Source organism: Catharus ustulatus, chromosome 11, assembly GCF_009819885.2.
Source record: "Catharus ustulatus isolate bCatUst1 chromosome 11, bCatUst1.pri.v2, whole genome shotgun sequence".
In the NCBI taxonomy this organism is placed as follows: domain Eukaryota; kingdom Metazoa; phylum Chordata; class Aves; order Passeriformes; family Turdidae; genus Catharus; species Catharus ustulatus.
Genome location: NC_046231.1, coordinates 19,949,355 through 20,093,533, shown reverse-complemented (window position 1 = coordinate 20,093,533; position 144,179 = coordinate 19,949,355). Strand labels below are relative to the sequence as shown.

The 144,179-nt window shown below is 44.3% G+C and overlaps 1 protein-coding gene across 2 annotated transcripts; it reads right to left on the bottom strand.

The window, feature by feature from the left end:
• Window positions 1-27,668: 27,668 nt before the first annotated feature.
• LOC117001681 (BTG3 associated nuclear protein) lies at window positions 27,669-141,437 on the bottom strand. 2 transcript variants are annotated; one of them, XM_033070146.1, is made up of 14 exons: window positions 141,336-141,437; window positions 130,989-131,114; window positions 130,107-130,201; window positions 128,744-128,943; window positions 114,838-114,934; window positions 114,682-114,707; window positions 112,957-113,132; window positions 104,665-104,904; window positions 91,904-92,071; window positions 84,963-85,093; window positions 82,231-82,293; window positions 80,475-80,519; window positions 32,595-32,738; window positions 27,669-28,271 (listed from the first exon to the last, which is right to left on the bottom strand). In XM_033070146.1, exons 2-14 carry the CDS (start codon window positions 131,056-131,058, stop codon window positions 28,200-28,202), a joined length of 1,527 nt encoding a protein of 508 aa, XP_032926037.1. In that variant the 5' UTR covers window positions 131,059-131,114; window positions 141,336-141,437; the 3' UTR covers window positions 27,669-28,199. The 2 variants fall into 2 exon arrangements, with proteins under 2 accessions (XP_032926037.1, XP_032926036.1); XM_033070145.1 differs by lacking the exon at window positions 114,682-114,707 and having other exon boundaries at window positions 114,812-114,934.
• Between the last annotated feature and the right edge of the window lie 2,742 nt (window positions 141,438-144,179).

The following is a 144,179-nucleotide window of genomic DNA, read 5'->3' as shown; positions in this document are numbered from 1 at the left end:
CTGGGAGCAGGAACAGCTGCGAAGGGATTGAGTTACACAGGCACGGGAGAGAGCGCCAGAGACGCCCAGGTGCTCATCCGGCCTCACCGCGATCCAGGAGAAACATCCTGGCTTTGCAGGGCCTCCATGAGGGCTTCCAGAGCCCCAGTGCACTGCACAATGTCCCTCCTTTCAAAGGCTTCAACAACTGGGAATAAAGATCCTGGCTTTGCAGGGGCTCCATGAGGGCTTCCAGAGCCCCAGAGCACTGCACAATGTCCCTGCTTTCAAAGGGCTTCAACAACTGGGAATAAAGATCCTGTTTTCCAGGGCCTCCATGAACCTCAGCTCACTGCACAATGCCCCTGCTTTCAGAGGCCTTCAACAACTGGGAATAAAGATCCTGGATTCTCCAGGGTATCCGTGAGCCCCAGCTCACTGCACAATGTCCCTGCTTTCAAAGGCTTCAACAATTGGCAATAAAGATCCTGGCTTTCCAGGGCCTCCATGAGGGCTTCCAGAGCCCCAGTGCACTGCACTATGGCCCTGCTTTCAAAGGCTTCAACAACTGGGAATAAAGATCCTGGATTTTTCAAGGCCTTCAAGAACCTCAATTCACTCTGCACAATGTCTGTTTTTAAGGCCACTCACCATGAGCTTTGGGAGCAATTGGAAATAAAGATCCTGGGTTTTCCAGGGTCTCCATGAGCCCCAGTGCACTGCACAATGTCCCTGCTTTCAAAGGGTTTCAACAACTGGGAATAACTGGAATGAAGATCCTGGGTTTTCCAAGGCCTTCCAGAACCTCAGCTCACTCTGCACAATACCTGTTTTCAAGGCCACTCACCATGAGCTTTGGGAACAATTTGGAATAAAGATCCTGGGTTTTCCAGGGCCTCTATGAACCTCAGTTCACTCTGCACAATATCTCTGTTTCCAAGGGCCATCACCAAAAACCAGGAATAAAGATCCTGGATTTTCCAAGGCTTCCATGACCCTCAATTCACTCTGTACAATATCTGTTTTCAAGGCCCCTCACCGTGAGATTTGGGAACAACTGGGAATAAAGATCCTGGCTTTTCCAGGGTCTCCATGAACCTCAGTTCACTCTGTACAACAAAATCCCTCTTTCCAAGGGCCCTGACCATCAACTTTGGGAACCACTGCAATAAAATTCCGAGGTTTTCCAGGGTCTCCATGAACCTTGATTCACCCTGCCCAATATCTCTGTTTCCAAGGGTCCCATCACCTCTTCCTGCAGTGAAAATGTGGGATGATAATGGCAAAATAAAGAGCCCAGACCTCCAAAAATAAAATTCAAATCCAAGCACAGCACAAATATTGCAGCATTAAAACCGTTGGAAGTGACATTCAACAGGAAAACAGCCCAGAAATGCAATGAAAAAATGCAGTACCTGGAGCAGGTGTTCAGGAGGTGAATCCCCACAGTGTGCACTCAATAATCCTGCCTGGAAAAACAGAGAAGGAAAATTAATATCCTGTTAAAATTTGAAATAAAGATCTTTTCTAATGGAATAAAATAAAGATAATTAACTCATTAAATCTTAGATTCAGTGATTAAGTAGCAGAGATTTTTGGGGTTGCATTTTTCTTTACACCACAAATTTCTGATAATCATAATTTTTAATTATTAATAATAATTCTGCCTCCTTTTATTCTCCAAATATAGTTCATTCTAACAAATAAAAGGCTTAGAAGAAAAATCTGGAACAGTTTTGAAGGGATCCCTTCATATGAGAGTTACAGGGACAGGTTCCTTCAGCAGTTGATTCCTTCAGGCACCAAATCAGGGAATTTTTTGGGAGTACAAATATTAGGAATGGCCACACTTCCCATTTACTCCACAGAATTCAGGAAAATCATTCAGGAAAGACATTTTATTTTAATTTCCTCAGTTTTAAAAAAATAAAATGAACAGTTAAACACCTGAAACTTCAAGACATGCTTGGCTTCAATGATCTTACAGGTCTTTTCCAATTGAAATGGTTCTGTAATTCCAGGATTGTCATTCCCAGTGCTCTCCATTGGCACTGATGGCTTAACAACCAGCCACGTTCATTAGAGCAGCAAGAAAATTCTCCGAAAATCCAAATGCCACTAAAACCCCAATAAATCCTCATCCATTAGAGCCAATGAGCTCCAAAATCCAAATGCCACTAAAATCCCACTAAATCCTCATCCATTAGAGCCAGCATTGGCCTTTCCTGCCTCTGAATGAGGGGACACATCCCTGGCAGGGTTCCAGGCTGGCTTGGAGCCCCTTCCCACCCAACCCATCCCATGATCTCACCCAGAACCACAGCTCTTGGCAAACGAGCCCAAACCCCCCTCTGCTCCTTCATTTATCACAAATCCCTGATTTTTTGGGAGCAGCTGCTGGTTTCTGAGCGTTCAGGGCTGGCAGAGCTGCAAATCCTTTGGCCTCAGAGCATCCATGGGGGAATCCCTGGTGGAGCTTTGCTCCACACCCACTCAGGGAAGCTGAGGGAAGGAAGGGCAGGTCCTAGCAGGATCACAAACACACCCAGAGGGGAACGTGCTCCCCTGGCCCTGCTGAGCACCAGGGAATTCCCTCTCACAGCATCCATGGCAAAGCTGTTGCACAACAAACAGTGAAGTGTCTGAAATCAGCGCTTGGAATGCTCCAAGGAATGCTCAGGATATAAATATTTATGGGGCTTGTTGAACTGCAGCCCTGCACTAATGAAAGCAAGGCTGGAGAGATGGGCCTGGGCTGTCCTTTGCCCGAAAGGAGGAGGGTTGGAGTTAAAATTAAATATTCCTGCTCCATGGCAGGGCCAGCACACAGGGCAGGGAATCTTCTCCTGGAGCTGCACCTGAACCCAGCCAAGCCTGGCCCAGCACTGCCCAGGTGTGCAGATGTCACCAAACATCTGGACTGGGCTAACCCTGAGCACAGCTGGGATTTCAGTCCCATTTCCCTTGGTTTGAACCTTGGCCAAGGCACAGACAGGGAGGAAAACCCTCCTGGGAAGGGGGGATGGCACCCAGGGGGTGACACAGGGAATCCTGCTCAGGTGAGACCCCACAGGAGCTCTGGGAACTCCAACACCAGGACCTGAGGAGAGCAAGGAGATGCTCTGAGGGCTGGGGGTGTTCAGCTGCTCCAGGGAGAGCTCAGAGCCCCTGCCAGGACCTAGAGGGGCTCCAGGAGAGCCATTCCCAGCTGGATGAGAGCAAACTCCTCCCAAAGGATCAGGGAGGGAGGGCAGGGAAAAGCCAACCCAGCCCTGTGGCAGCTCTGGCACGATTTCTCCCAGGAAATCAGAGCTCCCTGTACATCCCACACGCTCTGGATCCCCTCTGGGAACAGATCAAAGCCTCTCTGGAGGGGAGGCTCCTCCTCACAGGATCTGGCTCAGTGTGATCCCCTCGGGGTGAATTCCCAAGGGGCTCTGGATCAGCTCAGTCACCACTCCTGCAGCTCCATCCTGTCCCAGAGCCTCCAGGAGCCAGAGTTCCACTGGGAAAAGGCTTGGAGCCCTTTGGGAGATCAGGGCTGTGCCCTTATCCAGGGGGAAGGCAGAACCATGAGATTATCCTCAGCATCCTCCTGTCCTGGGGACATTCCAGCCCCTCCAGGTGCCACCATCCCAGTTTCCAGCAGGGAAGCAGGCACAGGGAGTGTTCTGTGCCACTCCATGCAAGCAGGACCAGCTTTGCTGGCTGGGAGTGAAGCTTTTCATCCCAGGTTTTTTTTGGGATTAGGACTCAGGACATGGTTCCTCTTGGCTGCATGGAAGGAACTCGATGTTTTCTGCCCAAACAATCCACAGGGACTGGGATTAATTCTGACAGCATTTGGTGGAACAGAATCCCAGGTCCAGCATGAGGGATGGAGGGAGGCAGAGTGCTGGGAGGGGGAGCCTTCCCTATCCAAAAACCTCATCTTTTGACTCCATTCCATGCAAAAAATGGGAAAAAAACTCCAACACCAAAGGAACAAACCCGTGGCCTCCAGGGTCTTGTTTTCATTCCTGTGTGCAACTCAACCACTCCAGGTCTGAACAAAGCCCAGTTTTTGTTTTCTGAGCATTTTTAACTTTTCCTCCCAGCCCAAGGCACAGGTGGAGCTCCCAGGAGGACTCCAGGGGCAGGAAGGGTTTGGAGCCTCCAGTCTCAGGATGAGTGACCTGTTTTCCACAGGGATATAAACCCCTCTGATTCTAAAGACAATTCCTGAATTTTAGCCTCCATAAAGACAGAAGAATTCCAGGATAGCCTGTCCTCTCTTCCTGCAGCTTCACCTGGCTGAACTGGGATCCAGCTCCAGCCCATCAGAGCTGGGACAGAGTTTTGGGGTGGATTTGGGAAGATCCAGGTTTGGATCCTGCCACAGCAGCTGTGGGACCTGGGGCAGACCAAGGCAGGAAAATGGGGATGGGGAGGGAAGAGAAGGACAGTATTCCCTGATTTTAGAAATTTTATGGCAGCTGGGAGTGTAAATTTGTAAATTTTGCTACTTCAGTGTGGCTTTTAAATCCCTCCAGGAATGGGAACTCCACCACTGCCCTGGGCAGCTGTGCCAGCCTGGCCAACCCTTCTTGGGGAAGAATTGATCCCAAAATCCAACCTAAACCTCTCCTGGGCCAGGTTCCTGGTGTCCTGTCCCTTGTTTCCTGGGAGCAGAGCCTGATGAGGGGAAATTTCACCTGGTGTGAGCAAGAAAACAAATCCTGAGATTTGGGAAGGGGACCCTCAGCCCAAAACCAAGGATCAAGTGTCTGCATCCACACTCCCACCCTGGATTTAGGGAATTTTCCCCCTTGCATCATTCCATGCCCATTTTGCTGGGTTTATTCCCCATATCTCTGCTCCAGGATCTTCTCCAGAGCCTGCAGTCTCCCTGCATGAGCCATTTATCTCCAAACCCAAATAAATCACATTTCTAGGCTGGGCCATTGCATGGGAAAGATGCACTTTGAGTGAACAGCTTGAATTAACGAGCCAGTAAAACTTAAATTGACCTTTTTTGTAGTTCTGGTATTAAAGGGAGCATCAAACTCCCCCTTGTTTTTTGTTGGAATGGCAGAAATGGGTGAATGGAGCTCATTTATGGTATCAAGTGATGCATTTCAGGTTTGCTGTCAAACAAATAGAAATAAAAACCCCCTTTTCTCTGAGAGAGCCTTTTACTGCCTGATAACCAGGATAATTAGGTTTTAACTGGGCTGCCCACAAAGAACCAACATTCCACCCATCCCCTGCCTCCTTCCCAGCTCAAAAGGCTTTGCAGGGAGAAGCAGGAAAAAGGAGGGACCATTAAAATCCCATTTCAACAGGATCCTTGTGTTTCTCAGAGCAAGGCCATTAGGAGATGCACTGATACCTCCAGCCTTGGCTTCCTCCATCTGGGTAAAAGGGGATGTGCACTGAGCAGGGCTGTGCTGCAACCTGATCCCAAATAAAATCCATTGCTCTGCACGTGTGCTGCAGCTGAGGCAGGGGCTGAGCCAGCTGTGCTGCAGATGTGCTGCTCCTGCAGCCCTGGCAGTGCCCCTGCTGCCAGCCTGGGCTGCTGGGGCTGTCCCTGCACAGCCAGGGCAGATCTGGGACAAATGGGGCTCAGCAGGCTGGAAAAGCTGCCAGGACCTGGATGCACACAGATCAGCCAGGTCCTGCTCCTCCCCAGCCTTCATCCTTTCACTTTTCCTCCTGGGCACTCCAGGTATCAATAAATTCACTTCTCAGGTCCAAGGATGGCACTGCCCTCTCCCATCCTCCATTCTCCACTTCTATTCCTCCTCCTGAGCACTCCAGGTATCAATAAATTCACTTCTCAGGTCCAAGGATGGCACTGCCCCATCCTATCCTCCATTCTCCCCTTCCACTCCTCCTCCTGGGCACTCCAGGTGTCAATAAATTCATTTTTCAGGTTCCAGGGATGGCACTGCCCCCTCCTATCCTCCCCATCCTTCATCCTTTCACTTTTCCTCCTGGGCACTGCAGTTATCAATAAATTCACTTTTCAGGTTCCAAGGATGGCACTGCCCCCTCCCATCCTCCACTTCCAGTTCCTCCCTGAGCACTCCAGATATCAATAAATTCACTTTTCAGGTTCCAGGGATGGCACTGCCCTCTCCCATCCTCCATTCTCCACTTCCATTCCTCCTCCTGGGCACTCCAGGTGTCAATAAATTCACTTTTCAGGTTCCAGGGATGGCACTGCCCCATCCTATCCTCTCCATCCTTCCACTCCTCCTCCTGAGCACTCCAGGTATCAATAAATTCACTTTTCAGGTTCCCAGGATGGCACTGCCCCCTCCCATCCTCCACTTCCAGTTCCTCCCTGAGCACTCCAGGTATCAATAAATTCACTTTTCAGGTTGCTGCCCCCTCCCAGCCAGGGTCAGGTTAAATCCTGTTCTCATTTCTCTCAGAACATCCCAAGCCAGCAGTACCAGCACCTTGGGGCCAGGATCCCCAAATCTCTGCCTCCAGCAGCAAAGCCCTTCACCAAACACAGGATTTCGACTTTCCCCTCTCTCAAAAATTGTTTAATTGTTTGGGGTTTTTTTGTGTGGGGTTGTTTTTGTTGTTTGTTTGCTTTGTTGTTGGGGTTTTTGTGGGCTTTCTGTTTGTTTTTTGTTTTTTTTTTGTTGTTGTTGGGTTTTTTTTGGTGTTGTTTTGGTTTTTTTTAGTTAGGAAGGAAATGGATACTGTGGGATAAAGGAGCAGAATTTTCCAGTTAGGAAAACAAACTAAACACGGGATTTTGACTTTCCCCCTTGCTCAAAAATTGTTTGGGTTTTTTTTTTTTTTTGGTTGTGGTTTTGTGGGGTTTTTTGGTTTTTCTTTTTTTTTTAGTTGGTTGGTTTTGGTGGGGGTTTTTTTGTTTTTGTTTTTTTTTGTTTGTTTTTTGTTTGAGGGTTTTTTGGTGGTTTTTTGTTGTTGGGGTTTTTAAATTTTTTTTTTAGTTAGGAAGGAAATGGGTGCCTTAGGATAAGGGAGCAGAATTTTCCAGTGAGGAAAACAAACCAGCCCAGCCATCCCCACTCCCCAGAGCAGAGCAGATCACAGCCTTGGAGGCACCAGCTCCTGCTTCCCCCATCCACAGCTCCCACTAAAACCAGCAGCTCCCCAGCCCAGCTTCCTCCAGTGCTGATTCCCAAATCAGTGCCCTCTTCCCAGGAGGAACAGGAAAAGACTTCCTGAGAAAATTGATTTTTTCCCTAGGAAATTTCCTGGGATTTTTTCCCCTCCCTTTGATTCCCTAGGAAAAGGATGGATACAAGAACAGGTTCAAGAGTGCAGCCAAAAATTCCAGGACCTCGAAATCAGGTTTATAAAGCTCTTCAAACACCTGACAGGTGAAGGAAAGGCCACAACTGAATCACAAAAAAAAAAATCAAATACAAAACAAAAATATATTTTAAAAGCCAAGCTCAGCTGCTCTTTAATCCTAGAAATATTCAGACCCTGTGGCCACCTAAAGGAGCTTTGAAGCTCTCCAGGGATGGATTTATTTGGGAGAAATCCGCAGCTCATGCCCCGTTTCCAGATTTAATCAGATTTTAATCAGATCGGAGTTCCCTGTGCCCTCCTGCCAGTGAGAAAATCCAGAGAAATTCCGGGAAATTCCCGTCCCGTTGCTGACAATTCCCTGAGAGCAGAAGAGCCTGGAGAGGATTTGTCCTTAATTAGCCCCAAGTGGCGGCACTTGCGCAGGGCAGGGCGTTAATTATTTAATTACTTAATTATTTAATTAGCTGGGCGGGGCCGGGTGCTGATGAGCCCAAGCGATTCCAGCTGGGGAGGGAAAGAAACTGTGAATTGGGTTTTAGTGCAATAACAATTTTTAAAAAGAGGATTTTTAGCGGTAAATATTGTGCCTTTCCAAAGGGGAGCAGAGACCCCCAAAAATTCGGATTTTAGGGACAGTGCTCAGGCGGAGCTCACGGGACACAGGGAGAGAAATAAAAGAGGAAAACGGCAAAACCCAGCCCGATAAAAACCAAATATTCATAACAGCCAAAACTGATTTAAAAGGGAGATTAGGAGAAATTAGGAGAAACCCTGCACATCCCGGGAAATCCCAATCCATGAAAATCTCAATCCACTCAAACCCTGCACATCCCGGGAAATCCCAATCCATGAAAATCCCAATCCACTCAAACCCTGCACATCCCGGGAAATCCCAATCCACACAAACCCTGCATATCCCAATCCACTAAAATTCCGCATATCCCAGGAAATCCCAATCCACTCAAATCCCAGGGAATCCTAATCCTCTGAAATCCCAGGAAATCCCAATGCGTTTAAATCCTCAACATCCCAGGAAATCCCAATCCCAACAGGGGCACTCTGGGGACACGGAGGGGACAGAGAGCTCACTGACCTGCTGAGCTGGACGATAGCCAGGGTTCCAAAAAAAGCGACAAAATTCCCTCATCCCCAAAATCCATGCGGTCACCAAGACCTCTGCAGCCCGCCAGGAGGGGGAAAATCATCTTTAAATTCTTACTGTCCCTAAAAACTCAAAAATGAGGAGGGCACGCCAGCTCCTTGCAGCACCTTCCCCAAAATCCGCTCCCAGCGGGGAACCAGAAATTCTGGGCGGCTCAACCCCGCTGCAGGTGGGATAATGGGGTGGGAGGGGCTGTCCCATCCCAACCTGCAGCACCTGATGGCCGGGAGGGCACCCAGGGCAGGGATGGATCCTTCCCCAGGCAGCAGCTCAAGGGATGCTCCGGTCCTGCTGAGCTCAGCTTTGCTCACAGAATCCCCCCAGAGCCAGGTGCTCGCTGGGATTATCCCATTTTTCCAGGCTTTTTTTTTCCTCAAAGATCCCATTTCCCACCCTTCCACCATCCCAGGTTGCTCCAAGCCCCGTCCAGCCTGGCCTTGGACACTTCCAGGGATGGAGCAGCCCCAGCTGCTCTGGGAATTCCTCTCCAGGGCCTCCCACCCTCACAAGGAAGAATTCCTTCCCAAAATCCCGTCTATTCTGTCTCCAGGGAAGCCATTCCAGCTGTCAAATCCTCATTTTTCTCACCACACCCCCTGTCCCTGCACTTGCTCCACACCTTTGTCCCTGGATTTTTTGTTGCTTCCCACCTCTCCCAAAAAATCTTTTTTCTCTTTGGAATTAAATTCTAACATTCCTTTCATCCACGTAGGCAGCAAACATTTAAAGATATTTCTCTTCCTTTAGCAGCCTGGCTGTGACCTCACACAATGTGGAATTGTAGAATTCCAGGCTGGTTTGGGTTGGAAAAGACCTTAAAACTCATCCCAATCCATGGGCAGGGACACCTTCCACCAGCCCAGGTTGCTCCAAGCTCTGTCCTGGAAATAAATTTGGAATTTAATGGGGATAAAAGTAACACCACCCATTCCAGCAGAGAATGTTCCAGCTGAAATCTTCACCTCCCAGGGAAATTGAGCTCCTCATTTCTGGGAGGCTCTTTGACTCTGTAAAATCTGCCCAAACTGAGGGAAATGGCATTTCCAGCACCCACAGGTTTGTCTGGAATGTTGTTGGATAAACCTGCTCTGCAACGTGAAGTTTGGAGAAAAAGATCCAGAGAAAATACATAAAAATATTTGTGTGGACAGGTTCACCTCACAGGGACAGTGGCACAGATTGTGCTGATGGTGTGACAAGAATTCCAAGGGAATTCCATGGAAAAATTGAGGTTTTCAGCATCCAGACCACCCCACTCCCAACTTCTCAGCAGTGTCCTCAACCTTCCAGCCGGGCTGCCTGCTTGGAGAATTCCTGAATTCCCACAGGGAGTGATCCCAGCCTGTCCCTGTCATGAGGCTTTTGAATTAAGAGGAGAAAGCTGAGCTGGAAAAGGAGGAGAAAATGTTTTTTTAGGCACCAGGGATTTTCCAGTCCAAGCTCCAAAGGCTCCAGAGCTCTGCCCATCCAAATCCTGGATTCTTCTCCCACTCCATCCCAGATAAAACACCCTGGAAGTGCCCTGGGTGCTCTGCCTCCTTCCCCCTCCCTTTTCCAGGTGAAAATCCCTCTGTGGAATGCCAGAGCTCTGCTGTGGATCCCCCTTTCCCTCCACCCCTGGGGACAGCCAGGGATGTCTCAGCAGAGGCAGCCAGGAGATGTTTGCCCTGCTGGAAGTTTGGGAGGGAGGAGCAGTGGGATATCAGCCACTGGTGTGGATTTCTCCCAGCTCTGGAGCCTGCAGAGGTGAGAAAACACGAGGGAGGAGCTCTGATGTGAGAGCAAAACAGGGCTGGGGGAGATTTCCAATTCCATCTGCCCTTGGATAAAGACAGATAATGAAATACCTCTGGAATGAGGAAAAATATTTCCAGTGTGATGGAAAAGCTGTTAGCAGGGGGCAGCAGCTCCAGGGGTTTTATCTCCCTCGCCAGGACAAAGGTTCATTAATCATCTGGCACTGGTTTATGCACCCAATCTTATCCAGGACATCCTGGAGCAGCACTGGAATATTGATTCCTGCTCCTGTCTCCATGTTCTCCTCTGGAATTGCTGTGTTATTTAGGGAAATGGGAACTGCCCCAAAATGCAGCACAGCTTTGGGATAAGGACTGGAAAATCCTTTTGATAATGAGGGAGAATCACAGGATCATGGAATGGGTGGGAAGGGACCTTAAAGCTCATCCACCGTCCCAGGGAGCTCCAAGGCCCATCCAGCCTGGCCTGGGACACTGCCAGGGGTGGGGAATCCACAGCTTTTCTGGCACCCTGTTAAAATGCAGCACCTGCAGGAAGGTGGGATATAGGGCCACAAGCAGGAATGAGGCCAGAACTGCCCCAAATCCCTTCTCTCTTGGGAAGGTGCTGCCAGACCTTTGGAGAACACAGCTGGTGGAGACCCTGATCCTTCCTGAGCTCTGGAAAAATGGGAATATTCATCTGCCTCTCCTGGCTCAGCAGATGAGACCCCCCCCAGCCATCAGCTGTTGATTTTTTTATAATTTGTCAAGAGATTCCCTTCCCTGACACCTTAACCAGGGGCTGTGCTCATGCCTGGGATGGGAACAGGCAGAGGAAGCTGATTTTGAGGAATTTCATTTGGGAAAACCCAAATCCCCATTTCCCATCAAGCACTTAAACCTGGCTGACACCACAGAGCTCTGGGCTCAGCTTAACCTCTGTAAAACCAGCACTCCCAGCAGCTTCCCATGGGAATTGTTGATCCCTGGGGGAGGGCTCCAGGCTGGGGGGTCACAGGGAGGGAATCAGGGGCTGGGAGGGCTGTGGGGAAGGAGCCAGAGGGTTCAAAATAAACCCATAAACCCCCTTTGCCTGATTAATGATTCCTGGGGAAACAGCAAAGGGGGGCTGGGAATGAGCTGGACGTGGGATGGGTGGCAGGGCTGGGAGGTGACCACCACAGGGATGGCCACCACAGGGATGGGAGGTGACCATCACAGGGATGGCCACCACAGGGATGGGAGGTGACCACCACAGAGATGGTCACCACAGGGATGGCCACCACAAGGATGGGAGGTGACCATCACAGGGATGGCCACCAACATGATGACCACCACAGGGATGACCACCACAGGGATGGCAGGTGACCACCACAGGGATGGCCACCAAAGGAATGGACACCACAGGGATGGCCACCACAGGGATGGCCACCACAGGGATGGGAGATGACCACCACAGGGATGGCCACCAAAGGAATGGACACCACAGGGATGGCCACCACAGGGATGGGAGATGACCACCACAGGGATGGCCACCAAAGGAATGGACACCACAGGGATGGCCACCACAGGGATGGGAGATGACCGCTACAGGGATGGGAGGTGACCACCACAGGAATGGCCACCACAGTGATGACCACCACAGTGATGGACACCACAGGGATGGCCACCACAGGGATGGGAAGTGGCCACCACAGGGATGGCCACCAGACCTTGTGAGTGATGCCAGCAGGAGTTTGGAGCTGGTTTTGGAGCGCTGGGTGGGACTGGGAGGGATGGATGGGCACAGTTCCATGGGCAGCAGTGACACCACGTCCACTCCAGCATCACCACTCCACCAGCAGCACTCAGAGCTGTCAGGAGTGCCAGGAACCACTGGAATAAAGCAAAGCTGGAAGAAACTCGGTGTTCCTGCAGGAATGGCCTTGCAGGAGCCGGAGCCCGAGGAGCTCTGGAGCCACGGCCTGCACTCCTCGCTCGGGCCCGAACTTACGCAATGATTTATTTGCATCCTGCCCGAAAACAAATGGATGTTTTACATATTTATATCATAAGATAAAGTGATCCTGCAGCTGATCAAAGCCAGGGCAGATCTGGAGGCGATTACAGCAAGTGTTTGCTTAACTGAGGTCATGATGCACTCGGCGCGGGCGAGGCCCGGCTCTGCTCCGCACATGTGGGAGCTCCAGGAAGGCCGGACAGGCCCTGGCTCCCACTGCTGCCTCCCCAAGAGTTCAATAAAAGCTCAACCTGGCTCCTCAACCCGGCCTTGGGACAGAAATTGGTCCAGGGGAGCAGCGTGGTGCTGTTGGTGAAATAAAATTGGGTTTCAGGAGGTTTGTGTGGCATGGAAGAGCATTTGGGTCATTTGGAGCTCTGGGGAAGGGGCTGGAGCACCAGGAGAGGCTGAGGGAGCTGGGAAAGGGCTCAGCCTGGAGAAAAGGAGCTCAGGGGGAAATTCTGGCTCTGCTCAACTCCTGGCAGGAGGGGACAGCACCAAGTCAGGCTCTGATCCAGGGAACAGGGACAGGAGCAGAGGGAACAGCTCAGGCTGGACATCAGCAGGAATTTCCCCATGGAAAGGGGATCAGAAACTGGAAGTGCCCAGGGAGGGTTGGATCCCCCATCCCTGGAGGTGTCCCAGAAATTCCTAAGGTGCCACTCAGAGCTCTGGGCTGGGGACAAGGTGGGGAGGAGACAAATCCAGGCAGGATTCGCAATCCCTGGGATCTCACTGCACACAGAACATTCCCCTCTGGTTTAAAGGGATGCTGAGATGAAAACCACATCCCTTATCGCTGTCATCCCTTCTCCCGCAGCCCATTCCCATTTTCCTGGCTCCTGCCGGGAGCGGTCCCATCCCTGCCCATCCCTGATGGATGCGGGGTGTCCCAGGAGGAGGAAGAGGGAGGCTCCCGGAGCCTTCATCAGGGATGCTGATAAGAGCCTCGCCCAGCTCGTTATCAGCGTGTGCGGCTCCAGAGGGGGATTCCTGATTCACGGCTGCCTTTGGGAATGCTGAGAAGCCCCGGTAGCTCAGGGGTTGGGAAACCACAGGAATTTTTGGCGAGGATTTCCCATCCGTGCCAGCGGAGGTGACTCCAGGGCAGGGATCCGAGAGCGCTGAACTCAGGGATGCTCCAACTCTGCTGAGCCTTTCTTCTCTCCTCTTCCTCTCCTTTTCCTCTCCCCTGATCCCAAAGAATTTTTTTCCCTGTATTTAGTTCCTTACACACCGCTGGAAGAGAAGCCAAAGCTCCAGCAGCACTGACCAGCTCAGCTCATTTATGTTCAGTGCCCTCCCAGCTTTTCAACCCCAATTTCCCCTCGAAATTCCTGGGGAATTTCCCATGAAAATGTCCCTGGAAAACAGCAAAAGTCTGAAAGTTTAAGCAAAAAAAAAAAAAAAAAAAGCTACAGCTTTGTCTTTCAGACAGAAACCGTCTCAGCAGCGTGAGCAGGTTGGAGCAATCTGGGCACGGGGCAGAGGCTCTGCCATGGAAAAGGGATTATTTGGTCTATAAAGGGATTTTGATACAAAATACGTGAAAGAACCAAGACTTCCTGTAGCCAAATTCCTGCATAAAACATAAAACTGGCCCAGACTTCAAACAGCATCCCAAAAACTTTCCAGCAGATCCATTAAGAGCTGGGTTTTTAAGGAAGCCAAGGGAACCAGGGCTGCCACCCAGCATTTTGCTGATTTTATTTGGGAAATTTCGTGTTTCTCACCACCTACACTCACTAAAAAGGGCTCACCAGGAGTTTTAAGGACATTTCTTTGCAGAGGGGGTGAATCCAGGCTGGATTCTGCCAGGACTGGGGAGCAGAGGAGCCACAACCTCCACCCCCCTGGACACCCCCCAGGTGCTGATGGGGTTTCCTCAGGTGGGCAGCAGCTGTGGGAATGGGATGGAGGCCAGCACACTCAGCTCCCCCATATCCAGGGAAAACCAGACCTTTTGGGATCTGCCCTCCTGCTGCCAGGACTTTCCTCAGCAGAATATCCGAGTGTAACTGATCCCCCAGAAACGCTGCTCCACCACAATGGGAATGGGATAAAAACGGGGAAATGACTCCAAACAAAGAGTTCACATCCACTCCCCTCCCCAAAATCCAACCCCTGGATCAGCCTCCATGCTGCTGGCAAGCCTCACCCTGATTTTCCAACTGCATCCCCCAAACCTCTGCAGAGCCCTCAGCAAAGGACAGATCTCATCCTTATCACAGCCTTGGAGACAACATTTATCTTCCTGACAGGAATCAGCTGTGACTCCCCAACAGGGAGACAAAGAACAAGGCCACGAGCCCCAGGAGGGCCTGGGTTGTTTCAGCTGCTGCAGCTGAGGGGTGAAATCCTGCAGAGGAATGTTTGATGAACTGGTTTGTTCCCAGTTTGTCTGCACGTGGAGCTCTGGGATCGTTCCAGCACACTGGGGCTGGAGCAGATCCCAGCTGTGCACACATAGCACGGATCCTGATGGATTTTTGGGATGTTTGGGGTCCTGGGGGCCCTCCCCAGCTCCTGAACAGCCATTGCTGTTGGCTCCAGGGCTGCCTGGGCCGCAGGACAGGGATGAAATAATCTTTGGATTCACTCAGTTGGAGCAGTGGGGGTTCAGAGGGTTCAGGGGTTCAGCCTTGGCCCCATTCCAGGCTGGAATTTCTCCCAGCCAATTCCCACCTGGTGAACCTGGACAGAACTCTCTGCCCAAAGCTTTGGGATGGAAAGGACCTCAAAGCTCATCTTGTCCCAACCTTGATACCTTCCACTATCCCAGGGAGCTCCAGCCTGGCCTGGGACACTTGGCAGGGATGGGGTTTGTGCCCTGGTCAGGATGGGGAAATGCCACAGGAATGCTGGAGCAGCTCCCTAAAGCCCCAGGCCTGCTGTGCCCTGTGAGGGAAGATTTAGGAAATTGTTTCCACCAGGTTTCTGGCAGCTCCTCCATCCTTCATCCATCATCCATCCATCTACAATCATCCATCCATCCATCATCCATCCATCCATCCCTCTATCATCCATCATCCATCCATCCATCCATCATCCATCCATCATCCATCCATCATCCATCCATCATCCATCCGTCCATCATCCATCCATCATCCATCCATCCATCCATCATCCATCCATCCATCCATCATCCATCATCCATCCATCATCCATCCATCCATCCATCCATCATCCATCATCCATCCATTCATCCATCATCCATCCATCATCCATCCGTCCATCATCCATCCATCATCCATCATCCATCCATCATCCATCCATCCATCCATCATCCATCCATCCATCCATCATCCATCCATCCATCCATCCATCATCCATCCTTCATCCATCCATCCATCATCCATCCATCATCCATCCATCATCCATCCATCCATCATCCATCCATCCCTGTTCATCCATCATCCATCCATCCATCATCCATCCATCCATCATCCATCCATCCATCCATCCATCCATCCATCCATCCATCCATCCATCCATCCATCCCTCCATCCCCAACTCCTGCTCAGCAGCCCTGGGGTTTTTCTCTTCCAGGAGTTTCCTGGCAAACACTCTGAGGCAGGAACGGTGGGTGGAAGCCAGGGTGGGCTCTGGATGAGCTGGAGATTGTTTTTCATGGTTTTTTCCTGGGGTGTTGAAAGAAATCTTTCGTTCTCCATGACCTGGCAGCTGTGGGAACACCACGGGGTCGTGCTGGAGCTCTGGAGCTCATTAAATCTCAGCCCTGAGGCTCAGGAGTTGGAGAGAGCTCCTTGAGCTTTATTGGTGATGTCAGCAGCAGCCCTTCCCTGCCTGCAGCACTCCAGAGCTCTCTGAGAAGCTCAGGCTGGAAATGGGATGGGTTTTCCACACCACCCATCCCTCAGTGCTGAGCTGGCAGCAGCAGGGCAGAGCTGGCACATCCCAAAGGGCTGCTGGGACAGGCCAGAGGAATTGCCCTCAAAGACTCACCAAAAAATGAGATTTTACATTAAAACCTGCATCCAACCCCGTGTATCCAAAGCTCCTTCCCCAAAGAAGTGTGTGGCACACACAGGATCCATCTCCCTACTTGTTTTATCCCATAAATCCCTCCCATAAATCCCATTTGCTGGAAGCAAACAATTTTCCAGCTGGCCCCAAGAAGAGGAACCCAAACCACACTGTGTTTGGATGCAGTGATGGAGCTGCCCCTTCCCTCAGGTTCCTTGTGCCACCTCCTGCTCTGGAGTGGGCCAGGGCAGAGACAGCTACAGAGCCACAGGCAAAGTTACCAAATAACCAAATTAACCAAATTATTCCCCAGCTTTGTCCTGCTCAGGCCCAGCTGAGGGAGGCTGATGTTAAAAAAGCGCTCTGGGGAGGGAATCCAGGAGCTCTGGAAGTGCTTCCCTGTGGGGACCTTGGTACTTCCTTCACACCTGACAGAACAACCAGCTGGATATTTGAATATCTGAATAGTGACACCCTGTTAAACCACTTCAAAGGGCTGAACACCTCTGTAAAATCACATTTAGAGACAAACAAGCCTTGGGAAAACTCAGATTAACAAACCAAAACCAAAACCAAAACCATTGCAGCAGCTCATCCCCTGGGGGCTGTGTTCACACCCAGTCACTTTCTAGAATAAAATAACATCCAAATCCGGGGCTGTCCCTGTGCTCACACCCTCACTGCTATTCCAGGAGAGCCCAGAGTGACCCTGGAGCCAGTCCCAGTGTCCTGGCCACCTCTGGAGCCATTCCCAGTGTCCTGGCCACTCCTGGAGCCATTCCCAGTGTCCTGGCCACTCCTGGAGCCATTCCCAGTGTCCTGGCCACTCCTGGAGCCATTCCCAGTGTCCTGGCCACTCCTGGAGCTGTTCCCAGTGTCCTGGCTACCCCTGGAGCCATTCTCAGAGTCCTGGCCACCTCTGGAATCATTCCCAGTGTCCTGGCCACTCCTGGAGCCAGTCCCAGTGTCCTGGCTACCCCTGGAGCCATTCTCAGAGTCCTGGCCACCTCTGGAATCATTCCCAGTGTCCTGGCCACTCCTGGAGCCAGTCCCAGTGTCCTGGTCACTCCTGGAGCCAGTCCCAGTGTCCTGGCCACTCCTGGAGCCAGTCCCAGTGTCCTGGCCACCTCTGGAATCATTCCCAGTGTCCTGGCCACTCCTGGAGCCATTCCCAGTGTCCTGGCCACTCCTGGAGTCATTCCCAGTGTCCTGGCCACTCCTGGAATCATTCCCAGTGTCCTGGCCACCTCTGGAGTCATTCCCAGTGTCCTGGCCAGCAGGAAGAGCTCGTGCCCATCCCACTCTCTGCAGCCTCCCTCTGGCTGTAATCAATGGTTTTTAATTTGCTGCTGATGAGGGGAGGCTGACAGTGCCCCATGAGCTCCATCCTTTTCCTTTGGGAGCTACAAACTCCCTCTGGAAAGTCTTGGTGAAAGGAAAAAAGGAGGAAATAAAAAAAAAAACAAAAAGTTGAGACTCTGAGGAGGTGATGGACTCCTCATCTGCTCTTGAAGCCATCACGAGGTGGGGGAGGAAGCAGCCTTGGAGAAGCCAAGCTGGAGATTTCCCCAAATCCCTGAGGAAAACAACTCTCTGCAATCCCAGAGGCTCCAGGCCAGCTCTGAGTTTCCATCAGGCTGGGGAAAAGCCAGGAGTGCAGCTCCAGGCTCTGCTCTCACTCTGTGCTCCCCCTGAGCTCCTTGCCAGGGACTCTGGGGCACAGACCCATCCAAAGGGGCCACCAGAGCCTCTGGGGTCACATCTGGGGTCACATCATCCCTGAGCCCTCTGGGAGCTGGGGGGATCCCCCCAAATCAGGAATCCCCCAGCAGAGCAGGGACCACACAGACAGAACCGGCTGGGAAAAAAATGGATTTTTTATCTCTATTTTTATTTTATCTCTCCCTTTTTTCCTGGTGTTGCTTTAAGCTGCAGAGAGTAACTCAAGGAGGTGCTGCTCATCCCCTACAGCTGAAATGACATCCAGGGAGGCACAGAAAACCCTCTGAGCTCCCTCTTGGCACCATCACAAAGCACAGAAGCCAAGGTGTGAACCCCCAGAGGTGCCAGCACACCTCTGACACCCCCAGTGTCCCCAAACTCTCCTTTTCCCCTGAAATCTGAGCTCATTTTGAAGGCAGCAGTTGCATAAGCACTTCTGCATGTGGTTAAGTTGTAAAACTTGGCCTGAGGTTTCCCTCAGGTTGAAGTGTTATTTTAGGGGGGAGGGAGGTTGTAGACACTGAAAATCCAGACCTACCCAAGCTTCAAATAAATCTCTTTTTTTTCTGTCCTGCAGACTGAAATTCCTGGAGTTTAAATCTTTTTTTTTTTGGAATAGCACCTGGGAGAAGGTTTAACCCCCTGAACAAGCACTGCCTCAGAAAAAAAGGAAGTTTATTAGTTCTGTTCTTTAGAGGAATAGAAATGTATTATTAACAGCATTGGGGATTATTAAAACCTGGGCAAAGCAAATTAAAAACTAATTCTGTCCTCACCATTTCCTGGCTTTTTGTGCTTTTCCTGTCCTGGAGTGGGAGGTGCTGCCCAGGAGAGGAGGGATGGATGGGAAAAGTCTTCAAGTGCTTTCCCTGCCTTGGATTTTCCTTTCCTGCTTCTTTTCACTTCCCTGTCTCCAGGAGAGGGAATCCCTGGGAGTTCCCAGAGCCAAAGCAGTTTGGATTTTCTCTTAACTTGCATGAAATCCTCTTTTCTCTGCACTGAATCTTCTAAAACAATGTGGATAAAACTGGAAATAAGAAAATCCAAACTCTGGTGATCTGAGCAAGGAAAACCCAGCACTGGGAAGAGACTCAGGGCTGAAACCTGTCCTTAAAGCTGAGATCAAACACAATTAACATGGGCTCAGCAGCAAAAGTTAACAGGAGAACAATGAACACCCATCTCTGGGGTTGTTCTTTCTCACCCTGCCCTTTGTGATATTGTCAATTTAGACAAATTCCAATCATTAGGGAAAAAAAATTAATTATTTCTCATGCAAGGTGCAAACAAACCTCAGCTCCTCTTCCATCCAGGACTGGAGAGAGAATAAATTATTAGGGAAAAATACAGATTTGCAGATTTAAGCTGCTGTAGGTGGAGATTTATAAATTCCATGATAAACTGCTGTCAGTCTCTCCCTGGGAGGGTGGGAGGCTCTGGGATGGATTCCCAGGGAAGCTCCTGGATCCCTGGGAGTGCCCAAGGCAGGAGCTGCAGGAGCAGCAGAGTCCCCACCCCACATGGAGGGGACAGCAAGGATGGCACTGCCATGCCCAGAGTCCCTTTAATTCCACAAACCAGGAGGTGCAGGGTCAGTCTGAAGGTCAAATCCAGCAGCTTTCCATCTTCCCAAGGAGCAGAGAACTGGATGGAAGCCACACATGACTCCTCATTAATGGTCATTAATGAGCAGCTCCTCCTTCAGGCTGTGAAATGTGATTTAGCCACTCTGCTCAGGGAGCAAACACAGCAAGGGCAGTGTGGATTCTCCATCCCCCCTCTCCCATCCATTCCCTGCTCCTCCAGCAGCCCCATCCCTGCCTGGGATCTGCTTTGGTGCTCCCTTGGTTCAGCCTGCAATCTGCACTCAGCATTTCCCACCCCAGGATTATTTGGGAAGTGATTTCCCACCCCAGGATTATTTGGGAAGTGATTTCCCACTCCTCAGAGACCCTGCAGGAGGGAATTGGCAATCCAAACAAATTCTGCTGGGCTTGCAAAGATGAATTCTTGGAATGACACTGCCCTGAGGTGGGATTTGGGGCTGGAGCTCTCTGCAAAAGCAGGAAAATGTCCCAGACAGAGATTTGCCCAAAGTTCAGCAAATCCCCACCTGGAAACTGGAAAAGCCTCTGCACTTTGGATATAAAGAGACATTTTCCAGACACATGAGGACAAGAGCTCAGACTTGCTGGACAGACATTGCCCCACAATGTAGAACTACCATTTTTTTTTAAATTGTATTTTAACATTTTTATTATTATTACTTAAAAACTGAATTTATTTATTGCAAACATTGAGAACTAAAACAATGGAAGGCAGGGAAGAGCTAGGAATGTGCTCCAGGATTCTTTGCTCTTATCCATTGGTTACTGAAGGTTTTCCTGCATTGAGGACTCAGCAGGTTGAGGATGTAAAAAACCATTTTTATTTCAACAGCTCAGTTGGTTTGAGCTGCTCAAGGCACAGGGAAGTTTTTAAAGCAGAGCAAAAACCAGAACAAGGTTTCTCATCTGTAACTTGAGCCTTGGGTTGATTCAGTGTCAGAATTCTGAGGTAATTATGTTTAATCTTAGCATAATTATAATAAAAAGAGAAATATCAGTGATCCAGAGCTCTGAGCTGAAATTCAAGGATGAATTACTTTTAATATCCCACAAAAGGTGGTGGGTGCTGCACAAGGAAGGATGATCCAGCTCAGAGGGACAGAAGGGACAGGAGAGCAGGCAACGGGGCTGAAGGAAGCACAGAAATTGCACTGGGATTTTGCATTTTCACTGTCTGCACTGAAATGTTGGTCCTGCCAAAGCAAGGGGGGAAGGAGCAGATTGAAATGAGAGCAGGGTGTGGGATGAGGAGAGCAGAATGAGGAGTGCTGGATGTGACAGGGAAGGAAAAGCCCAGGAGGGGAAGTTTGTGAATGGATCAGAGCTGCAGTGAGCAGCAGGGCCAGGAGGAGCCTTCGTGGGGATGGGAGGACACAACAGACACGAGCTGGAGCTCACAAGTTGAGTTCTTGGAGCTGAAAACATTGAGGGCAGGAGCAGCAAAACAGGAAGATGTTGAGTGGCCAGGAAAAAAATCAGGAAAATCTCTCCCCAGCACCTGAAGTGCATCAGCTGAGACAAGTCCTCTCAGGAGATTTCCCTTCCCTCCCAGCTCCTCCTTCCCCTGCTCCCATCCAGCCTGCTGCTGTCATCTGCATGATTGGGATCATCTGTGTCCTGCACAGACCTGACCCAGGCAAGCAGGGCTTGTAAACCTTTTGATGTCTGGAGCAGGCAGCCAGGATTTGTGTTTGCCAGGGAGCAGGGGAAAGGGAGGGATTGATGGGAGGAAAATGTGACTGTCATCCTCGTTTATCTCCCAGCTCTGTAATGGGAAACAGCATTTCACAAACACACCCCCACAGAGCAGCGTGGGACAGACTGGGGAGTGGAGCACTAACCTCCAACAGCTCCATAAATATTCATATTAATAATAATAATAATATTGATGATAATGCTGCAGTAAATCCCACCCCAGCTGGAACATCCATCCCCATGCACCTGGCAGGGTTGGAAACCCCCCTGGATCTCCTCCCATCCTTCTGATCCATCAGAATCCTCTGGAGCACAAAGCCCCCACACTCTGCTCAGCTCTGCAGCATCCCAGGGGCAGCAAATGCAGAGTGGAGCTCCAAAGCTCAGGAGAGCCCATCCTGAGTGCAGGGATTCCCTGGAACCCTGCAGAGGGGAGGGCAGCTCAAGCTGAAGGAGTTAAGCCACACAAATCCCAGCTCTCCCATTTGGAGATGAAATGCACACAAATTCCCATTCCCACTCCAGGAGTTTCTTTGCAGCCCTTGGCAGCTCATGGGGACTTTTGGATTTACAGCAGGAAAGAGCAGAGATTGTGCTCCAGACCCCCCCAGCTCATTCCTGGCTGCAGGAAAACCTGAATGAAGAGATCACCTTTTACATCTGGCCCCAAACAAAGCCCAGCTCACCTTCCCACCGAGCCATCCCCAACACTTGAAGCATTTTGCAGGAGTTTAGGTGGGAATTGTTCCCAGACTCACCCTGGAGGAGGTGGTGGCTCTGCTGCTGCGTGTCCTGCCCTGCACCCAGCGTGCCTGGGCACTTGGGGCAGTTTTTTCTCTGCTTTTCCTTTGACAGGAGCTGATTGCAGAGCTCTGGGATTACGTCTGCATCTCCAAATCTTCCTTTCTCAGCTGGAAAGTCTCAAGTTCCAAGCTGGGATTCCCTCTCCTCCCCCTTTCTCCAGGAGTTAACCCTCCTTTTGCTGGAAGGGTCTGGGTGGTCAGCACCCACCAAAATCTCAGGGACAAAAGGAAGAGGGAAGGAGGCTTTTTAAGAGAAAATTTAGTGTTTTCTTGGGTGTTCTCTGCTTATTAACTCTGTGCTGTAGGAAAGCTCTTTGTAATGATGTTTTTTTTAATTCTGGACTTTCAGAAACCAGTCCCAAAGGATTAAGGGTATCAAGGCTTTATAAAATTGCTTTTATCTCTTTGGTTTTTTTGTAAAATGTTGATCAGTCCCTGGGTTTCCCACCAAAAATTTGCTGTCCCCCACAAACAAGCAGGACAAGAACCCATCAATCATTTCTCTGGTCAGAACTCAGGAAAATTCCCAATCCCTGTTCCCATTCCCTCTCCCATTCCCATCCCCATCCCCATTCCCATTTTTCTTTTCCATTCCTATTTTTCTTTTCAATTCCCATTTCCATTCCCATCCCCATTCCCATTCCCATTTTTCTTTTCTATTCCCATCCTCATCCCCACTCCCATTCTCATCCCCATCCCCATTCCCATTCCCATTCCCATTTTTCTTTTCCATTTCCATTCCCATTTTTCTTTCCCATTCCCATTCCCATCCCACTCCTGTCCCAGGGCACCTCATGGCACCGTGGGGCTGCACTTGGTGACATCTGGCAGTGGCAGAAGGGACCTGGAGATGAGGAATCCCCCACTCCAGAGTTTTTGGGCATTATTCCTGCTCCCCACACACTGCCAACCCCTCTGCCCCAATTCCCACCTGGAGTTCCTGCAATTCCTTCCCTGCCCAAACTGAAGAGCTTTTCTTCCCAACAGCAAAACTCCAATCATCAGCTGTTCCATGGACTTGATGAATTTGCACGTGGATTAAAGCTGCAAAGGTCTGAACTTGGAGCCCAGAGCCTGAGATCTCAAATCCAAGGACAGAGTGCAGCACAGAGCTGGGATTCCAGCGGGATGGGAGCAGGGAATGACACAAATCCCAAACCAGAACCAGAACCAAACACAAAATCCCACCTCAGCACATCCAACCACTTCTAACAATGGATTTTACAGTGCCCAGAGTGCTGCATCCTCACAGAAAGGACCAGCATGGAAAACTGTGCGGCCATGCAAAGACATTCCAAGGATTTTCCAAGGGAATATTCCTACCAAGTCGATTTTCTGGCAGGAAAATGAAGACATTCCACCTTTCACAACACAGGAAATACAATAGGATCGTTTTTGTCACTGAACTCGAGGTTCACTGAGCTCTTTGCCACACAAAAAACTTCCCTGAGAGCTCAGGGAGGTGTTGGAGGGGGCAGTGTGGGGATGCAGGGTTTATTTTTGGAAAACCCTGAGGCAGAACCTGCCAGAGGAGCTGCTGGTTTTGTTCTAATGCTCAACTGAACGAAACTCCAGGAATTTCAGGCAGAACCCAAACCAGATGTAACCCCCCAGATGTTTACAGACTCCTCCAAAACCCAGCAAGGCATAAACAAAATGGAAAAAAAAAAAGGAAAATTCCCCCTGAGCCTCTCTCCTCCGCCTCGCCCCTGCCCACTCCAGCACTGCTGCTCCTGGGATAAGTCAGGAAATTTGGGAATTGTTTAAAGCCAGAAAATCAGGAATTTCCCAGGAAGCCCCTCCCTGGGGAAAGGCAACCTGAGCATGGAAAAGGAGAAGGGATCCAGCCAAACCAACAAACTGTTCCTCATTTTTGGTTTCTGTGCTTTTCCCTGGGTTCCTCCCGCCTCCTCTTTTCTGAACAGTTGGATTTTGGATTTTTGATTTGTTTTTAATTTCTCTGCTGGTTTTGCTGAGGAGAGCAGGGAGCCCATTAGAGCAGAGGGATTAAGAGAGTTGAGGGAGGATTGAGCAATGCAATGGCTGTAAAATCCCAGGAATTGTGCAAGGCAGATGGCCCCAAGGAGAGTGTGGTGTTCCTGGGATGGACAAATCCCATGGGATGGGATGGGATGGACAAATCCATGGGATGGGGCTTGGATGGGAAAAAAATCAATGGGATAGGATGGATAAATCTCATGGGATGGGGCTGGGATGAGAAAAACCCCATGGGATGGGATGGATAAATCCATGGGATGGGGCTGGGATGGATAAATCCCATGGGATGGGATGGATAAATCCCATGGGATGGGGCTGGGATGGGACAAACCCCATGGGATGGGGATGGGATGGGGATGGGAAAAAACCCCATGGGATGGGATGGATAAATCCATGGGATGGGATGGATAAATCCATGGGATGGGACTAGACAAATCCCATGGGATGGGGCTGGAGAAATCCATGGGATGGGGATGGGATGGATAAATCCATGGGATGGGGTTGGACAAATCCCATGGGATGGAGCTGGGATGGATAAATCCCATGGGATGGGGATGGGATGGGAAAAACCCTATGGGATGGGATGGATAAATCCATGGGATGGGGCTGGGATGGACAAATCCCATGGGATGGGGCTGGGATAAATCCATGGGATGGGGCTGGACAAATCCCATGGGATGGGGCTGGAGAAATCCATGGGATGGGGATGGGATGGATAAATCCATGGGATGGGATGGATAAATCCATGGGATGGGGTTGGACAAATCCCATGGGATGGAGCTGGGATGGATAAATCCATGGGATGGGATGGATAAATCCATGGGATGGGGTTGGACAAATCCCATGGGATGGAGCTGGGATGGATAAATCCATGGGATGGGGATGGGATGGACAAATCCCATGGGATGGGGCTGGGATAAATCCATGGGATGGGGATGGGATGGACAAATCCCATGGGATGGGGCTGGGATAAATCCATGGGATGGGGTTGGACAAATGCCATGGGATGGGATGGGATGGATAAATCCATGAGATGGGGCTGGGATGGACAAATCCATGAGATGGGGTTGGTATTGGACAAATCCCACGGGATGGGATGGATAAATCTCATGGGATGGGGCTGGGATGGGAGAAATCCCATGAGATGGGGCTAGGATGGACAAATCCCATATATACATATTTATATATTGTATTGTATTGTATTGTATTGTATTGTATTCTATTCTATTCTATTCTATATTATAATTATATAAAATACAATCTCATCATAAACCTGATGGAGAGCTGGAACTGGGCAGTTTAATGAAACACCCAAAACACAGATTAAACAGAGGGACCACGGATTAAACAGATCTACAGAACTCTTCCCTGCCTGTTGGTTAATTTAAAAATCCACATGATGAATAAAAGAGCTTAAATATATAAAAGGTATCTTTTCTGCCCAAAATATGAAACTTTATTATTTATTACTGGAAGACTTTTTTCCTTTGCAAACAAGGAAGAATTGAATAGGAAACAAAGAGGAGAAAACTTAGAAAAGTAGAATTATGTTTAAAAAAAAACCCAAAAAAGTTAAACTGGAGAGAATTCCTGCCTGGACAAAGAGATGAAACCCCCAGGGAGGAGCAGGGACAGGGAACACTCACCAGAATCCCTGGCTCAGTGCTGAAGTCTCCTCCTGAACCTCAGCTGAAATACAAAGAGAACAAAACCCTGAGTTCCCAAAGCAGAGGAGCTGAGGGGGATTCCCAGCTCTGCCAGGACAGGGGATGGATCCACTGAGGGCAGGGCTGTGCACAGCTGGATTTGGGGATGGAGCTTTCCTGGGAGGTTGGGAACGGATTTCCCATTTTCTGGGAGGGATTTCCCATTTTCTGGGATGCATTTCCCATTCTCTGAATGCATTTCCCACTTTCTGGGTGCATTTCCCATTCTCTGGGATGCATTTCCCATTCTCTGGGTGCATTTCCCATTCTCTGGGATGCATTTCTCTTTCTCTGGGTGCATTTCCCATTCTCTGGGATGCATTTCCCATTCTCTGGGTGCATTTCTCTTTCTCTGGGTGCATTTCCCATTTTCTTGGATGCATTTCCCATTCTCTGGGATGAATTTCCCATTCTCTGGGAGGGATTTCCCATTTTCTGGGTGCATTTCCCATTCTCTGGGTGCATTTCTCTTTCTCTGGGTGCATTTCCTACTCTCTGGGTGCATTTCCCATTTTCTGGGATGCATTTTTTGGGTGCATTTCCCAGAGGAGCTGTGGCTGCTCCATCCCTGGGAGTGTCCAAGGCCAGGCTGGAATTTCCTGGGACAGTGGAAATGTCCCTGCCCATGGATGGGGCTGGATTTGGATGATCCTTAAGGTCCCTTCCCACCCAAACCATCCCATCATTCCATGATTATTAAAATGCCCAGGCCTGGTTTATTTTTAGGCCTCTCTTTGGGTGCCCAGCCCAGAATGAGGAACACCAGCCCAAAAGGAGCCAAATTCCTTCCAAGTTGTGCTTGTGCTTCTGTCAAGAAACATCCTGAAGAGAAGGAGGAATTAAAAAAAATGTAACACTCACCAGGGACAACATTGCCAGGAGCTGGGGGTGCTGAACCCTTCCTTTGGTCATAAAAAAATAAAAAATCAAGTTATCCTGGATTCAGACATGTGGGATTTGTGGCCACACCTCATTTATCAATTCATTAAATGCATTATCAGATTCCCAGATATTGGGAATGATCCTGTGGGAAATCAGCTGGAAATCAAATACAAGGCAGCAGCTCCTTCTCTTCTTTTCCAAACTCTTCTTTCTTTTCCTTCCTGTTTTCCAAAGCATGCATCATTCAAATAACCAGGTGACAACACACAGGTTTGCACTCAGGAATATCAAACAGGACAATGGTGCTTTGTTAAAATCCAGATTGAATTTCCCAGAACTTTCAGAGGAAAGGGGATTTCAGCAGCATCTTGGATGTTGGGTTCAGATGGATGAATCCCACTCTGGACAAAGGAGGCAGCAGGGACTGACAGGAGAGAGCTCAGAATTGTGCACATGACAGAAAATTATTTCATCAATTCATTTCATTTTCCATACTCAAAAAATCAACTACCCAGGTTTTCTTGCAGTGGGAATTTAGGTAATAGAATGGTCTGGGATTGGGAATTTAGAGAATAAAATTATCTGAAATTGGGAATTTAGGAAATAGAATGGTCTGAGATTGGGAATTTAGAAAACAGAATGGTCTGGGATTGGGAATTTAGAAAATAAAATTATCTGGGATTGGAAATTTAGAAAAGAGAATAGTCTGGGATTGGGAATTTAGATCATATAATGGTCTGGGATTGGGAATTTAGAAAATAAAATGATCTGGGATTGGGAATTTAGAAAATAGAATGATCTGAGACTGAGAATTTAGAAAATAAAATGGTCTGGGATTAGGAATTTAGAAAATAAAATGGTCTGGGATTGAAAATTTCAAAAATAGAATGGTCTGGGATTGGGAATTTAGAAAATAAAATGGTCTGGGATTGGGAATTTTTAAAATAAAATGGTCTGGGATTGGGAATTTATAAAACAGAATGGTCTGGGATTGGTTCTTCCTTAGAGGTTGAGTGTGGATCCATCCCCAGCTCCTCCAGGACAAAATTCCTGCCCAGCCAAGCCAGACTCATTCCCAAGGCAGAGCAACTTAGAGCTGCACTATTCATAAATACACATTTATTTTTCATTAGAAATGCATAATTACAGCGTTTTTAAAGCATTTTCCCCTAGAAAAGTGGTTAAGCGACAGTACAAACAGAAGTGTTAGTCAAATACAGTTTTCATGACACTGAACAGAAAACACCAGTAAAGGCCAAGACTTGCTCTCAAGGGATTTCTCCTTTTTTTAAATATTTTCCTTTTTTTTTTTGTTATAAACACCATAGCAAATTAAAAAAAAAAAAAAAAAGGCTGTTCCAACAGTGAAAAAGATCTGAGCTCTGGGGTTGATGGCCAAGCAGGGCAGCAGCTCCCAGACTTGTGCAGATTCCATTTTCACACTTTGGCTGCAGCAGAGTTCTCCTCCTGTCCAGGGCTGGCTTTGTCCTCTGAGTGCATTTCAGTTTGCAAGGACTGGGCTTGGTGTGGTGCTGCAGCTCTGCTGAGGTTGGGATCATTCCAGGTGAGGCTGGAGCTTCTGAGTTTGGGGTTTTGTTGGTTTTTTGTTTTTTTTTCCAGCTCCCCACAGTGCTCACTGGATTTGGATTGCTCCGTGCTCTATCTGCATTTCTGGCTGCATTGCTGATTGAAGGGAGTCAGTGCCCTGCAGAGGGGATAGCACAGCAGCAAATCAACACCAAAGACAAATATAAACTCCTTGGGAATGGCAGTGGAAAAAATTCCACAGCAAAATCCACATGGATGTGGCTCTGTGACAGTGGGAATGGGAACACACAAAGGCAACAAAAATAACCTAATGAGGGAGCTGAAATAATGCAATTATGATAAAGATCTACAGAATCATGAGTGGCACCAAGGCAATTATTGCCTCTCTCTTCCCAAGAAAAGAACCAGCTCCAAATAAAGGAAATAAATCCAGAGTCTGGCACAGACTGGAGCTGTGCAAGGCTCATCCCAACAGAGATTTGGGAGCTGGGGCCACCAAGGATGCTCATGGCAAAGGCAGGAGGGAGCTCTGCAGTGCTGGGGACTGAAATCTCCTGGATTTGTCCTTGGAATTTCCCAGCTGGATAAAAATCCTGATTTTCCCCACTGCAGCCTTGCCCTGGTTTGGGTGGAGTGGGAACAGCTTTTCCTCAAATCCCTCCTCTGATTCTCCTGTCTCTCCTCAAGGAGAACCAGGAACAATTAAAAATCAGCACAGCTGAAACCTCCAAAAGAAAATATCTTTACAAATTAAACTCTCTGGGGAGGCAGAACCCAAATTCCAGATTGTGGGGGTCAGAATTGTGCAGAGCTGGGACAGGAGCAGCAGCAGAGAGCCCCTGGCACAGGGAGCTCCCCTGGCACAGCTCAGCAATTCCAATACCCAAAAGTGATAAAACTCCAAGCACAGGGCAAGCATTTCAGGATTTTTTCCCCTCATTCAGAGCTCTGCCCCTGCTGGGTTTTCCTCATTAACACCTCTATAGGATGCTCTGGGCAACACCCTGGAATTCTCTCTCTGATTTTGGGATGAAAAATCCTCATTTGAGACCCTTTTTTGTGCTCCCAGCCTTGAACTTGCCAAAAGATCCACAAGGGTGGAAAATCCACCAGAATTCCCAACTTCTAGGTTCTATTACACATTTCCATTTTATTTATTATTCAAATTAAAACATAATTAAACCAAAATCATACAGTGCTGCTCCTAAATTAATTTATTTCCCTCTGCCTTGTTGCCAGTGATTGTATTTGGCCACAGGAATTTCTTTCCTGTTTGATTTGAAGGGTATTTTGTGTTTGCTTAAAAGTTCAAAAAAATTCCTGCCCAGGTGCTGAATAAATCTATGAGATTGTTAAATTGGATAGCACAAAATTTTAAAAATAATCCTCAAAGTTTCCTTTCCCATTTAGAGGGAAAGTGTATTGAGTAAATAGAATTATCAAATATCAGCACAACAGCAACACCAAATATTGATCCAACCTCAGACCTGAAGGGATGACAAGAATTTATATTTGGAATGATGGTGGAGTTTTTTCCAAATCTAACAAAATTTACCACCAGCATTGCATCTGAGCACAGAATTTTAATCCAAATATTCTCTGTTTCTAGACTTTGCAAACTGCTGTCAAAACATGACAAGAAGCCAAGCAAAAATCATTCATGAACAGGCTGAAAATACAAAATTGAAGTGGATTTTGGTGTGCTCCAGCTGAACTCAGAGCAGGGATCCATTTCAAAAAAAAGGGCAGAAAACTTGTGAGACATGAAAGAAATCTACATTTGTGCTGTTTCAAACAAATTGGCACAGAATCCAACCCAGGTGGGAAATAAATTCCATTTTAATGAGCCCAGATTGATAAAGAGCTGCAAAATCCTTGGGAGCAGCTCAGCACCTGCACAGGGAACCAGGTGGAAGTGTCAGTGCAGAAAAGACTTTTCCCTTCAGAGCAGAGATCCTTCTCCACAGCAAAATTCCCTCTTTTATCCACAAAACCCCTCCTGAATTATGGATAACTCAGAGCACTGCAAGCACCAAGCTGGTTCCTCCAAGTCCTTTCCAGATCCTCGTTTTTCACTGAGCAAAGTGAGGAAATATTTAAGGCTGACTTGTTTTGGGTTGTCTGTTTTATCTTTCACCCCTTTCCCTGTCCCTGGAATCCTCTGGGGTTAAACCACAGCATTAAATCCCAACAGGGTGCAAAGAGCTCCTGGGCTGGAGCTGCTCTAAAATTCCTTCCTGGGGAGCTGCTGGGTGAGGAGAGAGGAGCAGAAACCCCATGGGAAGGAAATCTGGGAATTCCTCAGGTTTGGAGTGGGGACAGCAGCATGAGGAACACCTCTGGGATATTTGGGGTCATGATTGTGGGTCCTTCCCAACTTATGGTATCCCCATTGTTCCTGGATTTATTAAATCCCTGCTTGAAGTTTTTGGGGTCATGATTGTGGGTCCTTCCCAATTTAGGGTATTCCCATTGTTCTTGGATTTATGAAATTCCTGCTTGGATTATTTGGGGTTGTGATCCTTGTGGGAACTTCAAAACTCAGGGTATCCCATTGTCCTGGATTTATTAAATCCCTCCTTCAAGTTTTTAGGGTTGTGATTATGGATCCTTCCCAGCTCAGGGTGTCCCCCTTGTTCCTGGATTTATGAAATCCCTGCTTGGATTATTTGGGGTTGTGATCCTTGTGGGTCCTTCCCAGCTCAGGTATCCCCATTGTTCCTGGATTTCTGCAATCCATGGGAGCAGCAGGGATGGAGGATCCATAAAAAACCAGGCACAGTCCCTGCAGAACACCCTCAGTATCCAGAGCACTCTTACAAATAAAATCTGAAATACTGACAAGGGCAGTGCTGAGGCACAGAGAATCCCACAGCCACTTGGGGAGAAGCCCTTGGAGTGGGATTTTCAAAACCACGTGTGACCAGATCCAGAACAACATGTTCCAGCTGTTTCCAATCAGCTCTGGTGCTGTCACCAAAGGCTGGAGCTGATGACAGAATTCTCCCAGCCTCAGATTCACGGCTGTTCAAACTGATTAAAAACAACCAAAAAAACCAATAACTCCTCCACCATAGCACAGAGGATCAAGTGTTCACTTCCAGCTGCTGCAGGGCTTTGTGCTGATCAAAACAACTGGAAAAGTGCTGGCAGAACAGGAATCACTTTCCTGAGGGAAACCTCAGCCTGAAAACACTTTTTGGCTGCTTGCAGGCACAAAACAAAGGGCAGTTTTTGGTGCTGTGCTTTGTGATGGCTCTCAGCCCTCAGGGACACACCAGTGACCAAAAGAATTTCTCCAGAGGCACTGAGCAAGGACAGGAAAGCAGAGCTGTCAAAGCTTTAAATTAAAAAAAAAAAGATGTTTCTTATTATAAATGATGGGGTTTTATGGTTTGAAAATTGTATGGCCCAAGGTGAATCCTGTGAAGGCCTTTTAGCAAATAATAGAATCAGGAACGTCCCATGAACCATCCAAATATTACAACTAGGAACACCCCATGAACCATCCAAAAAATAGAACCAGGAATATCCCATGGACCATCCAAATATTAGAACCAGGAACACAAATCCAATCAGGAACATCCCATGAATGATCTAAATAAATTCAATCAGGAACACCCCATGAACCATCCAGACAAACCCAGACCCATGAACCATCCAAAAGATTGAACCAGGAACATTCCATGAACCATCCAAATAAATTCAATCAAGAATATCCCATGAACCATCGAAAAAATAGAACCAGGAACATCCCATGAACCACTCAGACAAACCCAGACCCAGACCCATGAACCATCCAAAAGATTGAACCAGGAACACCCCATGAACCATCCAGACAAACCCAGACCCATGAACCATCCAAAAAATTGAACCAGGAATATCCCATGAACCATCCAAATAATGGAACCAGGAACACCCCATCAGCCATCCAGACAAATCCAATTAAGAATACCTCATGAACCATTCAAATAATGGAACCAGGAACACAAATCCAACCAGGAACATCCCATGGACCACCCAGACAAGCCCAGACCCATGAACCATCCAAAAAATAGAACCAGGAACACCCCATGAACCATCCAAAAAATAGAACCAGGAACACCCCATGAACCATCCAAACAAATCCAATCAGGAATACCCCATGAACTATCCAAATAATGGAACCAGGAACACCCCATGAACCATCCAGACAAACCCAGACCCATGAACCATCCAAATGTTATAACCAGGAACACCCCATGAACCATCCAAATAATGGAACCAGGAACACAAATCCAATCAGGAACACCCCATGGACCATCCAGACAAACCCAGCCCCAGCACTCAGCTGTTTGAGGCAAGTTCAGCACACACAGAGGAGGGTGCAGAGAACAGGAGGGTGCAGAACAGAGAGGGGTGCAGAGAACAGGAGGGTGCAGAGAACAGGAGGGTGCAGAGAACAGGAGGGTGCAGAGAAGGAAGAAGGGGTGCTCCATACCTGGCTGGAGGCAGCGTGCTCTGTCACAGGGGTCAGCTGCACGTACTGCACCTGGATGTCACTGCCCTGCAGGGGGGACCCGTCCACACCGCCCGCCGTGGGCTCTGCTGAGGCCACCGCGATCAGCTGGGCTCCCTGCAGCACCTGGGAGGGACAGACAGACACACTGAGAGCTGGCACTGCCACCAGGGACACACACAGTGAGAGCTGGCACTGCCACCAGGGCAGGTGGCACAGGAGGACTCATGCTGTACACATTCTGTATTAGGATATAGCTCTGCAGAACAATCCTTTTGCAGCCCCAGAACCAAGGACAAGCTGCAGCTCCAGCCCCAACCCCAAAAAGTGCAAATTGAGGAGAGAATCTGGGAGGGTGGGACTGCAGAACCTGGAGCTGGAATTGGACAATGAACCCCAATGTGGAAATGGCCCCAAACTGATAAAAGTGTGAAAACTCCTGGCTTGGGGTCCATCTAGGGCAGAGCTCTTGTACTGCCCAAGGTGCATCCTTTGAAAGCCTTTTAGGAAATAACAGAACCAGGAACACACCATGAACCATCCAAACAAATCCAACCAGGAACACCCCATGAACCATCCAAATAACAGAACCAGGAACACAAATCCAATCAGGAATATTCCATGAAACACCCAAACAAATCCCACCCCATGAACCATCCAGACAAATCCAACCAGGACCACAAATCCAATCAGGAATATCCCATAAACCATCCAGATAAATCCAACCAGGAGCACTCCATAAACCATCCAAACAAACCCCATGAACCACCTAAACAAATTCAACCAGAAACATCCCATGAACCATCCAAACAACAGAACCAGGAACACAAATCCAGTCAGGGATATCCCATAAACCATCCAGATAAATCCAACCAGGAACACCCCACGAACCACCCAAACAACAGAGCCAGGAACACAAACCCAATCAGGAATATTCCACAAACCACCCAAACAAATCCCACCCCATGAACCATCCAGACAAATCCAGCCCCACACCCACCAAAGGAAGCACAGGAGAAGCTTTTCCTCAGCCCAGCTGCTCCCAGCAGGGTTTCCCACAAAACATGGTTCCCATATGGATCCTTTTGGCCTTGTGGGATTGATAATTATGTTAATTATGCCAAAGGAATTGGGCCAGAGTGGCAGATCCAGCTGTGAGTGATAACATCAGAGTCACTGAGCAAGGTTTTCCTGCATGAATGCCCAAATCCAAGATATTCCCTCCCACAGGCAAGGCTTTCATTGCAGCAGTGTTTGTGTTCCTGTCAATAGGGAGGTGTGGATTTGGGAATTCCTAATTAATGCTCTTGTTTAACCCATCTGCATTTGGCTGGGGAGGACAAGTCCCTCCAAACCCACAGAAAAATGGATCCATCTCAAAGCACTTCAAAATGGCCTTGGGATAAACTCATTTTAGTTCCCTTCTTGAAACCAAAATCAGAATAAAATAAATGTGTATAAAACACACCAGGTCCCCCTTGCAGTTCTCAAACCCAGCCCCACATTAATTTTTATGAGCCACAAATGAGGGATTTTTAAACATTTGAACACAAGGAACAAAAGGAATCTTTCAAACCAAAAGAAGAGAACAAAGAGGGAAAAAAAATAAAAATAACATTGTTCACAGAAGTTCTGCTGCCCAAGGAATGATTTCTCAGCTGAGCTGTGGGTGGGTGGCCAGGAGCTGGGGCTGCACCCCAAATTCCCTGGGGAGTGTGGGAGGAAGAGGAGCTGAGCTCCAGGAATGAGCTCCAGGCTGTTTCAGGAGTTTATTGGGATCCTGGGAGCTCTGAGCACCAGCACCAAGCTGCCCCAGGATGTCCCAGGGTGCTTGAGGGAAAAAAGCAGAATTCTCTCAGCCCACACTGTCAGCAGCACTGTGTCCCATTGATCCCCTGCAGGTTTGAAATTAATTTATTCTCATTTATTTCTCATCTGGAAAATCCAGAACTCCATGGCAGGGGTGACCCTGATGTCCCTTCCCACCCAACCACTCTGGGATTTTGGGATTCTCCCTGGGAAGAAAAGGTTTTTCCCTCTCTTCTCCCCCTTTTCACCCCTCTATGATGCTCTTTACAAAGCCTTGGTGATTTGGGGCATGAAAACAATTGATCTCCCAAATTTCTCTATTTGGACCTATTTCTCTATTCAGGGAGTGGCTCACATCCTCAAATATTCCAGCAGGAAGGAAATGCAGGGTTGTGGGATAAAGGCTTTATTCCCATTAATATCCCAATTAATTGCTCTGAAAAGTGTGTTGGGTTAAGGTAAAATAAAATAAAATAAAATAAAATAAAATAAAAAATAAAATACAATATGAAATAAAATAAAAGATAAAAAATAAAACCAAAGATAAAATAAAATAATAAAATAAGATATAAAATAATTTTTTAAAATTAAAAATAAAATAAATTATAAAATAAAACAAAATAAAATATAAAATAAGATATAAAATAAAATAAGATATAAAATAAAATAAAATAAGATCCAAATTAAAATAAGATATAAAATAAGATATAAAATAAAATATAAAATCAAATACAATATAAAATAAAATAAAATAAATAAAATAAAATAAAATAAAATAAAATACATCCACTGCTCTTAAAGTGGGGAATTTCATGAGCTGCTTCCTTGGAGACCTTCCCCTCCCCAACAACAACTTGTATCTAAATTTGTTATTTCTTCCTGACACGAAATGTGCTGATATGAAAAGAAATTCAGCATAACTCAAAGCAGCTCAGGGCAGAGGAACTGTCCCTGCTGTGCATTTCTGAGAGTGCTGAGTGGAGCTGTGCAGAAAAGTGACCTTAAATCTGTCAGAGCTTCATTAGGGAACCCCTGCAGGGCCAGGAGCAGCGAGCACCTCCTGCAAATCCCCCAGAATGACAGGATGGAAAGGAGAGATTGCAGCTGCACAGAGTGGGGAGGGAGCAGAGGGAGAACTCCAGAGTGTGCTGAGCAGGGGCAGAACTGAATGGGAATTTAAGGAGAATGAGGCATGATTCCATGAGATTCCCTGCCCACCCTGCAGGAGTGCAGGGACAATGCAGGGACAATGCAGGAATGCAGGGACAATGCAGGAACAATGCAGGAACAATGCAGGAACAATGCATGAACAGCAGAAATGCAGGAACGCTGCAGGGAAAATGCAGGAGCAATGCAAGAACAATGCAGGAGCAGCAGAAATGCAGGAGCAATGCAGGAACAATGTGGGAACAATGCAGGGACAGCAGAAATGCAGGAACAATGCAGGGACAATACAGGAACAACGCAGGAACAATGCAGGGACAATGCAGGGACAATGCAGGGACAGCAGAAATGCAGGAACAATGCAGGGACAACACAGGAACAATGCAGGAACAAGGCAAGAACAATGCAGGAAGAGCAGAGATGCAGGAACAATGCAGGAACCATGCAGGAACCATGCAGGAACAATGCAAGAACAATGCAGGAAGAGCAGAGATGCAGGAACAATGCAGGAACCATGCAGGAACCATGCAGGAACAATGCAGGAACAATGTAGGAACTGCAGGAAGAATGCAGGAAGAATGCAGGAACAATGCAGGAAGAATGCAGGAACAATGCAGGAAGAATGCAGGAACAATGTAGGAACTGCAGGAAGAATGCAGGAAGAATGCAGGAACAATGCAGGAAGAGCAGAGATGCAGGAACAATGCAGGAACAATGCAGGAACAGCAGAAATGCAGGAACACTGCAGGAACAGCAGAAATGCAGGAACACACCTGCAGCCACGGTGGTACCTGAATTCCCCCCACGTGTCCCTGTTCCTGCTGCATGCAGTGGGAGGGGTGGTGCCAAAGGGTGGCTCTGATTCCAGCAGGGATGGCTCCAGGCCCTGAACAATGATGGGAAATGCATCAAACCCAGAGATTTCCATTGAAATGCACCTGAAAGCTGCACTGTGCAAAGGTTAATTGCAATTATAATGAACTGGCAGCTGGAGAGCAGATGGAATTTCAGCAGGAATGGCTGGCTGTGGAAACAGGAGTTAGCTCATCCCACTCCTGCATCAAATCCAGGGGATGTGGGGAGGAAAGGAGATCTGGATGGTTCCTCTGACTCATCTCCTGCTCCCAGACCCTCCCAGGGGGTTGGAAACTCCTCAGGAGGGGCTGGGGGTGTCCCCTGGCTCTTCCCAAAGCCAGGCTGCACTCCAGAGGGATGGAGCAGCTGTGACCCAGGACAAGGCACAGCTGGGACTGCCCAGCCTGGGGAGGCTGCACAGTGACCAAACTGGGACCTGGCAGGGCCTGAAAGGGCTCCAAGGAAAATGGGGAGAGATTTGGGCAAGGGAGGGAGGGAGGGACAGGAGCCAGGTGGGATATTGGGAAGGGAGGGGCTGGGAGGGAATTCCCAGAGAATTTTGGGCTTCCCATCCCTGGAAGTGTCCCCTGGAGCCACCTGGGATATGGGAGCTGTCCCAGGGCAGGGCTGGCACTGGGTGAGTTTTAGGGTCCCTCAGGAGTCCCCAGATCTACACAATTGAAATTAAATTAAAATCTAGAAGTTAATTAAGAGAGTTTGTGAAGAAATGGTTCAGTGCCAGCAGGGCAAAATCCATGGAACTGCTTCCCAAAGTTTTCAGGAGTGGGCAATTCCAGATCCCTATGATCATTCACTGCTTTGAGCAAAATTAAGAAGCCTTTGGCCTAAAGGTTGGGGTTTTTTTTTCCAGCAGAATGTTGTTGTTGGGTTTTATTCAATGTACAACTGAGTAATGGCTGGATAATCCAGAGACAAAGACTCCAGAGTCAGGGAAATCTTCCTAAGTTGGGGGACCCAGAGTGCTGCAGGTGACAGCTCTGGGAGATGTCATTCCAAGGAATAACAGGCTGGCAAATCTGGAGTGGCACAGGGAGGGACAGCATCCCTCATCCCTCCCTCCTGAAGGAATGGCTCCTCTCCATCCCAGTGAGGCAAATCCCTGCTCATCTGACAACAGAAATATTGCCCAGAGTGGCACCCTGGGCTTCAATTCCTGCATGGGGTTGGTTCTGCTAAAAACAAAAAGGTCAGGAGAAATGCTGGGGGTTGAAATTCTGCTCGAGGCTTCAGGCAGTTGCAGCAGGAAGAGCCTCCAGTGTTTTCCTAAATAAATTCAGAGGATTTGGCCTCCCTGTGCTGCTGGGAAGCCCCATCCCCTCCAATGAGGCTGGCAGTAAATATGCCACTTAAAAAGAGTCTGAGCAGATCACTGAGCATCTCCCCAAATCCCACACAGCTGGGAAATGTCTGCTCCAATCCCTCACTCTGCCCTCTGAAGGGTCATTTCACTTCAGTTCCAGAAAGAAAAGAGATTTAGGGGGAGCTGCAAATGTTTACATCATAACTGGCAGTGCTTTTTTTTTAATAGAAGCAAAATAACATCTGAAAGTTTGGCTCTTGTTGCCAGAGTAACGAAACACTGCTCCTACTGTCCCCCATAAAGCAGAGAAATGTGGATGGGGAAAACAAGCAGAGACACAGACAAGTTCTGGGACTGCACAGCTCAGGAAAAGGCTGAAGAAAATGAATCTTCTCCCTCCTCCACTTGAATTCTGGAATGATGTCACCACCTGGAGTTCCATCCATCAGCACCAGAAGTTTGTGGTGGCTTCAAAGGAAAAAGCAGGAGGAGGATGGCAGGAAAAAGCAGAGTGAGGAGCCTGAGCTGTAAATCAGGAGCTGGAGAAAGTTCTAAGCCAGTGCTTGTCAATTAAAGAGCACTTAAAGGAGCAAACAGTGCTCTGGAGAATTACCTGAGCTACATTAATGAGTTTCTAACACAAACTTGCACCAAAAAAACCCTGCTCTGGATATAATTCATGGAAAAAAATTCCCAAGGACAAAGGAAAAGTGGGAAGTTGAAGTGAAGGAGCAAACCTGGTCCCTCAGGTTTGTTCCTTTGGGAAGATGCTCCCAGATTTCCTGGCCAGGGAAGGAATCCAGAACCCAGAGCTGTCTGTTCTCTTTAGTTCTCCCCTTCCACCCAAACCTCCTGACAGGAGTGACAGAGCTCATGAGGAGGCTCTCTGTGTTATTGGGGGATTTCCATGTGCAGGGGAATATGAATCCCAGAATTCTGGCTAAAAACAAACATATGGAAAGGCTGGGGTTGGGAATGAAAACATATGAGAGAACACCTGCACTTCTCCAAACACTCCTACAAAAGCTACAGGATACTGGTAGGAAAGGAATTAAAAGCCCAACTCCAGCTCTAATCCTGGCTTTCATCTCCTAGGAAAGTTCATGTCCAAGGAATCCAAAGGAACAGAAGTTTTATCTATTTAATTTCAATTACTGGCACTGGGCAAGGTGAGTGTGGCTCTGGTGCTGAGCAGAACTCAGAGCAGATGGGCTGGATATTAAAAGTGATCCATCATCCCCCAGCCCAGAAAATCATCTCTGATGTCCAAAGCCTTTCCTGCAGAAAAGCAATTAGGAGAGCTGATGGATTTCCTCCATGGAGGTGCATGTTCTCCTTTTTTAAAATATTGGATTTTGATAGATTTAATAAGCTCAGAGCTGCACAAATCAGCACCCTCAGAGTCCCAGCAGGGCTCACAGATAAGCCATGAATTATCTGAGTTTTCTCCACCTGTGGCCACATCATTTCTGCTGGAATTCCACACTTTCCCCAAGGCACTGAGTGGACAAATGTTTCCAATGCCCTGGAGAAGAGCTTGGGACTTGGTGCTCCTTTCTCACCGAGCCTTTGCAATGATGCAAATGTTCTTTTTCTAATTTCCAGCCATAAAGCAGAAATGAATCCTCAGAGAGCAGCAGTTTGTTTCACTAAGTCATGTACTACAAGTTCTGGGGCTGCACATGATGCTTTCCCAATTCTGCAAATGAATTTGTGATTCCTTGAATTAATTTCCTCCTTTATGGACTTGTCTCAAGCTGAAGCCAGTAGCCTGACATGGAACAATTCTACAAATCCTTCAAAAATGGGATTTGCCAATTACATTCCACGTTGAGCCCGCAAATAAAATCCTTTTTCTGGGAGGGATTTTAAAAATTTTATTATTTTATTTTTTTTCTGCTTGCATGTGAAAGCACTCCCAGAGCAATTAGGATTTCAGCAGAGAAGCAAAGCTCTGTTTCAAAGGGGAACAAAGAGGAATAAGAAGGGATTTGTTTATCCACTGCACTTCCTGCATCGCTTCAAGAACTGCATCGAGTCATTCTAAAGCCATTAGGTAACACATCCACCCTGCTCTGCTATAAATCATTAAAATCTCTTTGCTTTGGGGGTGGAAAACAATTGGCACGGGCGTGGAGTGCCTGTTCTCCCCCGTGCATTAAACTCCAACCATATGTGAGTTGTCAGGGCAGTCTCACCCTGCTCTGCTCACCCTTTGTGCTCATTCCCCACCCTGTGCTCATCCAGGGATGGAATTTCAGCACCCAGCTCATCCCACAGCCTGCACAGCTCCAGGTTTCACCTACGTGGAGCTCCCAGCCACCCCTGGCCTGTGCTTGAACCTCTCTCTCCCATCCAGTAAAAATTTCTGTTTTGCTACCAGCTGAGCCTCCAGGCCAGCCAAAGGTCTCCCATTCCCCTCCCCACATTGCATTTGCATACATGTTAAACTTTTTCCCAGCATCATTTGCATGTTTGAAAAGGCATTTTGGAAGCCCTCTCCATTGTATTTTATTTTATTTTATTTTTCCTGCAGTGTGAGTTTGAAGCAGACATCAAGGAGAGCTCTGGACCCAAAATTGTTGTTTGCTCTGAGTCCACATCTGCTTTTCCCCAAGCCATTGCCAGTTCTGGAGCTCACTTTAATACCCAGCTGGGATAATGTAAAACGAGGAGAGAACCTCAACTAAAGCCTGGGAGCACATATTTGTGCTCAGGAATAGTTGTGTGCAGCCAGCTCAGCTTCACTCATGTTCTACCCACCAAAATTCTGTCTCAATTAAGGGAAAAGGGGGAAAATCCCACCCCAAAAAAATCCCACCTCAAAAAATCTCACCCCAAAAAAATCCCACCTCAAAAAATCTCACCCCAAAAAATCCCACCTCAAAAAATCCCATCCCAAAAAAATCCTACCCTGTGTATGGCCACACGAGTGGGAAGTGGAACTAAAGCTCACCAGAGCTGAATAAAATCCACTTTTTGGAGGTTAAAGTGCCTTGTTTTTACAACCAACCCCTCAGTTCTGGAAGCTGAAATGTGGTTTTCTCCCAGCAGTGAACACAGAATGTTCCCTGGGAATCTTCTCCCTCCACCACTCCAAACTTTCCTCTCTCTAATCCGTGGGAAGTCTGGGAAGAAATTCTTTCATTCTGAGGACACTCAAGCTGTTGGAGTAGAGAGGGAAATGCTGGACAAAGACAGCTGAATAAATGGAATAATTCTATAAAAACCATTAATTTCTGGCAGCTTTGGTGGCCCAAACATCCACCAGGAGCTGGGCAGCAATAAAAGTGATAACCAGATAAGGTTATCCCAAAAAAGCTGTGCAGAGGGAAGGAGCCCAGCCCCACAGCTGACAGGGATTTGTGGGATGGGGAAGGAGTTCTGAGAGTGTCAGGGAAAGTTCTTCCTCCTCCCAGCCCATTAAGGCATGAATTATTTTGATTTACACGAGCAGATTTCTCTTCACACATCCTGCAGGCTGAGCCTGGCTGTGTCTGGCTGTTTATGGAGATGAGGAAAGGCTGGAAATGGGTTCAGCACTGGAGGAAAAAAATCCAAACCCACCCACATTTGGCCTTGCTGAGCGTGGTGCTGATGCAAAGGAGAGCAATTCCAGCCTGAGACGGGTCCAAGATCCCCTCCAGAGCGGATCCATCCAGCTCCTGCTCACAAAAACACTTTTACTTTTCATTATCCCACACAGGACAGGGGCTTTTCCCTCCAAATCCCTGCAGAAAGGATGGAAGTTCAGCTCAGAGAGACCCTGGTGCCACTCAGGATCAATTCCTGCAGCACAGCAGCCCCTGAATTCCCATTCCCAAGGAAAAATTCCCAGTTCCTAAGGAACAATTCCCAGTTCCTAAGGAAATAATGGGAATATTCCCCCCTGAATTCCCAGTTCCCAAGGAAAAATTCCCAGTTCCTAAGGAAATCCTGGGAATATTTGAATTCTCAGTTCCTAAAGAAATCCTGGGAATATTTCCCTGCTTAATTCCCAGTTCCTAAGGAAATCCTGGGAATATTTGAATTCCCAGATCCTAAGGAAATCATGGGAATATTTGAATTCCCAGTTCTTAAGAAAATTCTGGGAATATTCCCTCTGAATTCCCAGTTCCTAAGGAAATTCTGGGAATGTTTCCCCTCTGAATTCCCAGTTCCTCAGGAAATTCTGGAAATATTTGAATTCCCAGTTCCCAAGGAAATCATGGGACTATTTCCCCCCTGAATTCCCAATTTCTGAGGAAATTCTGGGAATATTTGAATTCCCAGTTCCTGAGGAAATCCTGGGAATGTTTCCCCCCTGAATTCCCAGTTCCTGAGGAAATCCTGGGAATATTTCCCCCCTGAACTCCCAATTTCTGGCAGCTCTGGAGGTGTTTTTGCAGCCTGTTCTCCTGCTGGTACCAACATTTTCCTCTGGAGCAGTCAGGGCTTGGATCCTGCCAGGATGGAACAGCCCCAGCTGAACAATTCCAAACTTGATCCCTCAAAAATCCCTTCCCAACCCCCCTGAAATCCCAGGTTGACACTTTTTCAGGAGAAAGCAGCAGTGGGATTTAAGGAGCAGGGGCAGTAAGTGCTATTTAAGCTTTTGTCATAACAAGGAGATAAAAGCACAGGAAAGAAAGGGATAAAAACCTCTCCAAGGAGATTTTCAGCTGACCAAGAATTCCCTGTGATCCTTTCATTTGGAGCTTTTTCCTGAATCTCTCACTCAGGAATTGGATCACACAAAGCACAAAGAAAGCCACTGTAAGTAAAAAAGCCACAGAGGAGATAAGGCACGGAACAGCACTGAAAAAGATCCAGTTAATTTTTTTTTCCCTCCTTTTGATGTGCAGTCAGATTTAAAATTTTTAGGAATTATCCATCCTAAAACTTGGAAATAAATAATAAAGCACTGGACATCCCAGAGTATTGTTGGGCAATGTTGTAAGAAGAGCAGTAAGAATAATTAGGTTTAAAATGAGATTTTCAAGTTGAAATGTGGCACCCAGAGTGGAGCAGGCAAAGGGTGAACATGGAGAACTTTTAAAAGTTCTGATTGTGAGAAATTCCATGTTCCAAACCCATGGAAATGAAAATTTCTGCCTATTTTCACTCTGGATGTGACTGAGGGATGCAGCAGGAGCTCACTCTGGAATCCTGTGCCACCCTCCTGCACCCACTATAAATATGGATATATGGATATAAAAATACACAGATAAAATTATATATAATAAATATTAATGTACTAAATAGATAATCCACAGTGCACTAATATTTATTATATATAATACACAAATTATATCATTCATTGTATAATATACCTGATAGAATAATATTTATTTTCTATAGAAATAATAGATAACAATGTTATATATAGGAGGATTCTTTTCTATTTCTATTTCTATTTCTATTTCTATTTCTATTTCTATTTCTATTTCTATTTCTATTTCTATCTATTTCTATTTCTATCTATTTCTATTTCTATTTCTATTTCTATTTCTATTATTTCTATTTCTATTATTATTTCTATTTCTATTTCTATTTCTATTTCTATTTCTATTTCTATTTCTATTTCTATTTCTATTTCTTCTATTTTTAGTTCTTCTATTTCTATTCTATTCTATTCTATTCTATTCTATTTCTAATTATTTTAATTATTTTCTGTTATATAAGAAATTATATAATTTATTGTGCCATCTATATGATACAAAATAATCTTTATGAATTTTATGGGAATTTTCATGAATCAGAAGCAGAGGGATCCCTTTGCTCCTTCTGTACCTGACCCTGTGTTGGGAAGGAGTAAATCAGGAGTAAATTCCACCTGAGATTTGCACCAATAATTAGCAAAACTATAAATTAATGAGCTTATTATTACTAATAAACATTCCTTCTTCAGACCAGTAAGTGCAAGGATTAAATGATAAAAATCCAGTTTGAAATTGGAAAAACCCTTCTGGAATTTCTGGATTTTTTTTTTTTACCACCAAGGGAAGTTTGGAATCACTTGGATGCTGCAAATAAAAACCTGCAGGGGAGAAAGGTGCACGTGGAAACACTTAAGGTGGAGAAATCCCCAATAATTCTGCTGATGGCACGGGGAGAAATCTGGGAATGTTTCCACACATGTGGGGAGAGGATCCCGGAGCTCACTCTGAGATATCCGGGAGGAATCCAAGAGTGAGGGTGAGAGCAGGGACAGACACTGCACTGAAGGGATTAAGGGAGAAAATGAAAAGTTTGAAGCCTCTCCTGGATATATCCAAGGCAATCCCGAGGATAAAAATTCCAGTGGAACATGGAGCACTCCAGGAAAAATCAAACATCGGAGACCGCGCTGCCGAGTGCTGCCGTTCCTGCAGGGACACAAAAACCCCGAATTCCAGGGGAAGGTAAATCCAGGATTTCTGTCAGGGGATGGGATTTCTGTCCTGAGAAACAGCTGAGAAAATTCACAGTGCCACGGGCAGGAAATGTTAGTGTAAGAGAATTCTGCACGAGGGAGAATTCCAATTTATTTTTGGTGCGCCGGGGTTAAGACTTAAAACAGAGGGGGATAAATTCTGTCGGGAGAAACAATTTAAATAATTTTAAAAACTAAAAATGTGAGGAATTGCACTTAGTTCTAAATGGAAATTATGAAGAAAAAATAATTAATTTTAAAATTAAAATCTTTATTCCTGCACAAACTCAAACCACTTGAGCAGCAGCAGTGCAGGGAAAGCAACGCTCTCCTTCCAAAGGTTCCACTGGAATAGCTGAGATATCCCCAGAAAATTCAAAATAAATCATATTTATCACCAGAGGGGCAAAAAAAGAAAGCGAACATCCTTTTTCTTGTTTTTCCTGCGGCTGGAAATGAGATTTGAGCCTGAAAAGAACAAACAATTACGGATTTCTGTCTAAATCTCTTTGTTCGCTGCTTGGGAACTGGGGGAGGATTTGATCCAAGGAAAACAAAATCCTACCAAGCCAAAGGGTGAGGGAGCCTCCAGCCTGGGTGATGCTGAGGGCACAAACCATGTGAAATTCCCTGGAAATCAGGAATTGGTTTCTTTGGTTCATTTTTCATTTTCTGCATTTCTGGCTGAGCGGATTTTGGCCACCAAGAATTCCAAGGGAGCAGGGCCAGGCACCCCGGAGAGCCAAGGGTTAAAATCCTCATCTGGGATATTTGGGAAGGGTGGCTGATTTTATTTTCCACTTGAATTCGATAAAATCTCTCTCAGCCCTGAAAAGCAGGAAGAGAAATGAGTAATAAGCTGTTAATTCCCTGCCTTTCTCCAAGTTTTTATTCTCTCAGTGCTAACAAAAGGGAACGGTTCCCGAATTTCTCTCCTAAATTATCGTGCCTGTTGCTCACTTAGGACTTGAAGTGCTAAAAAGATCAGATTAACAATTTTAGGGGATTTTTTCTGACTCATTTTCAAACCCCTTCCCAGCATTATGGGCTGTTTTTATCCAAAGCCAGGGATTTCCACCAAGGAATATTTCAGGGAGTTTATCTCACACCACTGGCGTTATTTCTTTATTTACGGGGCGGCAAAACCACCCCAAAACTTGTCGAAAAGGGGCAGGATTTTGAACTATCTGCCTAATGAGTGACTTAATTGTTGAGTAATTCCATGGCTCCCATCCCTGCAATCCCAGGTAAATAATAGGAACTGCCCAGATACGGAATGTTCCCGGGAAATGTCCAAGATTTGGGGAGCTGGCTCGAGATGAGCCGCGTGTTTGCGGAGACACGAGGCAGAAAGGACTTGGGGAAGGATCCCTGGGGGAGAAACTGAGCTCAAGGAATGCTCCAAGCTTATGAAAGATCCCTTATGCAACCAATCCACCTGGATTGGTCCATGGAAAACACTGGGTTTTGAGGGAATCCAAATGAGGGTGCTGGGGTTTTGCTTGCCAGAGCGATCCCATGGAAATGAGGAATTTCGTGGGGAACATCACGAATGAGAAATGCAGAGCAAATGAAATGGGAGAGGATTTCACAGCCTTGAGCTGACTATCCCAAAGGAAAGACACTGAATCCCACTCCCAGAATTCCTGACAGGTAAAAACCAAGAGAAAACTTTGGGAGGGAAATCTTTGATATTAAAATCAAACCCTTGTTTTGCACAGCCCCAGCTGCAGGTCTGGCCGGGATTTGTCAGAAAATTCCGATTTTGTGCATCCCCTGTCAGGAAAGGTCTGGCTCTGTTTAACCCAGACCCAACAAAGCTGAGTTTGCTTAACCCTGATAAAGTTTAACCCCGACCTTTGGCCACCTGCTCCTTAAACTCCAAGGGCTTCCCCGTCCTTATTCCATTTTTTGTGACCTCACCTGACACCTCAGCACGCGCTGCCAAGGTTTTACAGACTCTGTAATTCCCCAGTTCCCAGCTCTGAGTGCCTTTATTGGGATTGTAACCTTTTCATGAGCTTGTAAATCCCGGCTGTGACACAGCAAATAAAATCCAGGATGAAGATATTCCAAAGCTGTCCTGGAGATTTTGTATTTTTTTTTTTAATAAAAACATTTTGAAGCATTTCTTTTTTAGCTGGAAACAAATTCTTTTTAATATATTTTTTAAATTTTTTTTTTCTTTTCCATGCAGCTGTCAGCAAGTGCTCAGTGTATTAAATATTCTGCTTTCAAGAAGCAAATGTTTCGAGTTGAGATATTGAGATTAAACCCAAAACTCATTAAAAGACACCCAGAGCTGACCTGGGGCTATCCCTGCTCTCACTTCAGAAGAGCTGCCAAGAATCCATGAAATATTTTTCGAAATCTTTGGACTTGGGTTGATCACGAACGAGCTTTTCTCGAGGTTCGAGCTCGCTGCACATCAAAAATCAACAGCAAAACCTCATCTATCAAAAGGAGCACAAAAATCAGATTATTCAGCGTGGAAATTGAACACAGGAATCGTAAAATGCCAAATTTCCCACCACAAAAACCAAATCTGTTTGTTGTGTCAACTACGTTAAAAAATGAAAATGGAAGAGATAAAATGGAATTTAAAAGTTTCCTGTTCGTTAGCACCACGACAAAGGAGAATTTGTTCAGCTTGAAAAGGAGAAGCAAAATCAAATCCATCCCAAAGATTTTGAGGGGAAAAACTGTCCAAATCATTGAAATCCTTCTGAATCCCAAATATTTGAACAGAGCCTGGAAGAGAGGAGCTGCCCTGGGAGCTCTGAAACTGAGGAAAGGTGAAAATCCGAATTTTTGGATTTGGATTTTTTAACTGACAGCTCAGGGAGATGAGGGTTTTGGAATTCTTTTTCCTGATCATTCCCTGCTAAGTAAAGCAAATTTTTTTCCTGATCATTTCCTTATTGTCAGAGGGGAAAATCGGGAAGAGGAGTCAGAGCTCAGCCCTGCTCCTCAGGAGTTTCCTCCAAAAGCACAAAGCTCCAAAAGCAGGAGAAAATCAGAGAAATCACTCAAAAACCTGGACAAAAAAATCCAGAATTTCTGATTTCTTATCTCAGGTCCCCACTGCAGGGAGTTTTATCCAGGGTGAGTTTTTATGTCCTGGAACATTTCCTGTCCCCTCTGTTTTTGCAGTGAACCTGAGTGCATCCAAATTATTTGGGGAAAATAATCATTATTCCCCCTCCAAATCCAGATTTACAAAGAACTGCTTTGGGAAGGAACTTTAATTAAAGAATTCCTCATGAATTGATTCAGGATCTCACATTAATGAGGAATATCTGTGATAACTTCCTCCAGATTTTTTCCTTGCTAAAATGCAAAAGGTGGAATTAAAATCAGTAACTGGAGTAAAAATAATTTATGGAGTAAAAAAGCCATTCAGGGTAGTAAAAATCAGTAATGGAATAAAAACATAATTAATGGGATACACTTTAATTACTGTCTAATTGCAAATGGATGGATTTTAAATCCTGCAGCTGCTGAGCAAAAATAGTTCTGCTTTAAAACTTGGCATTTTCATATTCCTTACCCTGCACCTCAAATTGCTCTCATTAAAAAGTTCCACCAAATGTAAATTCTCCACTCAGCTGAATGCAAATCAATTTGATCTGCTAATTCTGTTTATTTAATTTGTACCTGTAATGAATTTAAAAAACCCCAAACATTTGACACCAGGAATACTACAAACCACGAAGTTTTTCTCCTCTTTCAGATGCTCCTAAATTCCACATATTTGGGAACTATTTTGGGACAAATCAGCACATGCACACAGAAATAGTATTTTTTTAAATTAATTCCTAAAATATTCCTGAAAAGCACAAAACTTTTATCTTCATGGAATTAATTCCATGGTGGGGAAAAATCAATTTCTTAAAGCCAAAATATTAGTTTTGCTCGTGGAACCCTTGCTAAATTTAAATTATTGTTGTTAAAACTTCATTTTTTATCCTCCTCACTCTGCTCACAGCACCTGGTCTGTATCTTGCTATCTGAATTTTAATTTTTTTTATATAATTTTTCCACAGTTTTTCCCATTTTTTTTTCCATAAAACCTCTCTGGGATCCAGCACAAGGGAGGTTTATCCAGCATTTTTCCATGTATCCTACAGCTTTATGAATAAAGAACACTTCTTATTGTAAGAATAATTTTTGCTTGATTTATCTCATGGATTTTCCCCTTTTTTTGAGGTGATTTGTAGGAACAGCAAAAAAAAAATAAAAAAAATGAAAAGGGGGAAAAACTCCAGGCAGAGCAGTGCCAAGAAATCCCCCTCCTCTCCCTCCCAGCTCTGTTTGGAGAGGGGAAAATGAGCAACAAATGGTTCCGAGTTGGGAGAAAAAGGGGAAAATCTCCAAAGCTCCCCTTTCTCCATGGCTAATGTGCATCCACTGCCTCAGCCAGTCAGCACAAGTGCTTCAAGATGCTCCTTAATTTCTCTTTTGAAGGGAAACAAGGAATAAATGTGGGAGCCCTGCTGGTGTCAGATGAGAATGTTTTGCCAGTTTGAAGGGGTTTCTCCCTCCTCCCAAAGCCTCTCAGGGAATTTCCCAGGGGTTTCAGTTCCTGTGGCTCCTGAGAGGATGGACAGAAAGGTTTTTAGGGAGTGTTTGGGAATGCTTGAAGGTTGAATGGATAAGGCAGGCAGGAGAGGGATTGAGGGACCCTGGATGCTCCAGAGGAAGGTGATGCCATCAGAAATGGAAATCCCATCAAAATCCCATGGAGATCCCATCAAAATCCCATCGAAATCCCATGGAAATCCCATGGAAATCCCATGGAAATCCCATCAATACCCCATCAAAATTCCATGGAAATCCCATCAAAATCCCACTGAAATCCCATCAGAATCCCATGGAAATCCCATCAAAATCCCATGGAAATCCCATGGAAATCCTATGGAAATCCCATGGAAATCCCATCAAAATCCCATCAAAATCCCATGGAAATCCCATGGAAATCCCATCAGAATCCCATGGAAATCCCATCAGAATCCCATGGAAATCCCATCAGAATCCCATGAAACCCCGTCAATACCCCATCAAAATTCCATGGAAATCCCATCAAAATCCCATGGAAATCCCATCAAAATCCCATGGAAATCCCATCAGAATCCCATGGAAATCCCATCAATACCCCATCAAAATTCCATGGAAATCCCATGGAAATCCCATTGAAATCCCATGGAAATCTCATGGAAATCCCATTAAAATCCCATGGAAATCCCATTGAAATCCCATTAAAATCCCATTGAAATCCCATGGAAATCCCATGGAAAGAAGGGTTGTGCTGCTCCAAATGCAGGGTAAACATCCCACTGAAACACAGTCCAGGGATTTGGACCTTGGAAAATGCAACCCTGATCTGACACAGAATCACAGAACCAAGGCTGGGAAAGCCCTCCAAGATCATCCTGCCCAAATTCCCAGTGCTGCCAAGGGATCCATGGCCCCCAATGCCACATCCACATGGGTTTCAGTCCCTGCAGGAATGAGGATTACAGCACTGCCCTGGGCAGCTGTGCCAGACTGGACAGCCCTTTCCAGGAAAGGGATTTCCCCAAAATCCCCCCTAAACATCCCCTACAAGTTCAAGGAGTTGCCTCTCACCCTGTCCCTGTTTCCTGGGAGCAGATCCCAATTCCCAATTCCCAATTCAGGTCCTTCCTGAGCCTCCTTTCCCCAGCTGCTCCAAACCCTCCTGAGCTCATAGAGCAGAAAATCCGAAATAATCCCCAAATCCTAAACTGGTTTAGGTTGGAAAAACCCCTCCAAAGCCATGGAGTCCAACATTCCCAGCACTGCCAAGTCCCCAAGCTCTGCATCCACGTGGCTCTGAAATCCCTGCAGGGATGAAGTTTTGGAGCTGGAGCTCAAAATTTCAAGGTTTGATCCAGGTCCTGTCAAACAATGGCAAAATTCCCGATGGTTTGTAGGGAAATAACACAGAATGGAGAGTGGGAGGAGCTGATGTTCACCCCCAGAAAATCCTTCAGCTGAGAAAATGAGGAACAGGCAGGGAAACACAAAGGTGCCCTTCCCAAAAATGTGGTGGAAGTTCTGGAATTAAAGGTAAAGATGGAAAGTTGTGTCCTGTCCAAGCCCTGAGCAGCTTTTCCAGCTTCTCCTGCAAGTGTGCAACTCCACATTCCTAAATTCCTCAGAATCCCTCCTTAATTCCTTAATTCCTTCTCTGCCTCCAGAGAACATCACTTGGAAAGCCACAGATGAGTAAAGATAAAATACAGATACAAATATACAAAAAATCCTGCATATTTCTTTTTCCAGCTGCACTCCTGCAAAGAGTGAGTATCTGTGGAATATTTGGTTGATTTTACATGCACTGAGCAAATTAAAGAATTGTGTGGTGCTTCTGATCTGCTGGAATTGATAGTCAGAGATCCAAAAAATCCTGTTCTTGCCAGGGATTGTCCTGTTCCATGGAAAAGTAAGTATTTCAGGGTGGCTATCTATAACAGGAATAGGGAAAAATATTGACTATAAATATACATTATCTATAGGATAAAATATAGGGATACATATATATACATTCCCTATAAAATAAATGTGTGTATATATAAAAATAAAGGGATAAAATAGAGAAACATATAATTTTTTTTCCTATAAAATACAGGGATATTTGTAATAAATATAGGGATAAAATATAAGGACAAACTCCATTAAAATCCTTCAGGCATTCTCACTCATAATTCAAGTGATTTCAAGTCTAATTAGGCTTGAAAGTGAATTAAGATCTAGTGAATTAAATCCTCTGGGATTCTGTCAAATTGTGGTTTAAAATAATCCCCAGGATGTAGAACTTGGTTAATTTAGAGAAGTTTTTGGGAATTTCCTTGCAGAGAGCAGCCCAAAGGAACCTGTGTTCTCTCTGAGGTGGGTTCAGGAGAATTATTGAAGTTATTCCTGTTATTATTGACAATTTTTGGATGATGCTTTTAAAACGTCACACAAATTGAATGTATTCACATTTTAATGCATTTTTAACCTGCTCCAGCTTGTGCTGGCAATGTTAAATGAGATTTTTGGATGCAACACCCACCCAAATGCTCTTCACACAATTTCACTCTTCCCCATGTTATCCTTCACTCTCCCACGTCACCAGAGGAGTCCCTAACATCCTGAAAATTCCACAAAACCCCTCTTTTATTTGGTAATAAATCTGCCCTTCAGAACATAACCCTAAAAGTTATTATAATCAATATCCTCTGCAGATATTTTCCTCTCTAATTCAACATATTTCAATTAGGATTTTAATTGACTGGCTACAGCAGTGCCCTGTCCATTGGCTCTAATCCTCACTTTGGCTCTGGAATTCTCTGGAATTCCATGGTAAAAGAATCCCCAGCTTTATATCACACTCAGCTCTAACTCTGTGAATGCTGCACATTCCCAACATCCAACCCAAAGCTCCTTGGGTATTCCCCTGGCTCTGGGAGAATGCTCCTGGAATGTGGGGTCTGGACCCTCTGCTTGGGGAGAAAATGGAAAATGTTCCCCACATCCCTCTGGGATTCCCTCCCTCATCTCTCACACCTCCAGCGTGACAGGTTTAATAAAGAAGAAGGGAAAGGCAGGAGGGATTCTGCAAAGATTTTGATTATAACTTAAATCCTGATGTTCCCCCTTAATACCCAGAGAATTTGGCCAGGTCTGTTGCTATAAACCACAACTATCATCCCCCAGCCCCATAAATCAGCATTAACAGCAAAGCACAATATACAGCAATAAACTAGCCCATGAATCCCAAATCCACTTTTTATTTAGCACAAAACAGCTTTTCAGGTGTTCAGAACCAAGCCAGCCACGAGCTCCTGCAGCTCCTGTGCGAGCACAAGCTCTGGGGTGGACTTTGTGTTGTATTTTGTATTAATCTCTCCCAAAATCCCTCTGGAAGGGCAGCCAAAGGCACCTCTCCCTCACCTGGAAGCTTCCTGGAGTGAATATCCCCAAAAATCCCTCATGTGCATCTCCACACTTCCAACAGCCTGAGAAATCACTGAAAATTTAATTAATAGAGACATTAAGTGGTTCAGGTTTCCTTTTCTCTGTGGAAGCTGCTGCCTGTCCCCGATGAAGAATTGTTTTCAAGGAGATTCCTGAGCTCTGTTTCTTGTTTTAAATCCTTATAGCTAAAGGCAGCAAGGAATAACTCAGGGAAAAATATTTACAGGCAAAGCTCCACTGAAATATTTGGTTTATGGTTTTCATAAAGAAACATTTGGATTTTGTTTCAATAGAAATTGGAATAAAACCTTCTGAAGTTTTTAATGCCTTAATCTACAGAAATAAAAACCAATTAAAGTCACATGGTTAAAAAACCAGGAGCGAGTTATGTATTTCATGGGGGGTTTAATTTAATGTTTTTATCTAAATTCAAAAATCCATGGTTTATTTCAAAATAAAAAGCTGAACATTCCCATTTCCCCTCCTCTTTGTTATCCGAGTTTTCCAAAGAATCCCTCCATGGAAAAAATGAAAGTTCTTCCAATTCTCCTTTTTTTTCCTTAGTTAAACAAATTGTAAAGAACATAAGGTTAAAGTTGAGAGATGCCCCTGCTATTGCTGGCTGGGTGTTTGTGAGTTGTCTGAAAATGCAGATTTAAGTCTCGCTGTAAAATGACCTTTCCTTTGGAGAGCTGCAAGAAAGATTTCCTTGGCAAGTGTTCTCACAGGGAAAAAAACCCTCCACATATATGATTTTTGTTTCCATGAAAAGGCCCAAGTGAAATCAGAGATAACAGTATAGCAGTCAGTGCATAGAAAAAAAAACAGCAATTTGGAAAATTAGAGATTGAAGGGAAAAAAATCAGCACAGATAAACTGAAGTTCCTTTAGGTACCATGTGGGCATTTTTAGCAAGGCTGAACCCAACACCTACAAATAAAAGGAAAAACACTATTTTGCAGAAAAAAAAGAAAAAAACTATTCTGAAAAAAAACTACTCAACAATTTTGAAAACAAGAGATTTAAGGGGGGAAAAAAGTCACCACAAATAAATTGAAGTTTCTTTAGGACCCACGTGGGCCCTTTTAGCAAAGTCTTGTCCAAAGGCTGAACACAAGATCTTCAAATAAAAGGAAAAAACACTATTTTGAGGGAAAAAAAACTAAATAACTACATAGAGAAAAACCTACTTAAGTGCTTAGAAACAAAAGATTCAAGGGGAAAAAAAATCACCTCAGATAAATTGAAGTTTCTTTAGGTCCCACACAGACCCTTTTAACAAGGCCTTTTTCAAAGGCTGAACCCAAGGCCTACAAATAAAAGGAAAAAACACTATTTTGAGGAAAAAAAAGCAAAAGAATGACACAGAGAAAAACCTACTTAACAACTCTGAAACAAAATATTTCAGGGGGGAAAAAATCACCTCAGATAAATTGAAATTCCTTTAGGTCCCACACAGACCCTTTTAGCAAGGCCTGGTTCAAAGGCTGAACCCAAGGCCTACAAATAAAAGGAAAAAACACTATTTTGCCGAAAAAAGCAAAAAAAACTACATAGAAAAACCCTACATAACAAGTCTGAAAACAAAAGATGTAAGGAAAAAAAAAAATCTCCACAGATAAATTGAAGTTTCTTTGGGTCCCAGGCGGACCCTTTTAGCAAGGCCGTGTTCAAAGGCTGAACACAAGGCCTACAAATAAAAGGAAAAAACACTATTTTGCGGAAAAAAGAAAAAAAACTACATAGAAAAACCCTACATAACAAGTCTGAAAACAAAAGATGTAAGGAAAAAAAAAAATCACCACAGATAAATTGAAGTTTCTTTGGGTCCCAGGCGGACCCTTTTAGCAAGGCCTTGTTCAAAGGCTGAACACAAGGTCTTGGAAAAAAAAAAGGAAAGAAACTACATAGAAAAAACCTACTCAACAATTTTGAAAACAAAATATTTAAGGGAAAAAAAAAAAAATCACCTCAGACAAATTGAAGTTCCTTTAGGTCCCACACAGACCCTTTTAGCAAGGCCTTGACTCTGGATAAACTCCGAAATTCATTTTTTCATTGGGTGTCAAGTGTGGAAGTGTCAGCTCAGCAGAGCAGAAAAAAGGCACAAAAATCAATTCTGAGCATCCTGCTCCTGTCATTGCCCTTGGAAATCCAGCTGCAAGAAAGGAGCTGAAACCCCCTGCAGCCAGAATTCCATTAGAGCTTGAAATCTGGACACCAAACAGGGAGATTTTGGAGTAATTTGGATTTTTCCTCTGTGCTGATGGTTCAGGCATTTCACTTGGAAACTTCCTTAGGGTTGGAAATGCAGGGTTTAGATGGGAAAACTCACTGATAAAACTTTTAACTGCCCAAATCCTTCCCTCTCATCAGAGTTCAAGCACAGGTGGATAAGCAACCTGAAGATTGAGGCAAAGCTAGTTTTATTTATAAAATATAAATTTATATAATTTATATATAATTGTATAATTTATATTTATATTTATAATTTATATAATAACATATTTTTTAGAAGGTCTCTTATTTTTAATCGTCAAGGTAAGGCATTTTAAAGGGATTCAGTCCTAATTCTGCCTCAACAAACCCTCCAGGTTCAGCTGAGGCTCAAAAATCAGATTTTATTTCAACTCTGTGTTTTATATGAACTGAATGAGGCAAAAAGCATTTATATAATATTTTAAATTCCTGTTTTAGTAAGTGCATGGGAATAATGACAGACATGAACAGAACTTGGGTCTCTTTCCTTGGAATTCTGTCTCTGTACTCACTACTTTATACACATAATTAAAATATATTAATTACCCATTTTATCTGCAAAAAAAAATAAAAGACACTTCTAAAAACAATCCTCTTGCTCCAAAAGCTCACAGCCAGTGCTACAAAAACACAGCCCAGCTCACAGCACGAGCATCTCTGCAGTCAAACAATGACTCCTTTTTCTTTTCTTGAGTAAGAGAATTTAGAAAGGCTGAACTCTCTGAGCAGATGGACCTAATTCCCCTCGAGTGATTCCACAAAATTAATTTCTATGGGGTGTTTGCAGTGATTCTCCCTCCCCCCCCCAGATAAGAAATGCCAGAAATCTGAATTCACACACAATTTAGCAGGCACAGAGTGTATCTGTTTAACAACTTAAAGGAGGGGAACAGTCATTGTTTCAGCTGTATCATATTTACTGGTGAAAGAGAGAATATGGTGAAGTAATTCACAATATTTTGACTTAAAATACACTGTTTGCAGAATGTTTTTCTTCTCAAATAGAATTTAATACCAGTACAATTCCAAGCTCTGCTGAGAATGGGAGTTAGCAATTCTTTAGTCAAAACCTCTAATTAAAAACGTGAAGAGAAACACTTCAAGATTTTTAAATTGTCAGGAATTTTTTTAACCTTAACCCTCAGAGAAGCAGATCCCAGTGCAAGGAACCCAAACCAATGCAGAAACACTGAAAAGCATTCCAAAGGCAGGTGAAATTCATCCCCAAGGAGCACAAGTTCATGCCACAACGATTTCCAAACTAATTCTGTCAATTGGTGGAAAAGAAAGCCAGAGCAGGTTTGTAATGTCAGCCTAAGGCGATGTGAAAGGCTTGGGAAACAAGGAAATGCCATTCTGGAAAACAGAATTTAGCGTTATGCGTATAAATAAATACGTGTCCAACTTTCAGCTTCTCAACCTTAGAAACAAACCAAAGAAAATAGAGGAATTGGCCCAGAGAGAAGCAGTAAAATAGATGAGAGACCTGAGAGTTCTTTCCTGTGCAGGAGAGCTTGGGAATTTTCAGGATTCCCGGGACGAACAGGCACAGCGGGGCTGCACGGCGGTGCCGAACAAAAACATCTCCTCGCACTTCCCTCCTTTCATTGCCCTTGCCAGCCCTGCTGCTCTCTCTGTGCAGCATGTCCCAGTCTTTCCCGAGTGCAAGGGGACATTTCTGAGCTCTGGCAGTGCAGCTGGCTCCTGCATCCCCCACGCTCCCATCCCAATTCCCACCGCGCCTCCCGCGCTCGTCCCCAGCTGCAAAAATCCCGTGGCTCCAAAATCCACATCAGGAACCACCTGAGCATCTGAGGATGCACAGGGTGAGAGAGCCAAGGGGAAAATCATGGATAAAGAGCAGAATATTCATGAAATGAAGGCATTGAAAGGACTGGAAAAGGCTCCCGGAACACTCAACTGTTCTGCGCCGCTGTTGCAAATTAAGAATTCCAAGAGGAATCCGAGCAGCAGGAAGATGAGTTTGGAAGTGAAAGGTTTCATTGTAGAATTAAAACCCACATCTAAGCACTGTCACTCAGTTTTATTTACAAGTGACCAAACTCCTGGTGCTGATGGCACAGAGATGTTCAGCACATGATGTCTGCTGACAGCTGCAGTGACTGGCAGGAATAGTAACAATAATCCGTTAAAACCCTAATTAATCAACAAAAAGAACCCCCAAATTATTCATTTTGGTCAATGCTGAGGCTATTAGAAACTGCTAATATGGATTTCACAGCCTGTCAGATGAATTTATTGCCCCTGCAGCAAAAAACAACTGGGACAACGAGACCAAAGCACAATTATTAAATATTAAAAAATAAATTCTTACCCCTTTCACGCTCTCCACTATCTCAGGGTGTGATGCAGGAGCTAAACTTAGTGCAAGGAGGATTCCTCACTCTAAAATGGCTCATCCTGAACATTCCCCCTGAAATGTGAGCACCCTCTTCACGGCAGTTCTCTATCTGCTGCTTAAATTTTCAGGCTGCTCCTTCCAAATCCATATTTCTCCCTGCATTACTGAGCAGGGCTAAACATTGTCACTGAAATAAAGCAGACCCAGCTGCAAACGCAGCTCCCACACAACTGAGCCTTTAAAGATTTCAACTTTCAGTGTTCAAAGCTGTTACACCAAGAGGATTCTCCTTGTAAAGTGGCTACAGGGGAAAATCTAATTTTCTAATCGCTCCCTAAAAGAGAAAAAGATCAGTGAAATTGCATCAAGTTGAGTAAAAATATTTCATTCCTCCTTTACAGTGGGATTTTTTTTGCAGAAATATCCAAATAACACTTTTTCAAGGCCCACATCCCCCATGTTTGATAATACTGTTATCAGATAAAATCACAAAGTTCAATCCATGAGAAAAACAATCCCCTCTATCAGTAAAATCCACATAAAAAGTAATTTTTAAAAATTATTTTTAACACATCTGTTTGACATCAAGGAAAGATAATTTCTCTTTTGAAATCCTTCAGCTTAGACACAGCAGTAAAACCCTGGTAGTAAATTAGAGAGTTTTTTACGTAAGTCCATGGATTTTACCAACACACTAAAATCCTATTTCCACCCACAAGGGTTTAAAAACTTTTATGCACCACATAATAAACAGGCAAATCCTAACAGAGACCATGTATTCAGTAGGGTATTTCTACAAATTTCCTTTCATCTATTAACTTCTGGCTTGGTTTGGGATCATTCTTCAAAATAAAAAATGGACTTATCAATGAAGAATGTTACCCAGAGAATGAATTACTTCAGGGATCAGGGAAACATTTGTTATTTTCCCATTTCTTAACACTAAAAAGCATCCAACCTGCTCTCTTCTTTGGCAGGAAATCACTGAAGCTTTGCAAAGAACAGCTTTAACAAGGGTATTGCCAAGGGTTCCTTTTTTTTTCCACGTAGTCTGTGGGATATTATTTTCCCCAAATAAAGGTTAACATGAAAAATCAGCTGTTTGTTAGATTTGGGGTTTAATGAAGGACTCAGCTCCAGCAATCTCTTCTTCCAGGAGAATTCTGGAGCACGAATTCTCCTTTTTTCCATGGATGGGAAAGGATCTTTGCCCAGCCCAGGGAAGGTGGGAGCTCTGCTGGGATCCCTCATCCCCAGCTCTCAGGAATCATGGAATCTTTTGGCTTTGGGACCCCAAAGCTCAGCTCCTTCAACCAGAACCCACCTTCAAGCACTGCTCCCAAACATCTGCTCATTATTAATTAACAGTTCATGTAATCAGCTTCAAGAGAAGGGCTGCAAGGACTGGGTCCTTCAGTAAGCCAAAATGAAAATTGTGTTTATTGCTTGTTTTAGCACCAACCCCCACCTTTTTTTTCCATCTAAATCAAGCCTGAATTTAAAAAAAAAACTCCAGAAAATACTGGTTAAAGCAAATTGCATGGAATTATTTGTGATTCAAATGCAAGCACAGAAAATCATTTCTAAAAACAACTTTTCTAGAAACCTTACAATTATTTTTTGCCTCTTTTTTCCCCCTTTTTACTCCCTGATATTTTTCAGACAACCTTCTCTGGCACACCTGGTGTGTCCAAGTGAGCCCAGGGCAGGAGGAGCTGGGATGTGCTGGGCCAGGAGAGCTCTGTGCCCTGCTGGGGATGCCACATTTAACTGCCCAGCTTTTGCTAGGGCCAAGCTTTACTGCCCAGCTTTGCTCTGCCCAGCTTTTACTGTCCAGCTTTGGCCCTGCCCAGTTTTGCTGCCCAGCTTTGCCCCTGCCCAGTTTTGCTGCCCAGCTTTGCTCTACCCAGTTTTGCTGCCCAGCTCTGCTCTGCCCAGCTTTGCTCTGCGCAGCTTACTGCCCAGCTTTACTGCCCAGCTTTGCTGCCCAGCTCTGCTCTGTCACCCCTGGATGATTTCCTTGGCATCACCCACAGGTGAAGCTTTGGCAGCCAAAACTCCATCCGGCTGCAAAAACCCTGAGCAGGCATTTGGATGGGAAAGAGAAAAGCTCTGAGTGCAGCTTTGGCTGGGATATTAAATTCAAAATCCTAAGAACCTCATAAAAGCCAAAAATAGCCTTATAAATATTTATAATTTATTCTTATTACATTTTATTTATTACTTCAGCAAGTCTGAACCATGGAAAATTACACTGAAGCCATCGAGCTTAGCATTGACTGAAAGGCTGTTCTTAACAGATAAACAAAAAGGCTCCCAAATAAATCCTGCAAAGCTCCCCATCCAAGACAAACAGGATCATTCTGATTTTAGGATGCTCCTGCAGAGCATTGTTGGGTGCTTTCATTGTTTTATGGGGTAGAAATAAATCTCTGCTGATGGCTCGTGGTTAAAAGTTGGGGCACTTCTGGGGAATCCACACATCCTAAAATCATCCTTGTCCAGACATGTGAAAACCTGTGAAACCAACTGATTTTTTATATTCCTGCAGCTCCTGTGCCTTTGGTTTTTCAGTGGCAGCAATGGTTTTCCCTGGCCCAAGAGGCTGAGATTTGCTGGGAATGTTTCTCTGCTGAGAACCTGGAGCTGCTCATGGAACAGCCTGAGCTGAAGGGAATCACAGGGATCACTGAGCCCAACTCTGGGCACCCCCAAAATTCCATCCTGAGCCTCAGGCCATTGGCCAAACACTCCCTGTGGTACAGACCATTCCTAAAATCCAACCAACCCCTCCCTGACACAGGCTAACCCTGACAACAGAGAGGCCAGACCTGGAATATCAGGATGTTCTTTCCAGTACTGTTATTTCTGATGTGGAACCTAAATGAAATCCATGCAAGGAAGTTCTCTGCTCTCACTCGGTGTTAAGTCCCATTAACACAGAAATTTCCCCTAAATTTACACTGCAATTTCAATTGTGGCCAAATTTTGCCCTCTGACCCTTCTTGCACCAGGAATTGTTTCAGGCTCTTTTTTTTGAGGGTGGTGATGCTGTGCAGTGAAACTCCCTCTGGATTTCCTGGGAGCATGGAGAGCTCCTGGCACCCAGAGGAGCTGGGGCTGCCCCTGGATCCCTGCAAGTGCTGGGCAGGGCTTGGAGCTTGGGATGAGCTTTAAAACCCCTCCCAACCCAACTGTTCTGTGTTTGAGTTCAAATGAGATTCCTTGTTTGTTCTCCCACCTGGAATTCTCTGCCCACAGGCAGTGTTACTGTCCATTAAAAATGAAGCTGCTGCAATGAAACACAAATTGGCCAACAAATGAATAAATGGGGCTGGAGAAAACATCAAGCTCAGACTTTTCCTGCCAGTTCCATGTATTTAACCTACATTCTTCAGGAAGGAAGAGGCTGGATACCAAACTGATTGTCTTTTTCTGTGGATCACCTCCACTCTGAACTGTTTTCCTCTTAGCCTCCTCCTAACCCTGCAATCCAATAATGATAAAATTCCAGAGATATTCTGCAGATGATCAGGGCATTCAGTTGAAGTGCAGTGCTACAGATATGACATTTCAAACTGGGCCTGGAGCTGGCTGGACAGTCTCTAATATAATAAAAATAGCCTTTTCTTTCCCACATTTTACTATCTGCCTTTGTTTATGCAACCATTCAGCAAACCCAGCTGGATCACAGGCATTGTCATCAAAGAAACATTCTAGGTCAGCCAGAAGTGGATGCCAATTGTCTAAAAATAAATAGAGGCTTTGTCACTGGAGTATAATTTTAAGGCCCCTGCAATGAATAATGGAAGAGAAAATCTTTCCAAACAAGTGGGACACACTGATTTCCAGCAGAAAGATTTCACAGTTATTGTAAGCTCCAGATAACCTCATTTTTAGTTGATTGCAGCAAAAGGGATACACAGGGTTGGGATTGGTTGGAAATGCTGGAGGAGCTGCAGAATTCCCTGGAAAAGCACCCATGACACAGGCAGGGCTGAAATGCTGAGAGGAACCAAATTCCTCTGGGTCACCAATGGGATCAGAATTCCCACTTCCCACCTCTTATCCTTGCTAAAACACACAAATGATTTCCTGTGAGCTGCAAGAAGAGACAAGAGAAACCCCCCTGGTTTTATCCTAATTGCTGGAGATCCTCAAGGAGCTGCAAGGAGCAGCTCCAGAAGCTGGGGATGTTGTAACAAACGTGGCTCTGGAAAGCAATTCATTTAAAGAAAACACTTAGCTGAATTCCTTCAGGAAAGTTTCTAAAAGCTGCTTCCTCAATGGACAAACAGCAGAGTTCTCCAGCTGAATTTTGGCCAAGTCTCATCAGCAAAGACAGGATTTTGTCTGGAGTGCCTGACACGGAGGAGTAAAAGATTGTGTGGGGAAAATCATTGTAAATCTGGAAATCAAAGGGAATTCTTGCTCCCTGTTCTTTGCTCTATATGAATTCCTACATAAGATATTTCCTGATTTTTTTCTACACAGCTCGAGGTGCCCTAAAAATGGGATGGTGCAGGGAAGCCACTTCCAAGGTTTGCACTGAGCAAACTGAGAGACCAAAAAAAAATGGGGGAGCTACAGGAAATTCCCACAAAAAATGTCTGAGAGGCCAAAATGCCATCTGTGCTTCCCTGGAACTCAGCTGGCACAGGACAACCCCCAGCTCTCTTTTCACTGCTGCATAAAATCCAGGGATAATCCTATGGACTTAAAAACTTTCAGAGGAAAAAAAACCACAAGTGGAAGTGAGGTGAACAATCCCCTGATTATGAACAGGGTCACAGCACCACACTCAAAGCACCAGGGGAGCCCAGAAATTTGGGACAGAGCAGCACCAAGGTCCTTTCCAGAGTCAGAAATGTTATCATTTCTGTTTTTCTATAAAATACCAGTTTTGCCCCCAAATTCCTTCAAATTGCCAGAATGAATCCCACCTGGCAAAATGAATTCCAGGACAATAATCCAAAAATTATGGAATTGTTAAGACTGGAAAAGACAAAAAATCACCCAGCACCACTAACCCTGTGCCAAGTGCCACATCCATGGGTTTGGGGTTTTTTTCCACACTTCCAGGGGAATCCACCATTGCCTGGGGTTGCCCACACAGCTGTTTTAGAACCTTTTCCATATGGAAATTTTCCTAAAATCCAAATTAAACCCTCACTCCTTGCCATAGGCTGCACACTGTGTGGGTTCATGTTTTATAGGTACATTTTTGCATGACTAAGCTTTTAAACTGATGAGATATCACATATTAAGAAGCTCCACAATGCAGTAACAGCCTCAATTTTATTTTTTTTTTCTGGTCAGCACTCCCTCAGACCATCAGTGAGGGGACTTTTTCTCAAGTTCCACTTTGCAGTGGCAGCAGAAGCAAATTTTGGCTTTGTGACCACCACTCCATGGATTTTATGGCATTAAGGAACAGATTCCATCCCCAAGAACCATAAATCCAAGTCCTAAAACAACAAAGTGTGTCAATATTTCTCTTACAAATGGCAGACACTAATTTGATCTTCACTGAGCTGGTGAAAAACTCGTGGTTTTCACTTGTTCAGTGTTTTGAAATCATCAAGAGAAAACGTCCAAGGAATGACAGAGTAAGTGAGGAAGATGTGAGGGAATTTAATCCAGAGCTTCATGCAAAACCAGGGAATTACTGAGAGCACTGCTGAGCTCTTAGGTTTTTAACATCTGATGTTGCTGTGAAATATATTAAAAAGGATGTTCTATCTCTTCAGAAGGAAATCCAACCACTTCCTAACCCTCCATAAGCTGCTGAAATTGTTTAAAATCTAAAGCAAACTATCCCAGACACAAATAATTTTCTTTTCTAATTGGCTGGAACTTCACTGCTCCTTAAAAAAAAAAAAAACCCTCCAAGTGCTCTAATCCCACAAATGTTACAACTCTGAAGTTTCAAAGCTTTCTCCAAGTGCTCAGGGATAAAAATAGTCTGGAAAAAAACCCATTTTAACAGGGCAAGGAAGAGAAGGAAAAGATTTTTTCACACGTTTTTCTCATCAGGTCGGATCCTGGTTTTCTATTCAAGTGATTCCAAGCAGGGAATGAGTCCCTGTGAAATTGCTGAGGAATTTGTGGTGTCTCCCATCCCCAGGCTGCCCCGAGAAGCCACAGCACTGACAGGAACGCTGTGTTTACTCTGTTGTGAAATCCATCTCCTGGATGGGCCTAATGAATAAAATCTGCTCCAGAGATAATGCCCAGGCTGTCACAGAGACAATTCCTGACAAATATTGATGCACAAGCACGGCTGGAGATGCAGGAGATAAAGGCTGTCCTGGGCTCCTCCAGAGTTAATTGACACAGAACAAGGGGAAATATTTATCAGCTTGATCTCGTTAGTGGGGAGAAATGAAAGGGCTGCAGAAGTGTCATCACCTCCTCCTGAGAGCCCAGAGGGACACAGGTGGCTCTGCACAGCTGGCACAGCTGGATCTGCTGGAGGAAAAGCTCCAAGCTCAGCTCCAAGCCCAGTTAAAAGCTCGGTTCAAAGCTCAGCTGAAAGCCCAGCTCCAAGCTCAGCTCCAGCCCAGCTCAAAGCCCAGCTCACAGCTCAGCTCCAAGCCCAGCTCACAGCTCAGCTCCAAGCCCAGCTCACAGCTCAGGCTCCAAGCTCAGCTCCAAGCCCAGCTCAAAGCCCAGCTCACAGCTCAGCTCCAAGCCCAGCTCACAGCTCAGCTCCAAGCCCAGCTCACAGCTCAGCTCCAAGCTCAGTTCAAAGCTCAGCTCCAAGCCCAGCTCACAGCTCAGCTCCAAGCCCAGCTCCAAGCTCAGCTCCAAGCCCAGCTCCAAGCTCAGCTCCAAGCCAGCTCCAAGCTCAGCATCCAAGCCCAGCTCCAACCTCAGCTCACAGCTGCAGCTCCAACCTCAGCTCACAGCTCAGCTCCAGGCTCAGCTCTAAGGGGAGGATGGCAGGGGCTTAGCCCTGAGTGCAGCTCTGTGTCCCCCCCAATGCTGGGTTGTCCTTTCCAGCTGAAAGCTTTTCCAGCACCTTGCCCAGCTCCAAGCCCTGAACATCACGTCCCAATCCCAATTCGCACCCAGCAGCACTTCCAGCACATTGCCAGCCCCACTGGAATATCCCCAGTTTACAGTTTTTACTGGAATATTCACAGTTTGCAGTTTTTACTGGAATAGTCCAAGTGCCTTCTGTGGTTATGTATTCCTAGCTTTAGAAGGAAAATGTTCTGGGCCACTGCTGGAGCCATGAGGGGAAAGGGGGGCTCTGGGGGTGGCTTTCTGCTCCCTTAAAATTCCTGCCAGCCCCAGGTGGGGCTCTGCTCCAGGGAACAGGGACAGGAGGGGAGGGAATGGCCTCAGGGTGGACACCAGCAGGAATTTCCCCATGAAAGGGTGCCAGAGGACAGGGTTAAATGGGATTTTGGGAAGGAATTCCTCCCTGGGAGGGGTGCCCAGAGCAGCTGTGGCTGCCCCTGCATCCCTGCCAATGCCCAAGGCCAGGCTGGAATTGGGATGGTGCAAGGTGTCCCTGCCATGGCAGGGCTTGGACTGAGATGCATTTAAGGTCCCTCCCAACCAACCCATTCCACCAAACCCCTGGGTTTGTACCTTCAATAAAATCTTTAGGCATTCCCAGGCCTGCTGAGCTCACCCTGACAGAGAGCAGCAGAGCAGCTGCCTCCAGCCTCCTGCTGCAGGAGCTGGAAGGTTTTCCACAGGATCCCAACTCTGTGGTAGCTCTGGCAGCCCTGGAGGCCACGCTGGGTCTGGAGCTGGACAGGCTCTGCCTTTGTGGGGTTGGTTTTGATCAGGTTGTCATGGACTAAAATTAACTCTGCTCTTTGTTCCACTGAGCTCTTGGCAAAAAGCTCCAGGAACAACATCTGCAAACATCCAGTGTCTCCCAGTTGTGCTTCACTGGGAATCCTGGAGCAGCAGTCAAAACAGCAATCTCCACATCCCACTGGGTATCACCCATTTGCTCTCCTTGGCAATTCCAGTTCATGGCCAGTGCTCAGCTGGACTCTCCCCCTGGAGCAGGGAAAACTTCTCCCAGGGCTGCAGCAGAGCCAAACCCTGCTCCTCCTTTTCACTGCACTGGTGCACAATTATTGTAAACCAGCCCCACATCCCAATTCCTGATTGTAAACCAGCCCCACATCCCAGTTCCTGATTGTAAGCAGCCCCACATCCCAGTCCCTGAGCACAATTATTGTAAACCAGCCCCACATCCCAGTTCCTGATTGTAAACCAACCCCACATCCCAGTTCCTGATTGTAAACCAGCCCCTCGATCCAATTCCTGATTGTAAACCAACCCCACATCCCAGTTCCTGATTGTAAACCAACCTCCACATCACAGTTCCTGATTGTAAACCCAACCCACATCCCAGTTCCTGATTGTAAACCAACCCCACATCCCAGTTCCTGATTTTATACCCAGCCCCCCACATCCCAGTTCCTGATTGAAAACCAACTCCATATCCCAGTTTCTTTATTCATATGAAATCCACAACCCAGTTCCTGAGCACAATTATTGTAACCAACCCCACATCCCAGTTCCTGATTGTAAACCAACCCCACATCCCAGTTCCCTGATTTATACCAGCCCCACATCCCAGTTCCTGATTGAAAACCAACTCCATATCCCAGTTTCTTTATTCATATGAACTCCACAACCCAGTTCCTGAGCACAATTATGTAAACCAACCCCACATCCCAGTTCCTGATTTTATACCACTCCACATCCCAATTTCTGAATTCATATAACTCCACATCTCAATTTCTAATTTTTTACCAAGTTGGTGGTTTATACCAATCCCAGTTCCTGAGCTCTGGCTCCTGATTACACTGAGGTAAAAGAGAAAAAGGCAGAAATGTGAAAGCATTCTGGTCCTGTCTCAGTCCTGGGGCTTCCTGTGTTTCATTGCTTCGAGGGGAGCAGGGTGAAGAATTTGTGGATTTGTAATTATCCCACAAGTTATCTTCATACCCTCAAATTCCTTGGCTGCTGGATGCAGACTCAGGAATCTCTTGTGCATCTCTGCCCTGGCTGGGACAGCCCAGGACCAGCTGCACCTCCAGGGTGAGCTCTCTGCACCCTCTGCTGAGCTTCTCCAAAGGGTTCCAGATCCAGCCTGGGATTTGCTGCCTTCCATGGAGATTTTTTTTTCCTTGTCCCTTTTTTAAACTTTAAACTCAGGTTCTTTCCAAAGAGATTTCACACCTCTTTTGGATACATGGAAAATCAGTGCTCCTTCCTTCCTTCCTTCCTCCTCCCTGCTTTCCTTCTTTGCTCTGTTCCAAATTCCCCCTTTCCTTCTGCTTCCAGACCTCTCCCTGTGTCCCACCCTGGAGCCCCCAGCCCCTCCAGACCCTGCCCATCATCCCACAGCATTATTTATCACTCCTCCCAGCTGAGAGCCCTTCCAAAATAGTGACAGTTCTGCTCAGGCTCAACAGAGATTTTTCTACCCCAACACCACAGATCCCAACACACACAAACCCAGCCCAGAAATGCTTCTGGCAGCCCAGCCTGTCCCCCTGGGCTGTCCCTTGGCCATGGCTGCTCTGTGTGAGCAAAACCAGGCTGCAAAACTCAACAGGGCTTGAGCTGAGCTCCAGTGAGAATCTGACACAACTGTCTGGTTTAGAGAGATTAAAAGACAAATAAAAATATAATTGTGCCTCTCAGGGGATGTTGCTGTGACCCTTGTGTCCTAGTGAGGAGGAAGAGCTGCTGGATTCATCAAAATGAAATATTTCACAAATCTGCTCAGCTCCAGCTCTCTGATCCACATTGTGGCTCCAGGTCTTTTTTTCTGGAGTATTTAGAATTTCTCCTCGAGCCCAGCACCCTCCCAGCACCTAAAGGGCTCCAAGAGAGCTGGAGAGGGACTTGGACAAGGGCATGGAATGTCAGGATGAGGGAAAATGGGTTGGAACTGGAAGAATGCAGGGAGAGATGGGAGAAATTCCTCTCTGGGATGGAATTCCCAGAGCAGCTGGGGTTGCCCCTGGACCCCTGGCAGTGCCCAAGGCAGGGCTGGAGCACCCTGGGACAGTGGAGGTGTCCCCATGGCAGGGGTGGAATGGGATGAATTTTAAGGTCCCTTCCAGCCCAAACCTTTCCATGATTCTGGAGCTGCAGGCACATTTTTATCCCTAACCCAGAGCTGTGTTTTGATGGAAAAATCCCAATGTTTTAAAGAGCATTTTGTTCCTGAGGCTCTTCCACGAGCTCGTTATCACAACCTCATCTCTTACCACAGAAACAATAAAAAATAAAACAATAAAAAAACCTCAAAAAACACTTCTGGAATTTTGCTCAGTCCCAGGGATTTCTGTGATTTCAACCACTCTTAGCACCTCCTGCCTTAGAGGGTAAAACTGCATCTCCTGGTGTCTCAGATGCTCCTGGAATGCAGCACTGCTCCTTTTTCCTTGACCCAATTTCCCAGTCACCTTTTTTCTTTCAGAGTTAAAAGAAAATTAAGAAGTGGCTCAAGTGTGTCCAGAGCAGCAATTCCTGCCCAGCCCCATTCCCTGGAGCTGGGCTCAATCCATTTTTCTTTCAACTCCCTCCTGTACCACATTTTCCCTCCAGTGCATGTTGTACATCCTGTGCTCTCCCTCGATTTTCCTTGTGTTCCTTGGCCCACATGGGATGCAGCCATCCCTCAGATCCATGTGCACATTTGGGTTGGGCTTTTTAAAAATTCTATTCCCTGTTCCAAGCTGGCCTCACAAGAAAAACCCAAAATAACCCTCACTCTGTGTATTTTATCCCAAAAATGCAGCTTTTCAAAGTGCTGCCCCCAAATATTGCACCTTGCTGGTGGAGGAGGGTGGGCCTGGCACAGTGCAGATTTTTCCTGAAATAAATAAAAAAAAATTCCTGAAATAAATTTTGGAGCTCTCACATTGCTCCCAAGTGAAGCAATGGGAGAAGGATTGATTATAGAACATGACAGGGCTGATGTAGGATGAAAAATCTGATATTGATGAGGGAAATGACCTCAAATAATTCAGTGCAAACTCCACCAGCACGGGAATATCAAACCAGCACGTGGAAAATGAGAAGAAAAGAATCCCAGTGGCATCCTGGTGCTCAGTGATCTCTTTCCAACGTGGTGATTTTTACATGAGGTCACCCTGTGAGATCACATTTGTGGGGCTGTGCCAGAACCTTGGTGGGATAAAAGGTTTTCCTTGCAATCACCACGGGGAGGAGTTGCCCAAATCCCTGTGAATTGAGGAAAAGCTGGGAGGTTTTTGCAATTTGTGCCCCTAAAAGTGGCACCAGCAGATTCCAAAGCCAGCATGGGCAGGAATTTCCAGCAGGAATTCCAGCAGGAATGGAAGGGAGGCAGGACCAGGCAGCCTTTGATGGGTAAAGAACACCAAGCAACACAGAAAAATCCTTAAGGAGCCAAATTTTTCCTGGAGCAACTGAAGAAAAAAGATGCCAAAGACCCTCCTGAGGGAGAAACCAGGCCCTGATTAAACATATGGATGAATATTGTAAATAAAATGTAGGAGTGGAGAAAGTCTGAGGTCTGACCTAAAAAGAGCAGCTCAGAAAGGTCAAAGAATGGGGTAAAAATGAAGGGTTTGGTTAAGCTCATTCTCAAGGCAGGTCTAGATAATCCTAAGAGCAGAAAATCAATTTTTAACCTGGTTTTCCACAGGTGAAACAACTCCAGCATCAAAGTAATTCTAAACCAACTTGAAAATTTGAATATAGAACAAAGATATTCCCAAAAAAAAACTGGGCACAACCAAAGAAATGGTTTCTGTCAACAGAAAAAAACTTTGCCAGCTCTCAAACCCAAAGGCTCCTGTCAGCACTGACAACCCCAAAAATAAACCCTGGGTTTTTATCTGGAATTCACCCCCCAAATTCTCTTCTATCCATAAATATCTGTTTAAATTTTACATCTTTCCAGCATTTCCTGATGGAGGGAGCAGCATTTTCACTGATCAGTGCTGAGGGCTGGGCTGAACTCTTGAGTGTCGAGAAAATGTTTGTGCTCCAAAATCTCCCAGCCAGAACCAGAATCAGAATCAGAACCAGAATCAAAATCAGAACCAGAATTAGAGTCAGGACCAGAATCAGAATCAGAATTAGAATCAGAACCAGAATCAGAATCAAAACCAGAATTAGAATCAGAATCAGAATCAGGACCAGAACCAGAACCAGAACCAGAACCAGAATTCCCTGCTGAGGAATGGAAATTCCTGGGGATGCTCCAGGACCCCACTCTGTGTTTTAACCTCAAGCTCATTCCATTAATTTTAAAACTTTGCTCAGTGAAATAAAATATTTGTTTCATTGGAGCAGCACAGACAGACCTGAGAGCAAACATCCCCTCAAATTCTCCTTTTAATTCCATGCAGCACCTGTTTATTGCTCAGAAAATCCAAAATTATTGTTTCCAATTTTTTCCTTTCAAAGGAGCAGTTCTCCCAACAATCTGCCACACTTACACACCCACCCATGTTCCAGCAGCTGCTCCCACATCTCTCCTCCTTTTTTAGGATGATTCTGGAGCCAACTGGATTTTTAATTATTTTTTTTAATGCTGAAAATAACTTGTACTTCCATTTTTCCCCTCATAGAATATTTAATTCTGATCTATTTGAGGTTGGATATTTAAAAATTAATATTTTTTTTGTGGTTTTGCTGCCATATTTCCCTACTTATACTGCTTGTGAGATGTCCCATCCTTGGAAGTGTCCATGGCCAGGCTGGAAAAATCTGGGATATTAAAATGTCCCTGCCCATGGATTCCATGATATTGCAGTTTTTTCTCCCTGAAACAAATAACTTCATTTTTTTGCAAATTAGGGAAAAAAAAAAAAAAGAAGAAGTCTGGGAATTTTTGTAGTTTTTGCTTTTGGAAAAGAACCCAGTGGTTTTTTAGTTCATTGAAACATTTTGCACCCATTTCTGCTTTAATCATAATTACAGGCAAAAGGCAAACAGATGACAAATCCATTGATCATTTTAATAAAATGTTTGCCTTGACACAATCCCTCAGCAAATCAACATTTGGAGCTCATCTGGCTTTGAATGAATTCAGAAAAAATTCCCCAGCAATGGCACTTCTTGTACTGCCTAACAAAGCCAAGCAATGGCTCAAGAATGTGATTTTTAAAATCCTTTTCATCATCATCAGTGCTTGCAAATGTTTGGTTTAAGGGCTGATGGATGCCATGGATGCAGAATTGGGAAAATCAATTTCTGATTTGTGCTTTCCCATCGAAGCAAAACAGATTTAAAGAGATCTTACTCACTTCCAGGGAATAATTTAAATATCTTTGATTTTCTTTATGAATTTACTTCCCTTTTTTACACTTATGCACTAACCCACAGCTAAAAGGATTTGAGTTTCTCATTATAGGAAATTTTGAAGAGATAAAAACACAGATTTCCCTGGAAATGTCAATAATTCAAGAAGTGAAAAGGAGCAATGTCAAAATCTCAGTATTGACAAAATCTGGGAGGGTGTGTAATTTGACAATTTATATTTACCTGAGACATGAGGCTGAAAGAAAAACCTTTTCTATTTGATATTCAGGCAGGGCCAAAATAAATAAATAAATAAATAAATAAATAAATAAATAAATAAATAAACCACCAAAAAAACAACCTAACAATAAATACTTACAAAACAATCTGGCTCAGCCTGATTAATGGAACAGGAAATAAGATTAAAACTGTTAAAAGCATGGAATGTTCACTCTGGAGAGCTCTGGCTCTGGAGGAGTGTCATTCCTTTTTCATTATCCAACTGTCATCAGTGAGACCAAATCCTGCTCTTTTAAAGAGCAGGGACAGAGGTTGAAAGAAATCAACTTTGACAGCAGAATCCAAATGGATTCCTCTGTCCTCCCATTACTCAACACATGGAAAATGAAAAGGTTTTATTTGTTCAATAAAAGAACCCCACCAAGACTTCAAAGAAAAATCTCTAAATTAAATCTTCACTCTGGAGCATCTCTAATGAAGACTTTTACAACTGAAGTGCCTCCAAAATGTTCTGTGTAATGAGAATTTCAGAGAGAGCAGGAGAAAGTCACTCCTGGATAGTTTTATCTGCTCATTTTTGGGTCAATCATTAAAAATCCTTTATTTCCAGCAGCCAGAATTCTGGATTTCCTCAGCTGCTGCTTCTCTACTCCAAATAATGTAAAAGGACCCAAATGAGGAGGCACCAAATTATTTGAAATTGGAAAATCTGCATGGAAGGAGAGAAGTTTCAAAAAGAACAGGAGAAAGTCACTCCTGGATGGTTTCATCTGCTTATTTTTGGGTCAATCATTAAAAATCCTTTATTTCCAGCAGCCAGAATCCCAAATTTCCTCAGCTATTACTCCTCTACTCCAAATAATAATTTCAAAAAGAGCAGGACAAACTCCTGGATGGTTTATCTGCTCATTTTTGGGTCAGTCATTAAAAATCCTGAATTTCCAGCAGCCAGAATCCCAGATTTCCTCAGCTGCTACTTCTCTACTCCAAATAATTTACAGGGACTCAAATGAGGAGGCACCAAATTATTTGAAATTGGAAAATCTCCATGGGAGAAGCAGAGAAGTTTCAAAAAGAACAGGACAAAGTCACTCCTGGATGGTTTTATCTGCTCATTTTTGGGTCAATCATCCAAAATCCTGAATTTCCAGCAGCCAGAATCCCAGATTTCCTCAGCTGCTGCTTCTCTACTCCAAATAATAATTTCAAAAAGAGCAGGAGAGAGTCACACCTGGATGGTTTTATCTGTCCATTTTTAGGTCAATCATTAAAAATCCTTTATTTCCAGTATCCAGAATTGTGGATTTCCAGCCTCAAAGACCAAACACCTCCCAGCACTGGGAGCTCCCAATCCTTTTTTAGCTCTTTTCCCTAAAATCTCAGCATTTTTTCCCTCCTCTGGCTGAATTTGGTGCATCCCAAACCCCTCAGGTGCTAAACCCTGTCCATATAAAACCCATCTCCCTCTTTTCACATGGGCAAATCATGGATTTTTCAAGTTTTTTTTTTCATTCTGCAGCTGTGGGGGTTTGGAGTTTTTTGCTGTCAGGTGTTGGTGCTTTAGGAAAATCCAAACCCCTGAGAAGCTCCCAGTGGAATGGTGGAAGTGTGGAATAATTCAAGTGCACAACATTCAACATTCCCAGTTCAATTCCCACTTTTAAATCCATTTAATTCCATGCCAGGGCTCCCCACCCTCCCAGGGAAGGGTTTAGCCCAAATAAATAATAAATTATTATATTATTATATTTATTATTATTATTTTATTGTTATTATTTTGATTTTTACTATTTTGATTTTTATTATTTATTATTTTAATTATTTTTATTTTTATTATTTTTATTATTTATTATTTTTATTTTTTATTATTTTTATTATTCTCTTTTCTCATTCCTTTGGAATATTTGGGATGTCTGCAGCATGCCCTGCTTTGGGAATCCCTGCCCCAAATCCTTTTGTGTTGGAGCCATTCCTGCCTCCTGTCACTGCATCCCTGCCAGGAATCCTTTATGGGCACAAGAATTCCCTGGGGAATTCCCACCACAAATATTCCCAGCTCTTCTTCCTGCTGAGCTCCAGGAAGTAAAAATTTAGCAATGTTCCAGAGTGACAGATTGCAGGAATAAAAAAAAAATTAAAATGAAACACAAAAAACCTCCCAAAAAAACCCCAAAAAACCAAAAGAAAATCCCAAAAAACAACTCAAAACACAAAAAAAAGCCACTAAAAAAACCCACAAAAACTCCAAAACACACAAAAAAAACCAACCCCCAAACCAACCAAACACCACAAAACACAACCCAAACGAAACAAAAATTTTCAGATTCATTCAGTCAGGCCTGGTGGGAGTTTAGAATTTGTACCAAAGGAAAAAATAAAAATAAAACCTGCAAATTCCCCATTTCCAACTGCAAATTCCATTGTAAATTCTCAATTTCCAACTGCAAATTCCACTGCAAATTCCCAATTATTTCCAACTGCAAATTCCCAAATTCCAACTGCAAATTCCACTGCAAATTCCCAATTCCCAACTGCAAATTCCATTGCAAATTCCCAATTCCCAACTGCAAATTCCCAATTTCCAACTGTAAATTCCCAATTTTCACTGCAATTTCCCAATTTCCAACCCCCCTCCACACACACAGCAATCCACACAACACCCAGGAAATCCTGGATGCTTGTCCAGGCACAGTTTCCAAATTTCCTCCCTGAATAAAGCAAACCCAGCCCAGCTAATTAAAATTAAAATTAAAATTAAAATTAAAATTAAAATAAACCAGCAGCAATTAAAGCTGAGCTGCTCAGGGTTTTTTTTTTTTTTTTTTTAATCCAAGTGCTCATCTGGCAGGATTTATTTTAATAGATGTGCAAACTTCATCCCAAATTCAGCATCTTGGATCATCCTTCACAGTTTATCAGAATTCCAGAGATAAAATTTATTTATTGCTCAGCCAGTTTGAAATATTTGAAAGATTCTGGAAAGTTGGAGCTGAGCTATGTGAAAGGATTAAATCAGTGAACACAAACAAAAGTCAAAATTCACTGTATTTAACTCTGCCCTGCTCAAAATCTCTGTGAATCACACAGCTCTGCTTGGAAAAAGAGAAATTCAGCCTTCAGATGACGCCTGAAGTTGGTTAAAAATCAATTTTTATATCAGAGAGGAGGTGAAAAAAGAGAAACAATTTCTCATTTTTAGCCACCAAAGATTCCCAAAGTTGTGAACCACCCCAAAAATCCCATTTTTAACCCAAAATCTGGGCACAGGCTGAACTCCAAAATTCCCTGAGAGTGGGAAGGGAGAGGGAAATTCCCTTTTTGTCCAGGTTCAAAATTCCCAAATCCTGCCTGGGCTGGGATGCTCCAGACATCCCAAATATTCCAAAGGAATGAGACAGAGGGATGGGAAAAGGGAATTATTATTATTATTATTATTATTATTATTATTATTATTATTATTATTATTATTATTATTAATGATAATACATTATAAATTATAAAAATTAAGTAATAAAATAATAAAATAATGATTCTAATTATAATGATAATAATATAATGCTAATAATAATGATAATAATAATTTTTTTTAAATATAGGGGAAAGCTGGAGCATCAAGACTGGGCTGGGATCACGTGATGAGAAAAATCATAAATGAGGAGCAGGAAAAAAAAAATAAACAAAAGCAAAGAGCAGAGATTTGTGCAGATGAGCCCTGATAGCTTTGTGAGCAGAGATTTTTATTACCAACAGCTCTAATAAGAGGCAGCTCAGACCTCTGCCTCCTATCAAGGTGGAGAAAATGATTTTTCCTTATATTTCAAAGATTATCACTTCCTATCTCATCTCTTCTTATTAAGTTTACAGCAATATTAAAACAAGATTTGGGTGAATAAAGAACATAATATACTCCAAAATAGAGAATGTATTCTTTGGAGCATTATAAATGCTTGAATGGAATTTTAATGGAACAAACTCATCTTCCGTGAGGAGGAAAAAAAAAATCCAAAACTAGGCAGAAAATATTGAAAATATGACAAAATGTTGTTTTACAGCACAGATCACTCAGAGCCCAGGGAATTTCCAGGAGCAGAGGAACAAATCAGCTCTGCTCACCCTTCAGCAGCTCCCACAAATGGCAAAAAGACATTTAGGGGATCAGAGGATTCCTGTTTGATAGAAAATCCCAAGAAATCTGATTTTTGCACCTCTCTCATTGAGCTGCTCTGCTCAGAAAGGAAAAGGAGGGGAGGTGTGAGAGGTGGGAAAGGGAATTTGGGATGGGAAAAGCTGCCTGACACAAAGGGCAAAAAAAGTGCAGGGAAAAGCTCCTGCACTCCCTCAGCTGCCCCAGGATGGGGAAATTCTGGCATGGAGCAAAAATGGCATTTCCAATTTAACAGCTGCGTTTTTAATTACAGTAATTTCAGGATTATAAGATGCATATTACAATACAGAGTGTGATCAAAGGTCTCTGTTCTGTCACCATCTGTTGAGGGTGGGGCAGTGATCCTGATCTCCAAGGGAGATATTCTGCTAATGGGCATCCATTGAAACCAGGCAGGGCAGTGTTCTTTATCTCCATGGGATATCTCCTGTTCATGGCCATGGTTTATAAACCAGCTGGGGCAGTGTTCTTTATCTCATGGGATATCTCCTGTTCATGGCCATGGTTTATAAACCAGGCAGGGCAGTGTTCTTTATCTCATGGGATATCTCCTGTTCATGGCCATGGTTTATAAACCAGGCAGGGCAGTGTTCTTTATCTCCATGGGATATCTCCTGTTCATGGCCATGGTTTATAAACCAGCTGGGGCAGTGTTCTTTATCTTTTCACAACCCATCCTTCCTCCAGCCAGTCATTTTCTGCTCATGCCATTGAGTCATCCCACTGTGGCACTGATAAAATTACTGCATCCCACTGGGTTGCTCCAGCCAGGGGGAAGAGCCCAACATTTCTTACCAAGATAAAAACAGAGGGTTTGGGACACTAAGGGAGCCCCTTTCTCCACTGGACTCCAGAGGAAAACCGGATTTCTCCACATCACCACTGGAGCTTGGGAGGAAACTGCACCTTGTACAGGAGCACTGCTCCAACTGAGCCACATCTGTCACTGCAGGAGGATGCAGCCACCATGGGATGGGACTGCTGCCAACACCCTGCCTGACGGGTGTCAGGCTGTACTCTGACTGTGTCAGGGTTTGGGGTTTGTTCTTTGTAGTGCTGTATTTCTATTTTAATTTCCCTAGTAAAGAACTGTTATTCCTAATTCCCGTATCTTTGCCTGAGAGCCCCTTGATTTCAAAATTATAATAATTTGGAGGGAGGGGGTTTACATTTTCCATTTCAAAGAGAAGCTCCTGCCTTTCTCAGCAGACACCTGTCCTCCAAACTAAAACAGCAACTTTTCATTCTTTGTCCATATATAATCCACACCTGATTATAAGCCGCACTTTGGGTTTGGACCAAAATTTTGGTCAAAATGATGCAGCTTATAATGGTGAAATTACTGTAATTAATTATTGAATTGTTTGATTTCCCATCACAATTCCTGAAGGTTTCTCCCTGTTTTCTGTTTGGTTGGATGTCACTGCAGGTCTGTTCTTTGTGCTGGGGTAGAGGAATTATAAAATTTATCATTAAATTCTTAATAAGAATTTAAACAACAGTTTAATATTACTAATTAATAATAGTGACTATACAGCAATAAATTTACAATTAATAATAATCATATTATTTATAATATAACAATAATAGTAAAATAGTAATAATAATGATGATGATGATAATAATAATAATAATAATAATAATAATAATAATAATTTTTAAATAGTCCCAATTTGTTTCAGGCCCCTTCCAGAGCCTGCAGCTCAGTTTTTACTCTCCTGGCCACTGTTTTATCCTCTTTTAAACTTCCAAATTAACTGCAAGCTTTCTCCAAAGCCATCCTAAATTCTGCAGTGAGACTACAAATTATTGACACATAAATCTGTGTTACATGCACATATCCATAGAAAAATCTTTTATTATGTATATTTTAAGCCATATTTAATAAAACATTCCTGTTTTCCTCACAACATGAATATTCCTGGAGATTTTTTGGGATGGGATTGATCCAAAGTCCCTCAGGCCTTTTTTAATCCTCAATTTTAGGGCTGCTTTAAAAGCAAATTCCTCCATTTCCATTTGCTAAAATGCTACTCTGCCTAAAAAATGAAGTTTTCAGAACTAAAGAGCAAATGGGAGTTTTGTGGTTGGGATTAATTCCTCTGAGGGACAGAGTGGGGACACCAAATTTAAAACTTTGTGCACAGAAATCCTCAAGCAAACCCCAAAAATCTCGCCTTTTAAATGCTTCTATTTCAGTATCATTAAGTATTTAAACACTTTGATTTCATCCAGAAATAGAATTTCCAGAAATACTCTGGGACTTTGCACAAAGCACAATTCTTTCCAAACCATTCTTTCCCTTTTTGCTCCTAAAACCAGGAGCAAATTTAGGACAATTTACTCCAACTCCTACAGAAGTATCATTTAAAAATAATCATTATTTATTTTCCAAACCCACCGAGGAGTTTTTAAGCTCCAGCTGAGCTGCACTGAGTTTTTAATTTCATTTTTTTTTCCATTTCTGGGTGTTATTGTGGGACAGGGAGAAGCTTCTGGAATTCCTGGAGCACAGGAACCCCTCTGGGAATTCCCCACCCTGGGATCCTGCCCAAGTTCATCTCTCCCACTGCAAATTCCTGCAGAAAACAACTGAGCATCATCTTCCTGCTGCTGCCCTCTGCTGCTCCTGGATTAGGGAAAAAATTCCTGCCCTGCATTCATGTGTGACTGAGCAACCCAAATCAATTATTTAAAACTAGAATATTCCAATTCAGTGCATTATATTTTAAATTTTAAATTGCATTGGATGGTTCTTGTCTTATTTTGGAGAATTGAACTATCCATTTTTTAATAATATTTTAAAAGAAGTCTCTGCTAAGCACTCTGAGAATATTTATCCACCCTGGTAAATGAAATAAAATTCAATTTTGAGAGTGGAGTGCCAATGGATCCCTGCTCCAGACTGGAATAAAAACATGGGAATGAACAGGTCTGGGATGGAAAACTTTGGATTTTAGAGGTTGATAATATTGATTTTTGGGATCATGTATTCAGTTTGGGCTTGTATATTGAGTTTTAAGATAATATATTCAGTTCTGGAGGATATTGAAGTTGTCAGAGGGGAATTCAGGAGAGGAAAATGCAATTCCTGCTGCAGCCCAAAGCTCCCCAAAGAGCAGGAAAATGGGAATGGGATCCCAGAGGGGTCCCAGACTCACCTGGAGCCACCTGTGGCCACAATTACAGAAAATCCCAACTCTTTTTGGTTTTTAAATCCTGCAGATTTATTTCAGGCAGCTCCTACAAAAGCTCTCTGCCTTTTTCCTGCCAAACCCATCCTGGATTTTCCTGCTTTTTGCCATTTTCATACACTGAATTAAAAGCTGCAATTGTCCCAAAGTTTTCATTCCTGCAGCAGAACAAATCCTTGGCTCTCCCTGAATACACACCATCCTATTTTATATTTCTATTTATTTATTTATATTACAACTTTTCCATTTAAGAAGCAGGCAATAATTAAAGATCATTTCCCTGGTGCTATTTAATTAATCCCTAAATTGGAGAAAAGCTGCCTGGGAGGGTGTGGCTGAAAAGCAGAATTGAGGGATGGGAAACTCCTGGAATTCTCCTGGTTTTTCCATCCCAGGTGTATCCCTGGACACCCTGAGCATCTCCTGGGATGATCAAAACTCCAAGAAATAAAAGGATGGAAGTGAAAATTGAATGTGAAATGTGAACATTTCTGGTAATTCCTAAGGATAAAATGCAAAGAGAAAAAAAAAAATCCCATTTTTTCTGAGGTTTCAAGGCTCAGCTGATGTGAAGCTTTAATTATTTTTGCAGTTTGGGGTTTTTATGAAACGTGCACTGAAATGTGAAACTTGCAGCTAATAGAACACATGTGGAGGTAGCCAGAGCTCCCTGCAATGATTTCATTCCTTCCATGGACAGGGATGCCAGAAAAACAAAATCTGAGCCCAGAGCAACCACCAGGACAGAGGAGGCAACAGGGGGGAAAAGTTAAAAAAAAAAAAAAGTTAAAATCAAAAGTTAAATCCTGCAGGGAAGCCAAGATTTGGTACCTGAGCAGCTCTGGGATTCCCCTGCTGAATTTCCTGGGAGCTTTGGGTCATTTCCTGCTCAGTCCCCAGAAATTCCCAAATCCCTGCTCTGAGAAAATTTGGAATTGGGATGGAAAAGCACAAACCTCACCTGCAGCTGCTCTGGGCTCAGCAAATCATGGAAAGCTGCAATTCCACTGGCAAATATTCACAGGGAGCATCCCCCAGCCAAGCTCAACCCAGCTGGTACTGACCTGGGAATCCTGAGAATCCTGAGCTCAATTCCACATCCAGGAACTCCTCATCCAGGGAAAATCTGATTTTCCTGAGAATCCTGAGCCCAATTCCACATCCAGGGATTCCTCATCCAGGGAAAATCTGATTTTCCTGAGAATCCTGAGCTCAATTTCACTTCCAGGGACTCCTCATCTAGGGAAAATCTGATTTTCCTCAGAATCTTAAACTCAATTTCACTTCCAGGGATTCCTCATCCAGGGAAAATCTGATTTTCCTGAGACCCCTGAGCTCAATTCCATATTCAGGAACTCCTCATCCAGGGAAAATCTGATTTTCCTGAGAATCCTGAGCTCAATTTCACTTCCAGGGATTCATCATCCAGGCAAAATCTGATTGTCCTGAGAATCTTAAACTCAATTTCACTTCCAGGGACTCCTCATCCAAGGAAAATCTGATTTTCCTGAGACCCCTGAGCTCAATTTCACTTCCAGGGATTCCTCATCCAAGGAAAATCTGATTTTCCTGAGAATCCTGAGTTCATTTCCCCATTCAGAGAGTTCTCATCCACGGAAAATCTGATTTTCCTCAGACCCCTGAGCTCAATTCCATATTCAGGAACTCCTCATCCAGGGAAAATCTGATTTTCCTGAGAATCCTGAGCTCAATTCCACATCCAGGGACTCCTCATCCAAGGAAAATCTGATTTTCCTGAGAATCCTGAGCTCAATTTCACTTCCAGGGATTCCTCATCCAGGGAAAATCTGATTTTCCTGAGAATCTTAAACTCAATTTCACTTCCAGGGATTCCTCATCCAAGGAAAATCTGATTTTCCTGAGACCCCTGAGCTCAATTTCACTTCCAGGGATTCCTCATCCAAGGAAAATCTGATTTTCCTGAGAATCCTGAGTTCATTTCCCCATTCAGAGACTTCTCATCCAAGGAAAATCTGATTTTCCTCAGACCCCTGAGCTCAATTCCATATTCAGGAACTCCTCATCCAGGGAAAATCTGATTTTCCTCACCTTGTGTTTGCAGAACCACCTCCCAAACCTTCCCAACAAGACCAGAAGCAGATCTGCTTCTCTCAGGACAGCCATGCCATGAGAAAGGATCAAATGTGAAATAAAAGAAGAATAAAAGAGCAGAGCAAAGAACTCCCTGTGCACTCTGTCCTCAAGCCAGCCCCTCCTTGGGAAGGGGGAAAACAGAGAGCAAAGATCCTGCAGGAATGAAGAACCAAGCTGAAATGTTTTGGTCAGGTTTTATCCTTTTACAAGTTCTTTATTTCACCAGGAAGGGCTCAGAGCTTTAAAACAGGCACTGAAAATGGGAATTAACCCCAAAGTGCATCAAAAACCCAAGGAAATGCTGCTTTTAAAACTAAAAATGACCCATTTAAAACCTAAAAATGACCCATTTTAAAACTAAGGAATATCCACTTTAAAACTAAGAAATATCCATTTTAAAATTTAAAAATGCCCATTTTAAGATTAAAAAATGCCCATTTTAAAACTCAGAAATATCAATTTTAAAATTAAAATTGCCCATTTTAAAACTCAGAAATGCTCATTTTAAAATTCAGAAATGCCCATTTTAAAACTAAGAAATATCCATTTTAAAATTAAAAAATGCCCATTTTAAACCTCAGAAATGCCCATTTTAAAACCAAGAAATGCCCATATTTGAAACTCAGAAATGCCCATTTTAAAACTAAGAAATACTCATTTTAAACCTCAGAAATGCTCATTTTAAAACCAAGAAATGCCTCAGTGCTGCCCTACCTGCCCGTCCTGCCCCACGTGCACCTGGTGGATCTGCAGATTTCCCTGGAATGAGAGAAGGGAAAAATCAGCACAGCTCTGGGATGGCAAAACCTGCAAAAAATCTCTTTTAATCCAGAAGAAATCCATGAATTTAGGAAGTTCTGCTGAAGGCTCTTTAGGCAATCCAGCTCCAATCAACCTCAGAGGAGTTTCCCACTCAGCATTTTGGGAGTTTTTTCTGAGTTAAAACTTTTGGTTTTACCTGCAAATTGAAATCCAGGCCTTACCAAGTCAGAATTAGCAATATATGTATATAAATGTATATTTTACAGGGTTGCAGAGCTATTTACTATTTGCTTTTTATTTTATCTCCATTCCATACTGAAAACCAACCCAGTTCTATTACAGGGATTACATCCACAACAACAACAACAAAAATCTCAATAAATCAAAGTATTTGAAGCTCTGAGGTCCAATAAGGAAATCTTTATGACATGAAGTTTTTATTCAGATGTCTTTCCAAAAGCACATTTGGATTAAGGACAGGCAGCTTCCCAAGAGTGGAACAGCACATTTTGGAGGACAAAAATCCCAATTTTTGGTGCAGTTTCCCCTGCTGGCAGCTCCCCTCTCACTTGTGGACGTTGTCATCCATTTCCAAGCAGATGTTTGCATCTGTCAGGGACAAATGCAGCCTTTGAAAGTGCCCCAGACAAGGAGAGCCAAAGGATCCAGGCTGTGCTGGAACCTCTGGGTGCATTCCAGGAATCTCTGCTGAGTCATCACTTTTTTAGTGCAGTTTTACCCAAAAACTCCTCAAAAATCTGCTCCTGATGGCAGCAGCACACATTTTTTAATTTGAATCCTTTCTTCTCCCTCTCAAGGCTGACAGGCCCTTCAAAGGACAAGCCTTTAAGTGCAATATTTATAGAATTTTTATGCTAATATTTATTCTGCAGTAGCTGCCTGTGTTAACAATAGTCCTTCACAAAGTGGTTTTATGAGCTGTGAGTTGGGTTCTTTGGACAGGGATTAAACCAGATCCACTTCCCAGAGAGGGAAAAACCTTGACAGGGAAATGGGACAGATTCAAATTGTTGCCTGTATTAATGTTTAACCTGATTTTTTTTTATTTCTTCTTCATTTAAACAAAGTGCACAAGAAATCCAAGAGCAGTTTCAGCAGTCAGGAGCTTTTTAAACAACAAAAAACTTCAGAAATTCCCAGGGAAATCCACCTGGCTTTGGGAGCTGAGCCAAAATGGGAGGGTTTAGGATTGAAATTATCCATTTCCAGTTATCCATTTCTCCATCCAATCCCACTGAACTATTTTTCTGGAGTGAAGGGTAAATTCTTTCTGGAATATTTCTTTATTAGATGGTGGCTGAAGGTTTCTCCAACTTCTCCAACCATTAAAGGCCCTGAGTGTTCTGACCACTTTTAGTTCATCAATATAAATAGAATAATTTGATTTTTAAGCACTGTAAGCACCTGAATTGTTTCCTATTAAACTCTGCCACTATTAAATTTCCAAAGATCATCAACAGTGAACACACACTGAACTGTTCTGGGAGGGAAAATAAATCCAAATAATACAAATAAAATCAATAACTTAAAAGTAACCCCCTCAAAAAAACCCAGAGATAGAAATGGCAGGTTCTAAAAACCCCATATTGTGGCTGCAGCACATTTTTCCCATTTTTTTTCCCATTTTTTCCCATTTTTCCCATTTTTTTCCCATTTTTTCCCCATTTTCCCCATTTTTTCTGCTCACCTCACTGTCCTGGGTGATCTGCACCTGCTCTCCCTGGGGCACCTGGGCTATGTGGAGATGGCCCTGTGGGATCCACAACAAAACAAAAAACAAAACAAAAACAAAAGGAGCATCAGAGGAAAATCCCAGCCCAGGGCATAATAATAATAATAATAATAATAATAATAATAATAATAATAATAATAATAATAATAATAATAATAATGATAATAATAATAATAATAATAATAATAATAATTTTTGTATTTTTTATTTTTTTTTATTTAACGACAAATAACATTTAAGTGTCAACAACAACAATAAATAATAATATAATAATAATAATGGTAATAATAATAATGTTGTAACAACAAATAACATCTAAGTGTATTTTTCTATTTTTTTCTATTTTTTTCTATTTTTTTCTATTTTTTCTATTTTTCTCTCTTGCCTTTTTGACTACACAAAGCCTGAGGCTGACTTTGTTGGACTGGAACTTTAATTCAATGTCAATACCTGGAAAATTCACTTTTCAAACAGATCTATCAACACTAAATATCTCCCAGAGTGAGATTTCCAAAGGTTTCTCATTCTCCACCAATTTTTGCTCCTTCACTGGAGCCCAGGCCAGCTCACTGCTGGGATTTGGGCAGGAAATCAGGAATTGGAACAATTTGATGGATATTGGTGACAATGTGATTTTTGATTCCTGCAATATTTGGTGGTGCTGCCTCACTCTCCTGGTGTTTTTTCTCCTGGAATTCCTGCCCAGCCACTGTGATTTACCTGAGGGGAGATTGGATTCTAAATAACCTGGAGCTTTTCTAAAGCTTTGTGTTCCTTTTAATATGCCTGCAGGAGATGAAAGATAATCATTTGGAATTCTGTCAAAGGCCCCTCTGATTTTATAACACAAGAACAATTGCCTGTGATTTTCAGACACACAGATCCCTCTATTTCCAGGAGTTTCATTTCCTCTGCAAGGAAACTGCTTTTTATGGGGAGAAAATCACCCTGAGAGTGTCCCTGGGACAAAAGGGACAATGAGAGCACTGGAATTAAATCACTGTCCCTCCTTCACATCAAACTGCACTCCCAGGAAAAAATGGAATTTATCCAGGGTTTTTCCTGGATTCCACAATCTGCAGGGTAATTAGTGTGTCCAGGTTTTTTAATGAGGCAAGTTTGAGCATTTCTATCTATAAAAAAATCATTTATTCCAGATTTTTCTCCTTTCTGTCTTGTCTTTCAGGATTTGAAAAGTGCTTTTCAGTCCAGGAGAAAATCCACTTTGAAAACCTCCATGGAGTTCAAAAGACAAAGAAATTCCCAGGGTAATATGGAAAAGTTTTGGCAAAAGTGAAGTGGAGAAGGAAGATTTCCACCCAGTTCCTGCACAAAGAGAATTATCTCACTGAGGACACTTTTTAAAAAGAATTTGAATTTCAAACAATCCTTGCAGTGCCCTGTGGGACACAAGAATTGAAGGTGGTTTTTTTTCAGAGGAAACAAAAACCACAGATAAAAATCATCAGGCCTGAGTGGTCAGGCTTTAAAAAATGTCAATATTTAGAACTTTCACTGGCAGAGAACACACGAGGGAAGGACTCAGCTCCCACATGTTCACAAGTGCCTGAGGATGCAGCTTGGCAGAAAAACAAACAAATAAATAAATGTGATTTAGCTGTGGAAATCACAGCAGAGCTGCCTCTGAAGTGTCAGTCACACAGCCAGCAAAAGGCTGATTAAATAATTAATAAATCAAATTAAAATAAATAAATTAATAATTAATTAATTAATTAATAACCAAAGTGCAGGAATTTGCACTGGTTGTGTGAGGAAATCCTGCATGGAATTTTCTAATTGATTTTTATTTTTCCATAAGATTCCAGTGTTTGTTTATTGTCTGGAAACCCTGAAGTGCTGGAAGGTTGGGATTTGAGAATCCAACATTGCCCTGCAGCTGATGCTGAGCTGGGGCTGTTTGGGGAGGAGGGGTTTGGGGTTTGGGGTCTAGGATTTGGGATTTTGCATTTGGGATTTGGGATTTAGGGTTTAGGGCTTGGGGATTGGGATTTGGAATTTGGGATTTAGGGTTTAGGGCTTGGGAATTGGGATTTAAGATTTGGGATTCAGTATTTAGGGTTTTGGATTCAAGATTTAGGGTTTGGGATTTAGGATTTAAGATTTGGGATTTAGTATTTAGGATTTAGGGTTTTGGATTCAAGATTTAGTGTTTGGGATTTGGGATTTAGGGTTTGGGAATTGGGATTTAAGATTTGGGATTCAGTATTTAGGGTTTTGGATTCAAGATTTAGGGTTTGGGATTTAGGATTTAGGGTTTAGGGTTTAGTATTTAGGATTCAGGGTTTGGGATATAGGATTTGGGATTTGGGGTTTGGGATTTAGGGTTTGGGCTTTGAATTTGGGGTTTGGGATTTGGAACTTGGGATTTAGAGTTTAGGATTTAGGGCTTGGGAATTGGGATTTAAGATTTAGTATTTAGGGTTTTGGATTCAAGATTTAGGGTTTGGGATTTGGGACTTAGAGTTTAGGGTTTGGGGTTTGGGATTTAGGCTTTGGGGTTCAGGGTTCAGGCTTTGGGGTTTCGGGTTCAGGATTTAGGGTTTGGGATTTAGGATGTAGGATTTGGGATTTAGGGTTTGGGGTTCAGGGTTTGGGGTTCAGGGTTCAGGATTTAGGGTTTGGGGTTCAGGATTTAGGGTTTGGGTTCAGGAACACTGAGCACATACTACTTGCACTTGTCCATCCTCTCCAATCTGGTGGATCTGGACCTGCTGAGCGTTGGCCAGGGCGTAGTGCAGGGCCTGGGGCTGGTTCTGCTGCATCTCACTGGAGGCTGACACTGAGCTCTGGGATCCCTCTGGGGAAAAAACAACAAATTCCAGTTTTATGTGATGTGCATGCACCTAAACTGTCCCTAAAAACCCCTGGAAATCAAACCCAGGCAGTGCAGACAGAAATTCATGCACTGATATTCCTGGGCATGGTGAATTCCAGAGAATTCCAGAGGCTGGGACAGCTCCTGCTTGAAAAAAAAAACAAAACAAACCCCTCTAGGATCCCTCTGGAAAAAATAATCAAATTCCAGTTTTATTTGATGTGCATGTCCCTAAACTGTTCCTAAATCCCCTGGAAATTAAATCCAGACAGTGCAGACAAATTCATCCATTGATATTCCTGGGCATGGTGAATCCCAAAGAATTCCAGAGAATTCCAAAGGCTAGGACAGCTCCTGTTTAAAATAAAAACCAAACACCTCTAGGATCCCTCTGGAAAAAAAACCAACAAATTCCAGTTTTATTTGATGTGCATGTCCCTAAACCCCCTGGAAATCAAACCCAGGCAGTGCAGACAGAAATTCATCCACTGATATTCCTGGGCATGGTGAATTCCAGAGAATTCCAGAGAATTCCAAAGGCTGGGACAGCTCCTGTTTAAAATAAAAACCAAAAAAGCACTTTTTGGAATCTAAATCCCAGATTTTGCAGCTGTAAAAATCCCACCAGAACAAATCCACAGAGGTTTCCCCAGGAATTCAATGGTTTTTTTGTTCACCTGAGAGGCTGAGAACAATTTCTGCCATCATCACTTTTAAAAACTCACCCTGCCTATGGTGAGAAATGAAATGATCATCAATAATAAACAAACAAATAAATAAATAAATAATAAAAAATAATCAATACAACCCACACTGACACACATGAAATTGCATTTTTGAACCTCAAGATGCCAGGTGGATTTCTGGATTTATTCCATTTAAACACCTTGGGCTGCAGAGTGGAAATGCCCCTGGAAAGGGAATGTTCAACATAAAAAATGGGAATTATCTTCATGTAACAGGGACAAAACCCATCAGGAAAACCTCAGTGGGATTTCCAGAGGGTAAAAACTCCCACTGGACACAGCAGAGATAATTTCTGAGGTTTTCCAGCTGCAGGGAAAGGATTTTTTTTAAAAACAGAAGAGGCAAAAAGCAAGAAAAAATGGACAGAAACCATTAATTTTTAATATCTCCACTAAGTACTCCAAGATTTATTCTGCAAACACACTGTTAGTTCTGCAGGAATGAGCTTTATCCACTCAAATATTTTAATGGGAATGTTCTTCCATAAAATCAGCATTTAAGGGCTTTTCTTCCCCTCCTGCCTGGAAATGTTGTGGGCACAAAGAGAATTCTGAGGTTTAGGTCAGAGCAGGGAGTGGGAGCTCCAAACCACCAAGTTAATATTTATTTATTTGTTGAAAAGTTGGGTTGTTGAACAGCTCAGGCAGCTGTGATTGTGTTCAGGGGCTGGGACTGAGAATCCCACTCCACATTTCCCCAGGACTGAGGCAAACTCAACAAATCCCAATTTTTGTTGGTCACACTTTTAACCCCCCATGGCAGCAGGTACCTGAGCTCTGAGTTCAAATTCAAATTAATGAATTCCAGCACAGAATTCCAGGTGGGATTGGGGATCCCAAGTGGCTGAAAAGTGCTGAATATTGGAGAAAACTGCCCTAGAACCAAAAAAATGGGATTTTTCCAGCTGGGATAGCAGTGCCCTTGGCATGGATATCCTGGGAAAATCCTTCCCTGAGCTTTTCTCTTCACTTTTTCTCCCATTTCCATTCATTTATTCCTAATATTTGATGGAATTCAATTAAATTAATTTAATTAATTAAATTTTTAAATTTATAAACAGCATTTTGAGAAAATCCTGTCATCTCTCTCTGCTCCTTCAGCAGAATTCCCTCAGGATTCTGAGGGACAAATTCCCAGCCTTGCCCTAAGGGATTCAAATCAACCTCAGTCAAATCAGTGTCCAAATACAGAATCCTTTTATAATTCTTTTTAATAAATATTCTATTCTATTTATATATTTATTTATATTATATTATATTATATTATATTATTTATATTATATTACATTACATTACATTATATTATATTATATTATATTATATTATATCCATTTATAAATATATAATGCATATTATATAATACACAGCATATATTATAGTGAATTATATTTATAATAATTTTACAATTATTTATAATTCTTTTCTGATTAAGCCATGCCATAAAAGATTATCAAAGAAATAAAACCCCCAGCAGAGAAATCTCTATTTTATACAGATTTATGATGTGCACATATTGAAATGCATTTATAAGTGTAAGGCCCAAAAGTCTTGGTTTTTAAATCACTTTTTGTATCACAGGACAGAAATTTTTGTGCTTTTTGGGGGTGCAAGAGGAGGAACAGCCTGGATGGAATCACCCTATAAACAGATTTAAATTTGGCTTCACTGCAACAACCAAAATTGGTTTTTTTTCTCTATTTTGTTGGAATTTTTTCTGTGTTTTTCTCTCTTAGGATGAAAGAAGAGAGAGGATCCAGCCACATCCAAAACCAAAACATCCTTTATGAATCCTGTTTTCCCCTGTCCATCTGGGAGCAGACAAAGGGAATATTTATCCACTTTTATAAACATTCCCCACTGCAAACAAACACAGCAGAGGAGCCTGAGCAGTGCCAAAGGCCTGGAACCCTCCAGCCTCACATCTCCAGTTTGGATTTCTGGACAATCCCTGGCAGGAGGAGCCACAGCTGAAATCCAGAAAATTTTGAGAATTTTTTCAGAATTTTTTTCAGAATTTTCCAGAATTTTTTCATGTTTTTTCCAGATTTTTTTCAGAATTTTCCCAGATTTTTTCAGAATTTTTTCAGAATTTTCCCAGAATGTTTTCAGAATTTTCCCAGATTTTTTTCAGATTTTTTTTCAGAATTTTTCCAGAGTTTTTTCCAGAATTTTTCCAGAATTTTCCATCAATTCCCAAGTGACAGCTGGGACATGAACCCTGCAGTCCCACCTTACCCAAGGCATTCCCAAAGAACCTCCAAGGATGTGTGGGGTTAAATCCCACCTAAAATCCTTTTTTATAGCAAAATCTTTGGTGTTTTCTGATCCAATCCTGTTCCACTTCCAATTTAGCTGCATTTTCATGGAATTATGGAGTTGTTAAGGGTGGAAAAGACTTTTGAGAACCCTTTCCATGAAGGAATTTTTCCTGATTCCAACTTAAATTTCCCCTGGTGTGACTTTCAGGATATTTCCTCTCATTTTGTCCCTTGTTCCCTGGGAAAAGGGGAGATTCCACAGCAGAAGGGATGGATTCAAACTTGGAATTCTGGAATTAAAAATTGTTTTCATTGTTTTTCTGGTGCCCAGAGCTCCACCCTCCCACCCCTCCTCACTCACAGGGATGCATTTCCTCCTTTTAATCCCAGGGAATTTAATTCCCAAGGGAATGGATGGATGTACCATCCCCAAACCCAAAAAAGCAGAAAAAACCATTGCAGAAAAATGGAAATAAAGCTGTAAATCATCTCCTCCCCCTGCCTCATTCCAATCCAATTTTCCAAAATAATTCCAATCTGGACCAGCCTTTCCATGAAGGAATTTTTCCTGATTCCAACTTGAATTTCCCCTGGTGAAACTTTCAGGACATTTCCTCTCATCCTGTCCCTTTTCCCTGGGAGATTCCACAGCAGGAGGGATGGATTCAAACTTGGAATTCTGGAATTAAAAATTGTTTTTATTGCTTTTCTGGTGCCCAGAGCTCCACCCTGGGATAATCCAGGATTATGGGAATTGATGGATTAACCATCCCCAAACCCCAAAAAAGCAGGAAAAAACACTGCAGGAAAATGGAAATAAAGCTGTAAATCATCTCCTCCCCCAGTTGTGAGGAGCAGCTTTGAAGATTTGGCTGCACATCCAGTTTTTGATGTGACACCTCAGCACAGGCCCAATTCTACACATAAATCCCAAAGTCAGGCAACTAATTAGAAATTCCAACATGGAAAACTGTGATAACAGCTTGAGCAATCTGAAGAGAAATGAAAGGGAAGGAAGAAGGCACTTTTTAATTTTTAATTAATCCTCCTCCCCAACCCCTCATTTCCTGGGGCATTCCCTGCCCAGACTCCAACCCCTTCCACAGGAATATCCAGTGCAATCACCATGGCAGCCATGTGGATGTCTCTGCTTGGGAAAAAGCAGGAGGAAAACAAACCTCAGGTACTGAAATGTTGGCTCCAAGAGCAGAGCAAGGCACAGCAATCAACACCTTTCCAAAAAAAAGGCAATGGATTCAAGCAAAGAGGCAGGGAAAATCAGGAAAAACAACTCCTGCCTGAATTTAACAGCCAATTCAGCACAGGAAAATCTTAATTAACATCTCTGGGGGTGAAGGACAAAGAAAATCCATTTTATTTCCCCACCAGGCCCCCCAGATGTGCTGTTCCCTGCAGGTTGAACCCAAAATCCTTGCTGGGTGTGAGGGCTCAGCCCTGCTGGCAGTGCAGAATTCATTTCCCAGGAAATGTGGAGCCACTTTTCACAAACTGCAATCAGGAACTGCTCATCCAAAAGCAGGAGAAGCCTCAAAGCTCTGGCACTTCCAACAAGTGCAAAAAGAGTGGATTTGAACAACAATCCTGCTGTGATGCAAATAATGCAGAATTACTCATTGTGTGTGTGATAATGAATTTTTTAAAAAATTTAAAATCCCAAATAAATGAGGTTGGAAGATCATTTGGAGCTGATCTAATCCAGTGAGCTTCCTTCAAACCATGAACTGGATTTTGATGTCTGAGCACTTTGTGGAGTTACCTGAACACACAGGTGGAGTTCCAGGCCTCAGTTTCCTTTCCAGAATGTGGGAATCCACATTTCCCTTCTCATTCTTTTCCCTGTGTGCTCATGGAGCCTCCCAGCCTGCTCTCCTGTTTCTCCTCACCCAGGTGAAATCTCACTGCTGGTGGCTTTGGGATGAAAAATGAGTTTCTCAAAGCAGCCCTGGCTCTGCAGAGTGCTCAGATTTTATCAGGCAGCTCCTGTGCTTTTCACAGCAGTTGATTCCTCCCCCACCTTGCCAGCTTCCCAAAAACCAGTGCCAAAGCCACTCTGAGTTAAAGCAATATTTGAAAGAGAATTAATCCTTGGGAACATTTCCCAGGACCTTACCAAAGGCAGCTTTTAATATTTTAATATTCCTGCCTGGATCTGCTCCTCCTGCAGAGCCCAGACAGCCCTGGCAGAGCCAGCCCAAGGTGTCCCAGCTGAGCAGGGACATCAGCAGGGACAAAGCCACCCCACAGGGACAGCAGCCACCTCTGAGCTGGGATTGATGGAGCAGGGGCAGCCAGCCCCACTCTGCTGGACTGAGGCAGCCTGGACACCCCCAAAACTCCCCTGGGATCCCCTGCTCTCACAGCACTGCTGAAATCCCAAAGGTTTGGGAGCTTTGGCTGCCCAGGAGTGAATTCAGGTGCTTTCTGTACCCATGGAATATTTTACTCACAAATCAACTCTGTGGAACTGAGAGGAAAAAAATGGATCTGCAGCTGAACCACAAAAGAAACCCACCCAAAGCCATGATCCTGCAGGCTTCAGGAACCCCCTGACTCTGAGCTTTACATCTCTGCAGGTGTCTCCAGACCTCCAAAACAGATCCAAGAGGAATCATTTGAATAATAATCTCAACACCACTTAAGGAGCACAGGCTAATGAGCACAGGCTGGAACATCCACCTACTGCTGCCTTTTCACCCTGAAATACTGATTGCTGAAAGACTGAAAGTAAAAATCCCATCAACATAGAGGGCTTATGGTTATCATTACATTGATTAGTTGTTTTAATTTGAGAACTTTGGATGTGATTCCCTGTTCCAGCACATAAAATTTTCCATTGAAAGCAGATTTTGTCATTCTTTGCATGAGATACAGTGGTTAGTGTTAACATGCAACCAGAAATTTTATGCAGGCAAATAAACTGACTTCCTTTTCTTTGGGCTGCCTTCCAAAGCCCTGTTTTTAATATCTAATGTACAAAAGTCCCAGAACACTGCTTTATATTAAAAGCATGAGCCAGAAATGTCCTCAGAGAACTCCTGAGGTCAGGATTTTTCATTTGTTATTACAATGCAGCCTCCATACCTAGATGGAAACATGGAATCACCTACAGCACATTTCATGTCTGCAGAGGAAAACTCTTCAGGAACAGCATTTAGCACGTCCCTCTCAATGGTGTGAACACACTGGGAAGGATTTAGTCACTTGATTCCTCTTTGGAACAACAACTGCAGGGATTTTTGGACTTTCTACTCAAATAACTGAGAGTGGTAAAAATACAAAAATACAAAACTACAGCACAAAGCTGCAGGAGCTGAATCCATGGGGGTGGACAGAGAGCAGGGCTGGTTGGGATTTTGGGAAGGAATTCTTGGCTGGGAGGGTGGGGAGGCCCTGGAATGGATTCCCAGAGAAGCTGTGGCTGCCCCTGGGTCCCTGGAAGTGCCAGGCTGGAATAAGCTGGGATGGTGGAAGCTCCCTGCCCATGGCAGGGGTGGGATGAGATGAACTTTAAATCCCTTCCAACCCAAACCATTCCATCCTCAGCACCTCAGCAAATCCAGGCAGCCAAATCCAAATCCAGGCAGCCAAATCCAAATCCAGGCAGCCAAATCCAAATCCAGGGAGCCAAATCCAAATCCAGGGAGCCAAATCCAAAGCCAGGCAGCCAAATTCAAATTCAAATCCAAATCCAGGCAGCCAAATCCAAATCCAGGCAGCTTGGAAAGCCACAGGGGTTTATTACTTGAAGGGGAAGGTTTGGTTTTTACCTGAGCCACTGTAGGAGGAGGATGAGGGAGTTCTCCTGGAGAAGCTTTTCACAGCCAGGCTCTGCCCCCTCTGCTTCCTCCTCCAGGCTGTCCTGCACTTGGAGTCAATGCTCTGCTTGATGCGGTACCAGTCCGACTCGCTGATGCCAAATTTGTAAAACAGGTGGCCTGGAATGATGGAAAAAAACCACAAATAATCATCAACACAAAGCTGTGCTGTCCAGCAAACACACACAGGACACATCAGTCCCACACAGCAGGCTCTGTACCTGTGCAATGACCCCCAAAGCTGAGCAGGGACAAGATTTAAACAAAATTTATTCCCAGAACTCAGTGAGTGTTCACCTGCACAGCTCTGGATGTAACAGATGCCAGCAGCCCATGGAGTTTTGTCACCTGCACTCAGATCTGTGGAACTGCTCTGTCACATCCAGAGCTGCACCAAGGATTGTTTCTCACTGATAGATCCTCACAATAAATCTGATTGTACAACCTGCTGAAGCAGGAAACTGCATTGAAATCCCCATAAAGAAAAAAAATTGACTCTTTTAAAGCTCAGTTCAAAATTGATCCAAATCCATTTAAAAAGGAGGATCTCTGCACAGTCACTCCCAAAATTCAGGATTTTTAAGAGCCTCAGGATAAACTTTGCAGCCCTTGGTGCTGGATTTCCATAAACCTGGCAAGGACTGGTTTTAAAAGTGGGGATTGAACTGGGAATGTTGTGCACTTGAATTATTCCACATTTCCACCATTCCACTGGGAGCTTCTCAGGGGTTTGGAGTTTCCTAAAGCACCAACACCTGACAGCAAAAAACTCCAAACCCCCACAGCTGCAGAATAAAAAATCTGAAAAATCCATGATTTGCCCATCTATAAAGAGGGAGATGGATTTTATATGGCCAGGACAAGGGGAATGGCTTTAAAGTGACAAAGAAAAGGGTTGGGGGGGGGGATTTTGGGAAGGAATTCTTCCCTGTGGGGTGGAGAGGGGCTGGGCTGGGATTCCCAGAGAATTTGGATCCCTGGAAGTGTCCAAGACCAGCCTGGGACAGGGGAAGGTGCCTCTGCCCATGGCAGAAATGGAATTTAATGAACTTTAAGGTCCTTCCCACCCAAACCATCTCAGGATTCTCTGATTCAAACCCCCCAATTCAACCAGAACTCCCTGAACATTTAAAGTTCACACCCCAAACCTCCAGTATTTCAAAATTCAGAACACTGCACAAGCCAAGGCTGCCAGAGATGCTTTTACTCCACAGGACAAAGCTCCAAGAATCTCTAAAATTCTCATTTTCCTTTTCCTACCCTGCAAAGTAAAAGAATCTTTTCCATTTTTCCACTTACTGGGCTTTCCATCTTTGTGTCAGATGGGCTCCTAATCCTGTGAAGGACTTGCTAAAGCTGTTGTGTATAGAACCTAAAGAACAGGATATGGGGCTGCTCCTGCAAGACAAATCATTTGGAGCCTGCAGCCACAAAATTCCAGGTTTGCAGAAACTTAAAGCTCTTTAGTTCCTCTGCATTATAAATGAGCCCAGAGCCCTCAAAGCCTGAAATCTGCAGGCTCCAACAGAGCCAAGTGAGAACTTGTGGCATCATTCTTTCAAATTAAATTTGTTTTTTCAATGCTTTAATTTATTTTTTTTGCTAGGAGCAATTTGAAATAAAGGAGAGAACACACAGGAAGGAAACACTGGACCCCAAAATCCAATTCCAAAGTGCTTTTAAGTGCCCAAGATTCCTCACTTCTAAGAGACCTGTGTGGTGTCTCCAAAATGGGAAAGGAGGAAAATTCCAACTTGCTGCTGAGCAAGTTCCCTTCCCACAGGGGTGAGAAGTGCAGAACAATTCTGATTTAACCCTGAGCCCACAGGGGTCACAAGTGGCAGAACAATTCTGATTTAACCCTGAGCCCACAGGGGTGAGAAGTGGCAGAACAATTCTGATTTAACCCTGAGCCCACAGGGGTCACAAGTGGCAGAACAATTCTGATTTAACCCTGAGCCCACAGTGCTCAGCCTCAGCCACTCCCCAGGGCATTCCCAGGGACAGAAATGCTCAGCAATGTTGGGAATATCTCAGCAACTGTTCCAGGCTGTGATTCCAGGAGTTTTTAAATTTTTTAATTAATTTTGAATTATTGGCAGGCTTGGCCAATAAAATCAGATATGTCTGAACTCCTGCCCCACCCTCAGGAGTCCCACAGGAAACACCAGCAAGGCTTGGGGTGAGTTTGGAGGAAAAAAAGTCCATATTTCACTAAAAACTGCATTTTAATGACTTCCAATGTCAATATCCCAGGGAAAAGCTGCCTGGCTGGGAATTCTAATTATTCCAGTGTAATCCATGGGGTATTCCAGGGATAATCCAGGACACCACTTGATTTAATTCATGGGATATTCCAGGGATAATCCAGGGTGTCATTTCATTCAATCCATGGGATATTCCAGGATCTCATTTGATTTAATCCATGGGATATTCTAGGGAAAATCCAGGACACCACTTGATTTAATCCATGGGATATTCCAGGATCTCATTTGATTTAATCCATGGGATATTTCAGGATTTAATTTGATTCAATCCATGGGATATTCCATCATGCCACTTGATTCAAAGAGAAATAAAAGTAATATCAATTATTCAGGACAGGAGTCTCAGGTGCAGTAAGGAACAGAGCTGGGACACAAAACATCCCCAGAAGTGCAGGACTGAGGGAAGGAAGGAAAAAATGTTCAGAAAATAGAAAGGAAGGAGGTTTAAATGGGATTTTGGAAGGAATTCCTGCCTGGGAGGGTGGGCAGGCCCTGGCACAGGTGCCCAGAGCAGCTGAGGCTGCCCCTGGATCCCTGGAATAACCTGGGACAGTGAAAGGTTGGGATTAAATTAATTTTAAATCACTTTATCCCAACCCATTCCATGATTCTCCCTCCTGATCAAACTGATCATTATTTGCTGTGATCAGGAATGGCCACAAGTGCTGGAGAGGAAAGCATGGAAAACAAAACAACCCCACCAGGACAGGGCAGCCAGGGGAATTTTGGGCTACAGAGCCCTAAATCATCAAGGACACATTTTCCAAAACATTTCTTTCCCTTAATTCCTGAAATTCCCAGTTGCAGTCAGGGTGTCAGTGTGCTCCAGACAGGCAGTGCTGTTTGCAGAGGTTTTTACCACAACTGCAGACCTGACCATGTGCAAATCAGGCCTGAAAATCTCACCCTAAAGCACGAAGCTAATTGAGAAAAAAACCCAAATGAATTTCAGATGTCAAATCTGTGCAGCTGCTATCACAATCTAAAATGCTGTTTTACAAGCAGCTCCTTAGCAAGACATTTCCTACCAGGAAGAAAATCTCCACCTACAGGCAGTGGAGGAGTTTTGAAGCAGATAAAAAGTTCCCAGTGGCATTAAAGCCATGAGTGACCTGCAGGAGAGAGGGAAATCCCCAAAATCATTCCAGGCAGGAATTGATAATCCCAGCATGAACACCCTCAGAAAAGCAGGATATTGGAAATGAGACCTCTCACTTGGGGAAATCAGGAAGAGAGAAAAGACAGGAATGCTGCAGGGAGAAGGGATTTGATTTTTTTGGGATTATTTACTCTCCAAAGCTGCATCCAACGCTGACATTTGACACTGCAGAGCATCCATGAGGCACAGAACAGCACAGAAAAAATCCAGTCAGGAACATAAATCAGCACTTGGACCCAAAGAAAATATTTTGGAAGATGGATGCCCATAAAAGAAGAGTAAAGAACAAGATTTAGATGATTTAAGTGTGTTTTTAGTGATCTTTTCATGAATGGGGCCTCCAGAAAAAAAAATTTAAAAGTGTTCTTATTTTAAACAATAAAGTTTCCTTTCTGGGGGAGGAACCTCAATTCCTGAATGAAACTTTCCATGAAAAACACACCAGAGACTTAATAATTCAGTGCTTTCATAAATTGCAGGAGTTTGGGTGATTTCTACAGACAGATCCTGGCTGAGCTTGGGAGACAAAAAAGGCTGCAAAGAGAATTCAGGAGCCACAGGGGGAAAAAGGGGAAATCAAGGATCAACATTCCAGTCTGAGCAAGGAAAAGCTCAGGGAGAAAAGCAAAAATCAGGAAAGTTCAAGTCAGCTTTAAAAGGCAACAGGTGCAGAGACACCTGAGATCTGGGGAGTTAAATTGAAATTAAAATGAGCAACACAAGCAATAAATAAATCTCTCTGTGGTTTTAAAGGAAATAAAAAGGAAATGCAAAGGGGAAAAAAAAGCTTGGAAATACAAAGTAAAACAAGCTTGGAAATGCAAAGGAAAAGAAAAAAGATTTTATTTGGTACAAACACAGAGGTGGTGTCTGAGTGATTCAACACTCCCAAATTTTTGGAGGATTTACTGCATAAAATAAGGAGAGAAATGGTTGGGATTTCCTAAAAACCAGGACTAATTATAAACTAAGAAAATCCCAGGACAATAATGTTCCTGAGGGAGTAATCCTCTCTTTGGAAAGGGCAGGGAGCAGACAAAACAATCCCCAGAGAACAAAAACTGCAAAGAAATCAAATCGAGAACAAATTGAGGAGGAAGAGAGGAATTTGTGAGATCAAAAGCAAACATGAAATATTCCATCCTGTCCCACATTCAGAACCAGCCCCTCAAAATCAAACTCCAGGAGTTTCCTCTGCACACCCTGAGCTTGTGCTGCTCCCATTCTCACAAATCCCCTTGGAAAATCAAAGGTAAAGCAGAATTTTGGCTGAGGTGGCCCAGAAATTCCTGCTGCTTTTGGTGCATTTGGGAAGTGCAGCACAGGATCCAACATGGATAAAATACAAATATATTTCTATTAAACAAAGAATCCAAGCAGATTTGGGTCACTGCTCCTTCACTTACAAATTCCCTCCCATTCTTCAAACCTAAAGAAAAGCACCAGGATGGGAAATTAATTTTAAAGTGATGGATAAATCCTTTTTAATGGACAGGAATATGATGGATCCTTCAGGAAAAAAAGACTCCAGGAAAACAGGAGAAGTTTTTTTGGGACTTTGGTTGCCAAATCCATTTTTCCTCAGTAGGGTCACACCTTTGGAGGTTATTGGTTGAATTAAAGAGCACACAACAGCAAAAATGTGCTGCTCCAAACCCTGGGGAGCAGAGGAAAAGCTGAAGCACCTCTGGAATTCCTCCTGAGCTTTCAGGCTCTGATTCTCCAAACCTCACCCAGGGCTTGGCAATACTGAAATTGTTGGAAAACAGGAATTATTTATTCCTCTGGCAGCTGGGGAGATGATCTCCACATCTGAGGCACTTCCCCCACCTCAATTTGGATGTTTGGGTTTGGGATGGCAGAGCCTTGGAGGCTCCTGCAGTGTCACACACCTGGAAAATCCATCCTGGCACCAAAAATCCCTCCCCATGGCACTGCTCTCATCCACAAGGGAGGAGCAGAGGAAAATTCAGCTACCAAGTCATTACTCTGTTCATTAACATTTATTTTTCTGAATATTTCATCTTTAACAAGTCACAGATCCAGAGGAAACATGAAAATTGAAATTATTTGAAATGTCTTTGTTCTTCGAATGAAAAGAACCCTCCCAGAAGTTTTAAAAGTGTAAAATTAATGTTAATTGGGATCTAGAATCTCCAAACTCCACCAAGGAATGCTGTTCCAGAGCAGGAGAGCTCCTGCACTCAGGAAAAGCAGCCAGGCTATTTTTACCTATTTTACAGCCAGCAGAACCTGGTTTATTCTGATTTATGGAAGAAGCCCATCAGCATTCAAATATTGCCATCTAGTGGGTGTCAAATTCCCAGTGTGGCAGGAAAAGATGGATTTTTTATCTGCTCCTGGATGGATTTTCTCCATCCCAACTCCCCAAGGACACACTGAGTGCTCCAAAAGATTCTGGAGCTGCAGGAGCAGAGAGGGGCTGGGGAATGGTGAATTAATAAATCCCTGCAGAATGAATGAATCCCTGCAGAATTAATGAATCCCTGCAGAATTAATGAATTAATGAATCCCTGCAGGAACAGAGGAGTTGTGATGATCCTGGAATTCCACCCAGAGGGATCCTTCAGTGCCTCTCCTGATGGTGACAGGACAGGCACAGCTGTTTAATAACCTGAGTGCAATTATTATTAATTAATCAATTGACCCTACCCCTAACTCTGCACCAAACAGAGGGTTTATAATCTGAAAAGAGAAAATTGTTCTCTATTCCAGCCCTGCTCCAGGTCCCAAGTTACACCAGAGTGATGGCACTGAGCAAATAACATTTAATTCTATTTCCTTCCATCACTTAAAAAGAATTCCTACATTTATTCCTATTTTCTCCCCCATTTTTAAAAGAGGAGACAACACCTGCAGCAGGAATCTTCCCAAAGAGCCCAAGTGTGGCCAAGGGGAGGAGCACTGAGGGATGCAGGAGTGTGCAAAGAGATGCTCCAATGACCTCAGACGTTCATTCTCTGTTTTCTGGAGAGCCCAGCACTCACAAGTGCCTGACAGCACATCCCACACCTCAGTGGGGACTGACAGCCTCCACTGCTGCTCCTCCAGCAATGCAAAATTGAATTCTTCCCTTGGATAATGCAAGGACAACAAGAGAAGTGTGAGGAGGAGAGAGAACACACAATTTCTATTCTTCCCTCAAAATTGCTGCCTTTTTTTTTCCATTTTATTTCAGTTTATTCAGTTTATTATGGCCACAAACATAATTGAAATGAAGAGAAGTGGCCAGGAAAGCAGCACAGAGCTGCAGCTGAAAGCCAGGCCAGCACTGATGCCATGGATGGGAACTGTGGTGCTGAGATAAACTCAGTGGGTTCTCCCATCATCTTCCTGCCTGGCCTCAGGAGGGGTTATCAGTGCCCTGCATGAGGCAGAATTTAATTGATTCCCAATCCTGTGGAGCTGCAGCCAGGCTTGTGCAGCAATGAGAGACAAAAGTGAGAGCAGCAGCAGCACGAGCCCAACACAAATTGGAGCTCTTCAGAGAGGAGAAAAGCCCAGCAGAAAGGATTCCTTTCACTTCTTGCCTTTTCAAGATGTGCTGAGTGTCAGGCTTGGCTCCTGACAGGACAGAGCCCAGGAGCTCTGCACTTTTGTCCCTCAGGTCACAGCACTGGTGGCATTCCCAGCAAAGCCCAGCCCAGCAAGGCTCAGAGTCCAGCCTGGGACCCAGGGCACCACTCTGCACTTCTTTAGTTCCTTTTTTTCTTCTGCCAGAGTCGGGATTAGAATGATGAGAGATGGAATTTCATGTTTGGACTCAGATGTTTATTAATTCTTATCTATGTTACAGGGAGTGCTGCACTTCTGGCTAACAAGCTAAAAATGGTGAAATGGGGATGGATCTTGCTCATTACAAGGTCTTTCAAGGCTTAATTGTCCAATTAAAAACTAACACCTAAATTATTTTTATTTTTGACCCTTGACCTGCAGTGCAGCATTTTCTATCCAATTATAAAAGTGCAACCTAGACCCATGAAGAAGAAAAAAAACTTCTGCCCTAAAACCTCCATCTTATATTGCTATATCCCAAAACCCCAAATTCCAAACCCTTGGGATGTTACCCACTTCTATTCAAACTCCAAACCAGTGACCCCAGCTCTAGCATTCCATTTTGGAAAAGTTCTCCAAGGCCTCAAAGTGTCCCAAAACAAACAAAACAATTCCAGGGCTGTGAGAAGAGCAAGTCAGCCTTCATCTCCCAACAGCTCAGGATATTTAGCTCTGGGAGAAGAAAATGTTGGAAAAGCATTTCCAGGGAGCTCTCCCAAACCTGCAGAGAATCCAGGGCAGATTCCTCAGCAGAGATTGAAACAATTATCAATATCAGAATATCAGAACCAATATCAGAAATCCATCCATTTCTGCTGCTGAAATGTTAAAGGCACAAAATGCCAATTTGGATCATTTTCCTTCAGGCTCTCCAGTGGAATCCAAGCTTTGGATGCAGGGCTGGAGTTCAGGATTGCAGCATGTAGGTGTCACAATTTTATTCAGTGTTATTCAGGATTCTCACAGCCAGTACTTGTGGGATATTCAGAAATGAGACACGAGGAGCTCCAAATTATAAACAGGAAATGAAAGGAAGACAAAGAAAATATGCCAGAAAAGCATGCAACTATTAGCAAGGAAATAAGAAAAAAAGCAAAAATTGGTAGAGTTAATAAAAATGCAGTAATAAAAAAGGAAGTGGGAAAGTAAAAGAATAGAAAATATTGATGATTTTGTATTTTAATGCATGTCTCAGTAACTGCAGGGAGCACTGAGCTTTGATGAGGGATTTCCTTCTCTGCTGGGATTTTGTGTTTTTAAAAGTGAATTTATTTGGCATTTCCAGCAGAAAATGCATCATTCAGAGGTAAAAATCAGATTTTACCATTGGGTGTTTCAGCTAACTTTGTTTTATGGTGTTTAAAAACAGGGATGTATTGTGGATGAAACTAAAGGGAAATGGGGAAATTCATTCCATGAAGGTCCTGGCAGCAGATGGGAGAATTCACCCCAATTTTTCACCTCAGTTTCCTCCCTCTGTGATCTCTGCAGGGTTTGGGTGGGGATTTCTGTTTTTGAGGGGTTTTTTTTGCAGCACCAATCCTGTCCCTAACAAGAGAATTATTTCCATGTGCACCAATAATTCCCTGAGCAACAGGAAGCCAAAATAGGAATTTTGGGGTCCAAAAGCCCTTAAAGCAATTCCTGAGTTTGGATCTCCTTCCTCCACCCAAGCACAAATTCTGCATTAAATCTGCAGCTTCTGGGCTTCCATCCTCTTGGAATAATTAAGCAGAACTGACAAAAAAAAGTGGAAAAATGACTGTTGAGGGTCAGCAAAACCCATGTGCAGAGCAAGAGGCTTGCACAGCAATAATACACAAATGTACACATAATAATATACAAAATATGTGTGTATATAAATATATATTATAAGTAACTAATGCTACTTTCTTTTCATTTAGTTTGATTATTTTGAAGAATAAGAACTAGAGATAAATTTTCTTTTCTAAGCTTCAGAAATTCCCTCTCCATTTTTTTCCAGCATGCCATAGAAAATCATCTTTTCTATTACACCATTTCTCATAACTGCAAAATTCTGAATTTGGGAATCTCTTTCTTCCAACTCACTCGTGGAAATTGCTGTAAAATTTCCAAAGAGCTAAACCTGGATTTTCTGTTAGGCAAAGAAAATTACAACTGAGGATGTTCTTGGATTGTATTTCACCAGCAGAAGTCTCCATTTTTAGCAGGGCTGAGGTAATGAGCTATTTAATGACAGAGATTGTGTTTAAATCATTCTGGTTTCTTGCCCAAAACCTCTCCTCAGTACCACTGCCACCCCACAAGCAAATTCCTACCACAAGTGAAAATTTAGACTTCCAAAGATAAACTTTCCCCTCTTCTTGTGGTAAACCTCGTGCAGGGCATCAGGAATTTTTAATAAACACACATCTCTTCATTTTCTATACTTTCTGCATATTACACAAAATACTTGCTCTATTAAATACAGATTGGCTTGGTGTTTTTCTTATAGAAAAAAAAAAAAAAAAAGGATGGAATATCTTTCCACTGACAAACTGCAAGAAACTTGAAACTAAAGGAAAAATAATTTTTTTTTTTTAATTTCCTTGGGCTCCTCTGTGTGATTGGCACAGGCCAGGCTGATGACATTGGATTTTTCATTTCTGGTTGAATTAAGTCATCAAGGCAGAAGCAAAGGGCTCTGAGGGGCTCCCCATGGCAGGGAAACTCAGGTTTGGGGTGATTTTCTGGGAGAACACTTCAGGGATGGAAACCAGGCAGGTGTGGAGTGGGAAATGGGATTTGGGATGGCAGGGATGGAATCCTGGAATCCAGGAGCTCTGAGCTGAGCTGAGCATGGGCACAGTCCCATCCTGCAGAGCTGAGAGCTCCAGCACTGCTCACCAGGCTGCTGGAATCCCATCCCATCCACTGAGCTCCTGCCAGGGATGACATGTGAGGCTGTGAAGTGAAATCACCATTCCTGCACCAGTGAAATCACCATTTCTGGATCAGTGAAATCACCATTCCTGCACCAGTGAAATCACCATTCTGGACCAGTGAAATCACCATTTCTGCACCAGTGAAATCACCATTTCTGCACCAGTGAAATCACCATTTCTGCACCAGTGAAATCACCATTTCTGCACCAGTGAAATCACCATTTCTGGACCAGTGAAATCACCATTTCTGGACCAGTGAAATCACCATTTCTGGACCAGTGAAATCACCATTTCTGGACCAGTGAAATCACCATTTCTGGACCTCTCTTCTCACATTTGCTGCTCCATCAAGTTCTCCTGTGTTTTCTTCACTGCTTGCCACAGGACTCTTTGTCCTTGCTGGCAGCAAATCCCCAGAAGCATCAGCATTTCACAGCCCAAACCCTCTGGCCAGATCCACACAGGATCTATTTTTTTTTCCAGAAATCCCCAGTTTTTTATGGCCTGGCTCCCAAAAGAAAACAACACAGCAGCCAAGAGCAGGAAGGAGTGAAGCTGTTTCAGATACCTGGACCCCAAACCGTGCTCATGCCACCAAAGTCACTGATTGCTGCTCATCATCCCCTGCTCCCACTCCTGTGCCATTCCAGATCCTCTCCAGCTGCAGGGATCACTTCCATAATCTGATTTTTTCCTGGTCAGAATGCCTCACAGAAATGACATAATCCCCAGCTTGAGCACTGGTCACATTCCTTCCCCATGCTCGCATTGGCAAACATCTCATCTTCCTCCACTCACAAACCACCCATGTGATTTGTGCTCTCACACTGAGGGATGGGAAAGGAACTGCCTGGGAATTGCTTTCAAACTGGAGCAAGATCCATTTCTTGGTGTTTCTAGAAGCTCTTAACAGAAATCCATGTTTTAAAAACAGTATCATTGACGCTGATGAGATCAGCAGACAAAAAGGTTTTGGAGATCAGCACTAATTTGAATTACCATCTCTCTTAAAAACAGATATTTAATGTGTTTGTAAAAAGTCTGAAATAATGAAGGTAAATGATGAAGGAAAATTTGCCCTGATGCAGTTACCTGAGTGGGTTAGACCTGGTTTTCATTTCCCCAAAACCAGCCTGAAAAGCACTGGAAACAAGAGCAGATAACAGAAAGTGTTTCCTGCCATCACCAAACTCCACTCACACTCCCTTCCCTGCTCTATCCCACTGCTTCAAACTCCACCCCAACTAATCCCTTGCCTTACCTGCAGTTTCAAATTGCCAATTCCATACAAAACTCACCTGCAGAACAAATTATTCCTGCTCCAGATCCACTGGTGACCCACCCAAAATGTGAATCCTAACAATGAGACCTGCTGGTTTATTAAAATCCATTCAGGGATCGCTCCAGACACCCCAACTGTCCCTGGGAGCGTTGTCCAAACCCTCCTGGAGCTCTGGCAGCCTCAGGGCTGGGCACATTCCCTGATTCCAGTGCTCAACCACCACCTGGCAGGAAAATCTTCTCCCAAAATCCTGGTTATGCTGGTTTCTTGGAAATAAAGCCCAGGGAACAGACTTGGCTGTGCTCAGTGTATTCACCAGAACACGATGCTCACGTCCAGATTTCCCTCCTCACTTCAAACCAGTGCCTGTGCCTTTGTTCTGTATGAAACCACATTTGATTCCTTTTAAATTAACAAATATCGTGCCTTTAACACAAATAATATCAGTTCAGAACAGCTTAAATAATCCAGACTTGTGCACATGGAGCAGACAGAAATCCAGCAGCATTCCTGCTGTGAATCCAGATTTTATGATCCTGACATTGCCAACTTTTCCCATCACAATCTCAGCAAGTCTTTTGAAAAAAGAGACATAAATGGGAAGTCAAAAACTAAGGGTCAAGACATGAGCACTTGAAGAGTATTGAAATTTGTGTTCCTTATTATTTCTACAATATTTACTGCACTCACAGCTGGTGGATGTAAAGAAGTCAGAATTCAGAATAAAAGCCTGAGGAATTTCTGGTGAATACCCAGCTGAAGTAAACCAGCCCATTAGGATTTCTTCCTGAAAACCTTAAACCACCTTCATAAACAAACCCCACCAGAACATCTCACCACACATCAAACATACTCTTAAAATGTTGGCACCCAGATAATTGGGAGTTTTAAACTTTGTGTTTTCTGGGAGTGACCCCCAGGAGAACACTGGACAAGTTTGGGTGATGGAGTTAAAATCATGGGTGTGCAGTTGAATAAAAGTGTGTGGTGTCACATGGTGAAGGGTTTGGAACTTGGAGTTTTTAGAATATAACAGGTATGAGACAAGATGGAGGTTTTTGGGAGTTGTCTCTTTTTTTCTTTTTTGTTCCTTCCTCTTCCTAGTTGTAGGCAGTTTTTGGTTGGGTGGAGGGTGCTGCACTGTGGGTCACAAGTATTTGGTTCTTGGGTCAAAAGTATAAAAAATACAGATGTTAGTTTTTAATGGGAGGGTTGGGCTTTAAAACACCATCTACCCACATTTTTCTCACTTTTAGCTTGTTAGCTAGGAGTGCTGCAGAACCCTCTGTACTTCAGATAAGAATTCACAAACAACCGAGCCCCAACACAAAAATTTGTCTCTTGTGCATTCAATCCTGACTCTGACTGCAGGCAGCAAAGAAAAAAGATCAGCCACTAATAGCCTAAACCATCTCCATAAAAACCCACCAGAAATCTCACCACACATCAAACACACTTCAAACATTATTTAAAACATCACTCAACACAGCCCTGTCAGCACATCACACCCCGAGCGCACTCACAGCGAATCCCGTAGATCATGAGAGGATCCAGCTGCTTCTTGCCGTGCTTGCCCTGGCCTGAGAGGTTGGAGATGGCCTGGATCTCCCTGTGGAAGAGGTAATCCAGCAGGGTCAGGGCCATCTTCTCGGCCGTGCGGCAGTTGGTGCTGATGTGCAGCATGTCTGCCGGCGTGATGGGGCAGCGCACGCGCATCTCGGGGTTGTTCTCGTCCCCCAGCCACGTCCCGTTGGGGTAATCCTCTGAAAGAGAGGGACACAGTGGGGAATGCTCTGAAACAGGGGAAATCCTCTGAAACACACACTGGGGTAATCCTCTGAAAGAGAGGCACATTGGGGAATGCTCTCAAACACACATTGGGGTAATCCTCTGAAAGAGAGGCACATTGGGGAATCCTCTGAAATGGGGGAAACCCTCTGAAACACACACTGGGGTAATCCTCTGAAACAGGGGGGAAAATCCTCTGAAACGTTGGGGAAATCCTCTGCAACACAGACACACATTGGGGTAATCCTCTGAAACATTGGGGAAATACTCTGAAACATTAGGGAAATCCTCTGAAACATTGGGGAAATCCTCTGAAACATTAGGGAAATCCTCTGAAACACAGACACATGCTGGGGAATCCTCTGAAACAGGGGGGAAATCCTCTGCAACATTGGGGAAATCCTCTGCAACATTGGGGAAATCCTCTGAAACATTGGGGAAATCCTCTGAAACATTGGGGAAATCCTCTGAAACATTGGGGAAATCCTCTGCAACACAGACACACATTGGGGAATCCTCTGAAACATTGGGGAAATACTCTGAAATACAGACACACGTTGGAGAAATCCTCTGAAACGGGGGAAATCCTCTAAAACATATTGGGGAATCCTCTGAAACACACACTGGGGAAATCCTCTGAAACATTGGGGAAATCCTCTGAAACACTGGGGAATCCTCTGAAACACACATTGGGGAAATCCTCTGAAACATTGGGGAAATCCTCTGCCACACATTCAAAGGAATACTAAGGATTCAATTAAGTAAATAAATAAAATTCAAAGGAATACTAGGCCCTCAATTAAGCTGTGCAGACAATGACAAAATTTGGTGGATTCAAGACTAACCAGAAACTGGAACAGAGCTCAGGACCAATCAAGGGGAGGATGGGACACATGGCCAAGGATGAGACCCCATTCCAGAAAGAATCCAAACTTGCAGAATTCCTCACACTGCTAACAGGAGCTGGGTACAAAACACTCAGCAATATCTCATGGACCATTAGGATTTGATTTCCATGCTTGCTCAGCTCTGTGGTTTGCTGACTGAGGGGTCACTCAGTACAATTCACAGTCATTTATTGTGAACAATAATTACATTAATGACTTTTCCTTCATTAAGTGATCTTAGGGCAGAGTTTTGTGATACCAAGTCCCCAATTCCTGGTTTCCACAACCCTTCCAATCCCCAGGGAAGGTGGCAGAGCTCAGGTCAAACAGCATCTCCCTTTCACACTGAGCAGCACCCAGAACAAGCAACATCTGCATTTCCAAATCCTGCACTGACTGCAGGCCAGGAGAACCCCATCAGCCAGAACATGAAAGGAACTCCAAAGTGCAAAAGCAGCGACCTTTGGGACCTCTGGGACCTTTGGGCTGTCACCCCCGAGTCAGGGCTGAGTGAGGACAGGATGGGGCCAAGGTGTGATTGTGCAATCCTGATTTATCACTGAGAGCAGCAGATCAGCACAAGAACACAGCCCCAGGGAATGCTTTGGGCTGCAAGGGACACTCAGGATCATCTCCTGCAGCCCTGTGCCCTGCCAGGGACACCTCCCACCATCCCAGCCCCAATGTCCAGCCTGGCCCTGGGCACTGCCAGGGATCCAGGGGCACCTCCCCACCCTCCCAGCCAACAATTCCTTCTTTATATTCAGTAAAACCATTTTTTGTTGATGGATTTAGCAACGTTTTGCTGCTGCTGTCAGAACTTCATGCTCCTGTCCTGAATATATTTTTATACACTTGCAAATTGTTTGTAATTTTTTTTTTTTTTTAATTTGATCCTTCCCTTTTTATCCTGAGCCAGGATAGGTCACACTGGCTGCTTGCAGCTCCCAGTACCAGGTGCCATGTGAAAAATAAAGTGCTTTGGATGACTTGTGCCTTGTTTTGCATGCCACTGTGTCTGGCCTCACCACAAGTCTGGTTACCATTATCAGGGAAAACAACAGCCTGCTCCTCAAGATAAATGGACTGGCTTAGAAAAATTCAGGCTGATCTGGAGAAGCAAAAACATCTCCGGATCAATGTGTACGTTTTTCAGAGAAATTCTAGGAAGCCTGAATAAATTGTCCTGCAGCCTCTCAGAGCCTTACAGCTCCCAGGATTGCTGGTGGATACAGGAAGTTTTATTCCTCATGGAACACCTTTTGCCTGCAGACTTTTTTAACAAACATTGTTAACCTACATGAACCAAAGGTTTTGTTCAATTTGCAAAATCCTCTCTTTTTTCTGCTGGCACAGAGTCCAGAACATACTGTTTTTACCACATGCAACTGCTCTTTTATTGCTCCCAGCCTGGAAAAAAAGACATTATCTTGTTATTCTGACCTATGACCACAATCCCCCCACTAAATTATCTCTTGCATTTTCCTCCTGCTTTCAAAGTTTCAACAGAAAGGGAATTTATTTTATAACCATTTTGCATGAGGCATGACTGAAGTTAACCATGAGGGCACAAAAGCTGAATTATTCCTTATTTTAGATCAAAATCCTTCCTGCCAGGCTGCCAACACATCTGGCACTTTGCAGGGAGCAAACACAGCATTGGCACCCAAAAATCTGGTGGGAAGAGGGAATCCAGGGCCAGTTGTGAGTGAGGCACAAATGCCCTGAGCTCTGCTGTGCTGGGGAGGAGAATGGAGAAGGGAAAACAGAATGGGAATTGGATGGAAATGCAATTAAATACATGAACACAATTGGCTAAATCTGGATCACTCCCAGCACTCAGACATCCCTCAGTGCACATGGGATGGTTCTTCACATGGGATGTGTCCCTGTGGCACCTGCCCTGGCCTGGGGGATCCCCAGAGCTCCCTTCCCACCCCAGCCATCCCCTGCTCCTGTGAATTTTCCCTGATTTTGTGACTTTTCCCTGACCCTGTGACTTTTCCCTGCTCCTGTGAATTTTCCCTGACCCCGTGAATTTTTCCTGATTCTGTGAATTTTCCCTGCTCCTGTGAATTTTCCCTGCTCCTGTGAATTTTCCTGCTTTCCCTGGAGGTGAAAGGTGACTCCCTGCCCTTTTTACACCAAATGTTAGATCCCCACACAAGTGATCATTTCTCCTTCCAGTGCTGCCAGCTTTCTCCCTCTCTGCACTCAGCTCATTTCCACCAATTCCTGCTTCCTCTTCAATGCTCTTTTTTCAGCATCACTAAATCCACCTTTATTTTATCTCCTTTCTACTGAGCCCAGTTTGTTTTCCAGTGCTGCTTTTGACTCTTTTTTTGCTGCATTTCTTTTATCTCCCAGCCCAGCTGACCATCCCTCCCTGTTTGGGATTTTCTGGGAACAGGAGGAGCCAGTTTGGGGTCAGAAAAGCCCTGTCAAGAGAACAAAAACCAGACAGGAGCTGCTCTGGATGTGCTCTCCCACCCAGGGAAGTGATAAACACTGAGCTGTTCCATTCTTCCATCAGGATAAGCTCCCCTGGTCTAAGATGGGAGCCTAAAAGCAAAGCCAGGTTCTGCTCTGTCCCCAGGAGCTGTCAGTCATTCCTTTAAAACCAGGGAGAACAAAAGGAAACACCTGCCCACAGAAATACTGGAATTAACACGTTCCACCACTCCAAGAAATTGTGTTTATTTTATTCTCAAGGCTGGGTGCAAAGTTGGCAGTGGCAGCAAAAGACTGGTAGGTGCAGAGAGGCAGAAAGATGAATTAATCTTTAAAAAATTAAAATAAACCCTGAAAAAACAAATCCTAACCTACAAAAATAAACCTTCATTTCTAGAGAAATTAAATAATGTTTTGGCTGATGTATAGAAGATTCAACATCAGCATCATGTGGAGGGTTGGAACAGGATGAGCTTCAAGGTCCCTTCCAAGCCAAACCATTCCATGGTCCTGTGATCTTTTAATGAGCTCCTGTCAATTAGCAGAAGTTCACTGGGGCAGTGATTAATTGGCAGAGACTCCAGAGCACTGACTTTATTAATTAAAAATCATTAAGTGTGTGGAAAGGAGGGACAAGCAGGTTGTAAATTCACCTCCAGATCCTGCAGTGGGATTGAAAGCTGTGCTAAAAGGAAGGTTAAAGAGATTTAAAGTCACATTCAGCAAAAGCTCCTCCAGCACAAAATGCAGCTCAGACACTGGGAATTCTGGAATTCAGAAATTCTGGAATTCAGGAATTCTGGAATTCAGGAATTCTGGAAAATGAACACACATGGCCTGGGCACAGAGCTGCTCTTGGGGGGGAGGAAAGAAAAGTTTCATTTCCTGGGAAATATCAAAGAAAAATCCCAGAATGATGGAAGGGTTTGGGTTGGAAAGGACATTGGAGATTTTCTAATTCCAACCCCAACACCTTCCCCTGTCCCAGGCTGCTCCAAGCCCCCTCCAGCCTGGCCTGGGGCAGCCACAGAAAATCACATTTACTGATTTTTTGGAAGCCTTCTCTGGGAAATCCATTGCAGCCTCACAGGGAGGAATTCCTTCCCAGTGTCCCACTGCCCTATTCCAGTTCAAATCCAGGAGAATCTCCTGCTCCAGGTAAAATTCCAAGCACACAAAGGCTGTGGCTGAAGGAGACCCAGTCCCAGGATCCAGGACCAGGAGATATTTTGGGAACAGCCCCTGCACTCAGAGGCTCTTCAGCCTCAGCACAGCATCAGTGAGGTCACTTGTTTGTTAAATCTCAGTTTTGGTGAAATCCAAGAGAGACTCCCTTATTTTACGACTCAGGGAAGGATGTGATCAGATAAAAAGTTCAGATAAAAAAAGATCCAAATAAAATTCAGAAAAATAAAATCTATGGACTCAAAGGGTTTTTAAAAATGTGTTTCATGTCAGAAAATCAGATTTCTCATTTGGATTTTGCCCTTTTTTCCTTGGTTAATACATCTTTGTTATATTTGGGTGGAGGTGGGCCAATGTTAACTCCAAATATCCCTGTGCAGACACCCAAGAAAAACTTGTTCATCTGCTGGCTCCCAATAACTGAAAAAAAAATTTTAAAAATCCAAAGCAATTCAATTTTTATAATTTCCTTTGGCTTCCACAAGCCCTGAAGCCTCAGCAGTGTCTCCACATCACTTTGGTTTAGGGTACAAAAGGTTCAGCTGCTCTCACTGGCTGTGCCTGTCCTGAGCTGCTTGGCAGGAAGGAGCTCCAAGAGCTCATCCCACGAGTGAGATCTGATCTGCCCTGGGCTGGAAAATGCTGTGCACAGATCAGCCTGGCCATGCACAAAGAGCTGTGCATTCCCACTGGGAAAGCCAATCCTGAGTGCTGCTCAGTGCTGCCATTATCAAATGACTGCTGCAGATGCCAAGCTGAGGAGACAAGACGTGGCTGAGGAGTTTTCTCTGGAATAAACATCAGCCATCCCTAATTAACAGCCAGGGCAGGGCAGCCTCCCCTTATCTGCTCCAAAAATCCATGTTTACATTTCCAGCTCCATGTCCAGCTGGGATTCTCTGAATCAGAAGCTGGAGGGACAGGACAGGGAATGCTTTCAAACCAGGGTTAAATGAGATTTGGGGAAGGAATTCCTCCCTGGGAGGGAGGGGAGGATTGGAATGGATTTCCCAGAGCAGCTGGAGCTGCCCTGGATCCCTGGCAGTGCCCAAGGCAGGGCTGGAGCAGCCTGGGACAGTGGGAGGTGGCAGGGCTGGAACTGGATGGGCTTTAAGGTCCCTTCCCACCCAAACCACTCCACAATTCAGTGCCTTCAATGTCACCTTGACATCTTCAAGAGCTGTGAAAGCCCAAAAAATGGATTCACAAATGAAGTTCTGTGCAAGGAGGACACTAAAGACCAGCTGCAGCATTTTAGAAATCCAATTCAGGATCTTCAGAACTTTAAAAATGCACAAGAACTCTGGAAAGCACAGGAAAAGAGTCTCAAAATAACTGAACAGACCAAAGCCCTTCTCTTACCACCCTGAAGGTGCAAGTGCAATGTGTGAAAACTGAAGAGGAAAATAACACTGGGCCATCACATCCATCCCATGCAACCATTATAAAATAATCTATTTTAAAATAAACCATTACAAAATAAACCACTATAAAAAATCCATGATAAAATAAACCATTATAAAACAAACCACTATAAAATAAACCATTACAAAAGAAATTTCCTCATCTCTAGTGTGTAACACTCAATGGTTCTCCTGCTCCAGTAGCAGTGAAACTTAAAATTCTCTTCCTGTGCTCCTTGGTCTGCACAAAAACTGTACAAAGCTCATTGTTTTGAATTAATTAGAATGTTCCCAATTAAATACAATGCTCTGCTGTGTTTGAAGTGAGAAGATGCTGCACTCCAAAGCTCACAGAAAGAACACATGCATGCCAAAATAACTGGACTTGAAAAACCACATGGAATGAAGTCACAGTGTTCAGTCAGCAAAAAACCCAGCCTTGTTCTACACCATCACTGCACCTGGGCTCAAAGCTCCTGTATCATTATTTTTCTGGGATAACAAGGCAAGAACACTAATTTTTAAATTATCACAATTACATGAAAGCAACCAGTGCCTTTATAGAAATCCATTCCCTAAATCCTGAAATTACACACAGCTCAATGTCAGATAAACCCAACCCTAAACAGTTTGGTTTTTTTTTTCCCAGAGCCTGGATGGCAGAGTGGAGCTCTGGTGTTTATTCTCAGCCCTGGCATCTCCACCCTCAGCCCCTCAGGTTTTGGCTCTGCACCCCTCAGAGCCCCTGGAATTCTGTCCCAGCTGAAGCCAAGGGCTGCAGTGACTTTGCTCTCCCTGCACAGCAGCCCTGCTGTTCTGCATCTCTTCCTTTATTAATAACTGCATTTGTGGCACCCTGCAGGTGAATTAGCAATTCCCTCCTGTGCAAGGGCAGGTGGAGGGGGGTCACTGATCTGATCCTCAGAGCATTCATCAATCTCAGAGATTTGGAATGGATGAGAGCTGCAGAGGTCTGAGGGAAATCAGATCTGCAGACATTAATGGATTAGGTGTTTGCTCTGAATTTACATCAAGGGGTCAAATTTAATGGGACTGCTCCCAACACCCTGAGTGACAGGGTGGCAGCTTGGATTCTGACTCTGGCAGAGTTTGGGATTGTTCTTTGCAATACTGTATTTCTATTTTAATTGTCCTAGTAAAGAATAACAACTCTTTGCCTGAGAGCCCCTTAATTACAAATTATAATAATTGGGAGGGAGGGGATTTACATTCTCCATTGCCTCAGCAGACAGATGTGGCACACCAGGACACACAGATACACAGAGAGACACAGACACACAGGTACCCTCGGAGCTGAGGGTGATCTCACAGACAGACACTGAGGATGATCACACACACACACACACACACAGAGTGTGATCACACACAACACTGAGGTGATCACACACACACACACACAGAGGGTGATCTCACACACACACACACTGAGGGTGATCTCACACACACACACACTGAGGATGATCACACACACACACACACACACAGAGGGTGATCTCACACACACACACACACACACACTGAGGATGATCTCACACACACACACAGGATGATCTCACACACTCACACACACACTGAGGTTGATCACACACACTCACACACACAGAGGGTGATCTCACACACACACACACACACACACACACAGAGGGTGATCACACACACTGAGGGTGATCTCACACACACACACACACACTGAGGATGATCTCTCACACACACACACACACTGAGGGTGATCTCACACACACACACACACACTGAGGATGATCTCACACACACACACACACTGAGGGTGATCTCACACACACACACACACACTGAGGATGATCTCACACACACACACACACTGAGGATGATCTCACACACACACTGAGGGTGATCTCACACACACACACACTGAGGGTGATCTCACACACACACACACACTGAGGGTGATCTCACACACACACACACTGAGGATGATCTCACACACACACACACTGAGGATGATCTCACACACACACTGAGGGTGATCACACACACACACACACACTGAAGGTGTTCTCTCACACACACTGAAGTTGATCACACCCCCACACCCCCGTACCTTCAGAGTTGAGTGTGATGAGGGTGACGTTGTTGCCGATGCTCTGGCTGCCCACCTGGCCGCTGTTGGACACAGAGTCGCTGGCCTCGGAGCCGCTCTCGCCGTCCTCGTTGTGGCTGTCGTCATGGCCGGGCACCTTCACCACGATGGTGTTCTGCCGGCGCGCCGGCACCGCGCTGCGGGAACAACAGCGCTGGGGATAGCACTGGGACAGCCCAGAGCAGGGCAACAACAGGGCTGGGGGATAGCACTGGGACAGCCCAGAGCAGGGCAACAACAGGGCTGGGGGATAGCACTGGGACAGCCCAGAGCAGGATAACAACAGGGCTGGGGATAGCACTGGGACAGCCCAGAGCAGGGCTGGGGTTTCAAGTGGTTCTCTAAATGCTGGTTATTGTATTTAGATGGTACAGCAATTTATTTATTTATTATTTGAAATGCTGGTTGTTGTATCCAGAGGATGCAGCAATTTTTTTATTTATTATTTGAAATGCTGGTTATTTTGTCCACATGGTACAGCAATTCATGTGGGTGACAGAGCCCAGCCCACAGCTTTTTCAGTCTTAGCTGTGGGTTCACCTGAAGCCACTCTAGTTCTGGTTCCAATGCATTATTTCCTTTTCTTTCAATACACAACAACCAATCAAACCTCCACTATTACCTATACCCTATCACAACTACTAACATTACCATATTGTTGTTACTCTTTTCCAATCACAAAAGTTTGTGTGTTACAGTTCAAGCTAGAAGTTGTTTTTCAGTTTTCTTGCAGTGGAAAATTCTGAGATCTTTTCTCTACTTGCAACACTGGCTTTCTTGCTTGCCTGTGAAAATCTTTTTGCTTAGTAAAAACATCTTTTGTTTGAGGTGGATTTATCCTTTGCTGAATCATAAAAACCCTTTCCAACTCATTTTACCCTTTGGCTTCTTAGTTATTCAGTAAGACTGGATCAGCAATTCTTTTCTTCTATATCAAAACTTGCTTTCATTTCTATTCCTTCTTCAGAGTCTACAAAGATCTTTCTGTTAAACATAAATATCTGAGACCTTCCTGTCAAACCCTCATCCTTCCCAACACAGAAACCTGGGGGTTTGAGCTTTCTGTGCTGTCTGGCACTGACCCCCTGGAGAACACTGCTTTAGACCTGAGCCTTGGAGAAAGTTTCTAAATTTGAGTGGTGGAGTTAAAATCACAAGTGTGTGGTTAAATGGAAGTGTGTGATTTCACATGGTGAAGGGTTTTAAATTTCAAGTTTTTATAAAATATAGTAATAGGTATTGGGACAAGATGGAGGATTTGGGGTGGCAGAATCCCCAGGTCTGCTTGTTTAAAATTCACTTTAGATAGCCCAAGTTTTCCTTTGGTTAAATACAGGATTTGGGCATGTTCCAAAGGGGTTGTGCATCCCTGTAAAAACCCACTATGGGAAATCCTTCTTTAACTTAACACTGAGATAATCCCAGCTCCTCCAGGATGTTCTCTCCCATCAAGAGTGAAGAAGAGAACCTGTCCAAGCCCAGGCTCAGTCTTTCCCCCCATTATTACCTCCAACATTCTTTGTTTTTCCCTTCAAGTTGCCTTTGAAAGTGGCCCTGCCCAAGGAGGGAATGAGGGAGAATTTCAGGGGATGTTCCTCACTTGCTGAGGATGTTTTCCAGGGGATGGTACTCACTTTTCCAGGGAATCCCTCACTTGCTGAGAATGTTTTCCAGGGAATCCCTCACTTGCTGAGGATGTTTTCCAGGGAATCCCTCCCTTGCTGAGGATGTTTTCCAGGGAATCCCTCACTTGCTGAGGATGTTTTCCAGGGAATCCCTCACTTGCTGAGGATGTTTTCCAGGGGGTGGTACTCACTTGCTGAGGATGTTCTCCAGGGAATCTGCTGCTCTGCTCAGTGGCTCCTCCTGCCCCACCATCTTGGCCACGATGGAATTCTGCCGGTCGTTGTTGAGGATCACCGTGGTCTGAGGGACAACACTGCAGAAAAAATAAAATAAAAATCATCACAGAGGGAATGGGACTGTAAAGGAGCAAAGCTTATAAATAATCCATGGAGAGGGTTTTGGTTTAAGTAATCCAGGGAGGCCTCTGGGCCTTGTCCCTCTCCTGACACTGCTGATCCTGGCAATCCATCGAGTCTGACACCGGCACCACCTCCAGGACTCGGATTTTTCCAGAGGATGGATGGCTCCAATGGAATTACATCAAAGTCCACGACCCCTGGGGAAGCAGTAAGGAATTCATCAATTCAGGACACACAGGGGGAAGTCTGTAAATCACAGCTTCTCCAAATTCTTTCTGGGAGGATCTCAGTGTTTGCAGAGGTAACGTGGCCAATAACCACGGTAATGCACCAGCTTCAGTAGGGTAATTCCTAGGAAAAGAGAACTGGAAAGGATTTGGTGTAGAAGTGGATGATGAGCATGGTTAAAGGACTGTGCTGTCCTCCAGGGTGGGGAGATGAGCAGCAGAAGAAGCATCAGAGCAAACAGGACCAGACTGTAACTGAGTAACAACAAGACTAAACTACTTCTTGTGTGCATTTCACACATTAAAATCCCCAAACCAAACACCAAAATCATGTACTGTGTGAGAAACCAGAAAAAGCTGATGACTCCTGATGACAACAGAGAAGGAAAACTCGAGCCATGCTAAGTTTCCCCTGGACTGCAAAAGGAAATGTGAAATAAATGAACAACTGTCTGCACATGCAGATCAGCACCTGATCCGTTTGCAGGGATTATTCCCATCACTGCCACGGCACCACTCCACATTCCCAGGGCTGCATTTGACACTTCAACTGTTCCTGCTGTGCTCAGGGAGAACTGAGGGAGAGAAATTTTGGTTTAGTTCCCCTTTGCTCCTCACAGTAAACAGCTCACTCTTGTTTGCACTGCTCCAACGTCCCAGCCGTGACTGGGGGTCATTTATTTTCCCTTGGCTAATTGCTGAAACACAAATTAAGCCAATCTGGTGACAGCAAGTGCGTTTCCTTCAGCTGTAGCAGAGCACACACTTGAACATTCACATGTCTGTGGAAGCCTGGAGTGCCAAATTATCCATCATCAAGGAAAGATAAGGCCCTGTCGTGGAGCTAACGATGGATGGATCCCAGTTTTGGCACAAATAAAATGCCTGACCCCAGAGATTTTGGCTCCAAAAGCTCCAAGCTCCAATGCCCTGCCTCGACTGCCAGGGACTGCATGTGCTGCTTGCAGCAGATGGGAATCCTCAAGGAATGTTTGAGCACTGGAGTGCAAACCTGGGGAGGCTCTGGGGATGTTTGGCTCAGCCCAGAGCAGTGCAGGCTCTGCCAGAGCTCCTCATGTGCACTGGGAGATCAGATTTTAGAGAGACAGAAAGAGGGAAAGGAAGGGAAAGGAAGGGAAAGGAAGGGAAAGGAAGGGAAAGGAAGGGAAAGGAAGGGAAAGGAAGGGAAAGGAAGGGAAAGGAAGGGAAAGGAAGGGAAAGGAAGGGAAAGGAAGGGAAAGGAAGGGAAAGGAAGGGAAAGGAAGGGAAAGGAAGGGAAAGGAAGGGAAAGGAAGGGAAAGGAAGGGAAAGGAAGGGAAAGGAAGGGAAAGGAAGGGAAAGGAAGGGAAAGGAAGGGAAAGGAAGGGAAAGGAAGGGAAAGGAAGGGAAAGGAAGGGAAAGGAAGGGAAAGGGAAAGAAAGGGAAAGAGGACAAAGAAAGAGGAGAAAGACAAAGAAAGAAAGACAAAGAAAGAAAAAGAAAGAAAGACAAAGACAGAAAGACAGAAAGAAAGACAGAAAGAAAGACAGAAAGAAAGACAGAAAGAAAGACAGAAAGAAAGACAGAAAGAAAGACAGAAAGAAAGACAGAAAGAAAGACAGAAAGGAAGAAAGGAAGAAAGGAAGAAAGGAAGAAAGGAAGAAAGGAAGAAAGAAACACAGAAAGAAACACAGAAAGAAACACAGAAAGAAACACAGAAAGAAACACAGAAAGAAACACAGAAAGAAACACAGAAAGAAACACAGAAAGAAACACAGAAAGAAAGAAAAAGGGGGGCATTGTTGCTTTGCTGCTGTTCTCTGGATAATCAGGATTTAGGGCATTTCCAGTCACCTTTTCAAGGGGAAAAACCCACACATTTTTAAACAAAGCCAACTTCCATCTCTTGTGTCTGCACCAAACATTAAAAAACCCCAGCAAGGCCAGATGAAACAGGGAGATGTGGCAGCTCCCAGGCCAGCAGTGTGTGCTCATTCCAGTTCCCCAATCAGCCAAACAGCTCTGCTGCAAGTTCTCACACCCCACAGTTTGAAATGTTCCTTTCAGACACTTCTTTATCACCATCTCCCCTGCAATCACTTCTGAAGGCCTGTTTAAAATGTCACTTACCAAAGCTTCTTTTTAATGAAGACTCTGAATAATTAATTTCAACTGGAGAGATAAATGCAATAAAATTACATTTAGAAAGTCCTTAGCATTTTGCTCTTATTAAGTTTGTATTTGAAAAAAAAAAAAAAGCCTTAGCACTAAAAATTGGCATAAAATAAGGAATTGGGGGAGTTGCTTTGTTTCAGGAATATTCATTTTTATGGATTTGCTTGAAATTCTTCCTGATGTCCAATGTGAATTTCCCTTGGAGCAGTTTGAGGCTCTCCCTCTCACCCTGTCCCTGTTTCCTGGCAGCAGAGCCCAGTTCCCACCTGCCTGCACCTCCTGTGGGGGGTGAGAAAGAATTCCCTTCCCTGTGAGTCCCTGTCTTGAGATTTATTTAGAAATTTGCTGAATAGAAACAAAATTTAAAATTGAATTATACATAAATTCAAAATATTGGGTCAAGCTGACAGAAATCCATTGAAATTCATCACAGCCAATAATCCTTGGATTATTGTTTCACCTCTCCACCTCTTTCTGAAGATGAAACCACTTGAACCTTCTGTACCAAAACACAGAAAACACAAAGGAGGAGGAGAGGGAAAATTCTGGATATTCCCTCAGATCCCAAGGGAAGCAAATTTTGAGTGCTGCCAGTACTCAGGGGGAAGATGGAAGGAAAATATTCCAGGGGTCAGGGGGAGTTTCACAAACCCAGAGTGTCTGCACAGGCCCCAGAACTTTCCATCTGTGCTCACATATTCCTTTCCCCAGCAGCATTAGGACTTGGAGAGACTGGAGCAGCAATTTGCCTCTTCTTGGACACAATTCTCTCAAAAAAAAATTTAAATGCATGCAATCTGTAGATATTTAGGGATTTTTTAAAAATGTAGTTTACTAAATAATCTGTCAAATTACAGGTGAAAATATTCCTAAAAAATAAACATACCAACTAATGGTTGCATATTTAGCCTTTGGTATTTTATTTTTTTTTTTAAATACAAAAGGCCAGTCTATATTTTGCATAAGGAAATTGCTGCCAGAGGTCATTTTCAGTATGGAAAATGTGTGAGTCACATCTGATCATTCATCCTAAAGGCTGGGGCTCCATTGCCAATGAGCCAGAGTGACAGAACAGAATTCTGGCAGTGCCAGCACCATCCTCTGCTCCCCTTCCCAGCTCAGCTTCCCCCATTTGGAGAGAGAGAAATGAGGCAGAAAGGATGAGCTGAGATTTGTGTCTTCCATGAGGATCAAAAGTGCTTCTCTAAAAAGCTGGGGATGGTTTTGAGGGAGATTTTCAGGCAGGTTCTTCCCTCTGTGCTCACCCCATGGAGAAGCAGCAATGGAAGAGGAGCTGGAAAACTCTCCAGCCCTAAGCAAAGCCAAAAACTCTGGTATTTCCCATTTTAAATTAAAATTTAAACACTCACTTCATGTGTGGAGGAATATCACAATTACCCCAGCAGGGAGAAAATCTAAATATAACAAATATTGGTGCACAATGTGGTGTTTCCCTCCTTTTCCCCCAGTTTATCTTTCAGCAGCACTTCCCTCCCAGCAGCTCCTCTTTGCATCTTTTCATCATTATTGAGTTGAAAATGTCCAAATCTCCTTCCCCTGATGGGCACCTGCTCCCTCCCCTGCTCTAAGTTAAGGATCCCTGGCCAAAAAGGAGAAAACCCACAGTGCAGCAACCCCACAAACTGGCACAGAATCCATGAAATTATTTTGGATTTCTGGCCCAAAATTGATGCAGAGAACAAAGCTGGGACAAGCAGAGCAGAGCACCTCAACAATTCCAGTTTTAATTCCCAAATTCATGGTGCAGTCAGGCAATGGTCACAAAGCAGCAGTGCCTCCATCACTCTCAAATTTGATTTAAAGAGATTTAAAATGAGCTCCTGGAGCAGCACAGAGTGCACCAGGCATGGCTGGAAAAACTCCTGGAGCTGAGAGTAATTTATAATAAAAGATAAAGCAAATTATTCTTTAGCCAAACAATTTAAACAGAGTCAACATCAAATTTTCAACTCAATTAAGTACAAATCAGAGATTTTCCAAGCTGCAAAATCCATCTTTACCTACAGAGGAGGTTGGAAAATACTGTCAGCTTTACGATTAATTTTAATTCTTTTTTAAATTTAATTTTAACACAATTTTCAAAGCTGGTAAAATCTCCAGGTTTTCTAAAATCTCCAGGTTTGTTCCTCCAGGGATTTTCCACCACCCCAAAGGGGACACAAATCATTTTAGATCTTGGTGTAAAAAAAAAATACAACAAAATTTTTAAATCTCTCATTTTGAACACAGCTGAAATTGTAAAAATTAAGTGTGGTGACACAGTTCAAGGGATGTTTTGCCTTTAAGAAATACAGAAAATCAGCAAAAATAGCAAAGAAACCAAGAAAAATAATTTAGAAAAAATAGCAAAAAAGCACCAAGATAGCAAAAACATAGGAAAAAATAGAATTTTTTAAGGAAAAGAAAATATGAAAAAAATCTTTACAAATAGAAAAAATTGAAAAAAATGGGAAAAAAAAAATTTAAAATAGAAAAGAAATGGAGGAAAAAATGGGGAAAATGGGGGAAAATAGGAGGAGTACAGGGGAAAATATAGGGAAAAATAGGGGGAAAACCAGGGAAAAATAGGGGGAAAAACAGGGGAAAAACAGCGGAAAATAGGGGAAAAATAAGGAAAAAATAAAGAAAAAACAGGGAAAAAATAAGGAAAAAACAGGGAAAAACAGGGAAAAAGCCATCCAGACCAGCAGGACTGAAAAGTGCTAGAAATTAAATTAATTATCAGCCTTCTACTTTTGAATATGGTCAAGAAAAGGCCAGGTCATGCCATAAGCAGCAGGTCAATGCCACCCTTTCTGAAGATAACTGCACTCATAAAACCCAGGAGCAGAGATATCTCCTTTGCAGGCAGGCTGGGCAGGAATTTGCAGTTATTACCCTGCTTTGAGCCTTCACTTCCTGCCAAAGATAAGGAGCAGCACTGCAGCAAGTGGAGATTGTGCTCAGTGGGAAATGAGGGAGCTGCCCCTGATCCTCTGCAGCTTCCAGGAGGGAAATTATTGAGTGCAACAGAAATTCTGCATGTTTAGAAAACACAGGAGTGAAAATTCAGAATCCTTCACTGGACAATTTGTTCCTTTGAGATGATTTTCTGGTAAATTCTGATAGCAGAAATCTGATTGAGGCATGAAAATCTTGGGGGTGGAGGAGGTAGTGGTGGAAATTGGATTTCAAAAGATGAATGACAGGAGTGAAGCCTCACTGATCACCAGGTAACAAATAAATAAAATATCAGGTTCTAAAAACACCCCAGAGCTGTTTCTGTGGGGTTTGGGAATTCCCACCAGGTAACAAATAAATACAAAATCAGATTTCTACAAACACCCCAGAGCTGTTTCTGAGGGGGTTGGGAATTCCCACCAGGTAACAAATAAATACAAAATCAGATTTCTAAAAACACCCCAGAGCTGTTTCTGAGGGGGTTGGGAATTCCCACCAGGTAACAAATAAATAAAATATCAGGTTCCTGAAAACACCCCAGAATTCCTTCTGTGGGGTTTGGGAATAATTCCCACCAGGGGTTTGGGAATAATTGCCACCAGGTAACAAATAAATACAAAATCAGGTTCTAAAAACACCCCAGAGCTCCTTCTGAGGGGTTTATCAATAATTCCCACCACATAACAAATAAATACAAAATCAGATTTTTACAAACACCCCAGAGTTCTTTCTGTGGGGTTTGGGAATAATTCCCAGCAGGGGTTTATCAATAATTTCCAGCAGGTAACAAATAAATACAAAATCAAGTTCTACAAACACCCCAGAGTTCTGTCTGTGGGGTTTGGGAATAATTCCCAGCAGGGGTTTGGGAATAATTGCCACCAGGTAACAAATAAATACAAAATCAGGTTCTACAAACACCCAGAGCTCTGTCTGAGGGGTTTATCAATAATTGCCACCAGGAAATTCTGCTTTTCCCAAGTTCCCAGGCAGCTCTGTGCCCTTGCCACCAGCACAGACATTTCCCAGCCATTCCAAGGATGCTTGGAATGAAATCAGGGATTCAATTTTGAATTTCCAGATCCCCTGAGGGCACCCTGAAGAAATCCTGCTCTTCCCTTGGTATGAAAAACTCAATTTCAGGAGTTATTGGGAGCAGATTTCCTGCTGTGGAACAAAGAGATGGAGCTCAAGATATGCAAAAATGTACAGCTCCTAAAAAAAGGGGAAATGTTGTTTGGAAAAACATTCCAAGGGGTTTAGGGGTGGAAATGCAGCAGTTCAGGGGCAGCTGCTGCCAAGGAAAGCAGAGGAAGAACCTCAGTGAGAGGTGGGGATGTCACAGAGCCACAAAGGTTGGCAGAGACTCCAGGAGCAGCAATTCCAACCTTTCAGCTCCTTGGGAATCCCTCTGCTGCTGCTGGTAGAACTCCAAACCCACTGAAATCAATCCACTCTTTCTTTTTCAAACTACTCTAAATTTCAATTATCACACTATTTTCCAAAAGCAAGACTGGTTGGTTTTTATGCAATTTTAAAAACTGAATTATTGGTATTTTAAACTGTTTTAAAAATGATTCTGGGACATCACCTAAATCCTGTTATTTCCAAACTTTGTCCCTTTAATCATTAATTGATTTCCTGCTCTCCATTCATTTTCTTGCACTGGTAGAATTAATCCCCCAACCTACAGAAAAGTTTCCAGGCACTGCTTTTACTGCTGGATTTTCAAATTCCCATTCAAAATATTCCAATTCTGCCAAGCTGGAACCCAAAAGAATAAATAAGGCTTTTCTGCCCCCTTCTGTTTATTGTCTGCTCAATAAATTAAATATATTGGGTGTAACACAGGCTTTCACAACTCTGCTTCACAGATAAAAAATTTTAGAGTTTCATTGCACATTATCCCATTTTCCAACATCCATGGGGTAAAAACCTGTATTTTATGAAATACAATAATTTTTTAATTGTTTCTTTGGGCAGAAAGCAAAGATGAGCCCTACAAAGGTGCCTAGCCTGAAACAATTCCAAATTCTGCCCCTTTCCATTTCTTCCTGGAATAGCTGGAATGAAATGTTCTGTGTCCCTGGAATCCACCTCATCCATGGCATTTAACATGTTATAATTGATTTTAAATGTTCTTACACAGTAATTAGACCAGTAATGATCTGTGTCTAAACTCAAATCCTGTTTGATTCCTGTGTATTCCTCTTTTTTGCCATTCCCAGAAACCTTTACAGTTAATGGAACTGAAAGGATTCCCTGAGGTCTGGGACCCAAAGAGTTTCAGCTGAGTGGGAATAAATAAAGGGAATAAATAAATAAAGGGAATAAATAAAATGTTTATCCACACATGGCTGAGAGTGAACAGGAATCCTGCAAACCTCCCAAACTCAAGGATTTCACATTTATCCTGAGCTAAGTTCACAAGGAAAATGTACAATTTCCTAGGAAAAAAAGTAAAATATCAAACCTGGTAACACAACTGAAACCTCTGTCTAAACCTTGAAGGAGCTTTGTTACCTAAAATCTGATTTTCAGTGTAAATTCTCCTTAAGAATTCAAACCCAACTCTTTGTCAAAGCTCATTTTGGTGTTTTCAGCCTGACAGGCACATTTGAAACAGCACCACTCCAATTAAAAACATCCAAACCACTTTTTCCATCCTCTCCTCAGCCCTAAATCATCAGCTGCTACTTGCTGAGCTCTCACTTGAATTATTGGACTCTCAGAAATGATATTTCATCAGAGACCATTCACTGGAGAAAAATTGCAGTGGGGAGAAGGAATCCACAGTTCAAATGTTGGTCAGCTGCAAGGTTTAATAAATGAATTCCACCCCATGCATGCAGGGATGATTGAACTCTCCCAGCTGAAGGGATGATGTTCAATTGCTGCTTTAATTGCACAAGTGACCTTTGCTGCAAGCCAGGCATTGCTTCCCAATTAATCAACAATTCCTGGGCATGTGGCTCCCCCAAACCTGAGTGCAACCCCCATGGAATGGGAAATTCTACAAGAACTCTGCTGTGGGAGGTTTTAATGCAAGCTGCCACCTCCTCCTAAGCTGGGGGAATCCTGAATTCAGAAAAATCCCAGCTCTCATTTCCAATATCAATTTATGCTGCTGATAAATATCAGATCACAGAAATCTTCTCCATGAGATCCACGTGGCCACGAAGGCAAAAGAAAATTAAACCTCAAGAGGTCGAGGCTGACAAGTTTTGTGACAAATTAGGAGATTTTGGAAAGCACTGTCATGTTTTCCAAGGAATTAAGGATATCAAGTTTTGAGAGGTTTTTTTTTTTTCATTCCACAGCCAAAGAAACAACAGAACCCTGGATAAAGAAAGAGGAGCTGACAGATAATCTAATAATGCCTTTATTTCATTTGGGCTGTTTATAAACTCCATTTTTGAATGCAGGACATAGCTGTAATTTTCAGAGAAACTTGGAATTTGGGTTTTCATCACATATTCCAAGGCACAGCAATTCCTGCAGGCTGAAATGCTGCTCAGTGAGACTTCATGTACAAAGGCACACAAAAGAGAATTCACAAACTCAGCCTGGAAACAGAGTGTCCATACACAAATGATGTGTGCAAACCCCTTGAGCTCTTTATCAGAACTGAAAACAGGCTGGAAAGGCACAAATTTTGTGGCCCAAAATTCAAATTCTCAGCCATTCTCAGGAATTCAAAATTGAACAGCCATTCAAATTCTCACCTCCTCAACTGCAATCTCACTTCAAATTATTTTTGCTCAAAAATTGGCTTCCACTTCCTCTGTGCTCTTTAAAAACCCAGTGATTCTAAGCTGATTTTTTTAATTCATGAAGTGTTAATGATGATTTTTCATTGTCAGTATTGACTCAGTCCCCCAGCTGGGACTGTAACCCAAATGAAGGTGGTGAGAACAGATCCCAAACAATTGTGCCATTTTCCTCCTCAATCCTTCAGGAAAACAGTCCCAGAATTCCACCTGGGAGAATCCTCAGCCTAGAACTCAAATATTCAAAAGAATTGTTTGAAATGATTGATGGAATTCAGAATAAACATTTGCTCCCATAGCAGAGCTGCTGACAGAAAGGGAAAGGTTGGGAATTGATGGAGCCCAGAGGGTTCATCCCCAGCAAGGACAAAAGTCCAGTTGTGGTCGTGTCCAGCCTCCCAGAATTCACTGTTTGCACATTTGCTTTGCTGGGTGAGGCCCCAGGAAAGGATAAATAAAGGATAAATAAACCTGGATTGCTGCAGAGTGACAGAATTCCTGAAAGCCTGGGTAACTCCAAAGCTTCTCCAAACCAAAGCTTGAGAATTTACCCCAAATTTCTGACTCTGGTTGTGACTCCCTCTCACCCCCAGCTGAATCTGCTCCCAGGGAAATGTTTTTGCAGGAATTCAGTGTGTGATTCAAGGAGCTGCACCCTTTGTTTCCAAATAAACCAATTAAAATCTTCCTGCAAATTCAGGGTCTTCAGAAGCAATTCCAAGAAGGAACAATTAGCTCTTAAATTGAGTAAAACCAGCAAAAATCCTGCAGGTTCACAATGTTAATTTATTTATCACTGAGTGAAATAAAAGGATATAAAGTGGTTTACATCCCCTAATGAGTTATAATATCAAGTGCAGTGAACACAGGGAAGAGACTGAGCAGCCACTGCTCACTGATAAGGGCTGAGGAATTATTATTCCTTCTCAAAGTCTGGATTAGCATAGGGGGATAGTTTATTATAATCTGTAAAAATCCTCCTGATAAAAATGCAATTAGGTTGGCCAAGGGGTTTGTAACTCACAGAAGAAATAAATATATAGAGATATATATAAATTTTTAAAATAGAATTCTGGCTCCTGTAGGGTTTATACACCAATACCTTGATTATATTTCTTTAAGTTTCTTTGTTTTCCTAAAGGTTTTATGCAGGAGCAACAGTATTTTTGTTAAATCTAGAACAGACCCCTACAATTCATTCCCTGCTTTACAGCCTCATTTCAAATCATCTCAACTCTCCAATTTGCATTATTTGACCCCAAAAACGAGGAAACAATCAGCAGAAACACAGCTCAGGAATTTGGGGGATGTGGAGCCAGGAGGTTTTGCCAAAGGGCTCATTGCAAAGTGGGTGGACAAGTCTTGTCCTCCAAATTCAGTTCAATTGTTCTGCTGATTAAATTCAACGGTAAAACAAACATTTTAATGAGCCACACTTACTAAAACACAGCAAATTCCAACATCCCATCTGGTACAAAACTGCATCTGAGGAACCTCCAAATTAATAAAGCAATGTTCAACCCCAGCCAGTTCTGTCCAAGGACACCAGGATGGATTTGGGTTCATTAATTAAGTACAACTAATCCACATTTAACTGTCCCACACTCATTAAAGACAAAAATAGAAACGTTTTTATCTCTATACTTTTTATCAAATAGCCACAAGTGCACATGGAACAGACCCAGATGTTTGTGGTCTGTATTTCACCTGTAGCAAAAAAATGGGTTCAAGAAAACACCTGAGCTCCACTGACCTCTGGATTTATTCCATTTATATCCGAACACCTCCAGCCTGGCCTTGGACACTTCCAGGGATCCAGGGGCAGCCAGAGCTTCTCTGGGAATCTGTGCCAGGGCTCCTCACCCTCCCAGGGAGGAATTCCTGCCCCAAATCTCACCCAGCCCTGCCTTCTGGCAGTGGGAGCCATCCCCTGTGTCCTGTCCCCATTCCCATGTCCTGTCCCCATTCCCATGTCCTGTCCCTCCATCCCCTGTGTCCTGTCCCTCCATCCCCTGTCCCTCCATCCCCTGTGTCCTGTCCCTCCATCCCCTGTCCCTCCATCCCCTGTGTCCTGTCCCTGTGTCCTGTCCCTCCATCCCCTGTGTCCTGTCCCTCCATCCCCTGTGTCCTGTCCCTGCATCCCCTGTGTCCTGTCCCTCCATCCCCTGTGTCCTGTCCCCATTCCCTGTGTCCTGTCCCTCCATCCCCTGTGTCCTGTCCCTCCATCCCCTGTCTCCTGTCCCCATCCCCTGTGTCCTGTCCCTCCATCCCGTCTCCTGTCCCCATCCCCTGTGTCCTGTCCCTGTGTCCTGTCCCTCCATCCCCTGTGTCCTGTCCCCCCATCCCCTGTCCCCATTCCCTGTGTCCTGTCCCTCCATCCCCTGTGTCCTGTCCCCCAATCCCCTGTCCCTCCATTCCCTGTGTCCTGTCCCTCCATCCCCTGTGTCCTGTCCCCATTCCCTGTGTCCTGTCCCTCCATCCCCTGTCCCTCCATCCCCTGTGTCCTGTCCCTCCATCCCCTGTGTCCTGTCCTCCATCCCCTGTCCCTCCATCCCCTGTGTCCTGTCCCTCCATCCTGTGTCCAGAGTCTCTCTCCATCTCTCTTGCTGGCTCTTTCAGGTCCTGGAAGGCTGCAATGAGATCCCCCTGAATGTTTACCAGGCTGGACAATCCCAGCTCTCCCAGCAGAGCTGCTCCACCCCTGGGACCATCCTGAGCCTGCTCTGGGCTCTGTCCCTGCACAGCCCCAGGGCTGGGGCAGCTCTGCAGGTCAGGTCTCACCTGAGGGGCAGAATCAGGGCCAGCCCCTCCCCTGCAGCACCCCCAGCTCAGGGATTCCCACAGCCCCAATTCTCAGCCAGGATCCTGAGGTATTTATTGGATTTATTCCCATTCTGTCCCAAGAGCTGCTCTGCTGGCACTGCAGCCCCACCTTTAACAACCACAGCCTTTTGTCCCAGCAGCAAACCCAGCCCCAATTCGGTGGCAGGAGGAGGAAAAGGAGGCTGGAGAATCCCATTCCTGAGCAGAATCAGAAAATCCCAAACTTATGGGGAGCTCTGTCCTCTGTGATGGATGGGGAGAGGGAAGGACACAGAGCTGATGGAACAGCCTTTAACTGGAAACAATCAACAAGTGATAAAGGGATTCATGGATGAAAGGGAATTCAGGGAAACATTCTGTGCAACTGGAGTGTCCCCAGTGCCAAACTCAACACATCCAGCCCTATTTTCTCTGCAGTCCCACAGGCCACAGTCTGCTCCAGAACAAAAAGCCCTCAGTGCTGTCCTGGCACCACACCTTTGATAATGTGCAACTTCAGACCAACAGCAACAAATATTTGGGGCAGAGATTCCTGCTGTCTTCAAGACTTCTATCTAAATGATGGTCAGAGTGGTTGAGGAGCTGTCAGCAAACATTTGTAACCCAAACCAAAAGATGAAGCACCATCAACACATTTCTGATGGCTGCAGAGATTTAAAAACAAACCAAACCAAGCAGCTCAGGTCTGACAAATCCCTTCAGAAACTCAGAACAGTACAATTTACAGAGGAAAGCATTCACTGAGCATGAATTAATAGGGTCCCACAGGGGCCATGGGTTCCTGAAAAGGTTTCTGAAGCCTTTTGTGCACAAACCACAGTGAAAAGTTCAGCTCATGCACCACAACTTGAAGATCTCTAAATTAATGACCTAAAAAAAAATCAGCCCAGATTTCAAAAAGATTCTTCAAAAAGAAACAATTATTGAGAAAAGAACATTTAGCAAAACCCTGGTGTAAAACTCTGGTTACTTCCTCTATGATCCCAGTCCTTATTCCATGCACTTTGTTTCTGTTATTACACAACTCAGCCATAATTAATCTTTTCAGTGTATGAAGCCCTGAAAAGCAGAGGCAAAAGCAGACACAGCACCTGCACAAAAGAAAAATTAAATGCCTGTACACCTTTGTAATGGAGAATAAAAAGTAGTTATTTAGAGAAGTATGAAGTGCTTTCCAGCTATAAAAAAAACATGAAAAAGGAGGAAGAAGTGTTGGAGAAAAGAGTCTTTTGTTAAGCAGGTTTCTGTGGCTGGGATCAGCTCGATGATAAGATGACAGACACATCAAGATTTAGGTATTTAAAACCACATTAGGGGAGTGAGACACAAAGGGGCTGCAGGTCAAGCCTGCTCTTTCAGCAAAGTGCATTAGATTATTCAACAGATTTTCCATCTCCAGCTCCTAACTCCAAAATAAGCAGAGATATTTTTCTAGCAGGACTCTTTAGCAAACAAGCTCATAAAACACACTCCATTGTACTTCTGGTGAAGAGAGGTAAAATGAGGAGCAATTAGAAGGATGATGAACTCATTAAGTCAAAACATCTATAAATAAAAGCAGAGCAAGTCTCAAAAACCTGTGTGAAAGAGCTGCTGAGGCTTTTCCAGGGGATGGATGAAGGAGTCTGGTTTAAGTCAGGATGAAATGTGGGGAGAGCTGCAAACTGAGTAACACAAAACTGCTGCAAGAATTACCTCTGACACAAATGAATTGTACCTCAGGCAGCAGCCTCCTGGCAGCTGTGCAGAGAGGAGGAAATCCCAAATGCTGGACTTGGGGGGTTTTTAGGGTTGGTTTGTTTATTTGGGGGCAGTGCTGTGTCCTTACCATCTCACTTTATTGCAGGTCTGGGTGGCGCCCAGCGGGGACCCGGCCACCATGGGCACCTGGATGGGGCTGTGCTGCTTGTTCATCACCAGGTCCAGCTTCTCCTCCAGGGATTTGCAGGTGGCCTCCAGTGCCAGCAGCTTGGCCTCGATGCTGTCCAGCCTCAGGCATATGGTCTGGTTGATGGAGTACAGGAACGACTGGGGAGGGAGGAGAGCCCGCACTGAGCACTCAGAATTCATCCCCACTCCTGAGGGAGCTCGGCACAAACGTGCCTGGGAACCAATCCTAAAGGAACTTGCAGCCTGCCTGGTGACAAAATCCACCCCTGATGACATCCAGGAGCGTTTCAGCAGGCTCAGATTCTTCCAGATCTTTATGAGGGAGCCAAAAGCAGCCTGGCCAAAGCCATTTTCACCTAAGCACTTTGTCAGGATGATTTCATCCACTGCAAAATCATTTCTAATGACTTGCCAAAGCCTTTCAGCCCACATGTGAAAACAAAAGGATTATAAATCTCTGGATGTATCCTCCTGGATAAAGTCAGTGAGGTTTTTTTTTTTCCTGCCCAAACAGATAAATTGCAGTGGAAATTGTATCAACACAAAAAATCTCAGAGACAATTAATGCCACTCACTTCAGCTTCCTGCTGAACAGCAAATCAAGAAAAGCAAATAAATAAAATCTGTTTTGCTAAGCAATCTTCTTGAAAAGAAAACATATTCCACTTGGGTTCTCCTGGGAAAACAGGCCATTAGAGGGAAGAGCTGCACTGTGTGCTTTGCAAACAGCAGCTGTGCCATCTTGTGGCCCTGCAATCACTGAGCACCCCAAACCCCTCCAGAGAGCTGCAGCTCCAGGGATCACCCCAAAAATACAGAATTGCACAGCACAGCAGCTGTGGCACTGAAATACTCATCAGCTACTCCCACTCCAGGGCAAAAACCAACCCTAAATCCCAGCAGGGTGACTGCTGAGCTCCTGAGCAGGAATTAAATGTGAATTATCCATCAGGAGAATGCTTCAAATAGTAACTTCAAGTATGCTGAAACTGTGACACAAATACATCCTCAAGTTCATCTTTTTTGGTCAACTTCATTTACTTTATCAAAAAATGTCCCAGTACTGATGGTTTGGGGCAGTGGAATAAATTTGGCGATACTTTATAGTGCATCTGAAATTCTTGCTACTGATTCTATACTGGAAAATCAGACAATTATCCAGATTTTTAAATGCATGCCTAAAAATGCACAAGGAATAATTCCAGTATTAGGTATACACAGTTTTATTTTATATTCTTGCAATAACTTTGCCTAAGCTTAATTTGCATTAGAAATAAACCCAGGAAAGGGCATTAAATCACCTTAATAGAGGGGTCCTGGCAGTTGATTTCTATCCTCTGACGTTTCAGGGCAGGTTCCACATCATCATCTGCCACCTCATGGTTCTCCAACACAACTGCAAAGGGAAAAAAACATTGCCAGAGTTTAGAACCCAAGAGGATAAAGCTCAAATTAAAACCACAAAAAGTGGAGAAAACAAAAGCATGGAAATTTAATTAAGATATTGAAGGTGTTCTTTGACACACTCAAATATCTGCCAGGGGATGGGACCAGGTTTGAGTTCCTCCACCAAGGTGAGCAAAGATTTTTGAAGGACTGGCAGGTCCCAGCTTTGCCTCCAACTCCTTGGGACTATTCCTGAGATAACTTTTTCATTTTCTATCAGAAAAGCAGCTTTTTGGCCTGTGTCTCTCATTTCCATTATTGTTCTTTCAGTCACTGACTTGCAATGGCCACAGAGGACCAACATCCCAATATATTTTCACTTAGGAACTCAATTTCTGAGCAAGTGATGGCCAAAGATTTGCTTTCAGAAGTGTTTTTCAGTGTTACTGTCCAAAGAATTTTAATAATGGATGAGACAAACTGTCTTCCACACAAAACAATTCCTAATGGATGGGGGATAGTTCCCATTGGAGGAAAAGCCTGGAGAAAAACAAGACTGCAGGAATATTTCATTGGTTTTGGGGTTAGTCTACCCCTGCACAAAAAGCAAACAGGCAATAAAGCCTTTAGAAAAAAGTGAAATAAATAAAATAATCTGACCTAAAGGGTTTGGAGATACACAAGAGAAGCTATGGAAAATATGGGATATGGGTTTTTGGAATAAAAGCCTGGCTTGGATTTTAAAGAAAAGCTCAGCAGTGATTTGCAGTGAACATCTGCTGTAAATCTCCTCCTACCTGGATTATCTGGAGTCAGGTCCTCAACAGCAATCTGAACCACATCTGCCAAATCCTGCTCTGACATCATTCAGAAGCAGCAGCACAACCCCTGAGGCACCACTGCAGCTCCCCAGGCATGCACTCCTGCAACACAGCAGCAAGGGGATACACAGAATATACATCTGAGATATAGGAGAATATAATAGAATAGATAATATATATAATAATATACAATAATAGAATATATCTGTGAAATATTGCACACAGCACCAACACCTCTCATTCTCCTTCCATCCAGGATGCAGTTCTAAGAGGGATTATCCAGCTCACCCTTCCAGAAGAGGAAACTTTTCTGTCCCAGGGCTGATTCAGGAGCTGGGCTTTCCTTGCTATCCCTTGCACATTCCCAAGGGATGAGAAATTTTCAGGTTCACACTCACAAAGCTCCAAGCCACACCAGAGCTGCAAGAATTTCAAATTCTAAATCTTAACAGGCCTCTAAAATCTTCCTAAACTCAGTGAGTTTCCTCACTTTTTATTACAACTAAAGCAAAACTTGACTTTTTTCTTCAAGATGAACTTGCCTGTTTTTTCTACAGCTCAGCTCTGATGAAACCATTTTCAGGATATGGTCCTGATTTGAAAGTTTAAATATTTCTCAGCCTTGCTCCCCTGGAATTCTCAGTCCAGGGGATTTATTAGTGTTTTAAGAGAAACCTTCAACCTGTAAAATTGAAATAAAATCACTGCAATGTCTCCTAGCTGTGCTTTCCCCCAGTTTACAAAGGGCTGGACAAGGAATACCAAAAGATCAGTGGATTTTTTTTTTTCCTTTTTTAACCTGGAGTAAAAAAACACTGGAGAGATAAATGGAGATTTTACTGATGGAAATGATAATTCATCCATTAACACTGACATGGAACCAAATCCAACTATGCACAGTGATTTTCCTCCAACACTTGAGCCCAAGAAATCCATTAAGCCAGACATGGAGAGGATAAATTTTTAGGAGAGGAGAATTCTGAGGAGACCTCCCCACACCCCTAAACTGTTTACCCAAAATACCAGCACTGCCAGCACTGAGTCACTTGAAATTCTGCTCATGGTGAAAGACTTTTGGGCCAGCACAGAGCGTGGCAGCAAGCCCAAAAACCCTGGCAGTCCTTCCCTGCTGGTGGGTGCCATTTTGGCAAGTGGGATTTGCCATTTCTGAGAAGTGCTGGTGCCCAGCCAGGCTGAGCAGAACAAAGCAGCTGTGCTGCACTCGCTGTTCCACGGTGTCACATATGGCCTGGAGCAGGGACAGCCCTCCAACAAACACCAAAACCACCAAACTACAACAAAACCCAAGTGTTGAAAAGCTCGTTTATCCAGCTGGAATCTGCTTGGTTATTTACAGGATTCGCTGATGCGAATTTCTCCTCTGAAGGAATTGCAATAATTTTGTATATTTTAAATAATTATTTTAAATCCACTTCACAGATTTAGTCCAAAAAATCCTGAGTTTGAAGGGACCCACATAGATTATCCAAGTCCTGCACAGACAACTCAACAATCCAATCACATACCTTCAAAATTAAATTTAACCTTTCTTCAAATGATTTCCTGTTTCTAACACTCACTATCCACCTCTCACAGGTCATAGGCTGAAAATGTCCAGCTTCACCTCAGGAATACTCAAATTTCTGTCCCAGAGCCTTGAAACAAGGGCACAACACCAACCTACAACTGGCAGAGCAGCTACAACACCCAGAGAACATCAGTATTGTGTGTTTGCAACATCAGGGTTTATTTCCATTTACATTGATTTTATTCCAACCTCACACACAACTTGGAAGAAATCAGCCACAATTCTGCCTTTTCAAAGCCAGGATAAAATTCCCTTCTGCTGCCATGCTGTGTCAAAACATAAAGGGGAAAACAAATAAATTTTGGAAAATTTGGGATTTGCAATGTCCAAGGAAGCTGCAGGCAGTGCAGTTATCACACCTTGACAAGTGTCCCTGTCCCAAATTCACCATTTCAGCTTCTAACAGCAAATTGAACTGGTGGGGTACAGAACCAAGCCAGATAAAATGTAACAGGATGGGAGTCAGAGGAGTTTATCAGCTCCAAAAAGCTTCAGTCAATAAATTCAGAGTAACTTTGCCATTACAGTTTCCATGTACTTTACTCAGTGAAGTATTTACCAGCACTTCTCACGTAAAACACTCTTTTTCTTCAAATTTGCTCTGTATTCCCCCTAATTTCCACCTCCTGTCTGAAACCCTAGTCCCCATTAAATCTAAATTAAGTGTATGTACACTGGCACTGAGCCACCAGTGCTGAACTATTCCCAGGAACAAATTTTAAGTTCATAAAAGAGAAATATGAACAGAAAGCCAGGAAGCTGGGGATAAACCACAGCAGGGCCAAGGAACGTGCCCACTCCTCCTCCCCCATGGAATTGGATCAACACAGGGATATTTTATGGTCACTTTGCCCCTGTCTGGGGCAGTGGAAAAGATTCCATGAAAGGAGAACCTGGCCAGCCAGGCTCACACCAATTCCAGCCCAGAGCTTTTGGCACTTTTGGACTCTCCCTGAGAATTCCAGGAGTTCCTCCAAGTCCTGAAGTGAGGAACAGGTTCTGGTGGGTCCTGGAGGGATTTCCTCATCTCCACTCCCAACTCCTGGGCACCTCCAAACAGGACAGGTTTGGTGTGGCTTGGAGAGTTTTGTGAGTCTGAGCCTGAAAATTCCTCATCCCTTGGGAATGTGCAAGGGGAAACAAGGAGAGCTCAGCTCCTGTCTCACCCTGGGGCTGGAAGGTTTCCTCTGGAGGAAATCTTTTGGAGGTGCTGCAGGGGACCATGAGGGCACTTGGAGCTCCAGGCTAGAAAGCTGGGAAGGAACTGGGGATGCTGGGGACAGAGGGAACAGGAGCCCAGGTGAGCCCAGGTGTGCCCAGGCTGGCACTGCCCTGGCATGGCCACAGCCCCAGGGCAGGGATTGTCCCCTGGGTCACTGCTGAGTTCTGGTCAGGTTTGGGTCCATCCAAAACACACATTGAGGGAATGGAGAGTGTCCAGGGAAGGGAATGGAGCTGGAGAATCCTGAGGGAGCTCAGCTGGAGAAAAGGAGGCTCAGAGGGAATTTCTGGCTCTGCACAACTCCCTGACAGGAGGGGACAGCCCCAGGTCAGGCTCTGCTCCCAGGAACAGGGACAGGAGGAGAGGGAACAGCTCAGCCTGGACATCAGCAGGAATTTCCCCATGGAAAGGGTGCTCAGGAATTGGCAGTGCCCAGGGAGGGTTGGATCCCCATCCCTGGAGGTGTCCCAGCAATTCCTGAGGTGCCACTCAGAGCTCTGGGCTGGGCACAAGGTGGGGATCGGGTGATCCTGGAGCTCTTTTCCACCCTCAATAATCAAAATCCCATTTCCAACATTTGTAACCACTCAGAGCTCTTGTATCCCATTGCCAGAGCAGCTCTGCCACTGTCCCCCCTGTCCCACCCAGGCCAGACCCCACTTTGTTCCTCTGATCCTGCTGGATAAATCCAACTACAACTAAAAATTCTCTCATTTCCCCTCAAAAACAGGAGCAAAAAGCTTTGAGCATCCCCATAAGCACTTGCCTGGAAGTGGCTCCAGGACTGGAATACTCACAAAAAAAACCTCATCACAGACAACTGAAGATATAAATTTAAAGCTGATTAGATAAATCACATTAAATATCTCTGCCAATACTCTTACTCAGAATTGATACACTTAACACAGAATTCAATCAGCCTTTGTTTAATTAAGTAAATTAATATTTGTAAGCAACTAAATTAAATTCACCTGAATTCCAGATTAGCTTTTCCACACACAAGTTTAATGTAATTTAATTAATCTATTTTGAAACATTAATTCCAAATAATTCTTCATAGCAGCCCCTTGTAAACAAAGCTATTTACTGCAATATCTGATGGCTTTCCTGAGTCCCAGGGCAGCATTCCAAAGTGGATAATCAATCCCATCCAATGCCTTGTTAACACAGGAGAACACACACAAAACAGGAATCTTCTCTCTCATTAATTAGCAAGGGTAAATATTATCTTTTAAAAAATCAAAACATGTTCCAAAGCTCTGGAGTGTGCAATTGCACTGCTCTGCCTGGAGCAGCTGAGCTCTCTTGGACATTTCCCAGTGCTACTGATAAATGCAAAAACTCCTCTCAAATTCCAACCTGCACTGTGGTAAATATTCCCTGCTGGAAAATGCCATTTCCCTCTGCCCAACCCCAGAGCATCTAATGTTCCTCTTCTTCTTCTCCATTCCACTTTTCCTCTCAATTGATTAAAGGCAATTTTTAAACATGGCATTTCCATCCCAAAAATCTTTCTACAACCACAAGGGATGATGGAATAGTTTGGGTGGGAAGGGACCTTGAGGATCATCCCTGATAGCTCCAGGTGTCCCAGCCCTGCCAGCTCCAGGTGTCCCAGGCTGCTCCCAGTGTCCCAGGCTGCTCCCAGCCCTGCCCTGGGCACCTGCAGGGATGGGGCAGCCCCAGCTGCTCTGGGAAATCCATCCTCACTCCTTCCCAACATCCCAGCTCTCCCTGTCCATGTAAAACCATTCCCCTCAAATTAATTTTGTTAATTAATCGAGCCCAGCAGCTGGTTTTTCTGAGCCAAAGGTCCTTATCCTTTAAAAGCTCTGATTTAGTGACTTTTTAAGGTTTTCCAAAGCAGGTGAACTCAAAGCCCAGCCCAGTGACAGGAATGAATCCAGCCCAGTGACAGGAATAAACCCAGCCCAGTCCAGTGACAGGAATAAATCCAGCCCAGCCCAGTGCTGATCCCCAGGAGCAGAGAAGTGACCTCAAGCTGCACAGGGATTATGGCACAAACATCACCCACCCTCCCCAGGGAAGATGCACAGGACAAAACACTCATGAATTTGGTTTTTATTTCAATCCCTCAGGCCTCATCCCTGCAGGCAAACAGCCCAGAGGGGCACTGAGCTGCCTCTGAGAAAGGAATAATCCACATTTATCTCCACCTGAAGCAAACTGTGGAACCCCACACAGCAGCACCCCCAGGGCAGGACAGGACTGTCCCTGTGAAGGTTTCCAGGAACAGGAATTCCCCTCTGGAGGCTCCAAACCCCTCTGCAGTGTCCTGGGAACACAATGGCAATGTTGGGATCATTCCAGATGTGACTTATTCCCAGAATTACAAAGCTCAGGACACAACAATTCTCTTTTCAGTCTCTCTCTGTGACTTGCACCAATTTTCTAAGCCAGAGCCTGGCTTTTCCTCCCTGATAAAATCACTTTGGTTGGCAGCTGGAACAGAGCCTTCCTGCACTAATTCCCAATTCCCAAAAAAACCAGCAGTGCAAATGTAGCAGCATAAAAAGCAGCAATTTAAGAGCATGCAGGGCTCAAAGCACCATAAATCCAAGAGCCTCCTTTGAGCCCCAGCTCTCTGCAGCCCATCACAATGGGAATAAAAACTCATTTTAGGAGGAAGAGATCAGATTTACACTTCCTTCTTACTACCCAAAACTACAAAGGAGAATAATTCCTCTTAGCATCTGTTTGGCTGCCACCCTTATCCTCAATCCACCTTAAAAAGCAAGGAAAAACATTGTGTTTCAATTAAATTTCATTGTCAAACCACACAAACATTTCAGTTTAACAGCTCCAAAAGGAGTGCAATAGTAGACAAGCAGCTTTAACTCAGCCAAAGATTGGGGAAAATGTCCATTCTCCCAAAAAAATGACAGAAATATTCCCTATCTGGGAAAAGCAGGACACCAGGCACAACACTGTGGAGATGGAGAGATCAAATAAATATCACTCACAGAGATATTGTGGTGATGGAGTCTAGTGCAAATGGTAAAACTCAAAAAGGAAAGAGTTGCTCCAGGAATAAAGGAGTTGGAAACTCTGAAGTAGAAAACCTCCCAGGGAGGCAGAAACTCTCAAGTATTACCACAAAAACTCCCATTATTATTATTATTTTATTGTTTTGCTTGCAGAAATATTGGGGTTTTTTTCATTCCACCTGGTACAAGGAGCTGTTTTGCTTGGATATCTCTTCCAAGCCTGGCACCAATCCTAACACAACATCCAACAACTAATCCAGGAATGCCTTCCCTGTGCTGCCAGGAGCTGAGCACAGCCGTGGCAGTGGGTGGTCACACCGAGCAGAATTGCAGCCCAGATTTCCCTGGGGAAATCCTGCTGGCAGTGAGTCCCCATGGAGCAGGGCAGGAAATGTTCCTGGGGTGCCAGCTCTGCCCCCAAGTGCTTCACACACCCAAACAGAGATCTAAATTCCATTTACAGCCATTCAATCCCATTGAACTACAGCAGGAACCCCCGGGGAAGGCTCCAAGAGCTGCAATTCTGGCTCCTGGTGGGATTGTTCCTGACAGGGATCATTCACACCACGCACGATTTGTAGAGGTTGCTGAAAAGCAGCAAATGTGAGAGCAGACCCGCCCAGGCAGCACATCCTGTCCCGGTGTTCTCTCGTTTTCAGCCACTAGATGGAGGATTTTTATTGGGAACAGCTGCAAAAATCCTGCAAGGATTTCCAGGGGAGGAAATCAGGGAAGGTTCTGGGCACTGCCCAGCTCCCCAGGAGAGTTTGGACACTGCTGCCAGGGATGCTCAGGGAGGGATTTTGGGAATGTCCTGGACTGGATGATCCCCTCCAGCTCAGGGTATTCCAGCATTGCAGGAAATTCAAACTTCCAGGGTAATTTCATCCACCTTGCACCATCCCAGCCCATGCAGGACATTTCCAGGGATGGAGCAGCCACAGCTCCTCTGGGAATCTTCATTCCCAGCATCCCACTTATCCCTGCCCTCCTTCAGCCAGGGCCATTCTCTCTCAGCCTGGCAGCTTACCTTTAGCAACAAAAGAGAAAAATAATAATAATTCCTAATTTTTTCAGATTTTTTTCCTCCTATGTGCACTGCAATACACTGGAAAAGTTTGTGATCCAGCAATTCCAGAGGAGACAAGGACAGCCCCCAAGCTGCTGCCACTACAAAAAAAAACCCCAAAAAGCAGGAAAGTCAACATCAAATACAACCTGCTCACTCCAAAGGCTTCCCATGGATTTTCCTGCTGCAGGCATCAAGGAAAAGGAAAGAACTCCAGCTGCCAATCCAGACCTCAGCCCTGCTTTATAACAGAGAGGTAGCAGGAGCTTCAAATTCTTGCCAGAAATATTAATGGAAATCAACTGAAGAGCATCATTTCAGCAGGGAAACATGAACTGAGCAGCTCTTCAGAACTGGAATTATTTCTACAGGATTATTTAAAGAGCTCTGGGATCATGGAGCTCACCCTGTGCCCCATCCCCACCTTGTCCAGAGCTCTGAGTGTCACCTCAGGAATTGCTGGGACACCTCCAGGGATGGGATCCAATCCTCCCTGGGGAAATTCCTGCTGGTGTCCAGGCTGAGCTGTTCCCTCTGCTCCTGTCCCTCCCCCCATTTCACCTCCAAATTCTGAATTTTCATTGACACCACCTGATCCTGCCTTGGCAGCTCCCCTCCCTGTATTTAAAACAAAAATCCCAACTCAAGTCAGCTTTAAATTCCCCAAACCTTCAATTCAGAGGTGTCAGAGAGGAGCAGCTTGGTCTTTAATACCTGAGCAGGGATGAAAAGAGAACTCTCCATCAAATCCCTCCATGATAAACTCAGATTTTCAGAGGTTTGAACTGAATATATTTTCCCTTAAGTGCTCTAAGTCAGGGGTTACAAACAGGAAGCAACATAAAATGATTCTGTTCAACAGACACCACCACAAATTATTTTATTTCAAGTCCCACATCCCAAGGGTGTGATGAAGTTAAACCTTTTGTATATTTTTTTCAGTCTAACTGGTTGCAAAATTCACCTTTAAAAACCTAAACCTGCAAGGAAACAAGTGCTTTATGTGACTGTGAAGATATTTTATTCATTTTACTTGGGGAGGGGTGGATAAAAAAAACAAAAAGATTATGATGATTAGCCTTTCAATGAGTATAAAAGAGAAAATTATTTCAGTTGTCAATATCTAAATATCAAGTTTCAAACTAAAGGAAATCAACCTGTGACCAACATTTTATTGGCAAAGTTCTGCATACAAAGATTTTGTGATTCTAATTCCAACCACTGGCTTTGCTCTGTCTCCTCCCTCAATTCCAGTTCCAGGGTTCCTTCAAGGAAAGAGATGAAAACCCTGAAATTCTGACAAAAATAAAGGAAAATCCTCGAATTCTGACAAAAATAAATAAAAACCCCTGAAATTCTGACACAAATAAAGGAAAAACCCTGAAATTCTGACAAAAATAAAGGAAAAACCCTGAAATTCTGACAAAAATAAAGGAAAAACCCTGAAATTCTGACAAAAATAAAGCTGTGTGTTGCTCCTGCACCTCCAGAATTTAACAATTTTTGGGGAAAGCTCAAGATAAAAAACCAGAGGTGAACTCCTGACAAGCAGGAGCCTCTCCTGAATTCCCTGGCTGTGAATCCCATGGGACACCACAGCTCCTTCCCAAGCCAAGGTAAATCCACAATCAGCAGCTCATTGGGACTAAAAGCTCATTTTTTTTCCTCACCTGATCACCCAAAATTCCAGAAAAAGGATGTTAAAGTCAGCACAGGCAGGAAAGGAGCCTTTTCCAAGTTTATTTATTGGAGCAGGTGCCTCTGGAAGCTGCACAGCTGTGAGCATTGCTAATTAGCACCACGCCCTTAATGGTTTTATTCAATTATTCTGGATGTTATCAATCAATTATTCCTCTAAAAGCACCTCAATTAACACCTGCTCTGGGAACCTTCACACGGCTGGGTGATTCAGACAGAAAAGCCAGCTGTAGAAGAGATGATAAACTGGAAAAACGAAATCATAGAATGTTTTTGTCCTCTGGAGAAGATGGAATGTTTCCCAAATCCAGCCTCTATCTTTTTATTCTCTCAATAAATTAAATTATCTTTCTTCCTAACATCTATTACTGAAAATGGAACTGCTTCCATTTAATGATGGGTTCAGCATCAGTTTTGTTTTCCTGGTGCATTTCTATAAATAACTATTTAAAATACATACAATAAACACTTCCTCACAGAGAAAATCGTCTGTTTTGAGAGTCACTGCTGTGAAATTCAAACACTTTTTTGTTTGGTATTTTAAAATTTAGGTTGAAAGAACTCAAATTATACAAATGTCAGGTTTGCCTCTGGAAATCTTGGTAGTGACAGGGCACCCCACCTCACACAGAAGGTAACAAAGTACCAAAACCACTCCAAAATACCATTTTAAAGCTGCTTCCACCAAAGCAATCTCTCAGTTGCTAATAACCCTTGTTTACTTCAAAAAGTCTTCCCTGGAGAGCTCCAAAAATAAACTGATCCATAAACTATCCGTGCCATAGCAGGATAAAATGACTATATTTGGTGAAGCACACAACTTGCCACTGTGGATGGATTTAAAAATAAAACCAAAAAAAAAAAAGGAGGAGGGGGAAAGAGGAGGCAACACTTGAATTGGAAATAAGGGCACAGGGATACCGAGTGTGTAGAGAGAATCCTGGAATATTTGGGTGGGAAGGGACTGTAAAACTCATCTCGTTTCACCTTCACTGTCCCAGGCTGCTCCAAGCCCTGTCCAGCCTGGCCTCGGGCACTGCCAGGGGTGCAGGGCAGCTCCAGACAAACCTGTGCCAGATTCCCTCTCCATGTGCCACCAAGCCCTCCGTGTCCAACAGCTGGCTGGTGTGAGGGGACAGAAACCACCGAGCGTGCCCTGGATGTGCAAAGCCCCGCAATGAGCACATGGATGTGCCCCGGGCCCGGCTCAGCGGGGCAGGGATGGGATAATGGGATGGGATAATGGGATGGGGGAGCGCTCCCAGCCCAGCCGAGCTCCGAACACATCCCGGGGGACAGGACACCGAGCCAGCACTGCGGAGCCCGGCAATGGGGGCGGGGAAGAACCAAACCTTCGGCTGGACCAGACCTTAGAGCTCATCCCTGCCATGGCCAGGGACACCTTCCACTAACCCAGGCTGCTCCAAGCCCTGTCCAGCCTGGCCTGGGACACTGCCAGGCATGGGGCAGCCGCAGCTTGTCTGGGCACCCCGTGCCAGGGCCGCACACCCGCTCAGGGAGGAGTTCCTCCCCGATCTCCAACCACGGGTGACCCCCATGAGAGCGATGAGGGAGGCGCGCGGCCCCCCCGCCTCGGCCGCTCCCTCCCCGCCGGCTGGAGGCCCGGGGAGCGCGGCGGGAGCGCGGTGAGTGCTCGGTGTCCCCGTGCGGGGCCGTGCGGGCGGCCGAGGGGTGGCCGCGCTTAGCGGAGGCTCCCGCCCGCGGGGCGCCGCGTTACCGTGTGAGGCGGGCGCCGAGTTCTCGTGGTGTTTTGTGCGGCGGCTGCGATAATGGCGTCCTTCCTCGCGAGAGATCCGGCCCGGGGCCCCGCGCCGCGCACGCGCCGCGCCCGCGCGCGCGATGCCCCCGCCCTTCCCCGCCGAGGCGCCGCAGCGGGAACCGGACTACGAGTCCCAGAGGGCAGCGCGCGCGCCCCCGCAGGAGCACGCCGGGACCTGTAGTACGCGCGGGTGGCGCGGGGCGTGCAGGGAGATGTAGGCAGGGAGTCACAGGGTGCCGGCAGCGCTGAGGGTGGGAGAGAGCTCCGGGATCCTGGACCAAATCCTCACCTTAGCCCAGCCCAGAGCACCGAGTGGAATTGCTGGGACACCTCCAGGGATGGGGATCCAAACCTCCCTGGGCACTTCCAATCCCTGACCCCTTTTCCATGGGGAAATTCCTGCTGATGTCCCGGCTGAGCTGTTCCCTCTGCTCCTGTCCCTGTTCCCTGGAGCAGAGCCCGACCTGGAGCTGTCCCCTCCTGTCAGGGAGCTGTGCAGAGCCAGAATTTCTCCCTGAGCTCCTTTTCTCCAGCTGAGGTCCCTCAGGATTCTCCAGCCCTTTCCCAGCTCCATTCCTTCCCCTGGACACGCTCCAGCCCCTCACAGCACTCAGCAGATTAAAGCTGGATCTGCACCTCCAGAGTCACTCACTCCATCCCCATCCCCTGCTCCTTCCATCTCTCTCCTCCCTCTCCGGCAGCTCCTGGAGCAGGATGAGCTGGGTGTCACGGAGGAGGAATGAGGGAAATGTCACCGTGCCCAGAGCCCAGCCGAGCAGCAGGGATTTGCTAGATTAGCTCATCAGCCTCGCCCTTCTGTCACTCGTGCTGGGAGAACAGGAGGGCTGGAGAAGGTGGGAAAGCACCGGGAACCTTCTGGGGGTGATAAAAATATGCTAAAAGCTCCCAAAAAAAGAAGCATGGAGGAAGTGTATGCATATGGCTCTGAAAGAGGCCAAAGATCAGATGATTTTATGTCTTTATATAGCACGATGTTGCCCAACAAAGACCAACCACACTTCACTTTTCACCTTCACCATAGCCAGCAGCGACTTTCAGACTTCTGCATTGAAATATTCCTTAAATTAGATAAATAAAAACCGCTAACTGAGATGTTTAACGGGGCTCTGCAGTGTCATGTCACACAGCTGTGTTTGTCCAGACACCTGCAGGTCAGGAAATTGTTCCCTGATGCAGGTTTGGAAGCGCTCAGCTGAGCCTGTTGATTTATTTACTGTGTTCTGCCCCTTCACAAGCAGATTGGGCAGTTCAAAGGTTAAACCACTTAGAATCTGACTTTTCACACTGGATTATTTCACTTTGCTAAAGAGTTTCTGCTGGACTCAAGCAACTGCAGGTCCCAGCTGGTAGAACAGGAATACAAATATCCCTAGAACAGGAATACAAATATCCCTGTTCCACCTGCTGTGGGGAGCTCTGGAAAAAGCTTTTGCCATCCTAAACCAGCCCAATGTAAAAACTGCCCAGTTGTCTCCTATTTTCATAATCACAAGGATTATTAATTTGCTATCACAAGGATTATTAACTCCTGTTTGCTGGAGGTATGAGGTGCTTGTCCTCTGGAGAGCCATGAATTGCTTCCCAACACAAACACAGAAATTGTCATTGTCATAAACCAGTTCTAGTATTTACCCAAAGTTAATTTATCTCAAATTAACGGCAGGAAATGCTGGCGGGATCCAACTGATGTGTGCAGCTCTGATCAGAGATAACAGCAGAATAAACAAATAAAACAATTTATCCTCAAGGGAGGCTGCAGGTCTGATCCAGCAGCTGAGAATCCACAATCACATCACCCCTTGGAAGAGTTTTCCCTCTTTTCCAGAGCAATGAGTTTGGATTTTTTTCCAAAGCAGGAGGCATTTCTTTTTAAAATTATGGATGACACCAATAAATCATGGAATCATGGTTTATCCTGTGTTTCCTTGAGGCTGCACAGCCAGAAATGACAAACACTTTATGCAGCACAAAGTGAAAACGCTGGCAAACAGCAGGAGGAGCAGGATATTTCTGTTAAATCTGCAGACCCAGATTTGGCTTTTAGTACCAATGTAGCAATGAGTGAGTGAGCAAAGGGGAATTGCTTCCTGTGCTTCACAATCCCCTGAGCTTCAGGAGCTGCCAAAAGTGAGCTGTGGCTGTTTCTGCAATGATTGAATGAAATTCAGTGTAACCCCATTCAGGGAATGAGGGCCTCACTTCACCCTGGGACAAGTCTGCCTGTGAGAAATGCCAAGAAGAACTTGATACACTGGGAGGTTTATTCTGATTTAGACCACGATAATTTGCTCAAGTGCCTACATCAAATCCACTCTTAATTTCCTGTCCTCATATAAAAACAATGAAGAACTTCAGGCTGCTGATATATAATTTAATTTTTTAATTTTACAGGAGAAAATATCCCCTGTTGCCCTGTGAGTCTGTTGTCCCAAATAAAACAAGGGATTTCTTTGTTATTTTATTTCCTCACATTTTCGTGCTCTTTTTTTTTCCAGTCTCCTGCATTTGATGTCTGTGCTTTGCCATGTTATGAGGAATAATTTGCTTTCAGGAAGTGTCCAGCTTATTTCAGCCTGCTCTCAGCATTCATTTTCTATTGTTCTCTACGGAAGTTGCTGCTTTCACATGTTTGGTGTGGATCAGGAGAGATTGGGATCTCATTCATTGGTTTCCTTTTTTTTTTTCATAAGGGAAAAAACCCTTCCTGTAGCATCAAAAGTAAAAAATTAACACACTGTGCACACAATTTTGCAGCTGCAACAGGAAAATAAAGGTTGCCAA

Coding starts and splice junctions, on each gene's coding strand:
- LOC117001681 (XM_033070145.1), bottom strand. CDS start 131,058: ATGATGTCAGAGCAGGATTTGGCAGATGTGGTTCAGATTGCTGTTGAG. Junction 104,905..112,956: donor CATCACACTCAACTCTGAAG/GTACGGGGGTGT, acceptor CCTCTCTTTCAG/AGGATTACCCCAACGGGACG. Junction 80,520..82,230: donor AGATCACCCAGGACAGTGAG/GTGAGCAGAAAA, acceptor CTCTCATTCCAG/GGAAATCTGCAGATCCACCA.